The 144,179-nt window shown below is 48.3% G+C and overlaps 1 protein-coding gene across 2 annotated transcripts; it reads right to left on the bottom strand.

Moving 5' to 3' along the window:
• Positions 1-49,231: 49,231 nt before the first annotated feature.
• On the bottom strand, positions 49,232-93,710 carry Kcnk5 (potassium two pore domain channel subfamily K member 5). Of its 2 annotated transcripts, none has more exons than XM_051142579.1 (5): positions 93,204-93,710; positions 55,690-55,801; positions 53,927-54,093; positions 53,592-53,760; positions 49,232-50,532 (listed from the first exon to the last, which is right to left on the bottom strand). In XM_051142579.1, the coding sequence occupies exons 1-5, from the start codon at positions 93,387-93,389 to the stop codon at positions 49,661-49,663; spliced, it is 1,506 nt and encodes a 501-aa protein (XP_050998536.1). In that variant the 5' UTR covers positions 93,390-93,710; the 3' UTR covers positions 49,232-49,660. The 2 variants fall into 2 exon arrangements, with proteins under 2 accessions (XP_050998536.1, XP_050998544.1); XM_051142587.1 differs by lacking the exon at positions 93,204-93,710 and adding an exon at positions 84,778-84,921.
• Between the last annotated feature and the right edge of the window lie 50,469 nt (positions 93,711-144,179).

A 144,179-nucleotide genomic window follows, 5' to 3' on the forward strand; every position in this document is an offset into this window, starting at 1 on the left:
AACCAAACTCAAGTCCTCTGCAAGAGCAACAAGCACTCTGAGCCACCATGCCACCTCTCTGGCCCCAAGATGATGATTTGTCTTAAAAGGAGCATTCAAGAGCTGGAGAGATGGCTCAGAGGTTAAGAGCACTGGCTGCTCTTCCAAAGGACCTGGGTTCAATTCCCAGCAACCACATGGTGGCTCACAGACATCTATAATAAAATCTAGTGCCCTCTTCTGGTGCACAGGTGTACATGCAGGCAGAACATTATATACATCATCTTTTTTTTTTTTTAAAGGAGTTTTCAAAAACTACTAGGAATTCTTGAAAGTGCGAGAAGAAATTAAAAGGTCTGACTAAGAAGGCAGAATGCTGAGAAATCTTGCTCTTTTCACCACCACCTGCTGCCACCCCACACAAAAGCAAACATATCTAGAAAGAAACAGAGAACCGACTTTTTTAAAAGAAAAATTTTGAGACAGGGTTTCTCTGTGTAGCCCTGGCTGTCCTGGACTTGCTCTTTAGACCAGGCTGTATTTGAACTCACAGAGATCCGTCCACCTCTGCCTTCCAAGTGCTGGGATTAAAGGCATCCACCACCACGCCCAGCTCAGAGAACAGACACCTTTAATCCCAGCACTCAGGAGGCAGAGGCAGGTGGATCATTGTGAGTTCGAGGTCATCCTGGGCTACAAAGCCAAAGCTACATGGAGAAACCCTGGAGAGAGAGAGAGAGAGAGAGAGAGAGAGAGAGAGAGAGAGAGACAGAGAGAGACAGAGACAGAGACAGACAGAGACAGAGACAGAGGGAGCAGATTTTAAAGTATGCAGGAGAAACTATGAAGGATAAATACTAAAATGGCAGAAAATCTTAGAAAAGAGAGAGAAAAAAGTTGGGTGTGGTGGCACACACCTTGAAGCACTAGAAGCAGAGACAGTCAAATCTCTGAGAGTTTGAGGCCAGCCTGATCTACAATGAGTTTCAGGATAGCCGGGAATGCATAGTGAGATCTTGTTTTGGAGATAGGGAGAAAGAAAAAAGAAGAGGGGGAGGAAGAGGAGGAAGGGAAGAATTTATCATAGAAATAATGCAAGAGCCAGGCTGTGGTGGTGCACACCTTTAATCCCAGCACTTGGGAGGCAGGGGCAGGCAGATTGCTGTGAGCTCAAGGCCAGCCTCATCTACAGCGAGAACAGGACAGTAGAGGCTACACAGAGAAACTCTGCCTCGAAAAAAACAAATGAACAAACAAAAAGAAACAATGCAAGAAGAGCTGGAAAGATGGCTCAGAGGTTAAGAGCATTGTCTGTTCTTCCAAAGGTCCTGAGTTCAATTCCCAGCAACTACATGGTGGCTCACAACCATCTGTAACAAGACCTGGTGCCTTCTTCTGGCCTGCAGGCAGAACATTGTAAACATAATAAATACATCTTAAGAAAGAAAGAGAGAAAGAAAGAAAGAAAGAAAGAAAGAAAGAAAGAAAGAAAGAAAGAAAGAGAAATTCCTCAAACTAGAACTCACTAAATACTCAGTTTAATAAAGTACAGAAGAAAATTTAGAAGGCACACATACAGTATTGTATAAATTTAGATTGGAGGGGTCAGGTAGAATATCAAATGTCTAGAATCAGAGCAGCCTCAGATCTCTGGAGCAAGAAGAAAATAGAGAAATGTCTTCAAAACCATAACAGAACAATGCACCCACTTTAGCCCTGTACTTAGTCTAGCACTCCCCAAATAAAAACAGCTCTAGATTTCCAGAGTCCTAGCAGGTTAATTTCCTCACGCACCCTTCCTCGGGAAATGACTGAGGATGCCATCCACAACAAACAGATAATAAATCACTGAGTAGACAGGCGTGAGATACAGAATACATGAGCTCAACTAGGAGTGGAGGAAAGAAATGCCCAAGGGGATAATAATGGTGAAATCAGCTGGGCACAGACATAAAGGTCAAGTCAGAAGTACAGAGGAATGCCCCAAGAAGCAGATAACTGAGAGCTGTCATCACCAGGATCCTACTGCTGTTGACCTACTTTTTTCAGATCTGAGGTTAGCCAGGCATGGTGGTGCACACCCTTAATCCCAGCACTTGGGGGACAGAGGCGGGTGGATCTCTGTGAGTTTGAAGACAGCCTGGTCTCCAAAGTGAGTCCAGGACAGCCAAGGCTACACAGAGAGACCCTGTCTCAAAAAACCAAATAATAATAATAATAATAATAATAATAATAATAATAATAATAATAATAATAATAATAATCAGATCTGCGGTTAGGAGTCCTGGGTGAGTCTGGCTGAGAGAGTTTGACTTGTCATCAGCTACCTGATGTGAATGACACTTTTCTCACTTTCCTGCTTGGTTTCTTTCCCACCTGAGGACCCCCTGTTACCCTGCAGACATGCTCTGCTTTGCTGAGGGAAGCACAAAGGCTGCAGCCGGAGAGACAGCTTAGGGGTTGCGAACACTGATGGCTCTTACAGAGGACCTGAGTTCAAGTTACCAGAAGCCATGCTGGGTAGTATAAAACCTCCATGACCCGAGCTCTGGGGAAGCTGAGGCCCTCTTTTGGCCTCTTTAAACACAGCGTACTCATGCAAAAACCCACACTCAGATATACAAGCATGCACATAATTTAAAAACAAATCTTATAGAAAAGTCTGGGTCCCCTGAAGCCTTGTTTTGAGGTGTACGTTTTCCCCTAGACTCTCAGCTCCTGGCCCACACTACAGCCCTACCAGATGCCCAGTACAGTGACCTGCTTATGACCATATTCATGCCCTATCCCAGAAGGTGTCCTGGGAAATTCTTACAGAAGCTGAAGTCAGTTTACCCAGATAGCCCCACTCTCCTCTCTTCTGATCACTTTTATTAAAACATTGCTTCTTCACACTTAGCTATATTTGTGCTTCTCCTCAGTCCACACTGTTTTGGAGACATATACCTAGGTGGTAAGACTCTACAGTTATGGACTAGCACAGACATCAGCATGCTGCTTATGGAGGCTGGAGAGATGGCTCGGCAGGTAAGAGTACTGTCTGCTCTTCCAGAGGTTCTGAGTTCAATTCCTAGCACCCACATGGTGGCTCACAACCATCTATACTAGAATCTGGTGCCCTATTCTGGTGTGCAGGTGTACATGCAGATAGAGCACTCATACATAAAACAAATAAGTAAAATCTTTAAAAAAAAAAAAAAAAAAAAGATGCTGCTGAGCCAGGCGGTGGTGACCTACACCAAAAAAAATTCTTTTTATTTTTAAAGATGCTGCTGAGGCAGGCAGTGGTGGTGGCCCACACCTTTAATCCTAGTACTTGGGAAGAAGAAGCAGGTAGATCTCTGTGAGTTTAAGGCCAGCCTGGTCTACAGAGTGAGTTCAAGAACAGCCATTACACAGAGAAATCCTGTCTGGAAAATGCTGCTTATGTCTGGGGAGGAGTCCTACTGAATTTTCCAGGCTGGCCTTGAACTGACACTGTAACCCAGACAGGCTTTGAATTTGAGATCCCCCTGCCTCAGCCTCCTAAGTACATAAGATTACAGTCTGGACCACTAGGCTGGTTTTCTTACCTGCTCCCTCCCACTTATAACTCCCTCCCACATATAACTCGCTTGTGATTAAATTTTCTTCAGTTAAGGTATTTTGAGTGTGCCTTATGTTTCTCACCAGGACCCTGGCTGCTATTGCACTCATGCGTCCATCTCGGCCTATGGTGGCCTTTTCATAAATTACTATGAGCTCTGAGGACCAATATGTCACTAGAAGGCCCAAATAAGTGGCTCCCTCATGAGATGGTATTTCATACAGAGTTCTGGAAACTTCTCTGTTCTGCTCTCCAATCACAATATACATTCAACTATCTCTACAAACAGTTTTGTCCCAAGGCAGCTACACATCTGGAAACACTTTTAGCTGTAACTCTGGGATTTTGTACAGTGTCTGCCCATTGATGTCCTATCTCGCAAATCATTCTTCTAAGCCCATGGGGGAAGGTCTGGGGGCAGTCACCTCTGCCTTGTGGAACTTCCATTTCTGTCACACTTCTGACCCCAGGAAAGGAAGGATACACCAATCACCAGCATCCTCTCTGGTTTCTTTCACAGGGTGAGTCACAGGCTGACTGGCTCTTAGCATCAGCCTTCCCTTCTGGAGATCAAAGCTTACCTCAGGAGAACCTCTCACGGAAGAAACAGCCAGAGGAACCCTGGGCCAGGCAGGAAAAGCCAGTAAACAAGCGATTGACGCACTTACAGAGGGCTCTGCTGGGGGCTGTGAGAAGAGGGAAGTTGAGGAAGCCAGTCCAGGATGGAGGCAGGGCCCTCGAGGGCTTGGGTCAAGGTAGGCCTCCAATAAAATAAATATGAGAGGACAAGCTATTTGTGTTGATAAACACGAAAATGGGTGGGGTGTTGGGGGGGAGTGACTAGCTGGAGAGAAGGTGGGTTTCAATGGAATGTGCCCTGTGCTAGGAATGAATTTGCTTGCCTCCGGTGGCGGGGGTAGGGTGGGGGGTGGAGAGCTGGACAAAAGGAGGCAAGGTCTGACAGTCATATACAGAGGATCTGGAGGTTAGCAGACCTGTGTTCGCATCACGAGATGCCCCCTGCCCTTTTTTTTTTTTTTAAAGTATTATGTACATGTGTATGGCTTTATGTGCACATAACTGCAGGTGCCCACGGAGGCCAGAAGAGGGCACCAGATGCTCTGAAGCTGGAGTGACAAGTGGTTCTGAGGTGCCTGGAAACTGAACTCAACCCCTCTGTAAGAGCAGTTCATGCTCATAGGTTCTGAGCTGTCTTTCAAGCACACACTCCTCTTTAAAATTTTTATTTTATTGACTTGTTTATCAACTCTATAAACTAGCCCTTAGCCCTACTGTTAAATGTTTCTATTCTTTGGTCTTTTTTAAAAAGACTATTACTTTTTAATTATGTGTATGTTTGTCTATGAGGGCATGTGCTTAGAGGAGGGCAAAAAAAAAAAAAAACAAAAAACAAAAAAAACAAGAAGCAAATCCTTTGTTCACATTAGAAAGGTGCTCTGTCAAGACAGTGAGCTGAGAAGAATGAGAGGGGAATAGCCCTGTGCTCCGGGTGTTCTGCGCTGGATTGCCAGGCACTTGAGCATTAGTCAAGGCTCCAACACAAACTCGCCATGTGAACCCGAGCTGGAGCTGCTCACCTCTGGAGCTGGGTGTCACCTTTCTAGAACACCAGACTCTGGGCTTCTTTCTAATGCCAAGATCTCAGTTCCTAAAGAAACCTGCTTGGGCTGGGAAAACCCAGTCAGTACATGCTTGCCGTACAAGTGTGAGGACCTGAGCTACATCCCCGGAGCCCTCAGTAAAAAGCCAGGCATGGTGGTGGATGCTTGTAATCCTAGCTCTGGGACAGTGAGATAGGCAGGTCCCTGAGGCTGCCTGGGCACCCAGCCTAGCCTACTTAACAAGCTCAGGCCAATGAGAGGCCTTGTCTCAAGATACAAGGTAGATAGCATCTGAGAAATGACAGCTGAGGTTCACCTCTGGCCTACACACACACACACACACACACACAGTGTGGGGCAGGGAGGGGGAGAAACTCCAAGAGAAATTTCTGACTTAAGCATTATGCCAGCAGAGTCATGGGGGCATGCTCACTCATGGTCACCATAGAAATGATGCTGCCAGTTCTCAAAATAGTCAGTCATTGGTTTAGAATTATTTGCAAACCCAGTTCTTGGAGCCAAATTAGAAACAAGCCTTGAGTTTCTTCTCTCTGTATATTTTAATCTTTAACAAAACAAAAACAAAACAAAAAACACCTCTCATCCCTTGAGGTGAACTCCACTTCTGGTCCATCCTTATCTCTGACTTGCAGAGAGCTGTGATGGCAGCTCCCTTGCCGCTTGGTTTCCTCCTCTGGGCCCGGATAATAGCAGCCACACTCTAGCATCCTTACCAGAGCTGTTAGGATCAGAGCCTGGGTCCAGGTGGTCCTAACAAGTTAGCCTGGGCCACTTGTCCTCTGGAGGACTATTAAACAGATGAGCAATTGTGAAAAGCAAAGAAAGATTTATTTCATGTGGCCGCACTGAGAAGAAAAACAAACAAAAGACATTCATGGATTTTCCCCCCTCCCAACCTAGAACATGTTCCAGGTCCTGATATGATATTTAAGTTTAAATGGAGGGCAAGCAAGAGGTACATACAGCTAAGCAGCCCTGGTGTGTTAGTCAGGGTTCCTATTGCTGTGATGAAACACCATGACCAAAAGTATGTTGGGGAGGGAAGGGCTTATTCGGCTTACACGTCCACATTGTGGTTCATCACTGAGAAACTTAAACAGGGCAGGATCCTGAAGGCAGGAGATGATGCAGAGGTCATGGAGGGTGCTGTTCCCTGGCTTGCTCCTCATGGCTTGTTCAGCCTTTCTTTCTTTCTTTCTTTCCTCCTTCCTTCCTTCCTTCCTTCCTTTCCTTTTTAAGGTTTATTTATTATTACTTATACAATATTTTACCTGCATGAATGCCAGCAGGACAGAAGAGTGCACCAGATCTCATTATAGGTAGTTGTGAGCCATGTGTAGTTGCTGGGAAATGAACTCAGGGCCTTTGGAAGAACAACCAGTGCTCTTAACCTCTGAGCCATCTCTCCAGACCCCTCAGCCTCCTTTCTTATAGAGCCCAGGACCACCAGCCCAGGGGTGGTGGCACCACTCACAGATGAGCTGGGCATACCTAACACTAACACTAATTAGAAAACTGCTGGGGTACAGGTTTGCCTGTAGTTCAATCTATGGAGGTGTTTCTTGGTTGAAGTGCCCCCCTCTCTGATGACTCTAGCTTGTGTTGGGTCGGCCAGCATAAAACTGACCAGCACATCTGGTCAAGATGTGGTCCCACGCACCACTGTCTCTCATATGAGGAAGTCAATAAGTTGTCAGAACTGTGAAATCTCTTCCTAGGAGGTAAAGTCCCACTCCGGTGGAGATAGGGGGTAGAGGGTACTTCTCCTTTTTTTGTCCTTTGGTAGCCATTGTTTCAGTAGTCTGAAAATACAAGTGTGTCTCTTTAAAATATCTTCTCTGCTGTCCAAATGGTTATAAGAGCTGGCAAGTAGCACAATGCTGGACTTCAGGGGTTCAAGGGCATGCCCCCAACTTCAAGATCACTTCTTCCTTCTGTCTTTACTTCATGTGTGTGTATATGTGGGAGGTGTACATGTGTATGTATGTATGTGGGTGGGGGTATACACATGTGTGTGTGTGTGTGTGTGTGTGTAATTGTTTTCATTTCCTCAGAAGAGGGGGTGAGATGAGAGCCATACCCAAGCTTTATAAATACATGACGTGGGCTGAACCCTTGCATTTCTTTCTAATTATCCCTAGGCCTAGGCCTGGAAGTTTCTAGCCTCCATACAATCTAATCTTCTTCAAGCCCAGACCTTGAAAGCTTCAGTTTCCAGCCTCTAAACTCTGGTTGGCTGGTTCAATTCAGCAGTTCTGGCTTAAAACTCCTCTCCAAGCTGACTTGACTCAAAACTGGCTTCTCTCCTTTTCTCACTGAATTGCTCTGCTTGAGAAAGCTTCCTCTGAACTCCATGAACTAAGTGCACAAACTCAACTGCATTCAACTTCTACTGTACCCTGGAACTCTACTGTACTGTCTCCACAAACTATCCTGCCCCGCCCCTCACTGCATGAAAACAATGGCCTTTTCTCCTTCTTCTAGGACCATCTCTCAAGGAGTCTCTCCATCCCTCTGTGTGTGTGGCTTCCTTTTCCTCTTCCTCTTCCTCCTCTTCCTAAGGATTTATTGTGCACCAGGTATTATAGATGGGGATTACAAGAAAGAAAAACTCATGGCGTATGTCAAAAAAAGGGGGGGATGTAAATTAATTCAGGGGATAGAATTGCTCATATGTTACTGTTTCCTTACATGAAGGTCCAGTAGAAAGAGCAGGAACATTTGAGGGTACTGGAAAACATGTTCTGGCAAACAGTGGTTAACAATAGAGACCCAAACTAATATTTCAAGTGAAAGGTGTTTAAATAGAAAGTTTGGTAGATACAGAAGCTGATGTCACTATCCTTTCCCAAAAGTCTTGAAATCCAGAATGGCCATGTCAGAAGGTTTATACACAGTTTATAGGAATTGATATTTTATATCAAATAAGACAAAATGTGTGATGGATTAAATGTGGGACCAAAAGGGAAAACAGGGAAGTTGAGACCCTATGTAGCTGAAATGCCCCTAAATTTATGGAAAAGGAATCTTTTACAACAATGGGATACTCAAATTAATATTCCTGCAATCCAAGAGACAGCCAATGATGAAATTAGGGGTGAAATGTTAGATGTTCCTAGGGAAGGTATTGATATGTGTCATCAAAAGCAATCACAAGCTGTGTTCACTGTCTAAACACAAGACATCACAGGGAATGGGTTTCCAAATTTATAAGAGGGGCTACTGCTGAGCAGAAGACAAACCTGTGTGGCTAAATCAATGGCCTATAACAAAGAAAAAATTGCAGGCACTTGAATTGCTGGTACAAGACCAGCCAGAGGCTCACCACATAGAAGAGTCTACCAGCCCATGGAATTCCTCTATGTTTGTTGTAAAGAAGAAACCATGAAAATGGAGGATAATGCCTGGTGTGGTGGCATACACCTTTAGTTCCAGCACTAGGGAGGCAGAGGCAAGTGGATCACTATGAGTTCAAGGCCAGCCTGGTCTACAGGACAGCCAAGGCTACACAGAGAAACCCTGTTTCAAAAACCAAAGAATGAAGAAGAAGAAGAAGAGAAAGAAAGAAAGAAAATGGAAGGTGATAAAAGATTTAAGAGCAGAGAATAGAGTAATTCAACCAATGGGTCCTTTACAGCCTGGAATTCCTTTACCTTCTTTTTTACCTATGTCATAGCCTATAATATTAATTGATTTTTAAAAATTGCTTTTTCTGGGGCTCGGGAGACAGCTCAGCAGTTAAGAGCACTGACTGTTCTTTCAGAGGTCCTGAGTTCAATTCCCAGCAACCACATGGTGGCTCACAACCATCTAGAATGTGATCTGATGCCATCCTCTGGCCTGTAGGTGCACATGCAGGCAGAGCACTGTATACATAATAAATAAATAAATAAATAAATAAATCTTTTTTAAAAAACTAGAAAAAGAAAATGAAAAATAAAAAGCACTGGCTGCTCTTCCAGAGGACCTGGATTCAAGTCCCAGCACCCACATGGCATCTCCCAACTGTCTGCAACTCTTGTTCTAAGGATTTAACACCCTCATATACACATACATGCAACACCAATAAAATAAAATAAATTAAATTACTTTAAAATATTGTTTTTTCACAGTCCTCTTGCATGAGTAGGATAGGGAAAGGTTTGCTTTCTCAGTACCTACTATTAACAACAGCGGCCTATTTAAAGAGATACCATTGGAAAGGGCTTCCACAGGGGTGTTAAATAGTCCAACTTTATGTCAAAATTTTGTGCAACAGCTGCTCAAAATAACTCAAAGACAAGTTCCTCAATCTCTTATTTATCATTACATGGATGATATTTTGTTGGCTGATTCTAACGCAGATACTTTAGAGAAAATGTTTAAGGAAACACAAAGAATCCTGCCATGCTCAGGAGGTGTGGGGCATGTGTTACAGATTGCTCCAAAAAAAAAAATACAGAGAGGATATTCAATTAGATATTTGGGTTATAAAGTAAGTCAACAAAAAATTTGACAACAAAAGGTATAGATCTGTAGAGATCAGTTACAAACTCTTAATGACCTTCAAATTTTAATGGGAGATATTATTAATTGGTTAAGCTCTACAATTGGATGAACTACTTATGAGTTAAGTAATTTGTTCGAACATTACAAGGAGATTCAAATCTAAACAGTCCAGGATATTTAACAGATGGAGCAGAAAAAGAACTTGCTCTGGTAGAACAAAGACTGCAAAATGTAATGTGGATCAAATTAATCCTAAACTTGATTATATTCTGGTTATTTTGGCTTTAATTCATTCTGCTACTGGGGTCATTATGCAAAGGGTCTTCCCTTTTATAGTATTATAGAATGGATCAAAGGCTAAGTCACTCTAGCTGCAAGAGAGTCAAGGAGTTGTTTTGTTTAAACTCTCTCTCATTAATAACATAGACAGAAAGAGGCTGAGGTTCATGGAACAGAGTGGACTAGATTTCAGAGACTATCTACAGAAAACAAGGGCAGCTTCTGCTTACTGTATGCTTACACTTTGCCTCGCACTGTTAGCATGTAGTTTATATGTGTGTCCAGTTGTGTTCCCATCCTTTGACTACACTATAAGCACCGGCATGCCCAACTTAAAGTCAAACATTTAAGAATTTGAAGATTGTTCTCATGAGCCTTTCTTGAAGATCTACTGTGAGACCAACTTCAACCTGAGTAACAGAACCTAAGATAACAGAACCGCCCAAGCAGCACTAGCCTGTGGGGAAGTCGTGAGTCCATTGTCAGGATGGAAATGCCTGAAGAGGACTTAGATGCTCTGAAGAGGCTAGGGATGTAATGGTGCATGAGCTTGGAAATGCCACAGAAGACAGCCAAGAAATAAGTGCAGAGAAGCAGCTGTGCCTGACAGAAGTGAGAGTAAAAATTCCCAAACTGACAAATTGTGATAATACTGGCCACTCCGCTGAGGAGGGTCGGTAGCCTGGAATTTTGTGATTTTTCTTCTTCCATGCCAACCATCCAACACAGAGCTTTGTGCATGCTGCACCGCCTGCCTGGGTTTTCACAAGGAGCTCTGGGTATGTGGAGTGTGTGCTCCCTGCTCAGGTTGAGTGCATTTATGAATTTCTTCCACATAAAGAAACTGGAGGAGAATGGAAAATGTCAATGGACTAACTAACAGGCTGTGCAGAAGTTTAAAACTAATCTTTCAGAACTAAAAAGAAAAAGCCGGGTATGGGGGTGCATGTCTGTAATCCTAGCACTCAGGAGTCAGAGGCAGGCAGATCTCTGAGTTCCAGACCAGCCTGGTCTGCAAAGCGAGTCCAAGACAGCCTTGGCTACACACACACACACACACACACACACACACACACACACACACACACACACACACACACACACAAAAAAAAAAAAAAAAAAAAACCCTGTCTCAGAAAAAAAGAAAGAAAGAACCAAAGGGCTGGAGAGATAGCTCAGCCTGTAAAGTGCTTGCCGTGAATAGGTGAGGTCCCAAGTTTGATCTCCAGAATCCACACTACAAGAGAAAGAGAAGAACCTTGAAGAGAGAGAGAGACAGAGAGAGACAGAGAGAGAGACAGAGAGAGAGAGAGAGAGAGAAAAGAAGAAGAAGGAGGAGGAGGAGAAGGAGAAGGGGAGGGGGGGGAGGGACAGGGACAGGGAGAGGGAAAGGGAGAAGCTGGCTGTGATGATCCTTCACTTGTAACCCCAGAGGTAAAAATACAGAGAATGGAGGACACCAGGGACTTGCTTGCCAGATATCCTAGCCACATCAGTGAATTCCAGACTAGGGAAAGACCCTATCTCAAAAACAAGGTGAGGGCTGGCAAGATTGCTCCATGGATAGAGGCACTTGCTGCCAAACCTGAGCCCTGCAAATTGTCCTTCGACTTCTAAATGCTATGACACATGAATGCCCAGGCATTAAAATAATTAATTAAAAAGACTTCAAAGGTACCCAAGGACAGCACCAAAGATTGAGCTCTGTCATTCACAAGTATGTGTACACATGTGTGTAATACACACACACACACACTCCAAGAAATTGTTATCTAGATATTTTAACAGCATTTGTATTTTAGATCTTGAAGTTATAATCAGTGTTTTTACCTTAGTGACTGGGCATTCAAAGGGAATATAGAAGCAAGTGCTGTCACCTCTGTGACCTCTTCCAAATTATTCAGCCCCAAAGCACATATCACACCTGAAGAGAAAGGACGAACTATTTGATGTAGGGAAATGTAGTGAGGTCTTGTTGGCCTGTCTGTTTATACAAATCTTCCAAGTTCTCATAAGGGGGAAGCTACCAAAACATAAAGCTATCTCATTAAGAACAGAATGTCAAGGCAGCACGGATATCTTTTAGCAGGATCGGGGCTTGAAGTAAACATCTCCCTCAGGAAGTATCTGGCCTTAAAGATACAATCAGATGGCTGGAAATAACTCACATGAACAGGAAGATGAGCTCGCTACTGGGGAAGCCAAGAAAAAAAATATGAAGAGACACCACAAAGCTAGAACTCAGTAGAAAGGTAACACGGTTTTACTGGTAATTTTATAAAAAAGAAAGAAAGAGAAAGAAAGAAAAGAAAACACATCTTCCAGAGGGAAGGAAATTCCCTAAGGAAGACAAGGCAAGCAAAGAGCTGGTGATGCCTGCTCTGGCTTAAGTTCAAGAATTAAGTTGGCATGGAAGGAAGAAGGCTGCAAAAGGTGCCATACCAAGATGAGTGAATGAATCAAATCCTTCCAGAAATTTCAGAGTGACCTAGGAAAGGCTCTGTCACACAAACTAGATGAAATGGTCATCCTGAAGCATGGCCCCGGGCTGACAGAACAAGTGATTGGCAGGGAAGGAAGGAAAAAGGTCATAGAAGATAAACCGCAGCTGCTTGGGGGTTGAAATGAAGGCTGATCTCACAGAGCGGAGTCCACTCCAAGTCTGAAGAGAGGGCCCGGGTGTCAGAGGGGCATGAGCAGGAAGCACAAAGAGCTAGATGCAGGCCACGGCTTCTCATCCAAGCTCACCTGGAGACAGGGAACACAGCCCTGCAGTAGGAGCAGGCAGTCTTTGTGGCTGAGACAGACAGAGAGGCTGGGGTGGGGGTTGGGGGATGACCCCGCTCCACAGAGAAAGAGCTGGGGTCCTCAGCAGCACGGAAAGTAAAAACTTGTTGGTAGGCAACTTGAGGACCAGGGGATGAACTGCAGGGGCTAGGCTAAGATCTAATAAGACCCACATTGCTCTTCGTAATCAAACGGTTCGTGACAGCAGGCAAAGGCTGTTGCTGCAAGGAAAAAAAAAAAAAAACAAAACAAAACTTGTGGAGAGATGCCAGCTGCCAGCCTGGGACAAATACAATAAAGCCAAATGCCTGTGCTTCAAACACTGCTGGCCTGACTCCAAGAAGACACAGAAAGATCTGTGAGTCCAGAATGTTCTCCCCGTGTACCTACTAGAACTGGAGCTGTCATCTATCCAGAGACAGGTACAGATTTTACTGGATCAAGTGCAACAATGAAAAGTTGTGTCCCTTACATGAAGCGGGGAACAGTACTAAAGGCTACAGCTCTTTCCTTTCTTCTAAGGTCAATCTCTCCAAAATGACAACAGGGTGTGATCCTAAGCTGTCTGGATTACGGGGCCACATGCAACTGCCCAAACCGACTACCCATAAAGCCAGCCCTTACCCTACCTGGCTGGTCTAGTTAGCTTTCAGTTGCTGCGACAAAATACCATGACCAAAAACAACTTGAGGAGGAAAGAGTTTGTTTCGTTTCACAGGAACTCCAAGGCGGAAACCCAAAGCAAGAACCTGGAAGCAGGAACTGAGGCAGAGGTCGTGGAAGAACATCATCCTCTCAGCCACTTTTGTTCAGCTACCATTCTTGCACAGCCCAGGCGCACCTGGCCAGGGATGGCACCGCCCACAGTGGGCTGGGTCCCCCTACACCAATTACCAATCAAGAAAATGTCTCACGGGCCAATATGTTAGAGGTGATTCTTCAGTTGAGGGTCCCTCTTCCTAAATGTGTCAAGTTGACAACCAGGATTAGGCGCCCCACCCCTCCTGTGACAGGTCCTGTTTTCTGGAGTCCTTTTCTCCTAAAGAGAAGGTTGGTCAGTTGACCTCTACCTAATTCTGGACTCCTCAACCGCGGTGGATGATGTGGGAGTGCCTGTATAATCTCACCAAGAAAGTGACACCACCCCTCTTCACCTGTAGCCACCTGAAGGAAGTCCTTTCCTCACAGATATCTTCTGGGGCTTCTCTTCCTTACCAAGAACAGCTTTCCTGCTCTATCTCCAGGAATAATGATGCACCAGACATTCCCACAAATACAAATCTTTTGGTTCTTGGTCTAAAATCGTATCTCCCATCAGCTCTAACCCTTTTGCTGCCCACACAGCTGCCTCTTCCTATTAGCAACTACTGTGCCTCACACCATTGGCTCTTGGGACAATACAGAGGATTCTCTTGGTCTTCTAGTGTGAGTCGCTGCCCAGGGGCACCTGCATAGGGATGGCACCACCCACAGTGGACTAGATCCTCCTACATCAATTAATCGAGAAAATGAGTGGATGGCCACGTCTTTAATCCCAGCACTCGGGAGGCAGAGGCAGGTGGAGTTCGAGACCAGCCTGGTCTACAAAGAAAGTCTAGGACAGCCAAGGCTGCACAAAGAAACCCTGTCTCGAAAAACCAAAAGAAAGAAAGAAAGAAAGAAAGAAAGAAAGAAAGAAAGAAAGAAAGAAAGAAAGAGGAGCCGGGCGGTGGTGACACACTCCTTTAATCCCAGCACTTGGGAGGCAGAGACAGGCAGATCTCCATGAGTTCGAGGCCAGCCTGGTCTACAAAGTTAATCCAGTGCAGCCATGGCTATACAGAGAAACCCTGTCTTGAAGAAAAAAAAAAAGAAAGAAAGAAATAGGAATTTACTTTGTGTCTTAGATGTGTGCTTGGGATTTAAAATGTAATTTTCCTTTTCTCTTTGCTAGCCACACAAGTTCATGTTTCCCCATGCATAGAAATCACCTCTGAGGAGATGAGGTGATGGCTCAGTAGCTAGATCATTTGCCCTGTACATGTGAGGACCAGAGTTCAGAAACCCAGAACCCACATAAGTGCCAGGTGGACATGGAACCTGCTTGTAATTCCTGCCTCAGAGACAGGATCCGCCACAGCAAGCTGGATAATGACACTAGCCACATCCTCAGGCTCTGGGTTTGACTGAAGGGCATTTTCTCATGCACACACATGCATTGTTTGGCCTCGAATTTTGAATCCTGCTGGTAAGGAGGTTAAAAGGAGCCTGGGGGAGTACAGATTCCAGCCTCCTGGGACCGTGCTATCGAGCAGGACCCATGGCAACCTTTTTGTTATTGTTTAGTTTTTCTATTTTGTTTTTTCAAGACAGGGTTTCCCTGTGTAGCCTTGGCTGTCCTGGAGCTCACTTTGTAGACCAGGCTGGCCTCGAACTCACAGCGATCCGCCTACCTCTGCCTCCCGAGTGCTGGGATTACAGGTATGTGACCCTGGCAATCTTACATGATGCCCTGCAAGTTCCTTGTGGCCATTGGCATTCAAAACCCACAGACCTGATCCCAGTGCACATTTTCCAAGTGTGGATATGAGTCTCCAAAGTCATGTCAATCAGCTGCAATTGATGTTTACGTGTATGTCAACTTACAGTGCAATACCTGTGGAGGCACTGGATCCCCTGGAGCTACTGATCATGGGTTCTAGCAACCAAACTCAGGTCCTCTGCAAGAAGAGCACATGGTCTTAACTGTTGAGACATCTCTCCAGCCCCCAGATTGTATCATTTTTTAGCCCATCCCAAGTCCCTGCACCAAGGTACCTACATGAACTATAGCTTCAGAATATAAGCTTTGTTGCTTTGTCACCTTATAAACTCGGAGTAACAAGACTCCTATTAGTCAAACTGAGCAGTTAGCACAAGATTGGCTTAAGACAGTAAACTTCAGCTGGGCATGGTAGGCAAGCCTGTAATCCCAGCACTCAGGAGGCAGAGGCAGGCAGATTACTATGGGTTTGAGGCCAGCCTGGTTTACAAAGCAAGTCCAGGACAGCCAGGGCTACATAAAGAAACCCTGTCACAAAAAAAAAAAAAAAAAAAAAAAAAGAAAAGAAAAGAAAAGAAACTTCTTACGGTTTACTGCACAGATGGATGGATAGATGGATAATGAGGGGGCCCACAGGAAGGTTTTACAACTTTGTGGTTCATTTTCAGTTTACTTTTAGATTTCTGTATTGTAAGTCATTGCCAATCTTTTTGTTTGTTTTGTTTTTTGAGACAGGATTTTTGGCTGTCCTGGACTCACTTTGTAGACCAGGCTGGCCTTGAACTCACAGCAATCTGCCTGCCTCTGCCTCCTGAGTGCTGGGATTAATGGTGTGTGCCACCACGCCCAGCATTGCCGACCTTCTTAACAAAGAGCTGGGTTTGGAAGATAATAAAACCCAGGCAATGGCCAAACCATCCAAGAGAGCCAACCCCTGACACTATTAATGACACTGCTATGCTTACAGATGAGAGCCTAGCATAGCTGTCCTCTGAGAGACCCCACGCAGCAATGGACCAAAACAGATGCTGCGACTCACAGTCATACATTGGGCAGAGTGCAGAGAGCCTTGTGGAAGAGTTGAAGGGAGGAAAAAGGACCCAGAGGGAACAGAAGCTCCACAAGAAGACAAACACAGCCAACTAACCTGGGTGCAGGGGAGCTTGCAGAGACTGAAACACCAAGGACCATGCATGGACTGGACCTAGGTCCCCTACACATATGTACCAGATGGGCAGCTTGGTCTTCATGTGGGTTCCCTAGTAAGGGGAGCAGGTGCCATCTCTGACAAGGACTTTTTTTTGCATGCTTTTTGATCACTTCCCCCTGGCAAGGCCACTGTAGTAGAGGATGCTCTCAGTCCTGGTGCGACTTGATATGCTGGGATGGGTAGGTGGTGGTAGGGTGCTCCCCTTTTCTGAGAGGTAGGGGAGGGGGGACATAAGGAAAAAGAAGGAAGAGTGGCACTGGGAGGAGAGGAGGGAGGGGGTTACAATTGGGATGTAAAGTGAGTAAGAAAGTAAATTAATATATATTTTAAAAATAGTCAGGCATGGCTGGGCGTGGTGGCCCATACCTGTAATCCCAGCACTCAGGAGGCAGAAGCAGGGGGATAGCTGTGAGTTCAAGGCCAGCCTGGTCTACAAAGTGAGGCCAGGGCAGCCAAGGCTACACAAGAAACTCTGTCTCAAAAAGAAAGAAAGAAAGAAAGAAAGAAAGAAAGAAAGAAAGAAAGAAAGAGAAAAGAAAAAACAGGCAAATGAGAGATGAGGACTCTAACAGAATGAGTTCTCAGGCTGCCTGAGGGTCCAAATATGGATGGGTCCCCAGCAGGGCCATTTCCTTGTCTAGCTCCATCCTTGTCTCGGAGCCTTGGCTGTGGCTAAGTCAATTTGGATGTGATGTCAATTTGGTCCAATATTTACGATGATCTGCTGCTTCCCTCTTGAGCTGCCACTGTTTTCACTAGCCAAACACCTACCATCTCTGACAAAGTGGGGGCCTGACAGGAAGAGGCTCATTACTCTTTATGGCCTGGGTAATGTTTCATATCAAGGCAGTGGGTGGAATTGCCTACGAGTGCACATCAGCTTCCCCGTCACGCATGGCTGACTATACTGATGGCCTCTGGGATAGCATGACAGCCGCTGCTCTCTGGAGTGGAAAATGTAAAAACCTGACTCTTGGGTGGGAGGGAAGGATCTTCAACAAAGAAACTTGTCTTTAAAGATCATGAGAGTCCTAACCCCACCTCTCACCTTGGACCAATGCCAATCAAATCTGCCAAGTACCAGCATAGCGCATCCAAAATGGAAGGGTTGTATAGATTTTTGCACCCACACTCTCTATGCAGGCTAGCTTCTATGTCAACTTGGCACACGTTGGAGTCATTTGAGAAGACTGAAAAAAATGCCCCCTCAAGACTGGCCTGTGGGGAGGCACAGCTCACTGTGGGTGACGTCACCCCTGGGCTGGTGGTTCTGGGTGCTTCTATGAGAATGAGCAAACCGTAAGGAATAAGCCTGGAGCATCACTCACTTGACTGCCTTCCGAATGGACTGATTGGCACAAGTAACAAGTAAGCTGAAATAAACCCTTCCTTCCCCAAGTTGCTTTTCTCCCCTCACTCCGACACCCACCCACCCCCACCCCCCGAGACAGGGTTTCTCTGCTTTAGCCCTGCCTGTCTCACTTTGTAGAACAGGCCGACCTTGATCTCACATAGACCTGCCTGCCTCTGCCTCCCAAGTGCTGGGATTAAAGGTGTGCGCCACCACTGCCGTTTCTCCCAAGTTGCTTTTTATCACGGTGTTTTATCACAGCAACAGAAACCCTACCGAACTCTCACTATTCAGGTAAGGAAACTGGGGCTCATAGACGGCCACATATAGTCAAGTGCTAACAACAGATACAGAAACAAATACAGGGGGCTGGAAGGTGTTTCAATGGCCCTGGATTCAATTCCCACCACCCATATGACAGCTCATAATGGCCTGTAACTCCAGTTCTGGGGAATCTAATACCCTCTTTTGGCCTCCACAAGTATTACACACATATAGTGTGTACACACACACACACACACACACACACACAGAGGCAAACATATAAATAAAAATGAATCTTTTATAAATATTAATAATAAATGGATGACTAGGATATTAATATTCTTCTGTTTTAAGGAAGACAACTAAATATTTTGGATGGTACTGCCTCTGATCCATCAGGTATCTTTCCACAGACAAAGTTATCCTTCTTGCCAGTGAACACACACATACACACACACCAGGGTGTGGCCAGCACAGTGGCAGCTAGGCACCTTTGTGCAATCAAGAAGATAAAGACCTGCGCTTTTCCCTAATGTAAGACAGAACTAGCTCATTCATCAACAGCTCAAGGCCAGCCCAGCCACCTGATCTGGAGACAAATAGGGAGATTAGTTTTATTAAATAGTGTTATCTCAAATAGCCTGATTCCTTTGCCTCCCTCCAGCTAAATTTGGATAAATCAATCTCTCTGGGTGACTATCAAATTCCTCCTATCTTCCATAAACCTTTGGAAGGACAGATGGTCACTCATATGGCAAGGAAGTCTGAATTTTCTCTGTACTCCTGTGGAAGTCTGTTTGATGGGGGATGGAGGACGGAGCAGGGAAGCAGGCCTAGCTATGCTTTTCCTTTCTTTCTTTCTCTTTCTTTCTTTCTTTCTTTCTTTCTTGTTTGTTTTGTTCTTTTGTTTTTTGAGACAGGGTTTTTCTATGTAATAGCCCTGGCTGTCCTAGACTCACTTTGTAGACTAGGCTGGCCTTGAACTGACAACGATCTACCTGCCTCTGCCTCCCAAATGCTGGGATTAAACATGTGTGCCACTACCGCCCAGTCAGAGGTAGCTTTTTGAATAAATATGTCTGTCACCAATCTTCATTACTTCAGTTCAAACACAGAAGCCCACATGGTGGAAAGACATAACCAAGTCCTGAAAGTTGTCTTCTGCCCTCCACGCTTGTGCCATACACACACATACACACTCACACACAGTCAATCAATAAAATATAATAAATTGCCAGGTGTGGTGGCGCACGCCTTTAGTCCCAGCACCCAGGAGGCAGAGGCAGGTGAATCTCTGTGAGTTCGGGGCCAGCCTGGTCTACAAATTTAATCCAGGACAGCCAGGACTACAAGAGAAATCCTTTATCAAATAATAATAATCATAAATATAATATAATCATAATACATTGTAAGCATATGGAAACAAAGAAAATAGAGAGATCCAGTCTTTACCCTTAAGGAGAGTGGTCTTTTCTTTCTTTTTTTCTTTCTTTCTTTCTTTTTTTGGGGGGCGTTGTTTGTTGGTTTGTTGTCTGTTGTTTGTTTTTTCAAGACAGGGTTTCTCTATGATAGCCTTGGCTGTCCTGGACTCACTTTGTAGACCAGGCTGGCCTCGAACTCACAGAGATCTGCCTGCCTCTGCCTCCCAAGTACTGCAATTAAAGGCGTGCGCCACCACACCCAACTGAGAAAGCAGTCTTACATAATCTTTCCTATGTCTATGTCTCAGTTCTTTAGACAAAAACAAAAAAAAAAAACAAAAAACAAAAAAAAAAACCCTTGCCATCCTTTTGGTGAGCTTTGGTCTGTCATTTCAGAACAGGGGTTTTTGTAGAGTCATAGACATCTTTGGGGATCTAGTCAAAGGACTGGAGGGCTCCTCAGAAATGATACACATTTGTAGATGTTCATATATTTTGGCAAATGACCCCTCAAGCCCATCCTTGGATTCTAAATTGAAAACACTTTAGATCCTAAAGTTAGGATCAGAAGTCGTTGGGTTTTTTGTTGTTGTTGTTTTGTTTGTTTTGTTTCTGTGAGAGCTCTAGAAGCTTAAGTGATAAAGCCTAACGTTGCTTATTCTGGACATTAAAGGGGTGGCAGACCTCTGTGCACTGTGAGGAGATGCTTGCAAGCAACCTATAATAACCACCTAAGACCTCAGAGCAGCTGTTCTCAAGCTCCCTAACGCTGCAACCCTCATGCTGTGGTAACACGCCCCCCACCTGCCCCAACCATAACATTATTTTCATTGCTACTTCATAACTGTAATTTTGCTTCTTCTATGAATCATAATGTAAATTTCTATGTTCTCCGACGCTCTTAGGTGACTCTTGTGGCACAGGCCGGGAACAGTTGCCTTGGAGGAAAGGAGAGGAACCAGCTCTGCAGGAAATACTTCCTGTTGGGTTTAGCCTGTAATTTATTAGTAACACCACCAGGTGGCGATGTTACAGATGACTGCCTCTTTCAAATGAGTCTGTTTACTTTTCATAGTAAAAATCTGCCACTCTGGAGCTAGGTTTTCGTTCCTTTAACTCTCAACTGCCCTGTCCTTCAGAGACTGGTAACGGGCACCTGTAATTTCAATTTCCTAAAACCTGTGTAGGCTGCGCCAGTGTTTTCCCTGGGTCTCTTGAACTCGGGGTAATCTAGTCTCTTTTCTCCTGCTTATCAGAATAAGAATTATTTATCAATAGAGCTATTGTTAGATAGAGAAATTTCACTAGCCACCTGGGAGGTCCAAAGCTTTCTCCACAAGAGTTGGAGTTCCTGAATATTCCACACCTTACCTACTGTGCTTGCATGAACACATAGAATCCTCTCTGTCTCTCCTTGTCTCTGTGTCTCTGTCTCTGTGTCTCTCTCCCTCCCTCCCTCTCTCTCTCTCTCTCTCTCTCTCTCTCTCTCTCTCTCTCTCTCTCTCTCTCTCTCTCTCTCTCTCTCACACACACACACACACACACACACACACCTTTTCAGGCTGTTGGAGAATTGAGACTGCATTCACGAGGAAGGTGTGCTTAGGTCTTGAAAGAAACTGCTGCTCTCTGTAAGCATCTCTCTTCCCTGATTTCCCGGGTCCTAGTGACCTGGTATTTAGCCTTGTCAGTTACCTGGTGCTTCAGCTTCTTGTGAGCATGGACCATGCTCTGGGACATGCATCCTGCAGCAAGGGCATCCATGGCAAAATGCTCAGTGGGCCATGTCGCTCAGTGCAGTGAGTCAGACGTGAACACTCAGAATGGAGCTGGGGTGGGCACACTGAGCAGAAGGAATGAGTGAGTGTGTGGCTGGAGACCCGGGAGGAAGCTCCAAGGCCTTGTGAGAGAGTGTGTACATCCCGTGTGACCCTAAAGGACTTATCACAAAGGTAGAGGAAGCACTAAGGCGGGACAGATACGGAGCAACCAGACTGAAGGGCCCTTTGTGTGCCAAACAAAAGCGGTTGAACTTGGCGGTGTGGGTAAAGGGAAGCCAGCGGCGGTTCCACGGAAGAGCCAACCAAGCGAGATTGGAGAAGGTCAGGATGGGTGAGCAAGGATCTGTTAGGACCAGCCAGGACACCCAGTAAGGGATGCTCTGGTTGTGGGGACACTCAATCAGGGGATGGATGTTAGTGGCTGGCTTGTACCACACCCTGACTGTGCCAGCGTGGGCTGGGCTGGGCTGGGCTGGGGTGACATGGCTAGAGGAAGAATGAGCTAGGGGAACCCCAGGGCTGTTTCTGGGGCTCCCCGCTCCACAGTTTCCTCCCTCCCACGCTCCTTTGGACGCATGCCTCCCTCACACTGCTTAGCTCTGCTTTCCAGGCTTTCAGCGCCGCCGCAGCCTGTTCCCCTGCGTGTGTGTAGTCCCACCGGAGTTTATACGAAGGCGCTCTAGGAGCCATCACAGCCGCACAGCAGGGAAGCCAGTAGGACAAGATGAAGATGGGGGAGGCCCAAGCCAGGCGTGGTGGCGCACGCCTTTAATCCCGGCACTTGGGAGGCAGAGGCAGGCGGATCTCTGTGAGTTCGAGGCCAGCCTGATCTACAAAGTGAGTTCAAGACAGCCAAGATAACTCGTGGGCGGGGGCGGAAAGGGAGGAAGAGGGGGTAGCTGGGGGAGGCTCAGAGAAGTTAAGCAACATAGAATTGGAGGCCACGGTGTTCAAATCCTACTCTCTATGGGTAGCTGGGGGAGGCTCAGAGAAGTTAAGCAGCATAGAATTGGAGGCCACGGTGTTCAAATCCTACTCTCTATTCTGGGAGGACTGGCTTGAGAAGGACCAGAAACATCCCTCGGTCTCCAGTTCCCAGCCCCAGGCAAAAGCACCAAGCCATGAGTCCTGGACAGGAACCGGAACCGGTGTTCTGCTGGGGGTGTAACCACAAGGGGGCAGTGGCGCCTCATGATGATATGCCTGGTTTGAGGTCTATTGAGGTGAGCCTGGAGACTCAAGCAAGCTTCAGGGGGAAATTCCTAGAGGCCCAACCTCCAAGGCCCATCCCCAGACCCAGCTCCTCAGCCTTTGGCACGTGACTGACTCAATGTGGTCTTCCCTTAGTTTCTTGAGCTAGGCTGGAGGAATCGCCCCTTCCCTGGTTCCTCAAAATACCACACTTAGCTCAAAATCCCAGGCGCCCTTCACTCCGTCCAGCCTGGACCACTGAGCTCCTGGGGGAAGGGCAGGAGACATCGGGAACCTGCTAGGGTAAAATCTGGGCACCAATCCTCCTTCCACCTTAGATGCCACCCTTCCTCAAAGGTTCTGTACTGTAAGCAGCCTCCTCCCGCTCCTCTGCTTTTTTTGTTTGTTTGGTTGGTTGGTTGGTTGGTTGGTTTGCTTGGTTTTTGGTACTGGGAACAAAGTTTCTCTGTTTTAGCCCTGGCTGTCCTGGAACTCACTCTCTAGACCAGGCTAGGCTCGAACTCACAGCGATCCACCTGCCTCTGCCTCCAGAGTGCTGGAATTAAAGTCGTGCGCCACCGCCACCACCGCCGCCACCGCCCAGCTCTCCCTTTGCTTCTTTCTCCTCTACTTTCTCTCCCCCTTCCTCCCGTCCCCTTCCTCCTTTGAGAAGGGTCCTTGCTCTGTAGTCTAGAACTCGCTATGTAGATGAGGCTGCCCTTGAACTTTTTACGAACCTTTTGCTTCAGCCTTCCCCACGAGCCGGAGCTGTAAGCCTGCCCCACCCTGCCTGATTACTTTGAGCTATTTCAGGTTTCCTTTGAAGATAGTACTTGGTGGATGACGCAGGGGACTCTTGAGCTCAAGGCCAACCTGGGCTACCCAGAGACATTGTCTTCGGAAAAATAAACCTCTTTGAAGACAGGGCTCCGCGGCTTGGGGGTAGGGGGCAGTCTTTGAACTGCACCTCATATCACGGGTGAAAATCTGAGAACAGCGTCAGAGATTTGCCCTGCACTCTGGAAAGGCCACAGGTTGCCCTGGAGCCCAGGTCTCCTGAGCACCTGGTCTCCCCCATATGACCTTGCTTGGGCATGTGCAGTGAGTGAAAGGCCAGGAGAAAAACAGCAGAACAGAGGCTGGGAAGACAGACGGCTCGGGTGGTGAAGGGCTTCCATTTCACTGCTGACACTGTGCACAGAACAGCTCAGCTCAGTGGTGTGGGTTTGCAATCCCAGCACTGGGAAAGTAGAGGCAGCCTAGCCTACTTGGTGACTTCCGGGCTCAAAAACCAAACAAAGTGGACAGTGCCTAAGACACACACACACACACACACACACACACACACACACACACACACACACACACACATACACTGTCCTGCCACAGAGCAGCAGGGAAGAGTGAGGAACAAAGAAAAAGGCTAGCTGGAAAAGAACGCACTGCTCCCTGCAAAGTGTCAGAATTCAAGTCCATCCAAGGTACATCTGTTAACAAGGCTGCCTGGTCTCAACCTGACACCCCAGGACTGAACAGCAGTGCTACTCCCTAGATGTCTGCACAGGAGCTGCAGGAAACCTGGGCACCTGGGCTCATCAGTCACTCACCGAATGCATGGACTCTGAGTGAAGTGTCTTAAATACACCTCCTTCTCAGCAGGGGCAGGTCTGAAGAGAGCCCCAATCTGAGGGCGACATGACCTGTCCTCAGGGAGCCTGTGTGAAGGGCAGGACAGCCGGTTTAGGGTGAGAAAGATAGATGCCTTGTGACTGCAGAGATGGCTCAGTCGTTAAGAGCACTGGTTGCTCTTCCAGAGGTTCTGAGTTCAATTTCCGTGGCACCTACATGGCAGCTTGCAACTGTCTGAAACTCCAGTCCCAGAGGATCTGACACCCTCTCACAGACATGCATGTAATACAAATAAAATAAATAAATTATTTTAATTTTTAAAAAAAGATAGATGCCTTCTTCTGAGGGTCTCTGTAGGATGCCCTGCTGGGCCCCTGCCTCTGCCCTCTGCCTTGCCACCCCAGTCTGTTTGTCTGTCCTCTCATGCATATGCACAGACAGAAATGGCAACATCCGTACATCCATACACAGAAGTCTCCTTTGTTTTTCCTTTTTTTTTCTTTCCTGTGCTAGGGATTAAACATCAATCCTCACATACCAAGCTGTACCCCCAGCTCCTTTTTCTTTTCTTTTCTTTTTTTTGGTTTGTTGTTGTTGTTGTTTCGAGACAGGGTTTCTTTGTGTCACACTGGCTGTCCTGGACTCTCTTTGTAGACCAGGCTGGCCTCAAACTCACAGAGATCTGCCTGCCTCTGCGTCCCTAGCGTTGGGACCACAGGTGTGTGCCCTCCACACCCAGCCTCCTTTTCTTAATTTTCCATTTTGAAATAGAGTTGTGATCTTGGACCTGCGAATCCTCCTGCCCCAGCCTCCCAAGTGCTGGCATCACAGGTGTGTGTCACCAGGCCTGGCTAGAAGAAAAAGGTCAATGCACTCATATTGTTTTGTTTTATCTTTCGAGACAGAGTTTCTCTGTGTAGCCTTGGCTGTCCTGGACTCACTTTGTAGACCAGGCTGGCCTCGAACTCACAGCAATCTGCCTGCCTCTGCCTCCTGAGTGCCATGCACTCATATCTTAATTAGTGCCAGTTCCAAGAACTCTGGAAAGCCTGACTGGGTAGTGAGTCAGAGCCAGGAAAGCTTTGAACTCACACTGGTGTGGGTGAGCCTGCAGCCCTTATTTGAACCGTGGTGCTCCTTCTGAGCTCTGGGAGCCACAACCCTCTGGAGCTGGTTCCCCGCTCTGCTCCGTGGTAACAGAGATAGTGTGAGAGCTCCGCCCTGGCAGTTGTTTCCTCCCAGACTGGCAGGCTCTGAGTCTTGGCCTGGCTGCTAAGGAAAACAGGGCTTGAAAGGAACATGCATGGTGGCTGCAAACACTGCAGGGACTGGTGACACAGGAGGACCTGAGCAGACCACCCAGGGAGGCCAGGCTGACCACCGTCAGCCCCTGGCAGGGAGAGCATGAGGCTAGGTGTCCTTCAGGAATTTTCTCATTGCCCTTGGCTGGACATCTGTGCAGGAGAAGGTCAAGAGCATGGGGGCTGGAGAGACGGCTCAGTGGTTGAGAGCACTGGCTGCTCTCCCAGAGGACCTGGGTTCAATTCCCAGCACCCACATAGCAGCTCACAACTTTTTGTAAGTCAAGATCCCGGGGATCCGATACCCTCACATGGACATGCAGGACAGCAAAGCCAAAAATGCACATGAAATAAAATTAAATAATTTGTAAAGAGTTATGAGCAGGAGGGGACCCCAAATATGGTTCCAACCCCAAAACATTTAAACTTGCATGAACCTAGTCACTTCCCGTCTCAGGAAAAGGGACACCCAACTATTCATAACCATGGAAATCAGGGGCTGTGGCCTGGAACTCACCCTATCCCGTGGGTGGAGGGACGGGAAAGTGCCAGGGTGCCAACTCTCTTTCTTGAAGTCCAGGGAACCTAGCATGTGTAACTGTTGTAGAAGCCCAGAGCAACAAGAACACGTGTCCCTAGTGAGGGACAGTCATCTTGTGCTGCTGCAGGGAGCTCAAGCCTATGGAGTGGCCTCGGCTTGGACGATTGCCTCAAGCTGTGCAGTGTGGGTTTCTGAGCTGCTGTGGTGATCCTGTCAAAGGAGGGGACAGGGTGCTGACGTTAGGGGAGCCTCGCCACATTCCTGGGAAGACAACTGTGGATTTGACTTTGCTTGGGGGACCTACTTGGCACTGTTCTCACCAACCACAGATACAGGGTCACGTGGTAAAGTCATACTGTAGCTGTGATGCAGGCAGCTTAGCTCTGGCCTGTCCTTCCCACTGGTGGGGAGCAGAAAGTGGGCACCAGGACCTGGCGTGGAGCCTCTTGCCTTGGCCTTTCCCATGCCTGGATTATGATGGTTCGGCCAGACTTCCTGTGCAGCTCTGGCCATCCTAAAGCCTGGGGGAACAGGAGGAAGTGTGTGAGCCCCAGGGCTACTCTGCACAGCTGATGGCCAGCCAGGTGCTCATTCAACGAGGGAAAAGTGGGAGAAAAGGAGGAGGAGGACATTTGTGCTACCTTCTCCTTCTAGAGCTGGAGGACCAGCCCGGAACTCACAGCACTAAGGAATTCTTAGGAGACACAGGGCATACAGGGGCAACACCAAGGACCCATGATCTCACACACACACACACACACACACACACACACACACACACACACACCACACCATACAACCAGGAGGAACCCGCTGTACACAAGCCTAAAACCTCACTTTTCCATTGGCTGGGAATAAACATTTCTGGTATAATCCGTGTGTGTGTGTGTGTGTGTGTGTGTGTGTGTGTGTGTGTGTGTGTGTGTTTACTATATATGATAAATACACATATATGTATATATATAATATATATATACAGATAGATAGATAGATAGATAGATACAGAGAGAGAGAGAGAGAGAGAGAGTCTTTGTATTTTAAAGTCAATAAAGTTAATTAACCTGAAAAGCCACATACTTAAAACATGGCTCTGATCCAAGAGCACTCTAGCTGCCATCAGCTAGCGGGGTGGAGGAAAGAGTGGTGCTGGGGAGATGTGTATCGGATGCAGTTGCCAGTGTCTGATGTGGTGTTGGACAGGTGAGACCCTGATCTCAGGTGGTATCTTTGGAGGCTGATAGAACAAAACACCTGTCTCCCTGAACTACGGAGCAAGGATCTGGGGCCCCAGCTAGGGACCGAGCTCAGAAAGAATGTGGATAAATGTCTTAAATAAAGGTAATCTGGGGCTCTCTGTGGCCTCTCCGCTTGCAAGTTTGGTTCCTGATTGAAGTTGCTTTCCTCATTGCTGTAAATACCTGACAAGAAAGATATTTTAGCTCACAGTTTGAGGTGGTCCAGTCTAGCATGGGGGTGAAGACATGGTGGCAGAAGGCTCTGTGATGGCAGGAGTAGGTTCCTTGTCCCCTCACATTCTGGTGGCATAGGAGCATCCTCAGAGAGGGTTAAAATGAGGAGAGAAGGCCTACCATGAACATGGTCAGGACCGTCCCGAAGTCTGAGACATCAGACTAAATGAGCTGAGCGCCCACATTCACCACTCCCTCACACGGATGCCATGTGACCAGCCACCATATTTACTCCCTCCAAGTGCCTTCCAGCTGTGATAGACTGTCCCCTCAAGTCACACGCCAAAATAAACCCTTCTTTCAGTAAGTGATTTTTGTCAGGCATCTTGTCATAACAACAAGAAAAGCAACAGGAACATAGAGGCCTACAGGGGAAACCACCTCACTCTGCACTCATGTAAAGGCTTGAGTCATTGGTTCATTGGAAGACAGCTCAGTGGAGGAGGCAGAGGCATTCTAATTTGTGCTGGTTCCACAACACAAAACTTCTATTTCCTATGGCCCAAGATGGCTGCTTTTGCTCCTGCCATCACCTTTCTGCCCTTTTCCTTTGAAAGGCACGAGCCATTGTCATCCCCATCACATTGGTCAAAATGGCATCATGTGGTCATACCTAGCTGCAAGAAAGCCTGGGGACCTCTAACTTAAAATTAAATTATTATCTAAGAAAGGGTGCTTGAGGTGTTGGGTATACAGCTCAGTGGTAGAGCGCTTGCCTAGCATGTTCTGCTACGAGGGGAGCAACAAGCCCCTTCTGCCACACGGGGTATCCCAAGTTCTGAAGGTAGAGTCGGAACTGAGTCTCTCCACAGTCCCTCCCTAGGCCTTCAGATAGCTGCTCTGCCTTCCTTCACCCACTTTGTCAGACCCAGGCTCCCTCCTGCTCCTGTCCACCCTGCTCCTGCTGACCTCAGGAAGTGGACTGGGCCTGTAGAGGCTTTGGTAGAATACGACTGCAGGGATGGAAGGCAAGTCTGGCACTGACTTCGTCTCTCGCACTCCATGCTGGCTTCCCGGAAGCTTCTTGGCTAGGAGGTGAGTCAAGTTCCCACTCACTCCATTGGAGTTGGCCCCTTCCACGGGCTCCTGTGTCCCCTCACGGCGGGAGAAGCAAGTGTAGGGTGGGTGGGGGCCCGCTGTGTGCTCACTCCCTGAACCAAGGCCAGTCAGGTAACCAGCTGGCAGGCGGCAGCTTAGGAACTCTTTCCCACCAGATAGTCTGATCTTGCAAAGGCCAAAACCAACAGCAGCCAATTCCGGAGGCTGCGGGGGGGGGGGGGGGGGGGGGGACCCGCTCACCGTCTGGGCTGCTCACCCCGGCCTGCAGTTTGCAGTGGTTCCCTCTCAGGGCCTCTGCTCTCCTCTCCTGTTTTCTCTGAGGATCCAGGATGTGGTTCACCCAGGGGTTACCTGAGAGCAGTGTTTCTCAAACTGCTTACTATTGACACTTGGGGCTGGGAGTCCTGTCTTGTGAGGGACTATTCTGGGCCCTCTTCCTACCAGATGACGGTAAGGCCCACTCTAGCCCCCGAGGTAGCAGAGATCTTGCTGGGGCTCAGGGGAAACCCTACCAGGAAACCATCGGTGTGAACTGAAAGGTCCTATTTATCAAAGGAAAAATTAAGGATCAGATGCGAGGAGGGGGACAGCACAGGTCCATGTACACAGGCCCCGAAGATTACACAACCATTGGGAGATTTGATAAGGTAGTGATGGCTAGTCTGGGGAACAGGGGTCATCTCGGAATTCTAGTGTTGGGGTCAAAATCAGGGCTCTGGCATGCCCACCACCCTTGGCAGCCAAGCAGTTAGCAGCAGCTTTGAATGAATCAATCCTAAAAGGAGAGTCAGCGTGCCAGGCTCCCCCAGCTCCTCCCAGGGCTCCTGGTGCACCAATTTTTGGGGGAGTAGGGAGTGAGCGGGCGGGACCTCCACAATGTCTCTCCAAGCTTTCTGTTGAAGAACTGTTTTCTCCTAAGACACCCCCCCCCCCCCCCGCCTGCCGCTCCAAGACAGCAAACCAGAGCCCAGGAGACAAGAGTGGAATTGTAGGGTGTGTAGGATTTCAGAGCTGCGGCAAGCACCTCAGAGAGACACGTTTTAACTTAAAAATAAATAAACAAAATAAATAAATAATAGGTCCTGGGGATAGAACCCAAAGCTTTGCGCAAGCTAGGGAAGCCTTCTACATTGAACTGGATCGCCAACCCAGAAGTGTACCCTCTTACTTTTTCTCTGGAGTTTTGAAACAATGTTTTATTAGGGGCTGGAGAGATGGCTCGGCAGTGTAGACCATTTGTTGCTCTTGCAGAGGACCTCAGTTCAGTTCCCAACACCCACATGGCACCCACAACCAGCTATAACTCCAGTTCTAGGGGATCCAGTGCCCTCCTCTGGCCTCTGAAGGCACTAGGCACCCACATGGTGCATATACATATATGCAAGCAAAGTCACCCATGCACATAAAATAAAAATAAACTAATCTTTAGGTGGGGGAGTGTTAAATTTTGTTCATGTGTGATAAGTAAATAATAAATAATTAAATAGAAGAAATAATAGGAAGGTTATAGTAGATTTCATAAAAATCAAGGCATCTGCTAGCCAAATGAGACCAGGTAAGATCCTGCAGACCCAACCAAGGGAAGTTGAATATAGAAAGGATGTTAAAAGTATTAGTTATGAATTTTCACAGTGGTGTGGTTACACATGGAATGTCATTAATGTTAGGATCTGAAACTGAAGTTTGGGGAGTTTTCTGGAGGGAGGGTACGCTTCAGATATGGGTCTCTCTACATAGCCCTGGCTGTATTGGAACACACTATGTAGACCAGGCTGGCCTCAAACCCACTGAGATCTGCCCGTCTCTGCCTCCCAAGTGCTGGGATTAAAGGCCTGTGCCACCATGCCTGGCTTATTTTTTAAATTAATAGTTATATTTCTTAGTGTGTGCACATGCATGCCCATGGCAGGACGCGTGTGTAGAGGTCCAAGGACAACTTGGAGGAATTGATTCTCTCTTTCCACTGTTTTTTTTTTTTTAAATGTTGGGGGGAGGGGCCCCTTGGGAGGTAGAGGCAGGTGGATCTCTGTGAGTTCGAGGCCAGCCTTGTCTACAAAGCGATTCCAGGACAGTATGGGCTACAAAGAGAAACTCTGCCTTGAAAAACAAAAACAAAAACAAAAAAAAAAAAACTTTTTTGTTTTGTTTTGTTTTTGAGACAGAGTCTCCTGGATTCACTTTGTAGACCAGGCCGGTCTCAAACTCACAGTGATCCAGCTGCCTCTGCCTCCCAAGTGCTGGGATTAAAGGCATGTGCCACTATGCCCAGCTGCTTATGATGTTTATAGTCAGTGCACATAGAAATTATATTGGGAGCATGTGCACATATGTGAAATAAATGTATAAAATCCTAAAAGGGCCAGGCAGTGGTGACGCACACCTTTAATCCCAGCACTCAGGAGACAGAAGCAGGTGTGATGATGCGTACATGTAATCCCAGCACTAGGGAGGTGAGACAGGGAATGCCTGGGAGTCACCTGACGGTGGAGCGCCAGGCAATGAGAGACCTTGTATCAAGTAAGGTGGGAGGGGCGTTCCCAAGGAACAGCTCCAGAAGCTATCCTCTGGTCTCCACATGCGTGTGCACACACAAGAGTGTGCACCTAGGGGCTGCAGAGATGGCTCAGCAGTTAAGAGCACTGACTGCTCTTCCAGAGGACCCGAGTTCAATTCCCAGCAACCACATGGCAGTTCACAACTGTCTGTAACTCCAAGATATGACACCCTTACACAGACATACATGCAGGCAAAACATCAATGCACTAAAAAGAAAGAAATTAAAAAAAAAAAAAAAGTTTGCACCTGCACACAAACACATAAACACCTACCCATGCAGGCACACACATAAAAGAATTAATTTTAATGTTATTTACTTTAAAATATAGTTTCTTCTAAATGTAAAAATTAATATTATGTGTATGTATATGTACATGGTGGAGGAGTGCATGGCTCTCATGAAGGTCAGAGGACAACTTGTAGGACTGGATATGCCTTTCTACCTTTCTTGGGGATCAAACTCAGGTCATCAGTCTTGCATGGTATGTACTTGTACCCACTAAGCTTTCTTGCCAGCCTGTTGGAATTTTATTTTTTTATTTTTTTGGCTTTTTGATACCGGGTCTCTCTGCATAGCCTTGGCTGTCCTGGAACTCACTCTATAGACCAGGCTGGCTTCAAACTCACAGAGATCCACCTTTCTCTGCCTCCTGAGTGCTGGGATTAAAGGTGTGTACCACCACCACCACCTAGCTCCCTAGGGTATAGCTGATTGGTAGTATTCTTCTTGCCTAGAATATAAGAAGTCCTGAACTCAACTCCTAGCTCCACCAAAACATAATAATAAGCTTGCAAAAATGGTTTCTATATTGTCAGAGAATAGCATTGATCCAGATGAAGGGGAAAGATATAAGTGTGCTACTTATTAAAAAAAAAAAAAAACTTATGGCTGGGCAGTGGTGGCGCACGCCTTTAATCCTTGCACTCAGGGGTTAGAGGCAAGTGGATTTCTGTGAGTTTGAGGCCAGCCTGGTCTACAGAGTTCTCAAAAAACAAATCAAGCAACAACAAAAGCTTTTAATGTATATTTATAATTCCTTTAATTAAATAGGAGTAACAATAAAATGAAAATAAGCTAGAAATTTTTCTTTTCAATCAGAAAAATTGGGAGAGGAAGTTTAAAATTGGAGGAATCATCTAAGTAGCCCACTTAGATGGCGCTTAATAAATGCAGAAAGGAAGCAGGGCATGGGGGGCCCACACCTTTGCCCCAGTACTCGGGAGGCAGAGGCAGGCAGTCTATACAGCAAGCTCCAGAGAGCCTGAGCTACACTGAGGAACCCTGTCTCAAAAAATAGATGATAGATAGATAGATAGATGTAGAAAGAAATGACAGGTGTGAGCTTCTGAATGGAAAAATATGTTAATTACAGCACAAAATAAAGAAATTTGGTGGGCATCCCAAGAGTAACAGTGTCTCTGAACTTCACAACTACATCAGAAGCTGGAAAACAAAGGGAAAAGGCCTCAGAACTCTGCAAAAAAAAAGTTTCCAGCTGAGCATGGTGATACATGCCTTTAATCCCAGCACTCAGGAGGTAGAGGCAGCCAGATTGCTGTGACTTCGAGGCCAGTCTGGTCTACAAAGCGAGTCCAGGACAGCCAAGGCTACACAGAGAGACCCTGTCTCAGAAAACAAACAAACAAACAAACAAACAAAAATCCACTGTAATTAAATACCCAGCTAAACTATCAACAAAGACGTAGGATAGGGAACTGGAGAGTTAGCTCTGAGGCTTAAGGACCTTTGTTGCTCTTTCAGAGGATCCAAGTTCAGGACCCAGCACTTACACTACAAGCAACAGGGAATATGACACCCTCTTATGGATGCCAAGGACAATGGAACACACACACACACACACACACACACACACACACACACACCAAGTAAAATAAATCTTGGGGCTAGAGAGATGGGTCAGTAGTTAAGACCACTTTTTGTTTTTCCAGAAGATCTGAGTTCATCCAGTTCTCAGCACCCATGCCAGATGGTTCACAATCACCTGTAACTCTGGCTCTAGCACACATGCAGACACACACACACACAATTAAGATTTAATTTTACTCTTCTACATCATTGTTCAGAAAACTCCTAGAGAGTGCCCCATCAAACAAGGAAGAAAGACAAGACACTGAGTTATGAAAACAGGCTACAGTGGAAGGAAGAGACAAAGGGAATTCCAAGTTAAAGGCGAAGGGATCTTCTGGAATAGTTAGGTACAAAACAGACCCAGAGAGTAGCCATTCAGCTAAGAGCAGAAAGATGACAGAGGCTAGAAGAGATGTTTCTGTGGAAAGAATGAACTGATAGATAACCATTTACAACTAGCTACAGCAGGACGTAGGGAGGGAATGCTAAGAACATACAGATCCAAGCCAACAGGAAAAACAGGAAGAAGAAAATGTCCTGGGAAAAAAGAAAAGAGAGGGTGTAACCAGCTTTTTTTTTTTGTAATATACATATTAATAACAATGTAAACACTGAATTGTGATCCAACCATAAATTAACATCTTAACTACACTGGCTAAAGGAATTTGGGGTGTGTATATTGGGGATAGAATGGAGCTACTTCTTGGTGGTTTTGTTTTGTTTTGTTTCTGTTTTATTTTGTTTGTATTTTTATTGTATTGTAATTAATTGTGTGTGCTTGAGAGCCAGTGTATGTACACACCAGTTTGTGTGTGTGTGTGTGTGTGTGTGTGTGTGTGTGTGTGTGTGTGTGTGTAGATAAACTGGCAGCTTGTAGGAGTCAGTTTTCTCCTCTCACCATGTGGGTCCTAGGGCCCTGGGGACTGAACTGAACTTAGGTCATCAGGCTTGTCAACAAGCCCCTTTCCTTTTATTTATTTTCTTTCTTTCTTTTTTATTTATTTATTAATTTTAATTATTTTTTGGTTTTTCGAGACAGGGTTTCTCTATGTTATCTTAGCTGTCGTCTGTCCTGGACTCGCTTTGTAGACCAGGCTGGCCTTGAACTCACAGTGATCGCCTGCCTCTGCCTCCCGAGTGCTGGGATTAAAGGCGTGCGTCACCACCGCCCGGCTTACAAGCCCCTTTTCTTAGTCATCTCACCAGTTCTGACTGCGTTTTCTTTTGTTTAAATATTTTAGTTGTTTTCTGAGAACTTCATACAATACGATTTGTTCATATGTAATCTCCCTGGGCCGCCTCTCCCCAGATCCATCCCTTGACTTCTCACCCAAAGTTGTATCTTTTTCCTCCTACGATTGTCAATTTGTGCTACCCAAGAGTCCTCCTGCGTGTGGCCTTCCAACGGAGCACAGTCAACAGGGCCTACGCTCTTAGGGAAAACCGATGCCTGCTTTCCCAGCAAGTAGGAATTGCCAATAGCTCTTCATCTAAGGGTGGGACTTCATGACAAACCCCCTTCTCCATGCTGGTGTTCGGTCCCTCTTGGGCTTGCATGGGCTTTGTGCATGTACACACTGTCACAACTGCATGCTCATGAGTTCCTGGGTGCGTCTGGAACTCTTCACCTCTGACTCTTGCACTTCCGCAATGATCTCTGAGCCTTTAGAGGTGGGAGAGCACATACATGTTGCATTTAGGGCTGGGCTTTCTGCAGTCTCTTAGTCTGTGCACTTCGGTCAGTTGTAGGTCACTGTGTTTGTCACCATCTCTTACAAACAGAAGCTTCTCAGATGAGGCCTGAGAGATGCATTGATCTAGGGCTAGGAGTTGGCTTATATTACATTCATTTACCAAGATAACGGTGGTAGTTCTTCCCTAGGGCCTATGACCTGTCTAACTACAGGTTGTCAGCTTTAGAATGGTGCCAGGTAGGAATTTAATCTTGTGGAGTGGGCCTTTAAATCCAACCCAAAAGTAGCTGTATACTTTTTATGTTGGTGAATGAGCCCAGGGACTCTCACATCCCCAGCCCTCATCACCTAGCCTACCTAAAGTAGAAGAGCAAAAGATCCCACAGGAGGCGCTAGAGAGAAGGCTCAGTGATTAGGAGCACTGCTGCTCCTGCAGAGGTCCTGGGTTCTCCAAACACGCCTGTCACAACTGCCTGTAACTCCATTTCCAGGGGACCTGATGTCCCCTTCTGATCCCTACAGGTCCCCGCACACACATGGTGCACATACCTGCACTCAGGCACACTCGTACACACTAAATAATTATATATATTTTTTTTTAATTATTATGAGAATTTTTTTTTTTCAGGAGCTAGATGTTGCTCAGAAAAGTAAAGAGGAACCAGGAATTAAAAACAAAATAAACCTTGGAAGTATAAAGGACTAGGCCTCTGGGACTGGTGTTCGGGAAAGGTGAGGAAGGCAGCTGCTATTTTCCATTGTGTAGTATAATTTGACTTTCTGAAAATGGCTATGGCTATCACTTTGCTAAAAATAAAGGTTGATTTTTAAAGATAAAAAAAAAAAAAATCCTGACCATCCAGGGCAAGCCTGGGAAGCAGCGGTTCCTCAAGCCTGCGTCAGTCAGCTCCCCCGGCGGCTAGAGGGAGCCTCGCTAGAGAAACTCCACCCGGCCTTACCTCATGAATCACAGGCTTCCATTGTTCCAGAGGCCTGCCACTCTCCCTCTGTGGGATGTGCGTATGCCCAGGTGGTGAGGGGGCAGCAGGAACCTTCTGGTACCCTTTGTTTGCTGTGCTGCTCCACAGCTGTCCCCAGAGGTACAGGCTTCCTTGCCAAGTGTCAGGCTTGGGGCGTCGAGTGCCAAGAAGGAGCAACAACAATCTTAAAATACCCCCTCCCCACCCACTGTTGGAAACTCAGGGTCACATGGTGGAGCGAGGCCTTTGAGATCAGCGTTGTCAGCTTCTGTGATGGGTAAATACCTACTGTTAAGCTGAGCGATTTCAATGACAGAAGACTCAATACTTACTGCTGTGGGTTGGGTGCAAACTGAAAAGTGCACTGGGTTTTCTTTGGTTATTTTTCTTTTTACAGTAATAGGTTTGTGACATTCCCTGTAGGACAAGACCTTTGGGTATGCTAGGCCCTCTTGCATGCGTGGCAAACACTTTACTGAGCCATCTCCCCGACCCCTTCCTAACTGACTTGTATGTGACATGCTTTCTGCTCCCCTTTAACTCAACAGTCATTAAAACCTCCTCAGACATTTCCAACTTCTGGTCAAAGTCCCTCAAACCTACCCCAAGCCCATGCCCAGGCCATTGGTGACTGTCTGCAAGGGAGTGAATACACCAAGAAGGAGCAAAGCACAGGCTTGGGATCCCGTGGGCCCCCTTTCACCTGGAGGACATCTCAGCAGCCATAGGCTATTTGGCCCTCTTTGGCTGCACAGCACTCTGGGATGCTTCCACAGGAACTTGGAACTCCATCTACAATCCAACAAAACAGAGACCTATCCAGTCTCTCTCACAAAGGTCACTTGTGAGTCTTTCTGGTATAGTGCTACCATGGCATCTGCTTCTGGGGTCCAGGACTAAAACGGAACACTTCTGCTGAGTCATTAAAAACCCATGATTCCATGAGCTGTCAGGATGGCTCAGCAGATCAGGCTACCAAGCCTGATGACCTGAGTCATCCCACAGCTGGTCCTCTGACCTCCACTCATCTGTGTGGCACACATGTGTTGCCTCCCAAATAAACAAATAAATAAATAGAATGTAGAGATCTGTAGTTCCAACTTGTCTCTCCACCTCCACCTCTCACTATGGACATAGACAGACAGACAGATGCACGCAAGCATGCATTTCATGCACGCACACATGTACATATGAAGAAAATAAAAGCAAACTTTTCCCTAAGTTCCCTTGTAAAGAGAACGGCCTCTGGCTGAACTATACCATCCTAGGCTTATTTGAGTCTCCTTAATGATCTCCTGCACCAGAAACTTCTCTAAGGACCTAGTTTTGAGCTACTAGGGGCAGAGCCTTGGGGGAGACTCCAGACTCATAGGCATGGCAGGGGGACGTGCAGCAGAATGCCTGCTGCCATGGCTGGGGGGTACAGTCTTGGTTCAGGTGGGACAGTGGCTGCTGAGAGGATTCTGGGGTGGGGCCGAGGATCCTGACCTTCTGCTGTGGCCATGTCTGCTGAGGGCCATCAGCCTGTGTGGTATCTATCACCTGTCATACCACCACAGCCATGGGTACCAAATGATCCAAAGGATCAAATCCTTTTGTGATTAAGCTGTTGGATGCCAGACTCAGCAGGCCTGTGTGGCATGGCCTTTTGCCTATCACAGCACTACTTGAGCCTGGTGGAAGAGAGGAAGGTGGGACAGCTTAATTACATACTTGTATAATTCAATGTAATTTTTTATTTTTGGCTTTTCGAGACAGGGTTTCTCTGTGTTAGCCTTGACTGTTCTGGACTCGCTTTGTAGACCAGGCTGGCCTTGAACTCACAGACATCCTCCTGCCTCTGCCTCCCGAGTATTGGGACTAAAGGCGTGCGCCACCACGCCCAGCCTCAATGTAATTTTTTGAGATAAGATCTTGATACATATAGCCCAGGATGGCCTTGCATTTATAATCCTTCTGCCTCAGCTTCCCAACTCGGAGACGACTCCCCATGTCCAGGGTTGGTAGAATTTTTGTGATAAGTGTGTGCACACATGTGTGTGTAAGTGTGCAAGCAAATTGGTGTGCATGTGCGTAGAGACCAGAGATAACCTTAGCTGTCATCCTGTGTGTGCTATCTACTTGGTTTTTTGAGACATAGTCTCTCACTGGCCTGGGACACATCCATTAGAGCAGGCTAACTGGCCAGGGACCACAGGAACCTCTATTTCCCCAGTCTTGGGATTACAACTATGAGCAATCATACCAGTTTTCTTTTTTTTATGGGGAACTGGGAATCAAACTCTGGTCCTACCATCTGGGCTGCTTCTCGGTCTTGTGGTTTAGTTTTCTTCTATTCTTTTCTCTTTTTCTTTCAGGGGCTAGTTTGATAGGCAGTTTGAAAAAAGTTCTGAACAGCAAACCATTTGGTTCCTGTGAGCTGACGTTAAGTGGACTCCAGGCTCCTGGGTTAGGGTCTTTTTCCGTGAACTGTTGAAGGTAAAAACCTGAGTGTCTAGAGAGATAGAGGCATTCTCCTTCCTCCCCGATCACCATCAGGTGTCCTAGGCAACTTCCATGAGATTTAACCAACACTCGTCATCTGTGCGATGTCAACAGCTCTGCCAGGGCAGCTCAGCTGGCCAGAGGCACAGGTGAGGGAATCAGAGAATGAAGATGTAAACACGGATTTCAATGCAGGGGAAGCACTGGGGGGAATGGCTTGGCAGGGGTGCAGGAAACACAGCAGACCTGACCTGACCTGAGACACCCCTTCCTTCAGCCAGGTGTTCTCAGGACTTGCATAATTCTGAGCTTTCTCTTATTGATCCTGGATCAGGACCTTCCTAAGCTAGAGGCCAGAAAACCCCTAGTGTGATTGCATGTGCCTGTGTAGGCATATGTGTGTGTGTGTGTGTGTGTGTGTGTGTGTGTGTGTGTGTGTGTGTGTGTGTGTGTGTGTGTGTGTGTGTGTGTGGCCACAGAGGCCAGAAGAGAGTGTCAGACCCTCCTAGATCGAGCTGGAGTTACAGGCAATCCTGAACCTACTAAACGTGGGTTTTGGGAATTGAACTTGGAGCCTCTGGAAGATCAGCAAGTGCTCCTAACCTCCGAGCCAATCCTCCAGCCCCAAACCAATTTATTTCTGAGACTAGTGTCTCTCACTGAACCTTGAACTCGTGGATTCATTTAGGCTGAGCGGCCATCAAGCCCGAGAGATCTACCTGTCTATACCTGCCTAGTACTGAGATGACAGGTGCTCATTGCTGAGTCATTGCTGGGGATCTGAACTAAGGTCCTTGCTTGGACACCAACCACTTTCCAAACTGAGCTGCCTCCGGAGTCCCCTGGTGATTCTTGAGTTGTCATCACTGCTGAGCTGGGCTGGGCTGCTGGCTCCACCTCACTGGTTTTGCATGCTCTGTGGAGGTATGGCCAGGGCACTTTTCTCTTGGAGCTGGTGAGTTGTGGCCTCATCTAGAGCAGCAGATAAGTGCAAACTCAGGGTTCCCAGCTGAGAGCCCAGGCTCTGCCTCTCCCTGTGCGACTTTGAGCCTTGGTTCTCTGCTGAGGATGATAGTACGGGCATCATACAGTGTGGTCGGTGAGTGAATGAGACCCTGTTCAGAGCCCACAGTCAGTGCCTGAGTGGAGATGCTACCACAGTTGTTGGTGTTGGAGCCTTGGCAGCCCTAACAACCCAGGCTCTGCCTCTCATCTTTATTAGGCCATCTAAACAGTTTATATGCACTGTGTGTTTGAAGGAGCCCTTGAAGGCCGGAAGAGGAAGTTGGAGCTCCAGGAACTAAAATCACAGGTGACTCTGAGCCACCATGTGGGTACCGGGAACGGAACCTTGGTTTTCTGCAAAAGCAAGTGTTTTAACCACTGAGCCATCTTTACAGTCTCTGCCTCACCATTTAACATTTTACAGCAGCTGTGGTAGGCGCTAGGGTGTCTCTGTAAGTCAGAACTTTCTCCACAGAGCAGCAAACAGCCATTTGCTTAGGATAAGCTCAAAAAGTCAGTTATTCCCGCTGTGTAATGCCCATCTCCAAAGCTACAGACCACTGTTCGGGCTGTCTACCAAAGGCTGCTGAACTGGCGGTGTGGTCCCTAGTGCAGCTATACTAAAGGTGAGAGGACCTTTTTTTCCTTTTCTTTTCTTTCTTTCTTTTTTGTTTTTTGTTTTGTTTTGTTTTGTTTTTGGCTGTCCTGGACTCACTTTGTAGACCAGGCTGGCCTCGAACTCATAGAGATCCTTCTGCCTCTGCCTTCCGAGCGCTGGGATTAAAGGCATGCGCCGCTGCCACCACCACCTGGACCTTTAAGAAGTGGAGTCTAGTGAAAGTGACTAGACCTTCGGGGACACCTTCTTTGGAAGGAATTGGCGCCTGTTTTCTGAGCATGGATTGGTTATCCCAAGGGTAGGCCAGGGGCTGGAGATGTAGCTAGAGAGAACCTTTGCCTAACATGCATAAAGCCCTGGACTCAACACAGGTGCCCTATGGGTAGCACGTGGGAGGGGAGTAGAAGCTAAAGCATCAGTAGGTCAAGGCCACCCTTGGGTACATGGGGAGTTCAAGGCCACCCTTGGCTAGAGACCCTGTTTCAGAAAAATAAAATAAAGCTCAGCTTTCTTGGCTTGTTCTCGTCTTTTGACTGTCTCTTTCTCCCCCGCCTCCTCCCCTTCTTGCCTGTGCTGTTATCTACCTTGAAGCCCTCACCAGAAGCCCATGCCATTGCTATGCTAAGATCCCCAACACTGAGATGAAGAAATCTCTTTCCTTTATAATGTACTCTAGCTCAGGCATTTATGTATTTTTTTTGAAAATGTATTTATTTATTATGTTTACAGTGTTCTGCCTGCATGTATACCTACCTAAAGGCTAGAAGAGAGCACCAGATCTCATTATAGATGGTGGTGAGCCCCCACATGGTTGCTGGGAATTGAACTCAGGACCTTTGGAAGAACGGCCACTGCTCTTAACCTCTGAGCCATCTCTCCAGCCTTTATGTATTTATTTGTTGTTTTATTTTTGAGACAGTTTCTTTGTGTAGCCTTGGCTGGACTGGACTGGCTCTGTAGACCAGGCTTGAATTCAGAGATCAGCCTGCCTCTGCCTCTGCCTGTGCTGAGATTAAAAGCATGCACCACCATACCCAGCTTAGCTCAGGTATTTTATTGTAGCAAAACAAAACAGCCTAAAACACAGACTTATTACAATAGCTGTCATTTCTTTGCTCATAATTCTGCAATGTATAGAATGGCTGGCTGTGTTCCTTGCAACATCACCTAGGGTTGAGATGGCCATGATGTTGTCCAGCTTGGCCATATGCTCACATGGTTGGAGTTGGGCTTCATTGCTCAAGGAACTTGGATTTCTTAGATTGTGATCTTTCTCCCAGAGCACAGAAGTATCAGACCTTCCTAACATACATGCAAAGCCAACTGAAATCACCTTTTTTATTTTATAGACCAAAACAGCCAAGGTAGGCTAGTTCAGTTCTAGAGTTCCTCTCCATAGAACTGCAAAACAAGCAAGCAAATAAAAATTAGGCACATTTAGGGAGGCTCTTTTTGTCGGGGAAGTAGCCAGTTCTCATCGCTAACAAGCTAGCAGGGAGAAAGATGCTTGTCTGAGGCATCTGGCCAGTAGAGCCTGTCCCACACATCACGCGCAGAGGAAAGTAAGGACAATTCCCCTGGGGCCCTTCTCAAGCACTGGAAGTGGGCACTGGTGGGAGAAAGAAGTCCCTGTCCTTAAAGAAACCCACCTATGGGGAATGTCCTCTTGTGTTTTTACAGAGGAGCCCCCCAGCAGGATGGAGCTCTGGCTTCATCCAACATGACTGGTTCAAAAGTGCATCTCCAGACTGCCACTCCAGCTCCACCAGGCTCTGACATCTTCTTCTTCTGGCCTCCTTGGACATACACACACACACACACACACACACACACACACACACACACACACACACACGGCATTTAAATGCATTTTTAAAAGTGTATCTCCGTGGCCTCTTCTCCTTTCTCGGCTATCAGACTCACTTCCATTTCTGCTACTTAGGACCATCCCTCAGATCTTGCCTGAGGCCTTGTTCTCCTGGGCCCCAAACGAAGGCACCAGATTCCCTAGTTTGCAAAAGAGCCTTCAGTTGGGCTGTAAAACACTGCACCTGTCTCTGCTTTAACTTGCTGAGCAATCTCCCACATAGGAATGGGTGTGATAGGGCTTTGTAAACAGTCGTCCAGGGCTAGTGAAAGAAGAGATGTTTCAGAGACCCACTGGAATTTGGGGGCCATGGGGAGTCTGTTTCCCAATCATCTGGAAGGATGAGGAGGTGCACAAAAGAGGTTTGGAGCAACAGTGCTCTCAGGAGGGGAGAAATCAGGCAGGCTGTGTCCCGGTCCTGCCCTCTAGACTCAGGTGACTTGGTATAAGATGAAGTGACTCATCAGGCCACCCTGGTCTGCCACAAGGTCCCTCAAGTTCATCCACCTGTCTTTGTTGGGACTCGCCCTAACAAGCTTTCTCTCTGGTTTGGCCTCTGCCCCAGCAACAGAGGGACACAATTGCCAAGGCGAAGGGTGGGACTTGAGGGACATTCATGGGGCATTTTTCAAATACCAGAAGCAGGGTTCATCCCCATGCAGGCAAGCCCAGGTGGGAACGTGCTTGCTGCCGCCCAGGAGTGGTTCTCTGCTGGGGGTGCGGGCACAAAGGTAGGAGAGAGGGGACTTGAACAGATGGCAGCAGTTTGAACAAAGGTGGTTTCCTGAAGGGACACTGCCAGACAGGGAAAGACACCCAGCCCAGACTCCTCAGGGAGGGCTGATTGGTAGCTATGGAAAGTTTATAGCAGATAGCCCATGCAAAAGGGAAGGCCGGTGAAGAAGTGGAGCGTGATTAACATGAGCATCCTGGAGACTCATAGACTAAGTTCCGGGGCCTGCGCCAATTGTACATGGGCTTCAAAATTGGGAATCTTGGGCCAGCAAGACAGCGCAGCAGGTAAAAGCGTTTGCTGCCAAGCCTGGTGCCCCAAGTTCAAGCCCCAGACCGCACAGAATGAAAGGAGATGTCTGTGTCCTGTAAGCTGTCCTCTGACTTCCCCAAGTACAATGTGGTCACCCTCCTCCCCAAATAAACGAGTTTGTTTGTTTGTTTGTTTGTTTGTTTGTTTGTTTGAAATCAGGAACTTGAGGCTGGGAGTGGTAGCACATGCCTTTAATGCCAGCACTTGAAGGTAGAGGCAGGCAGATGACTTTGAGTTCCAGGCCAGCCTGGTCTACAAAGTGAGTCCAAGAGAGCCAAGGCTATAACACAGAGAAACCCTGTCTCAAATAAATAAATAAATAAATAAATAAAAAAGAAAGAGAAAGGAAATCGGGAATTTGCTATTCAAATCTGCAGAGCAGATGGGCAGAGCTGAGACCACATTTCAGGGTTCCCCCAAAGACAAGTTGCCTTTGCTGGAGACCTCTCCTAGAGCAATCTGCCAACCTGCCCACTATCTTTCCAGACTGTACCTTTGGCTTCAGGAACTTCCCAAGCACTCCTGCCCTTGGCAGGCCCATTCCAGAATGAGGTGACACCCAAGCAGGTTTTTGTGCTCCTGCACTCTGGCAAGGTGACCCTTTTGGGGTCTCACAGGAAGGCGGAAAGGCAGCTGGGACAGAGAGTATGTGTGTTAGTTTCTTCATTTTTGGCCAACTGCTTGAAGGTCAGAGCCTCAGCCCCCTCCAACAGATTTTCAGGGCCTCTTCCTTATCAGATTAGGGGCTTGCCGGAGGGCGGTGTGAGGAACAGGGACACAAGTCTGGGCAGGTGTTTTCTGCCACCTCACAGTTGTTTGAACTCAAGAAAATTACTTTCTTCAGCTTCTTCATTTGTAAAATGAAGTTAATAACACGTTAGGATTAAAAGGTACAGATAAAAGAGCTCCTAAGGCTTTTTAACGCAGTGGATGCTGGCTAATGTAAAAGCTTACAACCAATCAACGTGCAGCAAGAAAGCGTCCGTGGAGAGCTCAGACACAAATGAGCCGTGTACAGCGGAGTCCCGCCCACAAGGCTCACGGCCCATCACGGAAGAGCTCAGAACTGGGGCAAGCAGCGCTTTTTGAACATGACAGGACCACTGCACTCCTGAACACAACAGCTAGGGTTGCCTGCGCCAGATCAACCCAGTCCAGCTCCCAGCATGGATGGGGAATGGGCTCACCAGCCCCATCCCTAACTGAGCAGCTGTTGACAACTGATGACTACAAGGGAAAGCAGAGTCAGTTTTCTTTAAGGGTGTGGCCCTGGGAGATCCAATGCGTCGCCTCCCACCCATGTGCGCTAACTGGACTCAATGGGTTGTTGTTGTTGTTATTATTATTATTATTGTCATCGTCGTCTTCATCGTCATCATTTTTGAGACAGGGTTTCTCTGTGTAACAGCTCTGGCTGTTCAATGGGTTATTTTAAAAAACAAGGACGTGACAGGCGTGGTGGCACACATCTTTAATCCCAGCACTGGGGAGGCAGAGGCAGTTGTACCTCTGTGAGTTTGAGGCCAGCCTGGTCTACAAAGCGAGTCTAGGAAAGTCAAGGCTGCAAGAGAAAGCCTGTATTAAAAAACCAAAAAAAAAAAAAAAAAAAAAAAAAAAAAAAAAAAAAAAAGAGTTAAGTTGGAAGAGGATGCGGGAGTGTGGGAGTGTGGGAGTGAGAAATAGATGTGGGGACAGTCAGAGGGAGGAATAGGGGTAAAGACAATCAAAATATGTTAAATGCATGTATGAAATAATAAAATACTGGGTTTGGGGGCTTTTGCTTTTTGTTGGGGGCTTGGTTGGTTTGGTTTTTGTTTGCTTGCTTGCTTGCTTGCTTAAGTTCCAGAAGCTAGCAAGAAGGCTCAGCAGTTAAGGGCATATACAGCTCTTGTAGAAAACCTGAGTCCAGTTCCCTGCACACATATCAGGAAGCTCTAAGAGATGTGATGCCCTCTTCTGGCCTCCTTAAGCACCTGCACTCATATGCACATACCCACCCAGATACATAGACATACCGGTGATTTAAAATTAGAAAATGAATCTTAGAAAAACTGGGGGAGAGAAGGCTAGGAACTACTTAAAAAAAAAAAAAAAAAGAATACCAGTGCCCATCACACTCTGAAAGGTGGCCTGCAATGGGACACAAAGATGCCACTCACACCCCTTGATGCAATCGCACACCCAGCTGCCCAGAAATGCCTGTGCCTCACCTAGCACAGAGCAGGTGACTGGTTAATTGTGGCTGCAGAGCAGAGAGTGCAGCGATACTGATGGAAGGTAGGGAGCTGTCTCTGGCTAGGGTGGGAAGTCTTCTGGAGGCTGCTGGGAGGGACGGCCTCCTGGAATAGGAGAGACACCATGGACTTCCTGTTGGTGTCATTCATCTGGAACACTGACCCAGGCGGAGGATAATTCAGTGGCTTCACTGTGGGGCTGTCCCTGTCAGTGTCCAGTGACTTCGGAGCCTGCCCGCCTCCCCCAGTACTTCTCTCCCCTCCCCCCACATCTTTCCCCTCCCCCCTGCAGTATTTTTTTCTCTACCCATGACTTCTCAGGAACTTGGGGAGCCTGGCTAGGGCTCTGCTGTAGCTGCTGTACAGCTTCTCCTATTTATTCAGAACATTCCAGATTAAGCTGGACGGTCTTCAGTGTGTTGATAATCGGCAGTGTGCCCCTGAAAGCCCTATCTCCAGTGCACAGTGCCTGGTGCGGTCAGGGAAGGAGGGCTGTGGTTGTTTTAAATGGCAGGGAAGTGTGAAGCAACCTGGTGCTAACCCAAGGGTGTTGGTGTTAAGATGCTGTTATCTTCTACCCTGGGATTAAAGGGGTGCACTGCCACGCCCAGCTTGATGCGCTTATCTTAAGGTCAGGATCAAACCAGAAATCCTTGGACTTACATATCTGAGTGCCTGCTTGGGGGATGGGGGTGGGAGGGAGGAGCCATGAGGGAAGAGGGGAATGAGAGGAAAGGATAGGCAAACAGAAAATTTCCCAATTCAAATGTTTATTTTTGGTTTTTTAGTTTTTCGACACAGGGTTTCTCTGTGTAGCCCTGGCTGTCCTAGACTCACTTTGTAGACCAGGCTGGCTTAGATCTCACAGCAATCCACCTGCCTCTGCCTCTCGAGTGCTGGGATTAAAGGTGTGCACCACCACACCCTGCTCAAATGATTATTTGTGGGAGTTGTTTCCAGGGCCACTCTGGACACCAAAATCTGAAGGTCCTTTCTAGAAATGGCACAGGGGCTGGGATGATAGCTTGGCGGGTTTAAGTGTCGTAGTTGGCTGCCTGTCTGCGGACCACGCCCTCACAAAGTGTTCATTCTCAGATGCTTTGCTCTCCTGAGTACTGGGGTCACCAATGTGGGCAACCATACTAGACACATTTTTTAAAAAGATGTGTGTGTAAGCTTGGACGCAGGCAGAGTTGACGGCCAAACTCTGCCAAGACAGGGTAAGCAAGTCTTCAATAGTTAGTTCCTGACTCACAGATATGTCTGTCAGATATATTGGGCCAGAAGGCTGAAGATGCTTCAACATTATGGAGAGTTCTGGGACTATTCAGGTAGAAAACTGTCTCTGTGATCTTCTGACTTGGAAAGCTACTAATCTGCAGTCCTAGCACACTCAGGTAATCAAGTTTATTCCTTTGCAAGTCTCAGAAGGAGTGGAAGACCAGGCAGCTTAGTTTTACAATGAAACTTAGTTGTTTAGGGGTTAAGATGTTTTTAGGTCTAGATAGATGTTTTAAGTTGATAACGACAAGATGTGATGGAGACTGATTTACATTCAGAATTTTAGGCTCACCAATATAGGAAAGATGTTTTCTTCAAGGCTGTCAAACACAAATAGCCAAAACACTAAGAATGTAACATTTATATAATTCCTGATTGTGCCATGGTTCTTCTTGCCATAGGTAGTTTATTGTGTGTGTGTGTGTATGTATGTGTGTGTGTGTGTATATATATATATATATATATATACACACACACACACATACATATATATATATGTAAAATAATATAAATGTATATGTAAAAAACAAAAACTGTTTAATACAATTAAAAAGATGTGTGTATGTGTGTGTTTTCTCATTAACGTGAGCACATTATGTACAGAGCAATTCTCTCCAACCTTATATTTTTGGTTTTTGGAGACAGGATTTCTCTGTGTAGCCTTGGCTGCCCTAGACTCACTTTGTAGACCAGGCTGGCCTCAAACTCACAGCGATCCGCCTGCCTCTGCCTCCTGAGTGCTGGGATTAAAGGTGTGCGCCACCACCGCCCGGCTTCTCCACCCTTACTTTTGAGGGTCTCATTATTTTTTGCCACTGTGCTAAGCATAAAGCTCCCACCTGATTCTGCTACTTCCAGCTCCCATCTCACTGCAGGAACGCTGGGGCTCTAGACACTTCGTGTGGCTTTTAACGTGTGCTCTGGGGATCAAAATTGCAGTCAGGTCCACTTGGCAAATGTGACCTGTGAGTCATCTCTCTAGCTCACTTTTTTTTTTTTTTTTAATTAAAAACAAACAAGCAAGCAAACCGGGGTGCTCAAGCCTGGTAATATGTTTTCTGCTTCCAAAACTCTCTGACCTGGGAAAGTTCTGGAGACAGGAGGCCCTTCCAGTGACACCAGAACAACAACGACAACAAAACACTAGCCACTTTCTCATCTCATCACCATGGCTGTGGACAGGCCAAGATCTGTGCTGCCTGGGTTCAAAGCCAACCTTCCCAATTTTACTAATATTTACACAACTTTTGTGCTTTAGAACTGTCTGCTTCCTACTCCATCAGCTTCTAGGAGCCGGGCGGTGGTGGCGCATGCCTTTAATCCCAGCACTCGGGAGGCAGAGGCAGGCGGATTGCTGTGAGTTTGAGGCCAGCCTGGTCTACAAAGCGAGTCCTGGATAGTCAAGGCTACACAGAAAAACTCTATCTCGAAGGAAAAAAAAAAAGTACCTGGAAGCTAGTGAGGGGCAGACTTGGCCACCACCATCCTCCCTGTTCTGATTAGAATTGTCAACTTGACACTCCTTTCTGACAGGAGAGCCTCTCCTGAGGAACTGCCAAGATCAGGTTGGCCTGTGAGCACAGCTGAGGGAGACACCTTGATTATAATTAAGGAAGAAGAGTCCTGGGTTGTGTGAAAAACCCAGCTAAGTGAGAGCCTGTAACAAGGCATAAATCATGCCAGCAAACAATGTTCTTCCACGGTTCCGGAAGAACCTTGGCTTCTTTTGACCGGAAGTATGTGAGCCAAATTAACTTTTGCTCAGGTTGCTTTGGGGCAGAATGTTGTTGCGCCATCAGGTAAGTCAGAAGGACACCTCCTTTGCCCTTTCCTAGATAGATGCTCTTGCCTGAGTTCTTTCCTGTCCTCCACTTCTGCTCTACCCTAATCCTTCTGACTCTCCTTGCTCATCCCACCCCACCCCCCACATACCACACAGCAAGAGGGCTTTGTTCATGTGTTTTATTGTAAAAATGTTAAAATAAATTACATCTGCCTTCACCACCAGTACATGCACACAGTGTGGGCAGGGTGGCTGGAGGACCTTCAGCTTAGGACACCTCACAGGCGTCAGGCTGTTCCTCCCACTTTGAGGCTGGCGTGGCCTCTACAACCGCTTCGAGAATGGTGGAGGTACGGATACACACCTCTCACTGTCATAATATGTGGGGGGGCTCTGGCCCTACATGCCCCTCGGCGGAACCTACGTGGGGCAGGGGGAGGAGCTTAGGCAGGTTATCCCCCGAACTGGGAGCTCCTGTCTCCTGCCCTGCACCCAGTGACCTAGAGTGGTGCCCCTCCCTAGCTCAGCATGAGACCCTGGCTGATGTCACCACAGAAGGACAAGCTGAGTAGGGAGGGTGACAGTGAGCCCAACAGACATCCATTCCACTTGCCAGAAGGTTGTTCTTCACAAGCTCTGAAGCCAGTGACAGATTCTGGGTATAAAAACAACAGTTCAGTTAAAAAAAAAAAAATTTAATAACAAAAAACCATTTAGGCCAGAGCAGGCTGGTTGGAGGTTGAGCATCAAGGACTTAACACAGCAGCTAGCTCCCAGACCTCACCAGGAACATCTGGCCCAGTAAGATTCACATTTTCTTTTCTCCCCAGCCCAGATGTACACACACATGCCCATTGGCACCCGCACACGCTAACACCATACAGCGGCTGGAGGGGGAGCTCAATTCACAGTTCTACCGGCCAAGAACAATTTAGCCTCACCCCACAGGCCCCACTAAGCGAGGAGTGAGGGAGAAAAGCAGTGAAGGAATCCGCAGGGAGTGTGGGTGCCCAGGCTGCCAAGGGCCGAGGGGCCTGCACCTCATTATCTGAGCTCCGTGACAATGCCCAGGGCTTTCATGGTAACCCATCTTTCTCTTGCACTTCTGGGGCACAGAAAACCTTGGGCCTGCTGTTACTCTACGGAGGGATTCTGAGGTGGGACATGCCTCTGGGACACACATCCCCCCTCTCCCACAGCCCCTGCCCTGAGTTTGCAGTAAGGGGTGTGCTGGGTAGTGATGAGTGGGTGGGCAGAAGGGTCCTGCAATGCCCCAATCCCATCCTATCTATGCCCTCTACCCCCCTCCCCTTCCCAGAACATTTGGGAACTACATACCAACCCTGGGTCTCCTTCAAATGCCAGACACAAGGGGGGGGGGGCTGCCCATTAATACTGGTGAGCTCAGCTGAAGCTCGTGGCCTCAGAGAACCGTGTGACAGTCAACCACCATGGTGGAGGGCTTTAAGCAGCAGACCCAGGCCCTCCAGGGTGAGTGCTGCGGCCTACATGCCTCCAAGTGAGCAGATAGACTCAGCAGGGCAGGCCTAGGACAGCAGCCTCCCTACTGAGCCACTGAACGGAGGAGGCTTGTCCTGGGCCAGCCAACTGGAGAGGACAGAAGGAAAGGCAGGTCCCTGGCTCCCCATCATCTCCAGGGCCCTCTCTCCGGGATCTGGCCATCACAGGACAACCCGGGTGAGGGGAAGCCACTGGGGAGCGGGTGGGGAGCCAGGCCCACCTCACGTGCCTCTGGGGCTGTCTGCCTTACATTCATTCAGCAGCTGCTCATAGGGCACGGAGAGCTCCGACTCAGTGCTGGTGAAAGTGGACTCATCGGAGGAAGGGAATTCGCCCATGCTGCTCGAGGGTGCCTCGGCCATAGGCCCCGGCTGAGGCTGCTCCTTTGAGGTCAGGTTGTCCTCCACGGATGACTTGGAGGTCTCCTCATCCGAGAGGCCAGTTTCTTCATTTTCGAAGGTAATGCTGGCATTCTGGAAGATGAGCGGGTGGTAGTCCAGGGCTTCCCAGGGCTCACCCTCCTCACTGATCCGGTCCAGCTGGTTAATGAATCCTTCGGAGGTTGGGTAGCCATCCTTGGGGGCCTGTGCCCTGGCCTCCTCACCAAGCGGCCTCGACACGTGCCCTTTGTTTCTTAGAGTCTGAGATACCTCCTCCAAGCTGGGCACTTGACTCTTGGAGTAGACCACCAGGGGTGCCAGGGACGCGGGGATGGTGGGCAGCTCGTCCCCTGGAGGTCCCAGCCCACGTCCAGGTCCTGGGAGCTTCGCCCCACCCCCACTTGTTTTCATTGCCTTCTGCCCAATCTGCTTGATGAGATCATTGTAGGTCTCCTCCTTTTTGGATAGGAAGCTGAAGATGTTGACGTCCTTGGAGGCCGCACTTCCGGCCATCTGCAGAGCCTTCCGGGAGTGTGGGGAACTCTCAAAGGACTCCTTCCGCCGCCGCCGCCTCTTCTTAATGGCTTTGTGCACTTCCACAAACATGCTCACCTTCCAGTTGACGAAGAGGGACAGCCAGGCCAGGCCCAGGTAGATCCAAAGCTCCACAAAGTAGCGGTACAGAGCATGGTAGCTGGCACTGGGGTTCACACCTGTGAAGATAGGAACCCCAGAGGGTCAGCAGGGGCCTACCAAAAGCAGTGGCCAAAGCTGTGCTGTCTGATAAAACCCCCATATGCAGGGCACAGTGTCCAAACAGGGGTTTGGGAGCAAACCTTTAATCCCAGTACTTGGGAGGGAGAGGCAGGTGGATCTCTGTGGGTTCAAGGCCAGCCTGGTCTGCAAGGTGAGTGTAGGACAGCCAGAGAGGTTACACAGAGAAACACTGTCTCAGGGAAGAAGAAGAAGAAGAAGAAGAAGAAGAAGAAGAAGGAGAAGGAGAAGGAGAAGGAGAAGGAGAAGGAGAAGAGAAGAAGGAGAAGGAGAAGAGAAGAGGAGAAGGAGAAGAAGGAGAAGAAGAAGAGAAGAAGAAGAAGAAGAAGAAGAAGAAGAAGAAGAAGAAGAAGAAGAAGAAGAAGAAGAAGAAGAAGAAGAAGAAAAAAAAGAGGAGGGGGGATGGCTGGAAGATTGCTCAGGAGGTAAAAGTGCTTGTAAGACAGGACCCGGAGTCCCAACATCAGAATCCACAGAGGGCTGCAAAGATGGTTCAATGGTTAAGAGCACTGATTGCTTCCCCCAGAAGACCCAGGTTCGATTCCCAGCACCAATATGGTTACTTACAACCATCTGTAACTCTAGTTTCGAGGGGATCAGACATTCTCTTCTGGCCTCTGAAGGCACCAGGCATATACATATGGCACACAGATAGACATACAGGCAAAACTTCCATACACTTAAAAAAGAAAAAAGAACCCACATAAAAGGCCAGGTGTAAAGCCGGGCATGGTACACACACCTTTAATCCTAACCAAGGCTACACAGAGAAACCCTGTCTCGCCAGGTATAATGGAATAGAGTTACAATCCAGTGCTAGACAGAGGGTCCCTGAGCTTAAACACAAACACACACACACACACACACACACACACACACACACACACAGAGGCCTAGACTGCCCTCACCTATCCATCTTTCTTTCTGAAGGACTATATGGCTCCAGCCTAGCGCACCTCTGAGCCTCGGTCTCTCCGACTGCAAAACATCAGAACCGAGGCCACTTTAAGAGCTGAGAGGAGTTAAAGGGGCTCCCCGGAATGACTGTCAAATAACAGGCTCGTAGGTACCGCCTTTATGCCTCCGCTCCTCCCAGCTAGTGAGTGCATCACAGCTCAGTTAAAAACGGGCTGGAAACTGGACATTGGGGGTGCTGGCAGCCTCAGCACTGGGGAGGGACTAACTGATTTACTAGGAAAGATGCCGGTGGTTGGGTCAAGACGACCCAGGAAGCACTGACCTGGCAAGAGCCGCTCTGAACTGTCTTTACCCCCTCCAGTGCGGAGTCTGCCTCCCTGCTTCTGCCCTCTTCTTCAAAGTAGCACTTTGATGATGGATTGACCTGGGTGGCCCCAACGTTCAGCACCCCTCTGTGAGGACAGGCCCCTCACAGAGTCTTGCCTACCCTCACCCCACAGCTCCAGAGGTTCTTTTCCCTTCTAGAATTAGTTAAGATTTCCTTCAGGGTCAAGTGGCACAGCTCAGTGAGCAAAGGTGTTTGCTGTGAAGCCAGAGGGGCCAAGTTTGACCCCTGGGACACACGCGGTAGAAGGAGAGCCAGCTCCTGAAAACTGTCCCTGACCTCTACATGGGCTAACCCACAACATACACATAAGCAAATGTGATTTAAAAAGATATTGTAGCCAGGCAGTGGTGGCGCATGCTTTTAATCCCAGCACTCAGGAGGCAGAGGCAGAGGCAGAGGCAGAGGCAGAGGCAGAGGCAGAGGCAGAGGCAGGTGGATCTCTGTGAGTTCAAGGCCAGCCTGGACTACAGAGTGAGTCCAGGACAGCCAAGGCCACACAGAGAAACCCTGTCTCAAAATAATAATAAATAAATAAATATATACATAATATGTATATAATATATATTAAAAATAAAACAATACAAAAATGTCCTTTGTAACTTTATATTTGCAGCTACCCATCTGCACCTTGCCTTCCAAGATGGGAACTAAGCTTAAGAACCCGGAAAAAGGACCCTCCAGCCCTGATTAGGGTCTTCCCCAGAGCAGGAGCCAGCGCCCCTGACTTAGGAGGTGGCCTGCTCTGAAGGCTCCTGATCACAAACAGAGTCTGAGAATGGCAGCAGTGACGACACAGGCTCACATAGCTGGTTTCTACCCTCGGCATCCAGGAACTGAGACAGATTCAGCGTGCTGTATTCCATGCGGTGGCTATTGTTACAGACACGAAAGATGGGTAGATGGGTCTGGTGTCTCGCTGGAGCTCCAAAGCATGGCTAAAGGTGCCTACCACTGGGCTTCGTAATACCACAGGCTTTCCCCCTCAGCAGCCTCTGGGCCCCTGAGACTAAACAACGATAGGGTTGTGCCTCTAAAGTTATGTCCAGACAGCAGGCAGGCTTCAGGAAGCCGGGGTCAGGAGTGTTCACTGAAGCAAGCGTCCTGTTCCCTCCACCCACTCAGCTGCCCCCTCACAGCATTCCACACAAAAAGGGGCAGAGGCATGGCCTCCACCTGCCCTCTGGGCAAAGCAGCTGGCGCAGTGACCTCTGGGAGCAGAGGTGGAGGTCAACAGGGAGGGCACAGGCTGCCACTGGCTCAAAAGGGTTCAAGAAGATTAGGAAGCAGGCGGCTATGCCGGCTACAGGGGCCAGGGACTGAGCATGTGTGGCTGGGACAGGCGCAGGCCTTCACACAAAGGGGACAAAGAACCTCTTCATTGCCTGTGGGGATTAAGCAGAGGAGGACGAGGAGGAGGAGGAGGGAAGGGCTGAGGGGGCGGGGCAGCGGGGAGAAGGCCTCCCTTGTCTGGGAGCCACCCTCACTCTGTGTGTGTGTGTGTGTATCTACTTCTGGAAAAAGGCTCAACCCCACATGTCTGAGGGTGAATCCAAGTTGAGTTTGGGGGCGGGGTGGCGAGGAAGCAAGAGAGAGACACAACTAAGAGAAGAGAGGACACCTATCAGGTGCCCCAGCAAAGGCCTGTCTTTATGGTGATGTGGCAGAGGTCAGAGGAAGGAGGCAGGGACTCACCAGCCACAAAGTCCCCAAAGCCGATGGTGGAGATGGTGATGAAGGAGTAGTAGAGACCCTCGATGTAGTTCCACTCTTCTGTCACCATGAACACAAAGGGCGGGATCACCAGGTGGACCAGCACGCCCCACACGATGAAGATGGCCGTGCATGTGATCTGAGCCTTCCTCTGGCAGGGTTGGTGGGAAAGCAAGTCAGCTGTGGGGAGAGACTCCAGGGTCCCCGCTGGGACAGAGCCCAGAGTGCTGCAGTGGACCCAGCGGGACAAGCGTCCTCCCCTCCCGTGTCATGGTCCCTCCCACCCCTTAACTCCGTTTCTAGGGTTAGGGACGTACCAGGCTCACTCCTCTCCTGGTAAGAAACTGGCCCAGCCTCTTGGCACGTCCCCCGAAAAACTTCCCCAGGGCACTGATCCATGTAAGGCACAGCGGCACTCCGAACAGACCATAGAAGACACAGAAGAGGCGCCCCGCTGGGGTCTTGGGAGCCACGTTGCCATAACCTGAGGGAGGACAGAATGAAGCCAGGGACAGTCACAGCAAAGACCATGGAACCACTTCCTCCAACCCCCAACAATGAACACACACACCCACACACACACACACACACACACACACACACACACACACACACACACCAGCTTGAGTAAGATTAACAGACCCTGTTCTAGTATAAGCAGCATTTGCTTTGGTCATGCTCTGACCCTGGTCACTGAACCAATTATTCCTAGAATAGGGGCTCTGTCCCCTCCATTATATTGGGATCTCCCTGTGGGGAGGGACTAGGCCCAGCATCATTAGGTGCTCCACTGGTTTATTTGCTACTGCTATGCAAATGAAACAAAGATGCCCCCGCCCTCACTGAGTAGGTGGCCACTCGGAATGCCCTTATGCAAATATTCCTGTTGAAGTGGAGTCTATGAATCTGAGCATCAGTGGCTTGGTTGGGCAGAGAGGCTGAAGCGATGCAGGTGGGCGGGTCTGGAAAAGTCCGCTGAACTGCTCACTTTGGAGACTCTTCCTCCTTAGAGGCCAGCTGCACACGCAGTGGTCCTGTGCATTCAGCCTAGGGCCAACAGTCAGTACCAAGAGTCAAGCAGTAGGTGGGAGTAGCCAGCCTGGACTCCAGGCCAGTGGAGCAGCCACAATTTGATTACCGTATGCCAGAGAGCATGCACTAGAACTGTTGGCTGAACCTAGCCAAGCCCGTTAAGGTGAAACACAGTACTTGCTTTAAGCCATGTACCCACAGAATGCTGGAGCTTTGTGCACTGGGCAGTCTATCTAACCTGTATGGCCCTGGCCATCAGGCTATGCCAGTGCTTCGGCTTCAAGAGTCCATGTAAAGACTGAGTGAGTGTGATGGCCTGCCTATCATGCCAGCACACAGTGGCACAGACACAGGATCCCTGGAACAAACTGACTAGCTAGACTAGGTGGATTTTTGACTTAGCTAGAGACCACACCTCAATATGTAAGGTGGAGAACAAGCAAAGAAGACACCCGATGTCAACCGTGGACCTCCACATACAGGCATCCACACGCACACATGCATGTGCCCACACAAATGGAAGCAGAAGTAGGAAAAATACAGAGTCTAAATCTGGACCTATGAAAGTAGATGCATAGAAGTATGGCCAATCATTCAGGACTTACTAAGTCCTTCCTAATCAAAAGGCCTGTGTGTGTGTGTGTGTGTGTGTGTGAGAGAGAGAGAGAGAGAGAGAGAGAGAGAGAGAGAGAGAGACGAGAGAGAGACCGAGGAGGAGAGCGAGAGAGAGATCAGAGAGCGAGAGAAGAGAGAGACCTGAGAGAGAGAGGAGACGAGAGAGAGATGAGAGAGGAGAGAGAGAGAGAGAGAGAGAGAGAGAGAGAGAGAGAGAGAGACTCTGATGGCCAACATGGCTTCAGTCACCAAAGCTGGATTTCTATAAGGTTCTCAGAGTGTGAGAGAGAGAGAGAGAGAGAGAGAGAGAGAGAGAGAGAGAGAGAGACTCTGATGGCCAACATGGCTTCAGTCACCAAAGCTGGATTTCTATAAGGTTCTCAGAAGTGAGGAATGTGGCCCTGGGTACACTGAAGATCTAAGGGGGACTTACCAATGGTGGTGATGACCGTGGCTGCGAAAATCATCGCATTCGGCCAGTTCCAGTTGTTGAAAGTCTGGTTCCCTGTGATGGCCACACCCTGATCTGCAGCATCAGACACCACCTAAAAAGAGAACCACAGGGAAGTTGAGACGTGGCTCAGTGGTCGAGTCCTCCCTGCTTAGCACTCATACACACTCTAAGCTCCTTTGCTAACGTGGCATTAACCCGGCGGGTGGCAGGCCAGGCCAGACTGGTCTACAGTGCAACTTCTAGGACAGAGAAACCCTGTCTCAAAACAAACAAACAAACAAACAACAACAACAACAACAACAAAAACCCCAACCCTCACACCCCCTCCCCCTCCCCCCAAAAAGGGAGCAGGAGAATCAAGATCATCCTTTGAGGCCAGCCTGGGCTACCTGAGACCCTGCCTTAACCAACACCACCAGCTACAACACATCCTTTAACTACCACAGCGCCAAGGTGGCGAGCTGGGTCTTTATTAGATAGATGGAACATTTTAGAGAGGACCAGGGGAAGTTGAAAGATCTACTCAGGTCCACACAACTGAACCAGCCTCCTGGTTCGAAAAATCTGACAGAAACGGAAAAACAGAAACCTGTTCCCAAAATCACCCACAGAGCTGAGAAAGCTTGTACAACAGGCTGCTGAGAATGGAGCTTTTCCCAAGGAGTCTCCAGGTGGTGCTGGTCCAAGGGACTGAACGCCAAGAGGTACGGACGAGACCGTTCCACCTCTCTAAGAGGGCGGACGCAATGCAGTTACCTCAGAAGTCCCCTACACTTTAGCCCTCCACTGCCTGGGAAGGAACTGCCAACCATTTTCATGTGGGATGGGTATCCTCTTGAGGCCAAGGATACATATCAGGACATGGAAGCCAGCTAACCATCCTTTCCTGATGCTGAGGATGCTCTTGTGCCTTCATCCTGGTAGGCTGCCCTTCCCTGGACTCCTTCTTTTCTCTACCCTGGGCTGAGCAACTGACAGGCAGGGACAGATCCACAGGTGGTGAGTATGCTTCAAGGGGATGGAAATTGTGTTATGAGTCCCCACAGCTTCCAACAGGCTGGCGGCCCCAGGGCAGGCACCGTCTACCCCGGGAAGCACCAAAGCTGGTTCCACTGCCCCTACCCGCCTCACTCATCAGCTCTGCCTACCACTCAACTCAACCTACAAATGGCGCTGTCTCAGCTGCCAGAGCCTGTACCCAGGAGTCGTGCCCCCCACCCCACCCCAGGGGATCTAAATCTGGCGTTCAAGTTCTGTCATTTGAGGTCAGCCCCAGGGTGACCTATCAGACTAGAGACCAAGAACCCAGCCAGATTTCCTATAAAGTCCAAGCCAAGGACGGCGGGGAGCAGAAAGCGAGGGACGGAAACAAAGGCGAGGTGGGGAAGCCATCATTTCTAAGCCACCCGAGGCATGACTGAGGTTTGGAGGGAAGGAGGGAACGCATGGATGGCTCCGAAGGAATGCAGAAGCAGCAGAGGCTGTGTAAATGGATCTGCGTACTCGGTGAAGAATTTTCCATGATGGCATGCCTGCCCGACACTCCATCAGACCACAGGCTGCTTGCTGCCCTACCTCCCACTGCCATTCCCCAAGCTTAGGAGCCATGGGAAGCAGGCTATCTCACTCGGACACTCCCCAGGGCGCTCGGGTCTATTCAACCTATATATAAGAGCATCTTAGATGCTACAGACCGGTAGGACCATCCAACAGGTTCTTTCTTCAATTCTGGGAGATTGAGCCCAGGGCCTCAAACATGCTAGGAAATGGCTCTGGTACCAAGCCATACCTCCGCCCCCCTATTTAGCTTTTAAAGATCCCTGTCTGCAATAGGAGAACGAGGAAATTCCCTACAGCCCCAGGTGTTGACATCAAACAGACAGGAGAAAAACCAGAACCATTTCAGTCCCCACCTGTTATCAGATAGAAATCTTTAGCCAGACAGCCCGAAATGAAACCGAGAGAAAGAGTATGCGAGAGAGAGTGGGGATATGGCTCCACTGGAGAGTGCACACCTAGCACGCGGGAGGACCGGGTGGCACACTTGCACTTGGAAGGCAGAAGCAGAAAGAAGGGTTAGTAGTTTAAGGCCAGCCTGTGGGAGAGGCTCTGTCTCAAAAACAAGTCAGTAAGGAGCTGGACAGACGGCTCAGAGGCTAACAGCCTGTGTTATATTACTCTTTGAGGATCCCAGATTGGTTCCCAGCCCCAGCACCAGGTTGCTCACAACTGCCTGTAATACCAGCCTCAGGGAGAGCCTGAACCTGGCCTCCAGGGGCACCTTTGTGCATGGGCACACACTCAAATGCAGAAACCACCAACGAGTAGAATGCCCCTAATTTGGATCTAAAATGACATTGGGTTACGACCTCCGACCACTCCCATTGAAATCCCGGGAAACAGGAAGGGTGTCAGCGAAGCCGCCTGTGTGCTTTACAAAAAGAAAAAGGGTAAGATATTCTGTGGTGGAAACCAGGCTGGTCTCAAACTCCCCCTTCAGTCTCCTGAGCGCTGGGCTTGCAGGTGTGCACCACCACACCTGACTCTTGAAACCTTCCGCTAGGGGGGGAGACCTGAACATCTGGAATGAGTCGAGTACACTTCCTTCACAGAAGTGCCACAGGGCCTCGATGTCACATTGAAGGTCCTCAATGCCAGAGTAAGCAAGGCAGCTGCAGGACGCCTTCAACATACTCTTATGGACAAGACGGAAAGGCCAACTGGAGATCAGTACAGTGTCTGGGTCTATTCAAAGGCAGCTAAACATCCCCTAAACAGAACTCTCAATACCAACTCAGACAGAGGTCATGGTCATGCCCAAGGCGTGGCCTCTACAATGGCTTCTTTCATTTACTCCGTGGTACAGTCTGGTCGGCAAGAACTTCCCACTCCCATGGGCAGAAGATGCAAAATTAAGAGCCAGTGTGGAAAGGGATGATAGCTACGCCACCACAATGAGGGAGCACGGTGAGAATTAATACAAAATGAGTGTCTTTCCAATTTTCAAGTCTTCACACTTTGAAGCTGTAAAGACCGGTGGAGAGGGCTGGAGAGAGACTCCATGAGCACAATGCTTGCCAGGACCTGAGTTCAGATTTCCAGCACCCACATGGGTGCTGGAGTGGGGCAGTGTGCACCGTTATACAACCCGTGCTGGAGGCAGAGCTAGGAGACAGGCAGACCCATGGGGGTTTGTTCCAATCTAGCTGAAACAGGCTGAGCCCGTTGACTGACCCTGTCTCAAGCAATGAGGGAGAGAGCCGCAGAGGGAGACACTCAATGTGGACCTCTGGTTTCTACAGGTCCAGTCATATACGCCCCCAACACACACGCGCGCGAAAAAGTCAGTATAGGACAAAGAGGAGAGACAGTCCTTGGTCTCAGCTGGCCACAGATGAACAAACACAAGGGTAAAAGGTAAACTCCAGGGTGTGTTAATCTGTCAGAGCTGGGGACACCAATCCATTGTGCTCCAAGGTCAGGCAGGCCACACGTCACAGTCACACACAGTTCCACTCCGTGTCATGTTAATCAATGAGCTGAAGGCCAAGAAAAGCCATCAGTGGATAACAATCAGATTCTTGTACCGATAAGTGATTAGGTCAGGGGTGAGCACCATCCATCAGGAGGATGTACAGTGCACACAGAACAGGAGGTCTTACATGGGACCAGTTGTGGTTCCTGGAAGGTTGGGAGCCGATGGCCACAGGGAGCATTGCATGTCAGACAGATAGGGGATACAGCTGTGAGCAAAAAGCATCTGCCTTCTCACGGGTTTGCTCTAACGGTTGACAAAGAGACGATGTTGGCATGAAGTGGATAATGGGCCAAAGGCGCTAAATGCCATACTTAGCACTTACAGGACCATGATGCCTCACTGCTCCCCTGGAGACATGCTGGCTCAGCAAAAGTGGCCCGTGATTTGGAAATCAGTGAGAAAAAAAAAAAAAAAACTAAACAGCCACCTAAAACAAGAGCTGAAAAATCCAGGATGGCACAGAGAATGGCAACGCTGGTGCTCCTGCCCTCACCCCACTGGAGGTGTGTCCTCGGAAGCTAGCAGCCACCTCAGCCTCTCCCTGGGTTATTAGAGGCCACTGCTCACCTGCTTTCCCCGTGACTCTCATGAGTTCTCCTGAGTCATCCATCAAGGACAGATATTATGAGAGACTCACTCCTAAGGGTCCCTAACCCCATTAAACACCACGAAGCCCCTGCAACGGCGGGGAGGCACCGTATTCTAAAAGCAAGGGCAGTGGACGTGCACATTTGCGCTTGTAGTCTGTGGAGACTTCAAGCTTCTCCCCACTCCACTGCTTTAACAGCCCTGGGGCTCCCCAGTGCCCCTCACTGTTTCTTGTCCTGCCAGCAACCCCCCAAATATATGTGGCTGGTATTAGAATCCGCATGGTTCCTGACAAAGCCAGAAAAATGACAGGGGTGGGACACGAGAGTGCTGCGGTGGCCAGACACCCCCTTGCTTGGACTTTGACACATCCAGCGCCTACCTTGCTCTTCCTGGTCCTGCCAGCTATCACTTGGCACGGAGCTGAGGTCTGAATGTGAACTTGGGGAGGGCGGCCAGCTACTCGCTTCCCCGCTGTGTGGAGAGACGTTCTGGTGGAGATGTGTGGCTGGCCACGGTTAGGATCCCACAGGGTGAGGCAGAGGCCTGAACCAGTCTCCCAGAACGGAAGAGTTGACCCGGGATGGAGGCCATCCCTGGGTCAGGGGAGGGCCGTGGAGGAGTCAGGCAAACCCTGTTAGACAAGGCGTCCTGTTCTTGGGGTTAGGGAAACAGCTTTCACGGGAGGAGGTGGCCCCTGTTCGTTTGCAGTATTCTTTAACTTGGCTCCTAAATGCACCAGAGACAATATTTTCATTCTCCTCCTAAGCCTGGAGGGTGATGGAGAGGGAGCCGAGCCTGCACAATCCAGGCCAGGCTCCTGTTTGGGGACGGAATCGAGTTCCCTGCTTGTCACCTTCATCATAAAGCCCGTGTGATTTATTGAGGTCTTACTACGTGCCAAGGGTTGTGCTCAGCATTTTATGTGCCTTTTAGCTCATTTAATGAGGACAGAATTCTGCTGGGAAGACACTATCATTTTTTCCACGTTGCAAATGAGACTCTGAGGCTGAGACAGCAAGGAAAAAGCCAGAGGTCGCAGTACTAAAAGCTGTAAGGGGAGGACTAGAACCCAGGGCCACCTGGGTCCTAACCACAGTGATCCTGTCCCCTTCCTCTACAGAGGCCACAGGAAGGAGGCCTATGCACCCTTCCACCCTTTCCCACCAGCTGAAAAAACAGTGCCCTAAAGGCTGCCGAGCCAGCCAATCCCACCCAGTCTTCCAGAAAGCCAACATCCATACCCCAACTCTGAACCATCCACACCTGTCACACACAGTCCGGTAGGACTTTTCTTTGCATGGGGCAGGGGAAACTGTGGCCAAGGCATAGGCCTATGTGGGGATCCCAGCTAACCAGCATGCATTCAGTATTTGGCCTTACCCACAACTCAGCTTCCTGAACACAGACCCCTGCAACCTGGTTGTATCTTACACAGGCCTGCTCCCTGCAAAACTGGAGGCCTATGGTGCTCTAAGAGCCAGAATCCTTGCACTCTCACGGGCTGCCTCTGGATCCCTTCTTCAATCCTTTGTATTCACATGGGTCCCTCTGGTCTGGAAAGCCTCCTCACCTGCCCACAGTGCTTGGAGATGGCAGATGTTGGGACCATTATTAGCCTGTTTTAAAGATGAGAAAGGCAGGCTCCGGTCTAAAGTCAGTGGTAGAGCTGGGATGTGAACCCCGGCAGCACCACTATAGTACAGAGGGGAAAGGAAGAGCACAGACTAGGCTGTTCAGTAGCGTGAAGGCCGGTTTCTAACACATTCCCCCAGGCAACCACAAAGGAAATGTTAAATATCACCGGGAAAGGTGAGTCCTCTGTAATAGAAGACTCCGAGAAAGAAGACACCCATATTCCGGGAGCTCCGAAGAATGGGGTACTCCGGCCTCAGCTCATTTGTCTTCTGATGCCCACACACCCAACCGTCTGCAAGCAGTATTATGAAGTTGTGTTTTGTTGTTGTTGTTAACATGGGGACTCACTGTGTGGCCCTGGCTGGCCCGGAACTTGCCATACAGTCCAGGATGGCCTCAAAATTTCTCCAGAGATCCACCTGCCCTTGCCATCTCAGCCCTGAGATTAAGGGCTTGCACCATCGTGCCTGGCTATAGTTGGGTTTTAAACACTTTTATCTGCAGCAAAGTAGAGGCTTTTGTCTAGCAGAAAAGGGCAGTGGGGTGCAGACCCCAGAAATGGTGGATGTGCAGGATAAGGCTGAATACTGGGTTGGGGAAGACTGATGACCTGCAGCCTAAGGGACGGTAAGGAGAGGATGAGGTGGCGGGGGGTGGCACACAGGAGGCCACAAGACAGCCGAACAAGCAGTGGTTGCTGCGCTAGGGGAATACCCATGGGGTGACCTGACTGTCCTTCCTGCAGGAAGGATACCTGTCACCTCCGGAAACCCTCACAAAGGCAGTGGATATGGCGAGAACAGGAAATGGAGTATAGAAGTCCATGCAGACTGATGTATTTACTACCAGCTGGCAATGGGGACTGATGTATTTACCACCAGCTGGCACTTCACCGACTCTTTGGCCACCCCTCCTCTACAAATACACTTACCCCCTAGACACAGACAGTCCACTGCGGCGATGACAGACTGAGTCATCTCAGATACAGGCTGTCCTCACAGAACCAAGTTGGTCCTACCCACCCAGGACTGAGCTTGGACAGGGTCTCCCCAAAGGCTAGCAACAAGCCTTGAGTGAAGTACTTGGCTTGCATCTTCTCAACACACGAGGAGCATCCAGGACCCAGTGAGGGCTGGCTGAGTGTGCCTACTATCGGCATGACAACTCACTTGTCTTTCTCTGTCTAAATTGGGAGCACAGACACTGTAGGCATGTGCGATGCAAGCAAGGATAGGAGGGAGTGGCAAATCGTGCACAGGGCTACATGCCTAGAAGGCAGGGCCAGTGAGAAGAGGTGACAACTGTCTACTTCTTTCTTTTCCTACGTCGTCTCATCATTTGGCATCCTCAGGCCACATGGAGAAAGCACTGTGTCTCCATAGATAAGTGTCATGGGCAGGAGGAAACTCAAGACACATATAAAGCACCCTACCAACCCATGAAAGAGGAGCCTTATCTTGCCCTGCCTCCAGTTCTGAGCCATCCTCACCAGTCTGCCACCCAACTAAGCAAACAGAGCAGGGTGTTTTGGGGAGTAGGTGCCAACACTGCACTCCTCAGGTGAGGCTGAGGCCAGGAGGGGACAGATGGCCCCTCCCCTGCTGTCCCAAGCTTCACAATCAACACACGTTGGCCTGCCACTGGCCTCACAGCTGCCGGTTGCCCATGTCCACGTGGGTTTCTAACACAACCTCCTCCAGGTGAGAAGCCAAGGGTAGGCGGAGGCCCCATGGGGAATGGAGGGTTTCTCTTTACGACAGTACACGGCTAGACACTCCACAGGTAAATAAATATATAGAGTTTGGGCCTACTGAGTACAGCAATCAATCTTTTTTTTTTTTTTTTTTTTAAGTTACAGATAGGTATAGGTCAAAGGAGAGAGACCCCCAAACCACCCTTCATCCTTCAAAGCAGGTTAGGAATCAGAGTGGGAAACGAGGGGACACTGGGAGAGCTAGTACGCCCAGCTGACCAGTTGCACCACCTGGATTTGTTCTCTTTTCATCAGCCATGTGAAAAGTCCTGCATGGTGACACAAGCTTGTGGTCTCAGCACTGGGGAGGTGGAGGCAGGAGGCCAGCCAGCCTAGCTAATCAGTGAGCCTGAGGAACCCAGTGAGACCAATCTCTCAATTATGAGGTGGGCGTCCTCTGAGGAAGAAGATGCCTGAGATTGACCTCTGGCCACCATACACACGCACACACAAGTACATGAGCGTGTACACACACACACACACACACACACACACACACACACACACACACACACACACGTCCCTCATCATCTCCAACCCAGCCCAGCCCAGGCCAACTCTACCTCTTGAACCATTTTCTCAAAGTTAACTGGGGGTTGGGGAAGAGGTGCTAGGCTTGCTTACATCATTTTAAAGTTTAAAATATCATTTCCTATAGATATGTGTTCATAGATTTCTTTTTTAAAAAATTACTCCCAAAGTTGCTGGGCAGTGGTAGTGCACCCCTTTAATCCCAGAGGTCAGGAGGCAGAGGCAGGCGAATCTATGAGTTCTGTGAGTGAATTCCAGGACGGCCAGGGCTACTCAGTAAAACCCTGCCCTGAAAGACAAGATTAATGAATGAATTAACTAATTAATTAATTATCTCCACGGTGATGTACACCTGAGATCCTAACACTCCAGGGGAGGGAAGAGGAGACTCAGAAGTCCCGGGCCAGCCTGGGCTATCCATCAAGACTCTTTCAAAAACACCCACCAAAATAAGAAAGCAATTTCTCTCAAAGCAAAATAAGAAATCAAAACAGAACAGAAAGCTTTAGCAGCTGCCTCTGTGGCAGGGTGGGAGGGAGTAGGAACTCTGGGGCTCAGGCCTTCTGTCATTCTGCCTGAGCAAGGGGTCACAGTGCAGGCAGATGGAATCCTTGGTATTTTTTTCCTGCTGCCTTCTCCCCAGCCCAGGGTGACTGGGGTGTCTCAGAGGGCAGCCATAGTTCAGAGTAAGGTATAAGCAAGAGTCCAGTGGTACCACCCTCCCTCCCTGTGCCAGCTCACAGGAGTCTTGCCTTACCCAGAGAAAGGGCAGATGATGCACAGCATCTCATGTGGGACGGATGATGCATGGCTGAGGGGAGGACCACACCACGTTGCTCCTTCATCGGTTGCTGCTGTTAGAGCAGTGTGCTTACATGTTACAGCATATCAAGACCTGGAGACTCTCCAGGAACCGCTAGCCTCTCTCTCTGCCTACATCTTTTCTACAAAACAAGACCTGACCATGACCTCCTAAAACACCAGTTCTCAACGGCCCAGACCAGCGCCTTTCTTCATCCTACCCTTTCTCTCCTTTACCATCATCGAAAATTGAGCACTAGCCAGCGGTGGTGGCGCACGTCTTTAATCCCAGCACTTAGGAGGCAGAGGAGGAAGACTGCTGTGAGTTCGAGGCCAGCCTGGTCTACAGAATGAGTTCCAGGACAGCCAAGGCAACACAGAGAAACCATGTCTCAGAAAAACAAAAAAAGAAAAGAAAAGAAAATTGAGCACTGGCCCAGTTCCCATGTCAGGCCTAGTTTGCCTTCTGTCTTCCCCAACCTGCTTCATGCTGGAGGGGAGGTGCTTTCCTGCCTATACTCATGTTTTGTCCTTGAAGGAATGTGTCCAGTGCCCACTCAGCCTGCTGTTCTTTCACCCCACTGAAGAAGCAACCAGCCAGAGCACACCCCACTATGTGCACACACACACACACACACACACACACACACACTGGCATGGTGAGACCCACACCTAGATTTAAACTTTGAGCCCTAGAGACCAAGGCAACCCATGAGACAGGGTGGAAAATGACACTCTCTACGTGCTTTCAAGGTCCCTATAGAATAATCCTACTTATCTGTGCATGGGTTTTCCAAGACAACATAGTAGGCACTACAAGACGGGGAGCTGTGTATTACTTGGACCAGTGGCACCACAGTAGTGTGGTACCACACACAGTGGCTGAGTAACAGGTAGGTAGTGGACATCGTGTGGATACGCTGGATGAGAAGGGGTGATTCATGTCTCAGGCAGGAAGTAGCAAAGACCATGAAATCTCACCATGTGACTCAGAGGTTAGTTAATGTTGATGAATTTCTTCTGGAATATTCTGTTGAATACTTTGGACCACAGCTGACCATAGGTAACCAGAAACTGCAGAAAGTGAAACTACAACGGAAGATGACTGTACTGTGGCTTCTTGACCTGGACAATACCTTAACACAGGGAAGAGGAAGCCTTTAACTTTTCTTACCCCCTCCACCCCACCAGAGAAAATAGTCAGGGCTTGGACTAGAAAATTGATGCTTAAAAGCTTTCCCAGGGAGTTCTAACAACTGTACAGCCAATTTTCACGCGCACCTGGGTGTGTTCTGTATATATGAATTTGTGTGAACATACATATGCAAAAGTGTATATGCATGTGAAGGCCGGAGACTGTGTTCCTCAGCATCTTTCTACCTTCATTTTTTAGGCAGGGTCTCTCACTGAGCCGGTGACTCACAGATTCAGTTAAGCTAGCTGGCTAGAGAGCTCCAGGAACCCACCTGTGTGTGCCTTCCCAGGGCTGGGATTACAGGCATGTGCAAGCTGGATTTTTACCTGTGCAACTGAATGTGAACCCGGGTTTCCCATGGTTGCTTGGCAAGCATTTCACTGACTACACCATCCTCTGACATCTTCTCAACCAGTTTTCCAAAGTTTTCCTGAACCCAAAAGGATTAAAGTCTGCTTCGCCCCCTCCCCCAGAGTCAGCACTTGGTGTGTGACTGTCCTCCCATCCAACTCTGGGAATCCCCTGCCGTCCTCACGGGCCATCTCTCAGCAGCCTCTGTGGGGCTCAGAAGCATCAGCTAGATCTCACGCTCTCTCGAACTCCGGGACCAGGCTTGTGCCAAAAGAGAGCAGCAGGCTTTTAGCAGTAACTTCTGGGTTTCCGACTTTCACAAGCCTGGGAACCCTGTCCTCACTTGGAAGGGACAAAGCAAACAAGGCAGGTGGCTCTGTCCCCATTGTTCTCAGCCTGTGAGATGGATGGTCACCTGCCCTGTTGCTGGCAGCCAGCATTCACTGCTCCCATGAATGCCGAGTTTGGCCAGGACTGGCTGAGCCAGGAGTTCAGTGAAAGGCTGGGGGTGGGGTGGGGGGGTCTGAGCTCAGAATGGAATATCAGCAAGGACACTGAGGCACCTGGAAGGCTGGAAATCCCTGTGTGTGGAGGCAGCCACAGAGCACAGCTGCTTACCCAAGAACTGGCCTACAGGAAAGGGCCCTTCCCTCCCAAACACGCATACCAGCTGGCCCCTCTGGAGCCAAGCTCTTAGAATTTACCTGTGGCCGACAAGAGGGGGCATCGCTCATCTCCCCAGTCCCTACTCTATGCTAGTATGTGTGTCCTGTCAGAGATGCTGGGCCTTGGGCTTGTGACTTCATCCCTTTTTCACCACAGGAATCCAGAGCCCCAACTCCTCTCTGACCAAAGCCAAGAGGGTAGGCATCCCAGTGTGTGAGGGAAGGCAAGAAATGCCTTCAGTTAGGCCTCGCAGGCCCACCAGGCTGAGGATTGCTAGGAAGAGAAGCTTCTAGGTTTAGGGCTCTGAGAAGCCCCCATACTGAGCTTATCATTTCCAGACAAGCAGGCAGGCCTCTCAGCCCTGCGCACTCTCCTGTGTCAAATGGTAGGAGCTCGTGTGTTAGTCACCCCCTCCTTCCTCTCCTCCACACAGCAGTCCCCAGCATCTCAGGCTTTCATACCTCTCCGCGACCCCTTTCTATAGCACAAGACTCTTCAAGGGGAGCCCGAATATCCTGGAATACCCCTGTTATCCCAGTAGATTGAGGAATCTGTTGAGAGGGTCTGTGATATGACGTGCTTGAAACCACACAGCAAGCTGGTAGCCGAGCCATAAGAAGCCCCAACTCCCAGTGGAGGGTCCCTTTCCAAAGAAAAACCTGACTTTCCAGTGTCAACCCCGGACTGTGTTGGGCAGGTCAGAGGAATGCCAAAAAGCACGGTCTTCTGGGTGTGTGTTGTGGCTGTTGCACTCTGGAGCTCACAGCAGTGATGGATGGTTACCTGCACAAGACTATCAAGTCAGCCAGCAATCCCAGCATGCATCAGGGAGGCGCTCATGAGGGTCCGCCCACCCCTAGCTGAGGAGCCAGGCAGTTGACGCCTGCTAGGGAAGGAGGGATTATTTTCTTAGGGATTGTGGTTTAGAGTAGGTTGCCCAAACACTAATTAGGGGACATGATGGTGGCAGGAGGGGCACATGTGGGGGGGATCATGGAGAAAGAGGGGGAGTTGTGGCGGATTACGATCAAGAACGTAGTATCCACATATGGAATTGTCAGAGAGAAGTTTGCTGTAAAGTTTAAGAAAGAAGATTCTAGGTAGCTGTGGGTGAGTGAACCACAGGAGCTATGGTCACACGCTCTTATCTAGACCTCGCTCCATCTCTAGGGTGCGCGCACACTTAGGCTCCCTATTTTATTCAGTTCAGTCCGACCTTGAGGAGAGACCAAAGGAAGCCATCCTCGCAAGGTTTCTAAAAACAGCGCCTTCAGCAAGCTATAAAGGAGGTCACTGTGGGAACCGCTGACTAGCCATCACCCCATCCATGGCAGACAAGCTGGGAAAGAGCTGGTTCATCGGCAGCTCAGGCGCGCCTGCTCGCCTCCTGACACACATGTCCAGACGGTCAAAGCCCTAAGTGTCCGGTTTGGGATCCTCCCTTGGGAATAATAACTCAAGGGCAAAGGTCCTGGATTTGAAGCAGACATCCCCAGGTTCTCGCCCCACAAGCAGGTCACCTGGGGCATACCCTGAGACCACACCCATATCTGTAAGACAGAAAGACCGCGGTTCCACTTGGACTAGGGCAGAAATCAGGGTGCTGGACACACAGCACGAAGGGTCTGAGAGGTACTTCTGTTCTGAGGGCCAGGGTCTGCTGTGTGAGGCTCTGTCTCTGGTCTCTCGTCACCACCCTGAAGGTCAGAGAGGGCTCAAGTCTGGTGGATTTCCGCTCGTGTGCTCCTGTAGGCACCTGGCCGCGGTTCATCTCCACCATCTCCTTCTCCAGGAGGGCCACCCTCCAGTCCTTCATCTCACTTCATCACGCTGCCGCGCATCTGTTTATCTGACTCATTATGTGTACTGCCTAAACAGGTCAGAGCTCAGAAGGCAGATGTCACTCACACCATTAAACCCAAAGCAGAAACCCCTGGGGACAGCACTCCACATTAACCAGTCTGCCTGTGGGGGCATGTTGTGAGCGCAACCATGGCTGAGGTGGGTGGGGTGCACTACTAGTGCAAGGGGATAGGAAGGGCTCCCAGGCCCCGGTGGCTTCCCCACTGCCAACTCCTTGTGGACTTTGGAACTAGATTTCTAGAAGAAAGAGATTGGGTGGAGAGGGGAGGGTGGGACTGAGCAAGGGATGTCCAAGGTCGTTGAAGGTCCGTCCACAGGTCTTTTGGTGCATGCCACTACCTTGGGCCCACCTGGGAGGAGAGAAGGAAGCGCTTTCAGATCCCTGCAGCGCCCCATTTCCCGAGGCTACCAGCACTGTCCTGTTCACTTAAGTGCAGCTGTCTGGAAGGGTCTCCCAGCTCCTGCCTCCCACTTCCAGGTTATACCCACACCCTTAGGACTGTGGCCGACTCTGTCCCATTGTGTCCCTCAGGAGATGTCACAGACAAGGTAGCAAGCTTCCCCACCTGCACATACATCCCTTCTTCCTGTGGCTGTCAGCCTGGATAATGAGTAACTAATTCTACCTACCCTTAAAGGCTGGGTTTCTGATGATAAGGGGTCATGAGGCCGCTCATTGATTATAATTTGTTTAAGATGACCAGCGGTTAAACTGTAAACCTCATCGCTAATTAAAAAATAAATGCCTACAGGGGTGCGAGGTGCCCCCTACTAACTCCGGGAAGCAGTCTACTTGATTGCTTAGCCCCTTCACACCCAAATCTGTCCTCTTGAGAGGCTGCCATTCATCCATGCTTCAAGTATGATCTTGCTCCCGTCTTCTTCACAAAGCTCCCTGCCGGCTCCTTCTAAGAGCCAACCACCTGTCACGAAACCCTTTCCTTATTGCCTGACTCCAACGTAACCCCCCCCAACCCCCCTACCCCGCCCCCGGCTGTGGTCCAAGTCCATTTCCTCTACTTTAGTCACTGGCTGGAGACAGACAACAGCTGGCCTCCATCCTCTCTGGAATAAATTGTACAAGAAACTGCCAGGAACTGGGCACAGGCATCTTGGCATGGATGGTACTCTGTGGGTCAGGAGAAGGAGGGGCAGTGAGGAATGCTTTCTCTGCCTCAGTGGCTTCTGAGACCCAGACTCGACCCCCTAGAAGACTGAGTCACAGCTGAGACTATGATACCCCCACAACCCCAAAACCACTGGATAAGAATACAGGGGACTATGACCCTGAGCATACATATGACCCTGAATATGACCTATGAATATACATATGACTCTCAAATCTCATGGGGGGGTTCTGTCTACAAGACCCTCCCAATTCAGTGACCGCAGGGATGACATACAGAGGAACCCCAAACATTGTGGGGAAAAGTGGCCCCTCACCACTCACCGCCCCAACATGTGGGAAAACAGAGGGGCCACCCAAAATAGCTGGCTCTGCTTTTCTCCTCTATGAACAGTCTCCCGCCCACCTATTGTCACAGGCCAAATACAGTGTGGGATGTGACCAGGTTCAGCACAGTGCCATTTTGTACTGAGGTGATGGAAAAACACAACCCAGGCTCTTCCAGGACAGAGGAGCTAGGCTGAGGTGAGGGTTGCGGTAGGAGCTAAAGAAACCACCCACCTTCACTAACCTGGGGCCCAGGACCAGGGACAAGCTAGGCAACAGGAAATGGAAACTTTGTTGCTGGCACAGCACAAGAATCTTAGCAGAGACAGAGGCCCACAGCCAAAACTAGGGGCCAGAAGTAAGCAGGACCCTGCCCAGCTCCCACACCTGTCCTCTCCTTCCCCCAGGGCCATGGACAGTTTTGTTTTGTTTTGTTTTGTTTTTAAAAAACAGGATCTGGCTAGGTAGTAAAGACAAGCCAGCCCACAATTAGCTGTGTAGCCCAGGCTGGCCTCAAATTCTGTGATCTTCCTACCTCAGCCTTCTGAGTGCATGCTGTGTTCTTCTGACTAGGCTACCTAATAAGGCCTTTTTCTTCAAGCAACTACCATGAGGAATGCAAAAACAAAAACAAACAAACAAAACTCCAAAATCTTTAGATTCTTCCCAGACCCCCGGCAAGCCCTCAGGTCCTCCTGCTGAACACCCAGCAGACAGGTCTGTCCAGTGCTGCTGCCCAATCCCCTAACACTGAATGAATCATGGCTTCAGTTTTTTCACTTATAAAAGACACGCACCTTTAATCCCCCCCAGCACTTACTTGGGAGGCAGGGACAGGCAGGATCTCTGAGTTCAAGGCTAGCCTGGTCTACAGAGTGAGTTTCAGGACAGCCAGGGCTACACAGAGAAACCTTGTCTCGAAAAACCAAAAACAAACAAGACTAAAATACAAATACTATCACCTCCCCAGCAATTAACAGGATATAGTCCTCAGCATTAGAGCAAAACGGTCTACAGCAAGCATGAAGCCAGGCAGATGCCCCTCGACCACAAACTTGTAGTTTATAGATATTAGGGATTATGGGAAAAGGTGGGCTGGGTGTTGTCATGGAAGACTGAAGGAAGAAGTCACCTGAGGCTCAGGCGGAGAAGTGTCCTCCTCAGAGCAACAGGAAGGGCTGTCTTGGAATCGCCAGAGGGTCCATCTATCCTCACATCTGCTGAAGCAGAAGTCCCCCAGCTGGGCCAGCAGTCCAGGCTGGAGAGATGGCTCCTCAGTTAAGAGCACTGGCTAACTCTTCCAGAAGACCAGGGTTTGATTCCCAGCACCCACATGGCAGCTCACAACCATTTGTTAACTCCAGTTTCAGGGGATCCCCTCTTCTGCTTTCTGGGGGGACCTGGCACACAGACATACATGCAGGCAAAAACGCCGTGCAAATAATAAAATATCTACGTTAGTAAAAACTAAGCCAGTGTCCGGCTTCAGGACACATCCTGCCCTCGTTGGGGCCTTTGGCCCACCCCATTCTAACATGAGGCTTCTGGAAAACAGGGTGAGACCAGATGGGAGGACAAGGAAGGCTTTTTCACCTCCATTCTCCCCAGGCGTCTCTGAGCCATTCCTTTCTATGGAGGGACAAAGGGGCAGCTGTGTCTGGCTGCTGCAAATGCCTTGCCAGCCAAGGGCCAGCACCCCACCCATATGCAGGGCAGTCACTCAACCCATTTAACCCAAAAAAGGTGGGACCAGAGCTGTGGCTAGATGTTCCTTTTGCCATGCAGCTTGGAACGGAGCCAACTGATTCATTTAAGGCTTTGCTGAGCCACAGCCATGTGCCCAAAAAGGAGCAAAACAAAGGCAGTACAAGCCACTGCCTGCCTGGGAGGCTCTGTAGCCAAAGCAGAGGCCAGGCTGGCCGAGGGAAGAGCTACGCAAAAAAGATACCATGGGAGGACAGAGAACAAGCGAAGCAACCAGGCTAGGTCAGTCCCTGGGGCACACACTCACCCCCCTTCAAGAGTAAACAAAAGGCAGGAGGCAAAGGCACAAAGACAGCAAGGCACCTAGGCATGGTGGCATACGCCTGCTACCCTAACGCTCAAGAGGCCGAAGCAGGGGGCTCGTAAGTCCAAAGCTAGCCTGGGCTGCACGGCAAGAATTTGTTGCTAGCTTTGGACTTATGAGCCCCCTGTTTCGGCCTCTTGAGCGTTAGGGTAGCAGGCCTATACCAAATAAAACTAAGCACTAGCCGGGCATGGTGGCACATGCCTTTAATCCCAGCACCCCGGGAGGCAGAGGCAGGCGGATCGCTGTGAGTTCGAGGCCAGCCTGGTCTACAAAGTGAGTCCAGGATGACCAAGGCTCCACAGAGAAACTCTGTCTCGAAAAACAAAACAAAAAAATAAAAAATAAAACTAAGCAAACCCTATGGGAAAAGGCTAGGAATAGAGGAAATCCCTTAGGCATATACCCCACCCATCCCACTTCCCTTCTCCCTACCTTAGAGTCTTCTAACAGCCCTCCCCAGATCAGGAACACAGATGACTAGGCACACGCAAGTATGTGGTATTATCAGCACCCTCATGTTGTACGCCAGAGGCTTAGATATGATGTGAGCCCCCTCCCACCCCCCCACCCCACCCTGACTCTGCTCTCACCCCCTGCAAGGGTTCTTGAGCTGAAATTTAACCTCCATGGTGAGATGTTGAGAGGGAGGAAATTTAATCCAACTGTGGTGTTCTGAGCTGTGCTTTAGGGAGGGGATCAGAATACGATGTGGTCATCAGGGTGGGGCCCCTATGAGTGAATCTTAGTAGCTTTCTAAGAGAGCAGATACAACACGCACACACACACATCCCACAGTCTCATACACTGATACTTGTTTTTCAGCATGTGCTGTGACGTATCACCTCTGGATGCTGCCAGCAAGAAGCCCATCGTCAGACACAGCCCTTTGACAACGGGGCCAGAACTGAGCCAAAAATCAACCTCTTCTCTTCGCAACTTTCAAAGTCATCTGTAGTTACTGCATTACTGGCAACAGAATACAGACCAGCATGCAGTCCAGCAGAACTCTCTACACTAAGAGATAGGCTCATCTGTGCAGTCTCATGTGGCTACTGAGCGCTTGAAACTCAGCCAATAACTGAGCAATGCAATTTGAACTTTCTTCGTGTATTCGTTTAAACAGCTTCAGTGAGCGGTATCATAGTAAGAATCCCACTTGTAGACACCATATCAAGCATGTCCTCCTAGGTGTGGATCCTTCCTGGACCTCAGGCTGACTAAGCCTCAGGCCACTGTCCACAATAACCAATTTCAGATCTTGCCTGAGCTCCCTGTGTTTCCTGTGAGATTTCTTGGGCCCCCAAGGAACGTGGCAGGGCTGGAGGTATATAGGAGTTAGGGCCTCACTTGTTCACTCCAGAAGTGTCTTCCCTTGTGCAAGACACCCAACCAACCCCAGGGACAGCTATACAATGGAGCTATGTATGTGCCTTTCTTGGCCCGAGTTAGGTCGGATGACCGGTCTTTAAACTTGGTGTGCGTGCGTGCACGCGTGCTTGTGTGTGCATGTTGATTTTGGCTGTCTTCCGCCTCCACTTTCCCCTTATTTTTTCAGATAGGTTCTCTCAATAAGCCCTGCTTGGCTAGCAGGGCTGGCCAACAAGCCCCACCAATTCTCCTGTCTGCTTCCTCCGCCCTGGAATCAGAGGCACACACTGCTGTGGCTGGCTCCATCCACAGGCATGGAAACCTGAACTCGGTTATGACAATGGAGCCATCTCCCCAGCTTCATCTCAAAAGCGCCAAACTTATTTCCACCAGGTCCCAAGTCTCTAAGTGGCATTACTGCTCAGCAGGCTACTCAGCTCTAGAAAGTTCTTGTCATCCCAGGCACTGGCTTCCCAACAGGTTACACTCTAGTAACTAAACTGAAACAGCTTGTCCACTGTTCAGGCTTTCAGAGGGCATTCTGTTAAAACCAGCTTTGTGTTCCCTGCACATTAAAAACACAATACAACTGCATTACAGAAAATGTGCACGGTAGAAAGAGAAAGCCATCAATAATCAAGTTTCCAAAGCGTGGCCCTGCTTGGCTTCTGTTTTTAAACTGAGTTTCTGTGACTCAGGGCTAAACTCACAACCCCCCAGCTTGTTTTTGTAACTCTGAAGTGTGGCTTGAACCTCAAGCCTGCTTTTAAAATCACTCAGTGGAAACCACCATGTCCCAAACAGCTCAGGCATAGGGGCTTCCATTCGGTCTGAACAGGGGCCACCCATGCCATAGGCAGAAGCACACCGATTTGACCAACAAATAAACACTGGCTGAAACAGTGGGAACAGAGCTGTGGAGCAGAGCGTGCAACGGTTATGAGGACAGATGGGAAACTGGCTTCAGGAAGCTCAGTGTGTGGGGAAATCTTAAGCACAGAGAAGGGCTAGGGTCAGTGCTTGCAAAACAAACAAAAGAGAAGATACATAAATGACCCCCCCCCCCCAACAGAACAAGCAGGGCAGCCGATGGCACAGAGCCTCAGTCCTTGGGCACTGTAAAGGAAAGACTGTCAAAACACACCTCTGCTCATCTTCAGTGTGCTAGGTAGCAAGAGAAACCTTCTAGAATAGTACCCCAAAGTCCCCTCCAGACTCCACAGCTGCACCTCCTCTGATGGGGATGGAAGGGCACTGCCATACAAACCCCTAGGGAGGAGCTGACATACCTTCACCAACAACCTGCTGACCTGACCTGTCTCATGGAACAAAATGTCCTAGCCAAGAGGGTGCTGCACAGATGTGGGGCAGCAGTGTTGTCAGCCCCCAGGGTGCTTGCTGGATGGGGAGAGTCTGCCTAGACCACCTTCCGGGTTGAAGGAGGGCATATGGAAATTTGCCCAGGGAGGTCTGGGACAGTGCTGTATCTGGTACTGGAGGCTGCTGGCAGGCCAGGAGGAGGAGGAGAACAAATTAGCTTGGCTCCAGCCATTCATTAATGGTTGCTCATTAATGATTACTCTCCAACAGGGTCTCGGGTTTCAGATGCAACGGGGTACAAGAGCCCTATGGAGAGGGCGGGAAAGAAAGTGGACATAACAAACTCCAGAACAGTGTACTGAAAGATGGGGCTCAAAGGAAGTCAATCAATCCCCAGACCCAGCATCAGGGGATACCACCATAACACCCCAACCCACGTGTTCTTTCTCTTTCTTTCTTTTCTTCTCCTTCTTCTTCTTCTTCTTCTTCTTCTTCTTCTTCTTCTTCTTTTCTCTCTCTCTCTCTCTCTCTCTCTCTCTCTCTCTCTCTCTCTCTCTCTCTCTCTCTTTTTCTTTTGAGACAGGCTTTCTCTGTGTAGCCTTGGCTGTCCTGGACTCAACCAGCTGGCTTTGGAACTCACAGAGATCCCTCTGCCTCTGCTTCCCTGTGTGCTGGGATTGCAGGCATGTGCCACCATGCCTGGTTCCAACCCATATTTTCTTACTGGGAGGGTCTATGGTGGCTACAGTATGCTATGCTCGTACCTGTTTCTGAGCACTGTATGGTAACTACCCCAGCACACACCAAGAACACTGAGCCCCACTGACCTCAAAGGAAAGTAGAGTGCATCTAGTATTTCTCTTTATTCCCACAGCCCTTTAGGCCACCACTGAGCATACATCTGGCACTCCCTGTTTAATTGGTCTTGGTGAACAAGTCTTTGGCTCAGTAGGGTTCAGAGACCTTGTCTGGTCACACAGCAAATCTCCTGAGGCTCCCCAAACATAAGCTATTGAGTCCCATGCGTTGGGCTGGCCATTTCAATGGATATAAGGCTGGCCAGGCGTCTAGGAGAAGGGACTTGGGGTGTGTGGTAAAGCTGTTAAGCAGGGCAACCTCCCTCTTCCTGCTATCTACTTTGGGGGTGCTGACAAGACACTCCTGCACCAGCCTGCCCCACTTAGCCTGCTCAGCACTTATCCCCTTGTTAGCTCTGGAGGGGAGGGGGGGCAGGGATGCTGGGAGGGGAAGGGCAACCTTCCAAAGCCAACATTGGCAGGATGCATTCCACAGCCCAGGGGACATGAGTTTTGTTTGAACAGCAGTGGATGGGGAGCAATGGGTCTGACCGTCCTTCTATTCCAGGGTCTGTGGACAGGTGCCTACCTCCATCCTGCATGGAGGATGGGGCCCAGGAGCAGCAAGAACCCTACAGTAGACACAAAGGCCATCCTGGCCAAAATAAACACCCATAATGTTCTCTTCCCCAACCCAGCCCCCTGTATGCTACAAGCAACCTATCTGTCCCTGGCAGGACTGTGTCTGGGTGGCGTGTGAACACCAGAGAATACATTACAGATTCTCTCTCAGGTGCTAACCAGTGTCCTATGGGGGGACGGGGAAGCCAAGTACAGATCTATCTGTACTATCTATCTGCCTATCACAAGTACAGATCTAATTGACAGAGAGGTGACACTTCACAACTAGGAGATAATTACACCTGGACTTGGACTCTCTTTGTAGACCAGGCTGGCCTCAAAGTCACAGAGATCCGCCTGCCTCTGCCTCCTAGGATTAAAGGCGTGCACTACCATCACCCCACTAGCTCCTTAACTCTTGTTCATGGGGTCCTTTCTGACTGTCCCCTGGCCCACAGTCTTGCCAAAGGATAAGCGGCTAACAAGGTGTATGAAGGCCAACCCGTTACGGGTGTTGAAAATAGGGGTGGGGAAACAAGCTGGAGTACAGGCACTGTTGACAGCTCTTGCATAACCTAGGTTTTTCCGATTTAAAAGTTTTCACTTCTAAAGTGGTAAACAGACCTATATATGTGGTCTATTACAGCAGAATAAGGTACCTGGGTATCTATCAGGGCAAGTCCTGAATCTAGGAGCAACCAGGGAGCGTGAAAAAGACATGGGTCTGAAGAGGGCGTGGGGGGTGGGGGGATGTAGCTCAGTTAGAGCGCTTGCCTAGCGTGCACATGCTTGCAATTCCAGCACTCTAGGTAGGGGTTCAAGGTCATCCTGTGATAAGGCAAGTTCAAAGCCAGCCTGGGCTACCTGAGACTATCTCAAAAAAATAAAATAAAATAAGTGAGCCTAGCAAGTCTCTAAAATAAACAGCAGGGCTGGAGAGATGGCTCAGAGGTTAAGAGCACTGACTTGCTCCTCCAGAGGTCCTGAGTTCAATTCCCAGCAACCACATGGTGGCTCACAACCATCTATAATGTGACCTGATGCCCTCTTCTAGCATGCAGATATACATGCAAGCAGAGCACTGTATACATGATAATAAATACAATTTTTTAAAAAAATAAATAAAATAAACAGCAGCCCGCTGGCTCCAGACTCAAGCCTGGGTGCAAGCAGATAACTAGCTGGGTAATCCTGGCTAAGTTATTCAACTTGTGTGCAAGATTTCTTATCTCAAACCATTTACTGCTGCTGCTGTGTGTGGCTGTGTGCCCCACTTTGCCACCCCTCCCAAGTCATCTCTTAACAGTGGATCTCAAAGTCCCCTGGCATAGTGGCACATGCCTTTAATCCCAGCACTCCAGGAGGCGGAGCCAGAAGGATCTCAGTGAGTTCAGGGCCAGCCAGGGCTACATAGTGAGACCCTGTCTCAAAAAGGAATAACAACAGTATAAATTACAAAAGCTCTTTGCCCAAGTAGGGGTGCATGTCACAGGCATGCAGGGCTGCAGAAATGCCTCTCCTCCCGCGGAAGGTTGACCTAAAGTCTGCTGTCTGCCCAAGGTCCACAAGGATCAGCAGAAAGCATCCTAATATCTCAAGATCAGCAGTCAACCTCCTCGCCCCCCCAAAGCCCCACCCCCAGACCACTGGGAGGAGTTGTTGCCAGGGGCCTTTTCCGTTTGCAGGGCCAAAATTCCTGGCTGCTGGGGCGGTGACCAGGAGAGCCACTGGCAGGTGTGGCGATCACCTCTGACAGACTGACCTGCCCTCGAAGGCCACTTTTCCCCAAAGCCTTTTCTTCGTTAACTGCCTGGCCCCCAGCTGTAATTGCTCCTCATTTCTCCTCCCCACCCCTGGTAAGCATGGTTGTCTTAGACAAAGTTGTGTAACTTTCCCTAAAGGGCTGGGCCTTGGCTCCAGCAGCCTAGTTAAACAACGACTAAGCTCTTCCAGTCTTAGATTTTTAAGCTGTGCAGCCAGAGAGGTGCCCTCAATGTGAATCACCCCCATGCAACCTCCAAGATGGGCTGGAGAAACCGGTTAACAGCTCCTTGGTTGCAGACTCATGGGCAGCTGAGTGGAGTGCTGGAGAAAGCCCCCCCCCCCGGGGGATGGGGGGAGCGGGTCGCAGTGAGATCCCTTCTGTCCCAGGCTTTAGCCTGGTCCCTTGCTGCACCACTGGGAGCTTCTCACACTAGCAACAATTACCTTTTCTTCCATCAATGCTCACAGCAGGGAAGCTAGCCCCCCAGATGTGGGGGGGGGGCTGTGTTGGGCAGGGAGGGGTGTGCTGGGCAGGTTAAGATAAGAAGTGAGGTATAAGCAGGCTCTGTACCCCAAAATACAACCAATCCCTTTGTGAATTAAAGGCAATGTTATAAGGATGTGGAGGGCTACAAAGATGGCTTGTCATGTCGTTCAGATTCTCAGAAACCAAGTGACACCTGACAAGGTAAGGTCATCATCTGAGGCTGTAGTGAGATATAGACAGAGACAGGAGAATTCCCAGAAGCCAGTGGTCCAGCTAGCCTGCTGTACCAGGCAGTGAACAAAGCACGTCTCAAACAAGGTGAAAGCAAAGAACTAGCCTTCCTTCTGCACTATGGCACATGCACACACACACACACACACACACACACACACACACACACCCGTGCACAGACAACCAAGGATACCAAACATACATGCACATGCACACACAAAGGTTTTTGTTTAGAAATGGGCTGTTATCTCTATGAAGAAAGGCCCAGAGCCAGACCCGAAAACACTACTGCTCCCCTCCAAAACATCCAACCTGCATCCCGGGATAGCTATGCATTTTGCCCAATACATTTGCAGATCATGTCAGGTAATGCCAACAGGTTAGACAGTTCTGCCACCGGCTTAGTCACTCCTTACCAGTTGGATTAGAAATGGGATGGAGTGCACTTGGTGGTGTCCCTCCCAGTGTCAAGCCCTTGGAGGAGGCAAATGAATGGTTCTGTAGCCCCTTGGAAAACACGGAGGGTGAGGTGGGCACAAAGCCTCCATGTGCAAGCTTTTTAAAAAACTAGGTCACCTGGGTGCTATAGGGAACACCCTGCAAAGACTTCTGCCTGTGTGGTAGGCCAAGGGGTGGATAGGCCCAACGTGCTGTGGTGCAGATCTGTCGCACCACAGACACACTATCAGCTAGAGGGCCGCCTCCTCTCCTGCAAACAGCCTTGGCCTTCTCAGAGCTCCTCCTTGCAAGGCTCTGAAGATTAAACATGGGCAGGAGCATGCACACATACAGGCGGCTCGCCCCAGCCACCCACATTGGCCTTCCTGATGTCCCCAGAACACAGCCTAAGGGCATTCCCTAAACAGCAGGAAGGACCTGGCCGAGCTGCTACATCCTCTGAGACATCTAGAACCGCATGTGGCGTGTGCTCAGGCTTAGTCAGTCTGCACTCAACACGTGCTTCTTATCTGCTGCAAGAGGGCCTGACATGTGTACTCTAGTTCCTTGAAAGTAGAAACCTGAAGACCAGGACTTGGTGACCACAGTCTGGGCCTCCAGCAATTCAGGAAGAGTTTGGGGAAAGTTTACAAAACAAAAGATGGCAGGCATGGGGCGGGGTGGGGTGGGGTGGGTGGAGTTGGGAATGGGCGGTTCCTCTGGTGATAGACCTGACTGGGAAAGCTGTTTACTGGTAACTCCCATCAAAGGGGGTTAGGGTCAGGGTTAGGGTTAGGTGACAGCAGGGAGCTTGCGGGGGCAGGGGTGCGCTGTTAAGTTTGACAGACCCACTTCTCCAAAACTCCAAAGAGCAGTGTGGCTAGGTGCTTACCCATCTGGCTCATTTATAGAGCCAGGGAAGGTGAGTTAAATTCCAGAAGGGTGCAGAATTAGGACTTCAAGTTTCAAATATGTAGTTACAGTGGGTGCAGTGGCGCATGCCTTTAATTCCAGCACTCCAGAGGCAGAGACAGGAGGACCTCCGTGAATTCCAGGCCAGCCTGGTCTACAAACTGAATCCAGGGCAGCCAGGGCTACACAGAGAAATCCTGTCTCAAAAAACCAAATACATAGCTAATTTAAAGCCTGCCTTTATATGAAAATCCTGCTTCAAAAATATCAAATCCACCCATCCCAGAAAGGACTTAAATGCCAGTTTTGATAAGCACAAACACACACTGAATGTCATTTACATGGAAGCTTTAAAAAAAAGTCTTCTCAAAGAAGAGAGCAACTGTCAGGCAGAGCCTGGTGGTGCGCGCCTTTAATCCCAGCACCCAGGAGGCAGAGGTAGGTGGATCACTGTGAGTTCGAGGCCAGCCTTATCTACAAACCAAGTCCAGGACAGGCAAAGTTAACACAGAAAGACCCTGTCTCAAAAAACAAAAGAAGAAGAAGAAGAAGAAGAAGAAGAAGAAGAAGAAGAAGAAGAAGAAGAAGAAGAAGAAGAAGAAGAAGAAGAAGAAGAAAGCAAGCAACTGTACTTTGGTACTATGTTCTGATAATCCCCACACTTAAGAAACTGAGGCAGGAAAGTCACTCCAAGTTCAAGACCAGGTGGGGCTACACAGTAAAACTTGGGACCAAAGAGATGGCTCAAAGGTTAAGAGTCCACACTGCTCTCGCAGACGACCTGAGTTTGGTACCCAGCACCCTTGTTGGGCAGCTCACAACCACTGTAACTCCAGTTCTAGAAAGATGGCCTCTGCAGGCACCCGCATACTCATGCACAGACCCACACCATACACATAATTTAAAAGACAGAAGAATAGTGGTCTGGGTTGCATGGCACGTGTGACTAGAAGTTACAATTTATTATCGAAGGCTTTTCCACTTCATGGAAAGGAATAGTAAGGGTACAGAAACCCCCTCTTTGGCCATCACACATCACACGCATGTACTGAATTGTCATACTGTACGCACACACGTATACAACTTAAAAACACTTTTTAAAAGTCTGTTCTTACCCAGTAGCCCCTCCTGATGTAGTTTGAGGTGACAGGGTCGGGTGGAGTTGGCAACTGTCTCAGGGTTTATACTGCTGTGATAAAACACCACAGTCAAAAGCAAATTGGGGAGGAAAGGTTATTTGGCTTACACACTTCTACATCGCTGTCCATCCCTGAAGTAAGTCGGGGCGTGAACCTGGAGGCAGGAGCTGATGCAGAGACCATGAAGGAGTGTTGCTTATCAGCTTGCTCTCTTAGGGGGCACAGGACCACCAGCCCAGGAGTGGCACCGTCCAGTGAGCTGGGCCGTCCTGTATCAACCATCAATCAAGATCCTGGCCATCTTGTGGGGAGCATTTTCAGTTGAGGGTCCCTCTTCCCAAATAACCCTAGCTTATATAAAGTTAACATAAAACTACCCAGCACAGGAATAAACTTTTTATTGCATGTAAAATGTTTTATTGGGTATGGCATATTCAAGTCAGAATACAAACATGGAGGTCAGAGGGCAACTTTCAGGAGTCAGCTCTCTCCCAGGTTTTCTCACCTTTGCCTGCTGCGCCATCTCACTATCCATAAACATTGGTCCCTTCTTTCAAAGCCTGTGAGATAGCAAGGCCCGTAACTAACTACAGCTCTACCTGGCCAAAGTCACCTCGCTTCGGAGGCCTGGCCTCTTCCTCGTCAGACACTCGGGAGAAGGTGCGCGCCACTGAGCACCTGGGCAGGACAGGACATGAAGCATATACTTGCCTTCATACTTGGACACTTTGAGAACTGGGCCTGGCCACACGAATCTGGGGACAGGTGGGTGTGCCATGTTGGGACAATCTCATTTAAAGAGACCCAATCCTTGTCCAATAAATGAATGAGTATGAAGTAGTAAAATCCAGCCAGGGTCACACAGCACAAACTATGATATAGAGAAGCCTGGGTGGGGACTCCGGTTATGATCAGGTCTTGTCATCACAACAGCTCAAACGACGGTTTCCTTTCCCCACCTGAGTACAGGTGGACTCAGACAAGTGGGGCAGCCCTGAGGTGTGTGGTGCTCCAGATGAAGCTGGTAAGACTCCTGCTGGCCTACAGGACCAGCCTCCAAGCCACACAATAAGGGTCAAGGCCACCTACTACTCTGCATGGATAGGTCTTCCTAGACTTCAGACAAGCATCCCCTTTGTACGAAGGACCTGGTTAAACAGCTGCAGTCAGTTGACAGTAGGGCACGGGGGAGTGGGTGACAACAGTCAGAGAAGTACACAGTCCTGCCTAAATATTTCAGCAGGAAGCCTAAATATTTAGATGGTGAGAGGGAAAAGAATGCATATTGCAAAGCTAATCAAAGAGCCCTGGCCACCAAGAGAGTAACACGAGTGCTGGTACTGCCTGGCCCCTACGGAAGGCCCAAGGTGGCCTCCAACCTTGCATGGCCACCACCTAAGGGCGATGGTCCTGGGGCCACTTGGACCCAGATTTAACCAAGGCCTCAAACAGGAAGAGAGAAGTCAACATTTCAAGCCATGGTGGTACCCATCAGGGAGTGAACTGTGAGCTAACTGGGGGACTGGGAAATGGTGGGTGGCACAGAGAGTAAGGACTTGGTGGGTGTCCTCATCCTCCTTTGTCACCAGTCTCTAGATTAGGACTTCAATGAAACTGCTGGAGCCTGTCCTGCAGATCCAACACTGCAGGATGTCCATGACCCAGGGCAACAACCGGATATCCGAGAAGAGTCCCGGTGGGGATCCATGATTGGCAGTGTGGCAGAAGCCTGAGGCCTCGACCTAGACCAGTGACTCATTACAAAGAACATTTGCAAGAAGTGTGGGCAAAAACATACACTGTGGGACACACTATGACACACTCCTTTTGAGGAGGAGGCTGCAACAGGGAGGGAGGGTACAAAGGGAAGAGGAGCACCCATGGGGGTTGGGGTGCATGATGTAAAATTCACAAAGTATCAATAAAAAAATTAAATTAAAAAAAAGAAAAACTCAATGCATGCTGAGGCCTGTGGGCAGAGTTCAGGGACAAGATGCCCAGAGACGGGATACAGAGAGCTGCCATACTTAGGTCCCTGCTGTATGCGGTAAGCACGCTAAAAAGCTGCTGTGCATGAAGGCAGTGGAGTAAACCACTGTCCCATCCCATGGAGGGGACAACTTGCTTATGGTCACACCCACCAACACCCTGAATGCTTAGCCCTGCGCATCAAAGGTTTCTGAGACAGCAGGAATACTTGGCATTTTTTTTTTCTTTCTTTCACCATCAACACAACAGGATGCGTAGCATGAGGTCTGGGTGCCAATCTTCATTCTCCAAATTGCGAGGCCTCAGACACACGCGACAACCTCTACGGTTGTTCCGGTTACTTTTCTTGTTGTTGTAACCAGCTACCTGACGGCCGCTGAAGGGAGAAGGGTTTATTCTGACTTGCATAGAGCGCCTTATGGCAGGGAACGCATGCACATTCCGGTGTTCTAAACTCTACCAAGATGGCCCATTAAGCTCTGCTCACAGCAAGCACTCTGGGGCTTCGCTAGACCGCAGCTCCAAACTCTTGTACATTCCTCACGCAAAGCAGTGCCAAAAACCCACAGGTCATGTGACCAGGGTTACCACAGAAATGTCCCCCAATTCCTGGTACCGATTTACCTTTCTCACTGCGGCAGCAAAATATCTAAGAAAGGCAATTTAAGAAAGGAAGGGTCAGGCTGGAGAGATGGCTCAGCAGTAAAGAGCACTTGCTGCTTTTGCAGAGGACCCAGGATCAATTCCAAGCTCTGACACGGCCGCTCACAACCATCCAGAGTTACAGTTCTAGGGGATCTGCAGCCCTCTGCTGACTTCTGTGGACAGGGCACCAGATACGCACATACATACATGCAGGCAAAACATTCATACATATAAAACTTTGTACACATATAAAAAATAGAAATAACTTGCCAGGCATAGTGGTACACACCAGTAATCCCAGCATTCTGGGAGGCAGAAGCAGGTGGATCTGAGTTCGAGGCCAGCCTGTACAAAGTGAGTCCAGGACAACCAAGCCTGTTACACAGAGAAACCCTGCCTTGAAAAACTTTTTGTTTTGTTCTGTTTTGTTTGCTTTTCAAGGCAGGGTTCCTCTGTGTAGCCTTGGCTGTCCTGGACTCGCTTAGTAGACCAGGCTGGCCTTGAACTCAGAGATCCACCTGCTTCTGCCTCCCGTACTGGGATTAAAGGCGTGCGCCACCACACCCAGTACCAAAGAAATTCTTAACAGTCTCCCCCTTGCCCAAGCCCGGGCTCCAGTTAGAGGCTCTACCACTCATGAGCAAGACCAAGGCTTAGTTAACAGCAGAGAGCTTCATCCTTTTTCTTTGACGTATAGATTCAAACGAGAGCAGCAGTTACACCTTCCTAGGTCATAGTCCTAGAGACATAGAAAATGCCCCAGTGCCATGCCTCCCACAGATAGCAGAAGCCCACAGAATGCTCTCAGACCTGCTAGCCACACTCACTCACCACTCTTTCTTCCTTAAATCAGAGACTAAGGACCCACGTGTCCATGACGCACGACTGGATGCTCCAGGTACACTCACCAACACCAACCTCCTGGCAGCTCCTTGCTCTTCCTCCTGAGGACCCGGGTTCCCCTGGGGACACAGGCTCAGTATTTTTCAGAGCCTGATTCCCCCAGAGACGGGGTTCTTCTAGACTCCCGGAAATGGCAACTGAAACCTCCAAGACCCTGCAACCCCCGGTCCTCCCCTCCTACCAGCCTCCGCCATCTGCTACCCATCACTCAGCACCTGAGCCTGCATTTCCGCTCACTTCACCACCCCAGTCCAACTTCCTCTCCTCAGCAAGGCTGAGCTCAAGGGCTCTAAGCTCCTCCAGTTTTTTGTTTTTGTTTGTTTGGTTGGTTGGTTGGTTTTGGTCTTGGTTTTTTTCAAGACAGGATTTCTCTGTGTAGCCTTAGCTGTCCTGGACTCGCTTTGTAGACCAGGCTGGACCCAAACTCACGGCGATTCACCTGCCTCCTCCACGAGTGTTAGGATTAAATGGCAATCCTCCAGTTTTAGGCTTCCCTGCCCAGAAAAGCTGGCCAGAAAGAAAAGGGCCTCTCTGTGTCCCATTAGGGTTTCTGGTTGCCTGGGGGTTGGGGTTAAGCCTATAAGCTTCCAGAAGAACTCGGTATTCCATCAAAGGACAATTGGGAAAGTCAGGCTGCAGTGGAGTGTCAAGGCAGACTATCCCAGACCTGGGCCTCCACAGGGACTGGGCCCATAGCAAAAAAAAAAAAGGTGCCTTAACTGAAGTGTGGGGTAAAGCCGGGGGGCTGAAGACTCTGGAGGTTTCTGGGAAAAGCCACACTCCTTTTCACCAGAAGCTGAAAGGAAGGAAGAGGTGCCCTTATCAGAACACTCAGAAAGTGAATGGCTCAGCCTATGGAAATTTAATTTCAGTCAGAATATTCCACTGTTTGCAAGTTGTAAACGGCTATGAAGGAGAGAGCTTTCTGTAATGCTATCCACTGCCTCCTTGAAAATGGCAAACATTTGATGGAGTTCAAATTCCTTGGCTAAACTCACAGGGCTCTGGCATCTGACCCTCACCTCCCTGGCCTGTGGCTACAGGTCAAGCACCATTGTGCAAAACTATACCTCCCTGGGGGCTTTGGAAGGGATACCACTATACACCCCCCACACACACACACACACAACTTTTATCTGTTTCTTTAAAATATTTCGTTGAGGCACTGCAGAGATGGCTCAACAGTTGAGCGCATTGGCTGCTCTTCTGGAAGGATCAGGGTTCAGTTCCCGGCAGGCACAAAGACCCTCACAATGTAACTCCAGTTCCAAGGGAGCCGAGGCCCTCTTCTGCTCTCCTCATCCACTGCACACACGTGGTGCACAGACACACATGCAGTTAAAACACCCATACACATAAAAATGGCAATAAAATGAAATACCCAGTTGACAGTTGGGATGTGGTTCAGTGACAGTGCATTCGCTTAACATATGCCAGGCTTGGGGTTCCATCCTCCTCATGGCAAAAATAGAATGCAAACAAATTGGCTTGACAGAGACCCAGAAGTGAGATGACTGCATTATATGGCAGGACTATTTTTAACTGTTTAAAGAACCTCCATACTGTTTTCCAATGGCTGTGCCATGTTACACACCAAAAGACAAACACCCCACGATTTATCTACCCAACATAGTTGAGGGCAGCAAAAACCATTGAAACAGGAAGTATAACAGTAGTTGTAGTGGCTGGGTGGGAAGGGTGGGAGAGAGGTGCTGGTTAGTGGGGCATTTCCGTCCTACAAAAAGAAAAGGTTGTCAACACAGATCTGAGTCACACAGTGTAAACCTCGTTATCATCACTGAAGGATACACAAAAACTGCTAAAGATAGTACATTTGACATTTTGTTTTGTTTTTTTTTTGTTTTTGTTTTTTGAAACAGGGTTTCTCTGTGTAGCCTTAGCTGTCCTGGGCTGGCTTTGTGGACCAGGCTGGCCTCGAACTCAGAGTGATCCACCTGCCTCCCTTAGTGCTGGGATTAAAGGCGTGTGCCACCCCACAAGGCTTAAAAGTAAATCTTAAAAAATAAAACGCACACATACACACACACAATAACGTACAGGTCTTTTTGATCCTTTACAATGCCATTTGGAAGTTCCCTGTGTCTGTGCGTGCCAGCACTCCATGGGAGAACATCTGGGAGTTCCAGTCCTGAACAGGCTAGCCATCCTTCCTCTGAAAATCTAAACCATTCCAAAAGTCAAACCTTTCTGAGTACTGACGGGATGTCTCCAGTGGAAAATTCTACGCCTGCCTTCATATGTTGAATCAAAACGCAGGTGCACTACAGTCCATAAGAATCAGTCTCAGCCCGTGTGTGTACAGGCTGCACACGAGACAAGAGCTTCATGTTTTGACTTGGGTCCTGTCCTCAAGCTGGTCACGTAGCTGCAGACACTCCAGATCTGTGACAATCCAAATAACCTCTGGCCCCAAGCAAGGGTGAGCAGGACAAGGGTGGAATGGACACAGACAAGTGGCAGGGACACGGGGACTGGACTCGGCCAGCTGGAGAGACACGGATGTGCTCCCCTGCTTCCCCAGGGTTACCTACCTCATGTCCACAGATGATCTCTGCTTCACCCCTGTCCTGGCGCATCACCTTATATCATCACTCAGGGTCAGCACCCCAACATAAAGACTCTCCTAGGGATTCTTTCTCAGACCTAGCCCCTCTGCTCCCCAAAATTGCATTTCTCTTCCCTCCTATACACCCCAGTCCCTCTCCAAAACATCCAGTCATACAGAGCGCAGAGGCTGAGCCCAATTTAACAGTGAACAGCCAAGTCCAAGGTGGAAAGCCTTTGGCCTCAGGTCAGGGCCCGCCAAGCACACCATCCAAAAACCAAAGGATTGTGTTTCTTTTAAACGCCAGTCTATAAATAGGGCAAAGCCCCAGGAAAATATTTAGAGATGACAATCGCCACCTCCTGCAAGCTACCTCCTGGGAGCCTCCACCACCCCACTTTCAACCTTCCAACGTGTGCGTGTGAATCCCTACCCTGGATGGTTCTCTATGGCTGTGTCATCGAATCCTAATGGCTCCATTAAAACTCCCAAGAGGGCTCCATAAAAATTCACATTAACTAGTAAAACTCTAACCAGTACAGTTAACTACTGCAGATTTTTAGGGGGCAGTTTTTGTGGAAGGGGGTTGTTTTTTTTTCCTTAAATGTAACTTGAAACAAAGTAGGTGTTAGTATTAACCCTCTGTTCCCCTAAACTGAGCTCAGCTAAGTTTCCCCCCAAGTATTCCAATATGCCTCCTTTTAAACATTGTGTCAGAAGTCATTAAGCAGAGTCCACAGTTTTGTTTTTTTTTTTATAATTTGGAGGAGGACTGGTGTTAGAAACAGGTGTCAGAATTTCAAAACCAGGGCGTTGTGTTGAATATGCATGGAGTATGAGAGGTTTAAAAATGAAAGGAGGAGCTGGCTTGGTGGCACATGCCTTTAATCCCAGCACTTGGGAGGCAGACGCAGGCAGATTGCTGTGAGGTCAAGGCCAGCCTGGTCTACAAAGTGAGTCTAAGATAGTCAAGGCTACACAGAGAAACCCTTTCTCAAAAGAAAAAAAAAAAAAGAAAAAAGAAAGGAGGGAGAAGGGGAAAAATTAAAAATAAAAATTAATTAATTAATTAAAATTTAAAAACAAAGAAAGAAAGGAGAAGCTGGGTGTGATAATGGAAGCCTTTAATCCCAGCACTTGGGAGGCAAAGGCAGGCGGATCTCAGTTGAGTTCAAAACCATCCTAGTCTACAGAGCGATTCCAAGACAGCCAAGGGTACACAGAGAAACTCTGTCTTAAAAAAAACAAAGAGCCGGGCGTGGTGGCGCACGCCTTTAATCCCAGCACTCAGGAGGCAGAGGCAGGCGGATCGCTGTGAGTTGGAGGCCAGCCTGGTCTACAAAGCAAGTCCAGGACAGTCAAGGCTACACAGAGAAACCCTGTCTCGAAAAACCAAAACCAAAACCAAAATAAACAAAAACAAAAAAAAAAAAGAAGAAAAGAAAAGAAAAAAATGAAAGAAAGAAAGGAAGGAAGGAGGTACACACGGAATCCCTAAACTATAAGAAGCTTGGAGGGGCTGGGGATGTAGCTCAGTGGGGGAGTACTTGCCTAACATGCAGAGGGCCTTCCATTTCATCTCAAGTGCCATAACAAACAAACAAAAAACCAAAAACAACAACAACAACAAAAACCCACAAATTTTTGAGTTTGGGTGGAAAGTGGTCATCAGGATCCAAGAGTTTTTCAGAATAGGTCAGCTGTATCAGCTCTCCAGATAGGGTTCACTCTGGGTACCAGAGCAGAAAACAAGAACAGCTGCCACCCTCTCCCAGTCCCAGAAGACAGTGGGCCTTGGGATTCCCGCGTGGTGACCCTCCCTAGGTCCACTGCCTACTCTGAGTTGAGCTCACCTCCTGCAAGCCCTTCCTCACCAGACTGGATCCCACATTAAGACGCCTCAGTAAGGATGCACAACGCAGCTTGCTTAACCTTCTCCCTACAGACCCAGATGGGTTGTCAGCCTGTCAACTCAACTCAGTCTGGAGGGAGAAGGAAGAAGAACTTCCAAAAACAGCCATGCTGAGAAGTGAAGGGTGAACGCATAACTTCAGTGACAGACAGTGCCGGGCCAGCCAACCAGGCAGCCACACCACAGAGGCCTGCATGCCAATGCCTGTACCAGAGGGGAAAACAGAATTTCCCAGCAATCCAGTCAGTTAACTCAGCTCACTTATCGAGAGCAATGCTCCTGCAGTGGATTCTGCTTGGGGGACGCTTCCAAGCCTGAAACTGCGGCCACTGTAACTTCTCTGGGTGTCAGCTGCCTTATCTTAATCCATGAGGTCACCATAAAGCACCTGAAACAACTAGGTAGAGTACTTGGCAGAGTGCTGTCCTCGGGAGCGCCGCTCCAGCTCCGTAAAACTCAGTAAAGGCTAGCGGCAAGAGCCAGCCTGCTGCTTCTTCTATTCATTCCTTCTTTCCTGGAGCCTCACCAGCCTGCTCATGTTGCAGATGAGGAAACTGAGGCTATGGTAACTTAACTTGTTCAATGAGGAAATGGCCCAGCCAGGGGGCAATATTCGATATTAGCTTATGCTGTCCCATAGAAAAAGGTTAGGTTTTTTTTTTGTTTGTTTGTTTGTTTTTCGAGACAGGGATTCTCTGTGTAGCCTTGGCTATCCTGGACTCCCTTTGTAGACCAGGCTGGCCTCGAACTCACATCGATCCGCCTGCCTCTGCCTCCCGAGTGCTGAGATTAAAGGCGTGCGCCACCACGCCTGGCTGAAAAAGGTTAGTTTTAACCACAGTACCCAACACAGTAAATGCACTATAAATGCTAATTTCCCTTGCTGGGTTTTAAAAAGATGAAGAAGATGGAGGAGGAGGAAGAGACAGAGAAATACGTAGCAAACAGATAGGAAAGCCAGCCACCAAGGATCTGGTGAAGGCAAATATGGAGGTACAGGCCACAGGGCTGAGGCAGGGTGTTTATGAATTCAAAGGCAACCTGCACTACATACCAGGACCTTGTCCCAAAAACTAAAATAGAGGAGAATACACGGTTTTTTGTTGTTGTTGTTTGTTTTTCGAGATAGGGTTTCTCTGTGTAGCCCTGGCTGTCCTGGAGCTCACTCTGTAGACCAGGCTGGCTTTGAACTCACAGAGATCCACCTGCCACCACCACCACCCAGGCAAGTATGCACATCTTTAATCCCAGAATTTGGGAGGCCAGGCTGGTCTATATTATGAATCCAAGGCCAGACAGAACTACATAGTGAGACCCTGCTTCCACAAATGAATAAACAAATAAACAGATTCATTTAAAAAACAACTAACATAAGAGCTGGAGATGAGCCTTGCTGGGTAGAGTGTTTGTCCAGCATACACAAAAGCCCTGGGTTTTCCGCCCAGCTCGACATTCACACCAAGTGGTAGTACAAAGGTGAAGGCGGAGGAGCAGGAATTCCAAGGCCATCCTCAACTATATGGTGAGTTCCGGGCCAGCTTGAGCCACCTGAGACCCTGTCTTTTAAAAAACAAAAAACAAAAAAAAAACCAAAAAAACTAGTTATTACCTGAGTGGGAGTTCAGATAGTTTTGAAGGCAAGGAAGACAGCTATGGGGTCCCAGGTTGCGGGGTGGGGTGGGGGTGGGGTGCACTTGAAAGGCAGCCTGTGTATGGCTAAACCACAGCAAGAGCAGGGGAAGAAAGCTCTGACAGCATCTTCCTAGACTACGTCCTTTTTTCCGTGTTTTTGGCTGTTCAGCCCACAGCTTGCAGCAGCAAGCCCCTCCCCCCCCCCCCATGCATAGCTACCTCCAGCTCACACCCCAGGAATTTTCAACTAAGGGGCTTTGTGACAACCAGAGCTAAAACCCAGGATCTCAGGTGGAAAATACCCAGGCCGCCACAGGCAGCCAAATGGGAAAGATTTTTTTTTTCCTTAAACCAATTTCCTGAGTGAGGCCTGCGGCAGTGCCCCAAGTCAGAGATCAGAAAGCAGAGAGAGGCAGATTTTTGCAGATTAAGCTGAGGCTGGCAAATGCTTTCATTGGTCCGTTTTCACTTCTTGGGTTTTTCCTTTGAAAGGAGGGAGTTTGCCCAGTTGGAGTTGACAAGGCTGTTGTTCTTTTTTGGAGGGGAGGGAAGGGTGACAGGCTGTCCTTGTTCATCCAAGCATCTAGAATCTTCTCCAAATCACACTGACCTGATGTTGTTCCAATTCTTTTTTCTAAGTTACCTGTCCACTTAGGGGGCAGAGGTAGTGCTGACAGCGAAGAGCTTAAAATAAAGGGCATTTTGTTTGTTTTGTTTTTTTCTAAACACCCTACCTGAAATGGCCTGGCCTGTAGCTACTACCCGACCAGATGTACCAGGCCGCGTAACCCCTGGGCACCCCCTCCCCTTCCCTTCTTGTGTTTTGAAGTTTATTTTCCCACATTTAGCCTTGAATTTTTTTTCCTTCCTTCCGCGGAGGAACAGCAGGGAGGGGACCCTTCCAGGGCAGCCCCAGTCTCATCACCCCCCCATCCCCCATCCCCTCTAAACAAAGCCCAGGGGTAAACTACACCAAAACTCTCCTCCTGGGATAGTTTCCTCTGGGGAAATCATAAACTGACCACCTTCTTCCTCAGCACAGATGCAGCGGGACACTGGGGCGGGAGGGGGGAGATCTACTCAAAGGCAACAGTACACCAGGGAGTGCAAGCCTGTCTCAGGCCTCCTGAGAGCTCATATCCCATCAGGCACCTAAAACATGTCTACCTTTGTGAATGTCCATCTGAGATCTGAAGGCAAAATAGGAGGTAGGACCAGTAAGATGTGTTCAGGTTTTCTCACAACGTAACAATAGTCTAGGGGCAGGACAAAGATGAAGATGGATTTGTTCCCATTTGACAAAAGAGGAAACTGAGGCTGGAAGGCGAGAGACATGAGACAAGTGGAAAGAACTAAGGGAGGCGATGTTGATCAAATGTACCAGGTCAGATTTACAATGGCTTGGACAGTCTAACCTGCTCCTACCGTTATTGAGAGGAGGTCAATCCGCACAGGGAGGGGTCGTTGGGGCTGAGTCCTCAAGAAACAGAGAGGGACCTCTGACCCCAAGTTGACTCAAGGTTCCAATTGAGATGGTCAGCCAAGTTTGGCGTGCTGAGGTCAATGCCGTCCACTGGGTGTGTGCATTCTCAGATAAGAAACACCACAAGCCAACGTCGCGGAAACTTTCCCTCACTCAAGTTCTCCTCCCTCCCTAAAAAGGGACTGCCTGGATTTGGGTGTTCGCCTGTGCAACCTGCTGCTTTGACAAATTTAACGCCGAGTCCTAGAGAGATGTCTCTCAGCTTGGTAAGACTTCCCGGAAGCTTGGGAGCGTCCCCAGCATTCCAGCCACAGGCCTTCCTCCGGGGCACTTAAAATCCGAGCCCCCCGACCCCACTAAAGCAGCGACCGGTGGGTACGTTTTTGCCCACGACGGTCTGGGGACCCTCCGCCGCATTCAAGTTCTTAAGATCGAGCGGGCGCGGCAACGGCCCTGGAGCCGGAGGTGGAGACCCGAGGGGTGGCACCCGGCTCCGCTCCCGGACTCCGGGAGCGTCTCCAAGGAAAGATAAACGCCTTTATCCGCCCCACAGTTTCCCTCCAAAAAGGGAGGCACCCACACACCCACACTGAGACACCGCGGGGCCCAGCTCACCCTGGAGTCAACCCCAAATTCTCTCGGACCGTACTAGGTTCGGATCAAGTCTGCGCGCGTGGGGAAACCTCTTGTCTCTAGACTAAAGACAGATCTTTGCAACCTGATGGGGCATTTTCTCCCCGCCACCCCTAGACCTCTCGCTGGGCTGGGGCGGGGGTGAGTTTCGTCGGGGGGGCTGTTCTCCCCTTCAACACCACTGTAGCCCCAACCGAGGCCTCACCTGCAGGATCTTGTCCAGGCCCTCTTGGCTCAGGCACGGAAACTCCTTGAGTAGATGCAGTTTCTGTGTATAGTAGTTTTTCTTGGCCTCCTTCCAATGCGGCTCTTCCAGCACTTCGAAGATCGCCGCCCCGATGGCCAGGTAGAAAATGATAGCCGAGGTGAGCAGGGGGCCCCGGTCCACCATGGCTTTGGAATGGCCACCTCCTGGAGAAAGAGTCCCCTAGCTCCAACAACTCCGGGTCCACCGGTCCGGCAGCCCTGGACACAGCTGTTTGAATTTGGAGCTCCGCATGCGCAGTGCCCGGTACCCCCCGCGCGCCGCTCCCGGGATAGTTGCTTGGCCAAGTTGGCTCCCTGAGCGCTGGGAACTGCGTGGATCACGCTCACGCAGGTTACAGTGAACTCACACCAGAAGGGGCTTGGGGGCCACCCCTAATCTCTCGATCCTGAGAGGTAGGGTGAAATTCAGGACCTACACCGGGAGACACGTGTGCCGCCTCGGTGCGCGCGACAGTACGCCGAGCGCGCCTCCGCACCGCTCTTTAAGCGGCGTCCAGCCCGCCGACCCTGAAGGGGGTGTGGTCCAGAAAGGACACGCCCCTCTCCCCGATCCTGACCCCCCCCATCGCGTCTGAAGTCTCTGCAGCAGCTACCCGGCTCTCCACGCTCCAGGCTAAAGCTGCGTGGTGCGACAACACCTCCACGAACCACACTGTCACAGGATTTGCGGTCTGCGGGACTCCAGTAGCGAATTAGAAATTGATGTAATTAGCTAAAACGGCCGTGCACCTTACTGATGAGGTCAGAAATGTATTGGTAGTGTTACTATCACGTCCAGATGGTTCTTCCCAGAAAGCTTAGGTTCCCCAGCCATTCCTGAGGTTCACACACTTACCTCTCTGCCTGGAGTAAGGGGATACGATCTGAATTAAGATTACCAGGAATTATCCCAACCACAAACGGGTGAAGCACCAGGTCATCTGTGCTCTCCACACGTCTGACAGAAGCAGCAGGCAGCCACACCCACACTACAAGGACCTCTTCCTTACTCCCAAGCCTACTTCCACTTACAACACAGAGGGCCAGACGGTGGTGGCACACGCCTTTAATCCCAGCACTCCGGAGGCAGAGGCAGGCACCTTTAGAATCTACATACATTGAGGATAATCTTGTCTACATAAAGAGTTCCAGGCCAGCCAGAGATACATAGTAAAACCTTCTCTGAAAATAAACAATAATAGTAAGCAGAAGGTGTGAGTACATATGTCAAAACCCATCTCACTTTGCTTGCTTTTCTGAGCGTTTATAAACTCTGGGCAGACTATGTGTTTTTACATGTGTCACAATCAGGTTAGATTCACTTGCCAGTAAAGAAATGGGAACCCTGGCAGAGTCGTTTGTGCAGCCCCCACTAGCCAGAGGGTAGAAGTTTTGGACCCACAGACTGTGCCTGACCTCAGGCCTCTGTGGAGGCAGGTGCTGCAGAGGCCAGAGGCCCTAACACTGCCCCCTGCCCAGGGCCTTTTCTTTTTGTGGATGATTAAATCTTCACAGGCCAAAAGTTGCAAGAACGTTCGTATCTGTGGGTCCCCAGATTTTGCTGGAGCTGAAGAAGGAGGGATGAATCTACATGACTGATCTATCAATCGTTTAGACGGGGCCTCGCTCTGTGTGTAGCTCTGGCTGTCCTGGAACTCACTCTGTAGAGCAAGCTGGCCTCGAACTCACAGTGATCCACCTGCCTCTACTTACCATATGCTGGGATTAAAGGTGTGGCCACCTGAAGCCAGCCTTCAGTCATTGTTTATAGATCTTGTTTGTAGATTTTGAGCATGCCCTGAGACAGAAGCCTGAGCAGGAAACAAAAGAGGGGGGGGAAGCCCCAGGCTTCCAGGGCAGTTAAGAGACTGACTGCTAGGGCATTATGGCAAAGTCCGTTTCTAGCACGCCCCTGGCAGCTCACAACAGCCTGTAACTCCAGCTCCAGGGAACCCTATGCTCTCTCCTGACCTCTGTGAGCATACACACACACACACACACACACACACACACACACACACACACACACATCAAATTAAAGAAAAGAAATATTTTTAAGAGAAAAGGCCAGCCGGGCATTGTATCACACACCTTTAATCATAGTACTCAGAGACGCAGAGGCAGGCGAATTGCTGTGAGTTCTAGGCCAACCTGGTCTACAAAGCAAGTCTAGGACAGCCAGGGCTACACAGAGAAACCCTGTCTCAAAAAACCAAAAAAAAAAAAAAGAAGAAGAAGAAGAAGAAAAACAGCCAGAGCCAAGTGTGGTGGCGCATGCCTTTAATCCCAGCACTCAGGAGGCAGAGGCAGGTGTATCACTGTGAGTTTAAGACCAGCCTGGTCTACAAAGTGAGTCCAGGACAGCCAAGGATACATACAGAAACCCTGTCTAGAAAAAAAGAAGAGGAAGAGGAAGAGGAGGAAGAAGAGGAGAGGAAGGAAGGAAGGAAAGAAAGAACCCAGGCTTCATAATTTTGGATCCCAGAGACCTACAGTGCCTGATCCCTCAGGGTGCTTTTAGCCAAGGTTTAGCCTGGACCAGCTCTTAGGATGACTCTTCACCAGAAGATCCCCCTATCTACCCTAAACAGGTTTCTCTTCTCCACCTGATGTGGTCTGAACCCCAGTTTCACAGCCTTCAACTGGCTATGGAGACCAGACTTCTGTCCCAAGTGTGTCCAGACTTCTCCAGGGCTGGTGCTCCCCTTCTTTGTGATAGAGTCAGGGACTGCATGGAGTGTGAACTCTTCCACCAACATGTGGTAAGTGCAGGTTGAGAGGTCACCTGACGCTCCAGAAAACTCTCTACTGTTTCTGTCTGCCCTGGCAGCTGAACTCTCTTCCTGGGAAGGAAAGGGGCCTCTCTCTTCTTGGTTCCACTCCACTGCCTCACAAAAACACTGAGGCATACACTGGAATGAGTTGATCTCTATTCAAAGTGCTCCCCCCCCCCCCCCCACCCCACCCCACCCCCCCCCCACCACCCCCAGAGGGCACATATATACATGGAGGTCAAAGTCAGCCTCAAGCATCATTCCTTATGTACTCTCCGGATTTTTTATGTATTTCTATTTGTTTGTCAATGTGGGCCTTTGTAAATTTATGTGCACCTATGCAGTGTGCGCACACACACACACACACAGGATGCAGGAGCCCACGGAGGATGGAAAGGGTACAGGATCCCCCGGAAGGACCATTTGTAAGCCTCTGTGTATGTCCTGGGAACTCAGGTCCTCTGCAAGCGCTGCCAGCACTCTCAGCCTCTGAACCATCATCTTTCCAGCCCCCAGTTTCACTTTTTGAGACAGCCTCTCACTGACCTGAAGCAGCTGACGGTTGGGTTAGACTGGCTAGCTCAGACTCCAGACACCATCATCTCCTGACTTCTCAGCGCCAGGATTCAAGCACCCTGTCTACCCCCCCTCCAGCCTCCTCCACCCCCTCCACCTCCAACCCCCTCACCCCCTTCTACCCCCCTTCATCCTCCCACCTGCTCCATCCTCCTCTATCCTCCTCCACCTCCTACCCCCTGCACCCCCTCCATCCCTTTCCACTCCCCCCCCCCACCCCCCCCCCACCGCCGCTTTTCCTTTAGACATGGGGCCTGGGTGTTGCACTCAGAGCCTCAGGCTTATACAGCAAGCACCTCTCCAACTGAGAGCTATTTCTCCAGCTCCGTTATTCAACATGCCTCCATTTTTAGTTTCTCTCTCCTTCCTTTCTGTGCCACCGTCTCCTGTTACATTTTTTTCTTTCTTTCTTTCTTTCTTTCTTTCTTTCTTTCTTTCTTTCTTTCTTCCTGGCTTTCCCTATGTCCATCTTCCTCTTCGGTAGCTCCAGCCCTCACCTTTCTGCGTGTCCCCATGCTCTTTTTCTTAGCTCTCTCCTCTCCTGCCTCTTGCTCTCCTGTTTGTCTCCTTCCCACTGGCACGCATTCCTTCTCTATTTTCCTTCTCCTTAGTCTCATATTTTGCATCATGTTTTCCCAAGGAGACAAGGAACAGACCCAGTTGCATGGACAGTGTTTACATGAGCTCTGGCTATTTTGTTGTTGATGATGTTGTTTTTTTGTTTGTTTGTTTGTTTGTTTGAGACAGGGGTTCTCTGTGTAGCCTTGGCTGTCCTGGACTCACTTTGTAGACCAGGCTGACCTCGAACTCACAACGATCCACCTGCCTCTGCCTCGGGAGTGCTGGGATTAAAGGCATGCGCCACCACACCTGGCTGTATTTAATTTTTTAAATTTGTTTTATTACCTTTTATTTATTTACATATATATGGATGTGCATGCAGACATGCTTGCTACAGAGTTCAAGATGACCAGGAAAAGACCTCCAGAGTCAATTTAGATTATAATTAACCAAATTTATTAAAACTGGTAGCAGGGCCACAGTCTCTAACCCAAATCGAGATTTGCCATGAGAAAATGGTGAGGGACGGGTTTTTTGTTTTGTTTTGTTTTGTTTTTGGTGTTTCTTTTTAAGATTTGTTTATTATTATGTATACAGTGTTCTGCCTGCATATACACCTGCACACCAGAAGAGGGCATCAGATCACATTATAGATGGTTGTGAGCCACCATGTGGTTGCTGGGAATTGAACTCAGGACCTTTGGAAGAGCAGGCAGCACTCTTAACCACTGAGCCGTCTCTCCAGCCCAAGGGACAGGTTTTATTAAGGCAAAAGCCACAAGAAAACCAAGGCAGGTTACAAAAGCCAAAATCAGTAGTTAGTCATATGATTTCAAGCAGATGGTCATAGCTGTACATTTTTGAGTGGTTGTCAAGGGATCAGAGTTGCAGGGAACTTATCTTTGAGAAACTTGAGTCAGAGGTGAATGGATATTAGGTACCAAGATGGATGATCAGCACAGAATGGAGTTTCTTTAGGCATCACATGCTCACAAGCACTTTCCTCCACTGAGCCTTCTTGCTGGCCCTGACTGTACTGACGGTCATTTTGGAGTACTGTCTCCTAAAAGGCAGATGGGTTTTGAGAATGCCATTGAGTCGACAAGGATTCTACCCCATAATGTCCCTGAGTCCCTCTTGGAGGACTTGGCAGACTGAACACCTGCACAGCCCAAGGTCATGGCAGGCTCTAGCCACCAAAGAATCCACGCCCAGTTTTGTTTCTTCCTCATTACTAATAGGCAACTGGATTATCCTCTTGGTAAAACAAACACTTGATAATCCTCTCATTACTGTGCTTTAGACGCCTCTTCACGTATCACAGCCCATTGGGGTGAACTCATTATAGCCTGGAGACATCTGAAAGCGCATTTACAGCCCCCAGCCTGCAGAGCTCCGGAATGGAGCACTGCAGTCCTGGACAGCGGGTGGATCTGTGTCTTCCCAGGGGGACTCAGGGTCTACAGGGAGCTGTGGCTAGCTGCAAGTCAGTTCTGGGCAAAGGACTGTGGATCTAAATTGGAAATATGGATTTTACTAAAGTGTGACCATGTTTGTTTGTTTGTTTGTTTGTTTGTGACAGGGTTTCTCTGTGTAGCCCTGGCTGTCCTGGAACTCATTCTGTAGACCAGGGTGGCCTCAAAGGTAACATCTAAGTATTTTTTTTTCTGAGACAAGGTTTCTCTGTGTAGCCTTGGCTGTCCTGGACTCACTTTGTAGACCAGGCTAACCTTAAACTCACAGTGATCCACTTGCCTCTGCCTCCCAAATGCTGGGATTAAAGGTGTGCACAACCACACCTGCCTAGAGCTACCTATTTTTATTTAAGAATACTGCTGTGTCTATTAATTTCCCTCTGAAGATCAAGTCTGATCAGAAGATATACAGAAAAAAAGCCATGAGAAACATAAGCTAGTTCAGTCACACACACACACACACACAATCACCAAGAACTTATTTCCTTAAAGACAAGCAAACAAGGCAAGCCTGGTTTACAAAGTGAGTCCAAGACAGCTACGGCTACACAGAGAAACCCTGTCTTGAAAAACAAAAACAAGCCGGGTGTGGTGGCACATGCCTGTAATCCCAACACTCGGGAGGCAGAGGCAGGCAGACAGCTGTGAGTTTGAGGCCAGCCTGGTCTACAAAGCAACCCCAGGACAGCCAAGGCTAACACAGAGAGACCCTGTCTTGAAAAAACAAAAAAAACAAAAGACAAAAAACAAACAAACAAGGACTGGAGAGATGACTCAGAGATTAAGAGCACTGACTACTCTTCCAAAAGTCATGAGTTCAATTCCTAGCAACCACATAGTAGCTCACAAACATCTATAATGAGATCTGATGTCCTCTTCTGGCTTGCAGGCAGAATACTGTATACATAATAAATAAATAAATTTTAAAACAAACAAACAGTTGGCACCTTTAATCCCAGCACTTGGGAGGCAGAGACAGGTGGATCACTGTGAGTTCGAGGCCAGCCTGCTCTACAAAGCGAGTCCACGATAGCTAAGGCTACACAGAGAAACCCTGTCTCGAGAAACAAACAAAACAAAACACAAAAAACTCAAAACAACAAAAACAAAAACAAACAAACAAAAACCCAGAAAGATGGCACAGTGGGTGAATGTAGTTGTTGCCAAACTTGACAACCTAAATTCAATCCCAAGGTCCCACATGGTGAGAGGAGAGGACCACAGCATGAAAACCCACACCCCACACACAAATAAAATGTAATAAGCAACAATTGCTCAAAAAACAAAACAAAACAACAACAACAAAACAAAAACCCACACAGTGGAAGTACAGTGCTTTTGCTTTGTGATTGTTTGTTTGCTTTTTGTCAATTTGATGCAAACTAGATTAATCTGGGAAAAGGAAGGTTAACTGAGAAAATGCCTCCATCAGATTGGCCTCTAGGCAAGTCTGTGGGGTGTTTTCCTGATTATTGATTGATGTGAGAGGACCCAGACTACTATGGGATGCCATCCTTGGCCAGGTGGTCCAGGACAGTATAAGGAAGCAGGCTGAGTAAGCCATGAGGAGCAAGCCAGTAAGCAATGGTCCTCCATGGCTCTGCTTCAGCTCATTCAGTTCATTCTGACTTCCTGTCATGGTGGATCATAAGCTCTAAGGTGAAATAAACCCTATCCTCCCCAAGTTGGTTTTGGTCAGGTTTTTTGTTGTTGTTGTTTTTTGTTTTGTTTTTTTGTTTTTCGAGACAGGGTTTCTCTGTGTGGCCTTGACTATCCTGGACTCGCTTTGTAGACCAGGCTTGCCTCGAACTCACAATGATCTGCCTGCCTCTGCCTCCCAAGTGCTGGGATTAAAGGTGTGCGCCACCACCTCCCGGCTTTGGTCAGGGTTTTATCACAGAAAGAGAAAACAAATTAGGACAGGTTCTTAACTGAGCTGGGAGGATTGTACAGTTCAAGCTAGCCTGGGCTATATAGTGAGTTCCAGGCCAGCTGGGCTAGAATTCATGTCTTAAGCAGACAAACCCTATTTGCTTTCAACTGAGCAGGCCAATAAGGAATAAGTTTATCCTATTTTCATTCTTGTTATATTGGGACAATAGTCAATGCCTTATGAAATCAATTATGTTGTAAAGCTACCAGTTACCTCATCAACTTGCTCTATTTCTCATGGATCACTTTAACACTTGGGGACAGGGGCCTCGTATTAAACATCCATGTCTCCAAATCCCTCCTTTCTAAATTAGAACAATTTTTGTTGTTGTTGTTGTTTTGTTTTGAAACAACGAGTTCCGTATCTATGACTAAGTGGCATACTTCTTGTTTTATATTTACCAGGAAGAAACTCACAAATAGCAATAAAGTTTTATTGAGAGAAGAAGAGGAGGAGGAGGCCAGGCATGGTGGTGAACACCTTTAATACCAGCACTTGGGAGGCAGAGGCAGGAGGATTGATGTGAGTTCAAGGCCAGCCTGATGTACAAAGCAAGTGCAGGACAGCCAAGGCTACACAGAAAAACCCTGTCTCTAAAAACCAAACAAACAAACAAACAAAACAAAAAGCACCAACCGAGCCAGGCATGGTGGTGCACACCTTTAATCCCAGCACGCGGGAGGCAGAGGCAGGAGGATCTCTGTGAGTTCGAGGCCAGCCTGGTCTACAGAGGGAATTCTAGGACATCCAGGGCTACAAGGAAAAATCCTGTCTGGAGAAATGAGTAATAATAATAACAAAACCAGCAACAATAATGAAGAAGAAGAAGAAGAAGAAGAAGAAGAAGAAGAAGAAGAAGAAGAAGAAGAAGAAGAAGAAGAAGAAGAAGAAGAAGAAAAAGTTAGACATGGGTGGTGGCACATCCTTGTAGCCTGGCACTTGGGAAGCAGAGGCAGGAGAATGACCACAAGCTTGAGGTCACTCTGTCTGTAGAAAGAGTTCCCAGCTAACCAGAGTTAAAGAGATCCTGCCTCAAAGACAAACAACCTCACACAGGCTTCATTCCTATAACCTCACCACTGGGAAGGTTGAGGCAGGGAGATAGTCTGACGCCAGCTTGGCTCTGTAGGAAAATCTTGTCTCCAACAGCAACAACAAACAACATAAGAAGCAAAAATACTCTGCACATAATGTAATATTACTCAGCTTTCAAAACAAGGAGATCCTGGCATGTACTACGATGTATTTAAACCTTGATAACTCTGTATCAAGTGAAATAAGCAAATCCAAATACAAACACTGAAGGATTCCCATTTCCTATGGAGTTTTTGGTTTAGGTTTTGTTTTTTTTTTTTTTTTTTCCTGTTTGTTTTTAAAGTAGCTAAGCTTTTTGAAAGTAAAATTAACCGGGTGTGGTGGTGCATGCCTTTAATCCCAGTACTTGGGAGGCAGAGGCAGGTGAATCACTGTGAGTTCGAGGCCAGCCTGGTCCACAAAGTGAGTCTAGGACAGCCAAGGCTACAAAAGGAAACCTTGTCATAAAGAAAAGAAAACAAAAGAAAGTAAGATGAATAGTAGTCACCTGGAGCTAGAAAGAGAAAAGGTAGAGCTTGCCTCATGTTCAACATGAGTGAGATTAAGGTTTCCTTTACAAGATGACAAAATTCTAAAGATTTAATGCTTTTGTGCATCACAAAACACAGACAAATTGGTAGTGGTGTGTGTGTGTGTATGGTGTGTGTATGTGGTGTACATAATTATGTGTGTGTGTGTGTGTGTATGGTATGTGTGTAGTGTGTATGTGTGTGGGGGGGGTATGTATATACACCTGGGCATCAAACACAGGGCCTCTCATATACTAAGCAAATGTTCTATCACTAAGCCACACCCCTAAACCAATATGTAAATGTAAAATATGATAAATTTACTATATCCTTGTGTGTATGTGTTGTGTGCTTATGTACATGTTCACCAACACACATGTGTGTTCTTATAAAGGCCAGAGATCGACATGCGCTGCTTTCCCCTCTTATTCTCGGCCTTAGTTTTTGAGACAGGGGTCTCTCATTGTAACTATTCCAACTAGACCAGGTGATCAGCAGGCTCCTGAGGATCTTCCTGCACCTGCTTCCCAGCCTGTGCTGCAGCCACCTGTGTCTCCCACCCCCCCCCCACCCCACCCCCGCCAAGCATCTTGTGTAGGTGCTGGACTTCATGTTCCATCAGCAAGCACTTCAGCCACTGAGCCACCTGCCCAGCCCATGGGAAGAATCTGTTATATGTGTTTTAGGATCTGAAGACTGTCAAGGAAGAGCTTGGGGCTGGAGAGATGGTTCAGTGGTTAAGAGCACTGATCCCTCTTCCAAAGGACCGGGTTCGAATCCTGGCACCCGTATAGTGGCTCACAACCATCTGAAACTCCAGTGCCAAGGGATGCAACGACCTCTTCTGACTTCTGAGGACACTGCATGCACATGCTGTGCGGATACATACATATCCATACACATAGAAAACATCCATACATGTATAAATTTTTTTTGAGACAGGTTTTTCTGTTTACCCTTGGCAGTCCTGGACTCGCTTTGTAGACCAGGCTGGCCTCGAAACTCACAGAGATCTGCCTGCCTCTGCCTCCCGAGTGCTGGGATTAAAGGCGTGCACCACCACACCCTGCTACATGTATAAATTTTTTAAAAATATGTTTGAAAAACTAGTGCCAATCTTCTTCAAACTATTTCATAAAATAGGGAAGAAAGGAACACTTCAAAACTCGTTTCTGATGCTAATATTACCCTGATACCAAAAAACCATACAAAGATCAAAACAAAAAACAAAAACAAAAAACAAAAAACAGAAAGAAAATTGTTGGCCAATCTCTCCAGTGAACATAGAGGAAAAAGTTCTCAATAAAGTACCTGCAAATCGAATTAAAGAACACATCAAAATGATTATCTCCTATGATCAATCTGGCTTCCTCTAAATCAGTAAATGTGACCCACCACATAAACAGACTCCAAGACAGGAACCACATAAGCCTCTCATTATGTGCAGAAAAGGCCTTTGAGAAAAGCTAACATCCCTTCATGATAAAGTCCTGAAGAATCTAGGAAGAAAGAGGAACATATATCAGCATAAAAAAGCAATATGTAACAAGTCCACAGCCAGCAACCTGCTACAAGGAAAAAAAAAAAAAACTCAAAACACTTCCAATAAAATCAGGACAATACAAGGGTGTCTACTTTCTCCATTCCTGTTCAATAACCTCAAGTTTTGAAGTGCAAAGAAGAAGAGACAAGCCATCTGTGGTGGCGCACGCCTTTAATCCCAGCACTCAGAGAGGCAGAGGCACACAGATCACTGTGAGTTCGAGGCCAACCTGGTCTACAAAGAGAGTCCAGGACAGCCAAGGCTACACAGAGAAACCCTGTCTAGAAAACAAAAAACAAACAACCCCCCCAGAATTAGACATTACATATTCAGCGTAAGACACTGGAAACTGCAAGAATCTGCCAGGCAGGCACTGAGGAAAACAACGTGGCTAAGGAGCAGTGATTAAATGAAGTAAGCGCTGCCTTGGCAGGGTTTCAGCTGCTCTTAGCAAGCACAGCTATGTGCCCTTTGCTCTGAGAGCAGGTCAAGCCTACAGGCTAAAAGAGAGCCAAGAACCAATCCAGAAGGATTTGTGTTTGAAGATTTCACATAGGTCTCCACTGCCATTTCAAAGCTCATTCTGTGTGTGTGTGTGTGTGTGTGTGTGTGTGTGTGTGTGTGTGTGTGTGTGTCTAGATAGAAGCGAATTCACATTTGTGTGAGTACACGAGGGTGTATGTGGGTGTGGAGGTCAGATATGGACACTGGTTGTCTTCCTCGATCCTTCTTCATTTTGGTTATTGAAGCACAAGATCTCTTGTGGAACCAGGAGCTTGACAGATTGGCTGGTCCAGCTAGCCAGCTTGCCCCAAGGATCGCATCTCTGCCTCCCAAGAGCTGTGATTATCAGTAGGCTACCATTCCCACTGGCTTTTATGGGAGGTCTAGAGATTTTTAACCCTGATCCTCAACCTTACAACAGCAGTAACTTTAACCACTAAGCCATCTACCCGACCCTCAAAGTCTTTTCCTTTAACAGAAAATAGCAGAATTTCATCTACAATTTCTACTGACAAGAAAAATCAGCTCTGTTACAAGACCACCCCTCCCTTCATCTGACTAATTCAGAGGCCACCTGAAGCCAGTTCTGTAGCATGGCAGAGCATAGTTGTAGCCTACATCCCAGAGCTTTTTTTTTTTTTTTTTTTTTTTCATTAAACATTCCTTTCCCCTGGAGAGATCTTCAAATCCAGAAGAGGATATAACAATAAGACATGACAAGTTTTATGTCCAAGCTTTGTCTGTTTTGGTGAGTACCTTATGAATCTATGGCCACTTCTCTTAGGGTGGAGGTGGGGGCTGGGGGGATGCACCTGTGACCATACACATTACAATTAAAATTTTACACCATTTCCAAAGTTCACAGGATTCCTGTCCTCTTATTCCCTTTGGACCCTTGAACAATTACTTCTAACTGGAAGATTCTGTGGAGACTTTTGGCAGGGAGGAGGGTGAAATATTGCTGCCTCCAGGATGGAAGAAAAGGGTGAATACTTGGGCAAATTCGAATGAACAGAAATCTGTCTGTTCCCATCATAAGAGATTTTACTTATTTAGATTTGTTTTATTTTTTATTTGTATGTTTATGCATGCCACATGAGTGTGGGTGCCTCAGATCCCTCGGAGCTAGAGTTAAGGGCAGTTGTGAGCTGCCTGACATGACAGCTAGGAACCAAACTACAGTCCTCCTCAGGAAGATTCTTAACCACTGAACCACCTCTTCTGCCTCAATAAGTTGTGTGTGTGTGTGTGTGTGTGTTTCACTATAGTTAGATAACTAATAAATATAATGCAAGATGAGACAGGTAAAACCTTAATTCATGACTAATATTATCTCATTTAACGATGATGATGACACCATGAGGGATTGTTAGCTTCTTTTACAGATAAAGACACTGAACTTGAGAGGAAGTACTTTGCTCAAGGTTTCTGTGGTGACCCCAAAGCCATTGGCTCCTCTCACACCAGGTGAGTGTCCACAGCTCCTTCCGCCTTTCCCAGTTTTCTCTTTCCTCCCACAAAGCCTCAACTCACTGGCCCAGCCCCTCCCCAGCTCAGTGTCAGCTGAGATGGCAGTTCTTGGGAACATCTCTCTTGGTTCCCAGCCCTGTTGTGAGGAGCCTCCTGGAAAGATGGCCTGTCCCTGCAGGCCCCTGTCAACTCATCTCTTTGTTGGAGTCCATCAGTGAGACTAGGTGTTCTGAAGACAAGAATATGATCTGTAGGGGCAACTACCTTTTGGGAGCAACTGTTTACAGTGCCTCATATATTTCAATGTTTTTTAAATTTTTATTTATGTGCATTGGTGTTTAGTCTGCGTGTATGTCTGTGTTAGGGTGTCAGCTCTTGCAGCTACAGACAATTGTGAGCTGCCATGTGGGTGCTGGGAATTGAACCTGGATCCTCTGGAAGAGCAGTCAGTGCTCTTAACCTCTGCGCCATCTCTCCAGCACCTTGTCTTGCTGCTCCAGCGCACACACATAAAATAGCTCACAACAGCCTGTAACTCCAGCTCCAGGGCATCAGATTCCCTCTTTTGGCCTCTGTGGGCACTGAACACATGTGGTACACATAAATACACACAGGCAAACATTCATACACATAAAATTAAAAACAAATACAAATTTTAAAAAAAGATTAAGATATATAAGGTAATGTTTTCTTTTGTCAGTACCAATAATTTAACCCTGAGCTTTAGCTGTGTGTGGTGGCACACACCTTTAGTCCCAGCACTAGGGAGGCAGAGGCAAGCAGATCTCTGTGAGTTCGAGGCCTGGTCTACAAGGCAAGGCCAGGACAGCCAAGGCTACACAGAGGAACCCTATGTCCAAAAACAAAAAAAGCCCTGAGCCTTGCATGTGCTAGACATGTGCTCTACCAACTGAACCACATACTTAAACGCTGAAAAAAGCAATATGCTTTGAGACTGGGTTTCATGTATACCAGGCTGGCCTCAGCTCACTATGTTGCTGAGGATAACCTTGAACTTCCAAATCTGCAGCCTCCACTGGAGTTCTGGGATTACATGTATGCACCAACAGGTATGCTGGGGTTATGCAGGGTTGGGCATCAATCCCAGGGCTTTCTGTATACTAGGCTGAGTCACATCCCTAGGTCCAGCCTCGAAATTTGTGATAGCTGTGTCTTAACATAATTGGTTGTCCTTATAACTCTGGTATGTTTTATTTTAAATCTTTAAAACCATGAGATCAAAGCAGAGTGTGGTGGCAACAATTTTAATTCTAGCACTCTGAGAGTCAGAGGCAGGTGGATCTTTGTTGAGTTTGAGGCCAGGCTGGTCTACAAAGTGAGTCCAAGACAGCCACAGCTACACAGAGAAGCCCTGTCTTGAGAAACTCTGGCCTGAAAAACCAAAATGGAACAGCAACAACAAACAACAAACAAACCAAAAGCCATGATACCAGGCAGAAATCTGTAGGGTTAACCAGGACTGCCGGATGGGGAGCACACAAGAAAACCAAGTTTAAATATTCCTCCTGGAAGCATTTACGCAGGCAAGCGTCCTGGTCACTGTAGGTTTCCAGGTATTCACCCAGGGAGAGAAGGTCTTTTAGAATGGGTGACAACTGTTCAGGAGTGAAATGTGGAAAACCAAAAGGAACGCATGAGATCAGGGCCACTTAGAGGATGGGAGGAAGATGGCAGTTGTGTTTTCTATGCCCTGTTGCTTCCTGCTGCGGTGCAAAACCTGTTGCCTTCTGGAGTTTAATGACAATGGCCATGTCCCCTCTGTTCATACCCTCATCACCCCCTCAGCCTGGCTCCCCTGCCCAGCTGCTCCCTGGCTTGACCCAGCACCCAGCAAGCCTCACTGAGTCCCCCATTCAAAGCCTGTGGCCTCTGCCTCTGGCCCTAGTAGCAGCCTTTCCCTAAAGACATGAAGATCCTAGAGACAATTGGCCATTTGTCTCCCAAATGAGCAAAGGCCTGGGGACTGGTTGGGGCGGGGGTCGAGTAGGGGTGCCAAGAGGAAGGAGGAATTGAGATTCCTGGAATTTCTGCCTCCTCTGCCAACATTGATGAAGAAACTGGGCAATAAACAGAACTTGGCATGTGCAGGACTTTGGCCCTGGAGTCCTTGGACACGTGAAAGCCGCTGACTGAGAAGATGTGGCTTTCATTGCCAGAACTTACGGAGGGCCCCCCCTATTATAGGAGAAACTGATCAGCACTTGAAGAGAACAGCAAAGGACCTGGGGCCACCAAGGCCACTTGCGTGGATGAACAGAGACCTGCGTCTTTCAAGCCTTTGAGGTGTGTGTGTGTGTGTGTGTGTGTGATACACACACACACACACACATTTTGATAGGTCCCATACACCTTTGCCTGAACAAGTCCTTTCTACATTAAGGACACTTTTTAACATATGTTAGCATATCAAATTAACTTTACTCTCTTCAGACACATTAGCTACTCTGCCTCCTTAGATAAAATGCAAATGTCTAGACCGTGGTACTGGCTCAGCCAGTAAAGTACCATGCAAGCATTAGAATGGGAGTTTAATCCCCAGACCCTCATTTAAAAAGCCAGGCAGACATGGTGAAATGGGTTTATAATCCCAGGACTATGGAGGCAGGAACTGAAGCAGAGACCACAGAGGAATGCTGCTCACTACCTTGCTCTCAGGGCTCACTCAAGTTTGCTTTCCTATACACCTGCCCAGGCTGTAAGGACCTGAGGACACCTGCCTAGGGCTGGCACTGCACACAGTGGGCTGGACTCTTCCGCACCAATCAAGAAAATGCCTCCCAGCTTGCCTACAGGCCAATCTTTCACAACTGAGGCTCCTTCTTCCCAGATGATTCTTGTTTTAAGTTGGGAAAAAAAAAAAAAAAAAAAAAAAAAAAACACTAATCAGCACAGACCTTCACTGTCAGCAGAAGGTAAAAGTTTGGGTTCTTTTGGAGTTAGGATAGTCTGGAAGCCAAGAAAGAGATAGGATCCATCTTGGCTGAATACGTGTGGCAGGTTGCAAATTGGGAAATAACATGTAACTGATGTACAGTCCTTAAGGACTAGGGATCTTTCAATGAGGAGCCATGGCTTGCACATCAAAAAAAGTTGGATCAGGCAGTAAAGGCGCTCGATCACACAGCTCGATGCCAAGCTGGAAGACCTGAGTGCGATCTCTGGAACCAAGATGGTAGACGGAGTGAGCTGACCCTGAAGGCTGTCCCTAGCCTCCCAACACAACCCTTGTGCCATGCCATGCCATGTATGTGTAGACGTGTTTATACATGTAATAATTGTTTGAGCCTGAAGATATACCTCAATCGGTATAAAGAGCTTGCTTAGGATGCATGAAACCCTGGGCCCTATCCTTAGCACCCTATAAACTTCATGTGATGCCAACACTTAGTGTGTAAGAAAGCACACCATCCGTGGCCAATGATAAGGGATTTACCTAGGACATTAGTGTATGGGGGAAGTGGAAGGGTGGGGGCGGGCGTGTTGTGGCAAGCACTCTACCTCTGAACTACATCCTCAGCCTTTGTGTTTAGGAGACAGATCCATGCTGGCCTCTAACTCCTAATCCTCAAGCCTTAGCCTCCTTGAGTGCTGGGGTGACAGGCCTGGGACCCTTAATCCTCCTTTGTCTCCCTTGAAAGACAGGGTCTCATTGAGACCAGGCTGACCTCAAACTTGCTATGTAGCTGCGGATGGTCTTGAACTCCTGGTTCTCCTGCCCTCACCTTCTGGAACCACCAATGTGTGCCATGCCTGAACTCAATGCTGCATTTTGTTTTTGCAGACTGGACGTGAGAGCTATCACATGTTTGGTGGGGTGTGGGTCTCAGCATAGTGGACACTCTTGTCTAGGGGACTGAATGGGGCTGTGTTTGGCTTGGTAGCCAATCAGGGTGGACGAGCCACTTCTCAATCACCTCCTCTTCAGACGCATCTGCATTAAAGTTGAGGAAGCCCCGCCTCGTTGAGATTCAGACCTTCTGGGAGCCAGGGAACTTGAACACGGCTCTATTCGGGCCAGGGTCTCAGTCACACATTTCTTATTCTGCAACTTAGCGCAGATGGGCATGCTGGCCTCACCGCTGTGAATCCTGGCCACTGTGCCCTGGGGTACCGCACCTGCCTGTCTGGAGTCTAGGCACTGGGAACAGAGACATGAAAATCCCTTAGGAAACTGTATCCAGGCTTCCTTAGGGAACCCCATATGGAGCCAGGCTTGGTGGCGCAGACCTTTAATCCCAGCACTTGGGAGGCAGAAACTGGTGGATCGCAGTGAGTTCGAGGCCAGCCTGGTCTACAAAGTGACTCCAGGACAGTCAAGGCTACACAGAGAAACCCTGTCTCGAGAAAAAAACAAAAACAAAAACAAAAAAACAAGGAAACCCATATAGGCAACAGGGCCATGTTCACCACCACCGGGCTGCTCTTCACCGTCATTACCAGGGCCCGTGAGGAAGGGATCTGACAGATATAACTGGCTGACGATGACTGAGGGCTTAAAAAACAAAAACAAAAAACAACTTTTTTTTGGTATCGCTTATTTTAGGTGTATGTTTTGCCTGCACGTATGTGCACCATGTACTCACATGCACCCGAGGAGGTCAGAAGAGGCAGTCAGAGGCCCTGGAACTGGACTTAAAGATGGTCATGTGCCGCCACCACCACGTGGATGCTGGGAGCTGAGCTCTTGGCAGTAGGCAGTCTTAGCTCACCTGGGAGCACAGAGAGCCCGGATTCAGGAATCTAAAAAGAGGATTCTGGGTCGGGGTGGGGGTGGGGAAGTATCAGGCACTGCGTGGAAATGGTCTTCTCCCAAGAGAATCACCTTGCCAGGTTCTCAGTCTAGAAACACCAAGACGTTAGGTAGGGTCTTTTTCTTCACAGCTCCGGGGTGAAACGATTTCCCCCAGAGAAGGATGCCAACTGACCCAGGGGTGAGACAGGAACTGGACTGGCAACAGCCTTCAATTACATGCACTGAGTCACAGCCCAAGCTGAAGGTTAAGAAAACAAACAGGAACACGTAGAGAGGCTTAGCGGGCTGCAGTAGGGCATTTTGGTGAGACAAGAGTCACCGGCTTGAGCTAATTGAGTTGTCTTTCAACTCCAGCGGAGGTTAGACCCACTTCTCATTCTGGGCGCGCGTGACTTACTGGAAAAGAGGATTTGATTTACAGGGACTGGGTTGGACTGCAGCTGTGACCACAGAGCAGGGTGTGCCCAAAGACAAGCCTTCCAGGCAGAGCAACTGGGGATCACCTCAGCTTCAGGACCCTGCACCCCACTTCTTGGATTTCAGGGGTGTGCCTCTGGATGATCACACAGCTATGTCTAGGGGTTCTATTTCAAAGGGTCCCTTCCACTGTAGGCTGTTCACTGGCTAAAAACTTTCAGCAAGCTTTTCGGTTCCTTTTCAGGGTAGGTAGGGACTCCTGAGACAGAGTGGAGCCGCTGGGAGAAGAACACATGTGTCTGTAATTAATTTGAGACCTGATGATTGGGGGATGGGGGCTTGTATCAACGTTTTCTTCCCTTTTCTCTCCCCTCATCCCCCCCCTCTATTTCTTTTCTTTCTGCAGGGTTTCATATAGTCCAGGCTGGCCTCAAGCTCACTATGTAGCTGAGAATCATCTTGAACTTCTGATCCTCCTCGTCACCACTTCCCAAATGTTTGGATCCCAGTATGTGACACCTTGCCCAGTTTATGTAGTGCTGGGGATCAAACCCAAGGCCTCGCGCATACTGTCAAAACTACCAAGGTTGCTACATTCTACCAAAGCCCTCACTTTTTCTTCCCTAGCCTACAAAAGGCTGGAGAGATGCCTTAGCGATTAAGAGCACTGCTTGCCCTCAGCACTCACATTGTCACTCCCAACCATCTGTAACCCCGGTTCCAGGGGACCTGACACCTTCTTCTGACCTCTACAGGCACTGCATGAGCATAGTGTAGAGATATACATGCAGGCAAAATGCCCATACACATAAACTTTTTGTAAAAAAAAATTAGCATACAAAATAAGTGGATTTCCATTAATGACACTTTCATATATTATGTATCATTGTAATTTGTTCTAAGTTGACCTTCTCTGTTGCTTCCATTTGGGGTTTATCTTGAAAGCCACCAGCATGGAGCAGGGACAAGGTACAGCACACAGAGGGAGTCGTTCTAATCCAAATGTGTGTAGTGTCAGTGAGAGGACCCTGTTCTGCAGATTCTTTGAGAAACTCACATCCTCCCTCTTTGTCATGAGTGCCCTGAGTCTGTTCTTAGGGTGACCGAGGCATGCTTACCGATTTCCCAGCTCCCTACCCCAAAGTCTACTTTTAGCCAGAGCCCTTCCTGTTTTGTTTTGTTTTGTTTGAGACAAGGTTTCTCTGTGTAGCCCTGGCTGTCCTGGAACTTGCTCTGTAGACCAGGCTGGCCCTGAACTCACAGAGTTCAGCCTGCCTCTGCCTCCTAGGTGCTGGGATTAAAAGTATGGGTTATCACGCCCAGCTCAGAGCCTTTCTTTATACTGTGTGTCTTTCAGATCTTTTAGTACAACTCAGACACATCCTTCACTGTGATAAGACACTCCTATTGTTAGTTCAAGGAGAAAAAGCCCAGCTAAAAGCCAAAGGGTGATTTCTTAGGGTAGCAAACACCATAAGTGAAGCAGGGTTGTTTGTAAACAGTTTTGCTTAGCTCACTCTTTTGGAGGCCCAAAGTCCAAAACCACAAAGCAACTTTGGCGGAGGAGGGAGTGAGAGAGAGTTATATCATGTGTTGAGGCCAGAAGCTAGAGGGTTGGGGGAGGGGCAGGATAGCTCTTGTATAGAAACCCTTTCACATGAGCACTCATTCATTCTGTAAGACAGTATTAAACTCTTTCAGACTGTGGCAGTTCTAACAGTCAACGTGACACAACCTAGAATCAATCACCTGGGAAGAGTCTTCCTGAGAAATCATCTAGATGAGGTTGGCCTGTGCTCATATCTGGGGGGTGAGGATGGAATTGTCTTGATGGTTAATTGACATGAGAAGACCCAGCCCATGGTGGGTAGCACCATTCCCTAGGCAGGGGCTCCTGAACAGTATAAAAGGAAAGAAATAAGTTCCTGCCATGACATCCCCACAGTAATGGCTTGTCACCTATATCTGTGAAGCAAACAAACATTTTATTTCTTTCCTAAGCTGCTTTACGTTAGGACTTTTTTTTTTTTGGTTTTTTTTTTTTTTTGGTTTTTTTTTTTTTTTTTTTGGTTTTTCGAGACAGGGTTTCACTGTGTAGCCTTGGCTGTCTTGGACTCACTTTGTAGACCAGGCTGGCCTTGAGCTCACAGAGATCCGTCTGCCTCTGCCTCCCAAGTGCTGGGATGAAAGGTGTGCGCCACCACACCCAGCTTATGTCAGGACATTTTGTCACAGCAACATAAGTGAAGCTGCAACAACACAAGGGCAGCCTTACAAAGGCCTAACCACCTCCTACCTCCCACCTCTTAAAGGTCCTGTCACCTGTCATATCACCTTGCTGACAACTGAGCTTTTAATACATGAACTTTTGGGGAACAAACCACACTGGAACCCGGTGCCCATCATTTAACAGGCGCAGCAACCAACTTCAACAGCTTTTACAAGCTATAATAGCATCCACAAACCTCAAAGAGCTCTGTAGACAGCTGTGGTCTTGCAAGTACCTACAGGCTCTGCAAACGGCTGCATATTTTAAACAATCCTCACTTTAAGATGTAAGCTCAAAATTTTGACGAAATTATAAGCGTGAAGCTCTGCAAACAGGGTAGTGGGGTTTGAACTGCTATAGGCTTTATAAACACACACACACACACAAAGTGACAGGTTCCAAAACACCTCTGGTCTGCCAACAGCTGCGGGTGCTGCCATAGTGGAAGCGTAACAGCACAGTGCGGTAGGGGACTGGACAAGAGGCCCAGCTGGTAAGGTGCTCTTTGCACTTGAGAACCTGAGTTCAGATTCTGAAATATTAACATAAAAGGTGGAGGTAGCTGCAAGAATCTATAACTCCAGGGCTGGGGCACACAAACAGCCTGGTCCCTCAGGCTCATTGGCCAGGCATCCTAGACACATTGATGCGCTCCAGGTTCAATGAGATGCTTTTCTCAGAAATATAAGGTGGAGATTTATTAAATAGGACACCTGACATTGACCACTGACCTTCACATGCACATATACACATGTGTGTATATACCCGAATGCACATGTGCACACACCCACACAAACATGTACACAGAACATACATGTACACACACACACACACACACACACACACACACACACACACACACACACACACACCCCTATGATCCGAATAAGAATACAATTGAAGGTTTCAATTCCAAAAGACTGCTAGGGTTTTTGACATTGTTCGTCGTCAACTCTTTTCACAAGTAAAATCTTTTAGGGTAAAGATAGGAAGGTGTGGAAGATAGGCAAGCACATCTGGACAAGCGTCAGTCAGGGATGTGGCTCGGTGGCAGCTCACTTCCCTAACATGCACGAGGCCTTGGGTCTGGACCCTGAAAAACAAGTTAGGGGTTCTGCTTATGTTGGAAAGCAGATGAGCAAACACAAAGGGGCATGTTGTTACATTGGCATGGTGCCAGGCACGGCGGGAAAGGTGAAGCACCATGTCCTCTTGCTGTTTGTGCAAACTCAAACAGCCCCGAGCTCTTCCTGCCAGATGTTCCGAGTACCTGCACACAACTCAGATCTAGTCCTCTGAGTCACCATTACTGTGTACCTGACTAATGTCCCTGGTTAGCTGTAGCCATAAAATCCATTATAAACTACCTAAGTACCACATCTAAAGGTGATTGACACTTCTGCTGAAAGCTGCTGGCATCAGGCCTGGGAACACCTTTGTGTGGACAGAAACATTTTAAGTGTGGATTCAGACTCTGGGTGGGACTGCATGCATAACACTGCCCCAGCCCGTGATTCCCCACAAACTCCTGTCTTTGAGAATGGGAGTGAGACTGAGGCCATTGCTCCATCACAGCAGAAAAAACAAGAACAACAACAAAACATTAGATAGATAGATAGATAGATAGATAGATAGATAGATAGACAGACAGAAAGACAGTGATAGAGTTGGGTGGTTGTGGTGCACGCCTTTAAGCCCGGCCCTTGGGAGGCAGAGGCAGGTGGATCTCTGTGAGTTCAAGGCAAGCCTGGACTACAGAGCAAGTTCCAGGACAGCCAGAGCTATTACACAGAGAAACCCTGTCTCGAAAAAAACAAAAACAAAAACAAAGATGATAGATAGATAGATGGTAGATAGACAGACAGACAGACAGACAATAACAGTGGCACTGGTAAGAATGATCGTGATGGTGAAGAAAATGGTTATGGCTAGCCTGGTGTGGTGGCACACGCACACCTTTCATCCCAGCACTCCTGAGGCAGAGGCAGAGGCAGGCAGATCTCTGTGAGTTCAAGGCCAGCCTGGCTTACAAAGCAAGTCCAGGACAACCAAGGCAACACAGAGAAACCCTGTCTCAAAAAACTAAAAAATAAAAAAATAGGTTATGGCAAGTGTTGAGTAGTGATACATGACTTTAATACCAGAACTTGGGAGGCAGAAGCAGGCAGATCTCTGTGTGTTCAAGGCTAGCCTGGTCTACAAAGTGAGTTCAGGACAGCCAGGGCTCTTGTTACACGAAGAAACTCTGCCTCAAAAAAAAAAAAAAAAAAAAAGCTATGAAGGTTGAATTTATTCTCCAAAGATGTCATGACACAGCATAGAAAACTGGATAGAAAGTCATTATCTCTCGGTACTGCATGCCTAGGTCAGCGTGTTGGCAAGCTTGGTTCCTTCTGAGAGCTGTAAGAGAAACTCTGCTGTATGCTTCTCTCTCTTGCTCCTGGCAGCCTTTGGCATTCTGTGGCTTGTAGACTCATCAATGGTCTCTGCTTTCGTGTTTATGTATCTTTCCCAATATGTAAGTTTCCCCCTTTAAAGAAAGATACCAGCCTTGTTGGACTGAGGTTCATACGTGTTAGCTCATCTCAACTTAATTATATATAAGGACTTTGTTTCCAAGGTCATATTCTGAAGTACTGGGAGTCAGGATTTTAACATCTTCTGAGGAGACATGAGTCAGCCCATAACAGTGATGGTGATAATAACAGTGGTAGTGATGGTAACAGTGGTGACGGTACCAGTGTGGCAGTGGTACTGGTGATGGTCATGGAGCTAATGGTGATGATGATAGTTGTGATGGTCCTGGTGCTGGTGATAATGGTTGTGACTTGGTAGTGATGGTGGCGGTGGTGATGGGAGTGGTATGGCGATGGGAGTGATGGTGATGGTAGCTGTGGGGTGATGGTGGTGATGGTAGCTGTGGGGTGATGGTGGTGGTGGTAGCTGTGGGGTGATGGTGGTGATGGTAGCTGTGGGGTGATGGTGGTGGTGGTAGCTGTGGGGTGATGGTGGTGATGGTAGCTGTGGCGTGGTGATGGTGGTGGTGGCATAGTGATGGTGACGGTGTGCTAGGAGGTGGTGACAGTGTGATGGAGTATTGTTGTTGATGGTGGTGGTGTGATTCTGTCAGTGAAGCTGTCCGGGACATGGTTGTGAACTTGAGGAGAAGGATATTCTTCAAGTTGGAAGTCCAGGTCTCGGTTTAAGTCAGTCTTCCCACTTCCAAGGCAGCAGGGACCAGACCTAGGAACCCTCTTGCCTGGAATGCTCAGGCCACACTCCCATTCCCCCCACTTTCTTACTCCCCTTCCTCATCCAGACTGAGCCTCAGTGTTCCATCCATAAGAGAGGCCACCCTGAGCCCTGTCTGTAGCAGCTTCCGCTCCTCTGTGTACGTGAGCTTGCTGGCTACAGACTCCGTGACTGTGTTCTCCAGGAGATGCCACCATGGGGACAGAGATCATGTCTCATTTCTCTTTGGTTACTTATTAAAGTGTATTTATTGTTTAATTTATTATTTATTATTGGTGTGCATATGCGCTCATGTGTGCAGGCGTTTGTGTGGTATGTGTGTGTCTGCTTATTTTGAGACAAGGTCTCCCATTGGCCTGCAGCTCACCAGCCACAGACTAGGCTGGCTGGGGGATCTGTTTGTGTTAGTGCGGGATTTCTTTCTTTCTTTCTTTCTTTCTTTCTTTCTTTTTTTTGTTTTTTTGTTTTTTTGTTTTTTTGTTTTGTTTTGTTTTGTTTTTTGGTTTTTCAAGACAGAGTTTCTCTGTGTAGCCTTGGTTGTCCTGGACTCACTTTGTAGACCAGGCTGACCTCGAAATCACAGCGATCCGCCTGCCTCTGCCTCCTGAGTGCTGAGATTAAAGGTATGTGCCACCATGCCCGGCTAGTACTGGGATTTCAAGCAATCTCACCTTGCTCAGTGTTTTTTTTTTTTTTTTTTTTTTTAATGGGGTCTGAGGATCAACACAGTCCTTATGCTAGAATGGCCGTATTTCCAGCTCCTGGTTGTCCTTATTATCTGATAAGATCTCCCTATGTAATCCAGGGTGGCCTCAACCTAATGACTCTCCTTTCCCAGCCTTCACAATACTAGGGCCACAGACGGTCACCACCTTGCCTAGTTTTAGCATCTTGTCTGCTTTGCTCTCTAAAGTATACCCAGCCAAGCCAAATGTGGTGGTGCATGCCTTTAATGCCAGCAATGGGCAGCAGAGGCAGGGGGAACAATGTGAGTTCGAGGCCAGCCTGGTCTACAATGTGAGCCCAGGACAGTCAAGGCTACACAGAGAAACCCTGTCTTGAAAAACCAAAATAAATAAATAAATAAATAAATAAATAAATAAATAAAAGTATATCCAGCCATTAACTCTGTAGCTGGTGTACAGTTGAAGCTTAATAAATATTGATTACATCAAAAAATATATATAAGCCTGGAGGTGGCACATGCCTTAGTCCCAGGCAGAGGCAGGCAGATCTCTGTGAATTCAAGGCCAGCCTGGTCTACAAAGAGAGTCTAGGACAGCCAGAGCTATTATACAGAGAAACCCTGTCTTGGGGGTTTGGGGGGTGGAAAGCTCACCTCGAGAAAAGCTTGGAGCTACACTGTGATCCCAAACACCCAGTATAATCGCTGGCCAGTTAATAAAGACTTTCTATTGGCTTAAAACATATCCAAGCAATCTTCTGTGGTGAACACCCCACAACAGAGCTAGGGTGTCACATAGCCCAGGCTATCCTTGAACTTGATATGTAGGTAAGGCTGACCTGGAACTCTTTTTGTTGGTTTGGTTTGGTTTTTGGTTTTTCAAGACAAGATTTTTCTGTGTAGCCTTGGCTGTCCTAGACTCACTTTGTAGACCAGGCTGGCCTCGAACTCACAGCAATCCACCTGCCTCTGCCTCCTGAGTGCTAGGAAACTTGGAACTCTTGATCCTCCTACCTCTATCTCTCAAGTGCTGGGATTACATGCATATGCCACCATATCCAGCCCTTTTTTTTTATTATTTTTTTTTTGGTTTTTTGAGGAAGGGTTTCTCTGTGTAACAGCCCTGCCTGTCCTAGACTCACCTTGTAGACCAGGCTGGCCTAGAACTCACAGAGGTCTGATTGCCTCTGCCTCCCGAGTGCTGAGATTAAAGGTATGCCCCATCATGCCTGGCATCATTTTTATTTATTTTTTGTTTGTTTTTGTTTTTGGTTTTTGGTTTTTCGAGACAGGGTCTCTCTGTATAGCCTTGGCTGTCCTGGATTTGCTTTGTAGACCAGGCTGGCCTCGAACTCACAGAGATCCGTCGGCCTCTGCCTAAGATTAAAGGCAGGCACCACCATGCTCAGCATCAGGGTAAGCTTTTAATTGCCACCCTCCTCTGCCTCCCAAAACAAAACAAAAACGTGTCCTGGGTTAACACACTTCAGTTAACAAGAACAGTTAGCCAAAAGCAGAGCTAAGGAAGCCAAGAGGCAAAGTTACTAAGCACATTTAGAGACATTCCCAGAACTGTGAACTTTGACGTATTAGGTCTTTGTTTTCATTTTTGGCAGGTGGTGCTGTCTACATGCTGAATTTTATAGCTGGAGTGGCACTTCCATCATGGAGTCAGTTGTGCTAAGGTCTAGGGGCCTATGCAAGTCTGGAGTCTGTTACAGTCTCAACAAACCAAAACCAAAACAAATGAAGGATGCCAAGTTTCTTGTGAGTGGACAGTGCCACACCCCTCCCATTCCCTGAGTCTTTATCTGATTGAAGACTCCAGACACAGTTGCAGCTAAAAGACTGCCCGTTCATTTCTCATGGTCAGAACTTGCCCATCTAAGGCCCATAACAAATACCTCGGTCATCGAATTGCAATGAACCCCACACTTGCCGCGACTCGGTAACTTGATTTCCAATCCTGTGTTCTGGGTCCCAGTTTCCAAACTGAAAACAGTGGACCACCAGGCAACCGGACCGTTCATGCAGGAAAGCAGGAAGCAAGTTACCGCTGTCAGAAGCCTTGTATGGACAGTTCCCAGGGTCTGAGCAAGCAGGGCACGAGGCCCTGTTGTTTGACAGTCTCTGTATAAACAGACAGCAGGGCTGTGCTTTGGTAACTGTCACAGAAGATAAGGCACAAGTCATAAAGCCTGGCCTGCTTCATCCCAGCTGAGCCTGTGCCTGCTGTTTGCTCAGGTGTGGCCCCTCCCTGGCTCTAGCATAGGTTGTAGCAGTTGTTGCCCTGGGGAAGAAGGGGTTAATGTGGGGGTTGGGCAGTAAGCTCACATGCCAGGGCAGTAGGGACACTTCTGGAGCAGTCACACTGCTTCACTGCTGCCCCCCAACTTCAAGACACTCTGCAAAGTACTTGGGGTACATTTCCTTCCTTCCTTCCTTCCTTCCCTCCTTCATTCATTCATTCACTTTTTACTTTTTTTCCCCCAAGACAGGATTTTTCTTGTAGTCCTGGCTGTCGTTGACTCACTTTGTAGACCAGGCTGGCCTCGAACTCACATCGAACCACCACCTGCCTCTGCCTCCCGAGTGCTGGGATTAAAGGTGTGCACCACCGACTCACATTTGACTTTTTTTGTTTTGTTTTGTTTTTTGTTTTTCAAGAAAGAGTCTCTCTATGTAGCCTTGGCTGTCCTGGACTTGCATTGTAGACCAGGCTGGCCTCGAACTCACATAGATCTGCCTGCCCCTGCCTCCCAAGTGCGGGGATTAGAGGCACGCACCACCACGTCTGCCATTTATTTATTTATTTATTTATTTATTTATTTTTGGTTTTTCAAGACAGGGTTTCTTTGTGTAACCTTGGTTGATCTGGAGACCAGGCTGGCTTCGAACTCACATAGATCTGCCTGCCCCTGCCTCCCAAGTGCTGGAATTAGAGGCGTGCGCCACCATGCCTGGCCACGTTTTACTTTTTGAGATAGGATCTCACTGTGGAGTCCAGTCTGGCCTTGAACTCACGCCCATCCTGGGTCCTTCTCTAGTATTCTGAGGAGATTTTACATCTTTATTTTATATTTTATATTTATATTTATATTTATATTTATATTTATATTTATATTTCTCTCTCTCTCTCTTTCTCTCTCTCTCTCTCTCTCTCTCTCTCTCTCTCTCTCTCTCTCTTCTCTCTCTCTCTCTCTCTCTCTCTCTCTCTCTGTGTGTGTGTGTGTGTCCCCGTATGTCTGTCTTTCTCTCTCTCAGTGTGTGTGCATGTGTCACCTATACCTGGTAAAACCTTTTTTTTTTTTCTAACTTATTTGTTTTATGACTATTCTGCCTGCATGTATGTATGTGCACTTCATGCATGCTGATGCCAGCGGAAGCCACCATATTCATGCTGGGATTCGAACCTGGATCCTCTGCAAAACTAGCCAGTGCTCTTAACTGACAAGCTGTCTTGAATGAGCAAACACCAAACCATGATCCTGGGAGATACACAGGGCCAGGTTATTGTGAGTCAGTGGTAACAATATTTTCTTCAGCTGATAGACACATAACCTCATCATGTATTTCTACTTCAGGATACCTTTTTAAAAACACATCTTCTTGATATGTCACCTTGAATTTGTGGTTGGATAACTCAGGGCCTTTCTTATGGGGTGCATCCTAGTCTACCTGGGCTTCAAAATGACCAACCGAAAACACACACACACACACACACACACACACACACACACACACATTGTGTATTTGAAAAAAGTCTCTTGTTTGCAGCATGCGGGCCGGCTGTTGTTTTTTGTTTTGTGTCAGGGTTTTTTGTTTTGTTTTGGTTTTTTGTTTTCAAGACAGGTTTCTCTATGATAGCCTTGGCTGTCCTGGACTAGCTTTGTAGACCAGGCTGGTCTCGAACTCACAATGATCCGCCTGCCTCTGTTTCCCAAGTGCTGGGATTAAAGGTGTGCGCCACCACTGCCCGGAGTGAGGGCAGACTGTTGCCTGCCTCAGCTCAGCTGGGAGAAGAACCTGTGCTCTGGGCAACTCTGGTTTTTCACAACTTGTACATTTCCAGGCATGGCCGCTCAAGAGATGGGAGAATTGAGTTTGGGGTGATGAAGAAATTCTAGCCAGTATAGACAGATTCCAAGTACAGAATTTGCCAGTAAGGAGAGAGAGAGAGAGAGAGAGAGAGAGAGAGAGAGAGAGAGAGAGAGAGAGAGAGAGAGAAGTGCACGAATGTGTCTTCGCCTACGCAAAGCACTCCATCCACGCCCTCTAGCTATTTTAATGTGGATCTCTATAAGCATATCAGAAACTGGCCTCATACCCAATACCTCCAACACCAACCTCATACACCTTTCCAGACTGTGAACAAAGCTGGTCCCCGCTGCTGAGGCCCTTGGCGTTCTGTGTCCTTCTGTGTTTATTTCCTCCCTTTGCTCTTGCCCCTCTTCTGCCTGCTGCTTCCAAGCTGTGTCCTCCAAAGTCGGCACCACTGCTTGTGCAGGCTACTGGAGCATCCTTAAGGCCTCACTCATTGGCTGTTCCCAGGGAGGAAGGAAAGCCCAGGTGCACCCCTGCTGGTCTCACACTGCCCTCAGGTAGTCAGGGCATCTCTCTCTCTCTCTCTCTCTCTCCCTCTCTCTCTCTCTCTCTCTCTCTCTCTCTCTCTCTCTCTCTCTCTTAACTTATTGTATATACAGTGTTGTGTCTGCATGCTAGAAGAGGGCACCAGATCTCATTGTAGATGGTTGTGAGCCACCATGTGGTTTCTGGGAATCGAACTCAGGACCTGTGGAAGAGCAGCCAGCCAGTGCTCTTACCCTCTGAGCTATCTCTCCAGCCCTGGGCATCTCTTTTAAACTAATTGTACACCTGAGTCTCAAAAGCAGGGACATCTTCCACTGCACAATCCAGGCCCACCTCAGTGCCCACAGAGCTCCAAGCCCCACCCAGGCTATGAGATAGAGACCTCCAAGGAGGGCTGCTGAGGAGTGTTCATTAGAAGCCCTCTGGACCATAATCGTGCAGCCAGGGCTGAGAACCACTGCTATGGGGGAGGGAAAACCAAATTTCTTCATGGGGCCACCCCTAGGAATTGCTTTTACTGGAACTGGGGTTTTCTTGTTAGTGGTGGTGGTGGTTTTTGCTGTGTAGCCCAAGTTGGCCTAGAATTCTAAATTCTCCTTCCTCCACCTCCAGAGTGCTGGGACGGTAACCATGTATTCGTCACCCATCTCTCGTTCATGTGATTTTTGGCCAGAGTTTCTTCAACTGCTGTTGTGTCTGAAAAAGCTAGAAGAGAGGGTACAGGAAGTTTTTACCACGGACATGTGACACACGATTACGGTTCCCTGGTGGAGCTTAGCACGTTTGCACTACCACGTACCACGACCAAAAAGCAAAAAAAATCCCATTCAGTTCAATTGGTGCTGCTCATACACTCTTGGGCACGTGGTGTTTGCTGGTCAGCTCACCAGGAGCCACACCTCTAAAGAAAACGGGCCGCTTCTCCTAGCCTGTCAATTGCCAGTAGCTCCTTGGCTAGGGGCCTTGGTGCTCATCTCCTCTCTCCACGCTGGTGTTTTGTCTGGCTTGAGCGTGGACTTGTGCCTGCTGTCACAACTGCTGTGAATTCATATGTGCAACTGCCCGGCTGTGTCCAAAAAGCACTGTTTTCTTGTGGTCATCCACCACCTCTGGCTCTTACATTCTTTCTACCCGCTCTTATGCAATGTTCTCGTGGTGCAGATGGCTCATTTAGAGCCGAGCACTCTGTGGTCTTTGTTGTTGTTTGGTTGGTTGGTTTTTCTAGACAGGGTCTTTCTATGTAGCCTTGGCTGTCCTGGACTCGCTTCGTAGACCAGGCTGGCCTTGAACTCACAATGATCCACCTGCCTCTGCCTCCCAAGTGCTGGATTAAAGACATGATGCACCACCATGTCCAGCTTTTATCAGGAATTTGGTCACAGAAGTGAGAAAAATAACTAGTAGACTGTCTAAGCCAGTTTGTCTAAGACTTTCTGCTGTTACTTGCTTGCTTGCATTTTGCTCCTTCAGCCTGATTTGAGATCCAGTCTCAACGTGATCACCCCATAATATACACATGTATGAAAACCTCAGTGCCAACCCATAAGCACATGCAAATGTTTATCAATTGAAAAAAAATAAGAGGCAGGGGAACTAGCTCAGTGGCCAAGAGCTCTTGCTGCCCTCCCAGAAGACTAGAGTTTGGTTCCCAGCACCCACATAAGGAGTATCCTAGCTGCTCTAACTCCAGCTCCAGGGAACTCTGCCCTCTTTGGCTTCTTCTGAGAGTGCACTCATGGGCAAAACCTCACACAGACGCCGACACATAGTAGAATAGAATAGTGGTATCCACAGCACACTATCTGTGAGTTATACCTGCTTGAGTAAAGCCCTACCACTTACGGAGACTCAGTTTACCCACCTGCAAAATACAGTGGACAGTATCCACCCGAACTGTCTAGTCTTGTGCTTGAAACTTTTTTTTTAACTTTTTGTTGCTCTGAGGCAGAGTTTCATGGCCCCAAAGTTACGTCATCAAGGATGGCGTTGAACCCCAGATCCCCCTGCCTCAGCTTCTTCGGTGGCCCACCATACTGACACCCGCTGTGCTTTTATGTCATGATCACCACTGACCTAAGGTCCTTTCTCACCTCCCTGTCCCCTTATGTCATGATGACTCTCCTCACCATCTACTGATCCAAGAAAAACCACTGGACTCATCCCTCAGGGTCCTTCTGGCCATTTCACCGTCCCCACTGTCATTTTGCTTCTCAGAGTCAACATTTCTCCATACTTTCCAAATGTCTTTTCCTCCAAGAGGCCTTTCTAAATCAGATGAATGTTTATTTCTTGCTTCAGGACCATAGTGTATATGCACGAAGGCATGTGTGTGTGTGTGTGTGTGTGTGTGCTTGTGCTTCCACTTCTGAGCTACATTCTTTACCTAAGCCATAATAGTGCATGTTTCTGTGTATGCATAAGGTATGTATGTGTGTGTGTATTCATGTATGTGCATGTAAATGTGTAAGTCAGAGATCAATACCCAGCTCTTCCTTTATCATTAACTTCCCCAGGATCCAATGCCTTTCCTTATTATTGTTATTATTAACATTACTATATTTCATTGTATATTGTATTATATATTATTATTGATTTAAAATGGCTGCCATATATTTATGGATGTGAGACCTTCCATTGGAGCATGGTTGACCTACCAGTGACCAAAACTCTTAACAAAACTGACTCTCCTCCTCCAGTAGCCATCAGCTCTAAGCAGCTCCTCAGCTAGAGGTGGGGGTATCATGACCCCTCCCCGACCCCATCTGAGCTGCAGTGTTGACTGGCTTGATCTAAACAGGCCACACAGCAGCTGTGAGTTCATGCGTGCTGAGGGCCTGTCGTGTCCTGAAGACATCCTTTCTTCTTGGTCCTTCCCAGTCTCTGTTCTTACAATAGTTCTGCTCCCTCTCCCACAGCATTCTCTACCCTTTGTGGGGGAGGGGTAAGATAGAACTGCCCTATCTGTGGCCCACTTGCTTGACATTTGTGGTCGAGGCAAAGGTCATTTCAATTTTAGCACCACCCACCCATCTCCAGGATGTGTTTCCAAAGCTTTTCATCACCCTAAACAGAAACTCTAGCCATGATGCAATGGTCCACACCCTTCCCTGTAACCTCTCATCCACTTTCTGTTTCTATGCTCCTGGTAATGGCCGGCATTTCTTCCAAGCGGAATCATTTTGCCAGCTCCTGTTTGGTTCCCTTCAGCGATCACGGTGTTTGTGAGGTTCAGCCATGTGTGGCAAGAGTCAGAACGCTGTTCTTTTTCATGGCTGAGTATTATTCCATCATACCGATCATACCATGTTTTGTGTATCTACTCATCCGTCAGTGGATACTCCAGTGACTTCTACTTTTTCAGCCCTGTAAACTTGAATGTTGGTGTGAATGAGTGTGTTTGAATCTCTGCTTTAGGATTTTTGTTTTGATGTTTTGAGCTAAGTTTCTCTGTGTGGCCCTAGCCATCTTGGAATTCTCTTTCTGTAGACCAGGCTGGTCTCAAACTTAGAGATCCACTTGCAGAGTGCTAGGATTATAGGCATGTACCACCACTGCCGAGCCATGTTTTAAAAAGTGTGTGTGTGTGTGTGTGTGTGTGTGTGTGTGTGTGTGTGTAAGTATGTGTGCATTAATGTGAAAGTCCTGCCTTCAATAATTAAAAGACCCTTGATAAATACCCATGGGAAAAAGACTGGAAGTAGAAAAGATCTCTCATTGGAGGCTTAACTATCTTAGTATATTTTGGTTTGGGTTTTGTTTTTCTGGGTTTTTGATTTGGTTTGGTTTGGTTTGGTTTTTCGAGACAGGGTTTCTCTTGTAATCCTGGCTATCCTGAACTCACTGGCCTCGAACTCATAGAAATCCACCTGTTTCTGCCTCCCAAGTGCTGGGATTAAAGGTGTGCGCCACCACCACCCGGCTGTCAGTCATCCCTCACCCAGGACGCTTACTGGCTCTCGGGAGTGAACTCTGGTAGAACTGTGCTATGATTTGTCACTGGGACCTTGCATATTTACCTGTCACTAGGAGAGGCACTCTCCCCAGCAGACAAACCTAGAGCCATATGCATCTTGAAGGTGGTCCTGTCAGTACCTAAAGATTTCTCCCTGTCCTTGTTTGCTTCTCCACTACTGTGATACACACCATGACTGAAAGCAACTCAGGGAGGACAGGTTTATTTCACCTCACAGCTTACTGCTCCTCTTGATGGGAAGTCAGGACAGGAACTCAGCGAGGAACCTATGGGCAGGAACTGATGCAGAGGCCATGGAGGAGTGCTGCCTACTGGCTTGCGCCCCATGGCTTGCCCAGCCTGCTTTCTTGTTATCGTCAAGAGCTGCTTGTCTAGGACAGCAACACTTACAGTTGGTGGGGACTTTCCATACCAATATTAATCGAGAAAAATCCCCCACAGGCTGGGCCACAGAGCAGCCTTCAGAGGCATTTTCTCAGATAAGACTCCCTCTTCCCAGATATGTCTAGGTTTGTGTCAAGTTGACAAAAACAACCAGCACAACACCGCAGTGTCATCTGTCTAGGTATGGCGCCGCCCACAATGGGCTGGGTCCTCCCACAATCATTAATCAAGAAAATGCCCCCACACATGTGTCTATAGGCCAATCTGATGGAGGCAATCCCTCAACTGACAGTGACTCTAGCTTGTATCAAGTCAGCAAAAAAAAAAAAAAAAAAAGCAAAACCCCCAAACTGACAAGCACAGCCCCCATTCTTTCACACAGCTGTGTGATGTGCTCTTGTGTCATATGTCACCGTTTTGAACCAGTGCCCTTTTGAGGGGCGTTTGAATTGTCTTCAGCTATTGTCTGCTTTTTACAAGGCTACCATTTACAGGTGCCATTTTGCACATCTACGTTCTATAGGATAAATTTGTCCCAAGACACAGAGGGGAGAGTGGGTCCTGGACATCGGTCCTGTTTGCGTGTTTGCTTCCTGTGGAGCTGACTCATTGTTTAATGTGTCTGGGATGTTCTTGGCCTTTCTGGTTCAGTGCTTCTTAAGAAGGGACCATGAGGCAGCGTGGGACAGCAGGGGCTTTTGAGGAAATGACAAAGCGCTAGGTTGTGAGTGGGTGGGTGGTGGAAAGGGATGGGGTGAGACAACTGCATGCTCAGAAGTCTGATGCGCAGAAAGGGGTTAAGCCAAAGCCTTTGACTCAACCAACCTGGCTCAGGCTGAGGGCGGGGGAGGAAGGTGGTCTCCTCTCTTAGGGCATCTCACTTTTAGATTGTCTAGATGGATTCAGAGCAGGACCCTGCAGTGGACTTTGCCAGCCTGGCCTTGGGCAGCTTCTCCCTGGCATCTCCAGAGTGGGACAGAACTGTGGGCTGACTACCCGCTCTTCAGTTTAAAGCCAAGTCTACCTTCCTTTTAATGTGTTATGTGTTGTGTTATGTGTATGTGTGATGTGTGTGTGTGTGCACACGCATGTGTAGGCATGCACATGCCAAGGAACACACATAGAGGGCAGAGGACAGTCTTGATTGCTAGTCCATGTCTTCCAACTTGCTGGGTTTTGTTTGTTTGTTTTTGTTTAAATTTATTAAAATTAGCTGGGCGTGGTGGTGCACGCCTTTAATTCCAGCACTCGGAAGGCAGAGGCAGGCAAATCACTGTGAGTTCGAGGCCAGCCTAGTCTACAAAGCGAGTCCAGGACAGCCAAGACTACACAAAGAAACCCTGTCTCAAAGAATCAAAAAACTGAAAGAAAAAAAAAAGACTCTATTGCTGAAGACAACCTACACAACTCATTGACTATAGAGAAATCAAGCTGGTGCCCATTTAGAGCCTTCATTCCTGTGGGCTAGTGTTATCAGAGCCAGGAGATACTCTGAGTGCTACCCAAGGAGAAAGGTAAACACCAGCCCAGCTACAAACCCTCTGGTCTACAGTGATATCCTGCCTGCAAAATACTCTGGGGCAATGGTGGCACAAAGCTTGTGCCACTAACCAACCAATATCTGACTTGACTTAAGGCCCATGATATGAAATGGAACCCGTCCCTGAGGCTGCTTGGATGACCAGGAACCTGAGAGTGGAGAACCCAGGAACCTAGGGGAAAACCAAATACTACTGTTTTACACACACACACACACACACACACACACACACACACACACGTATATATGACATTCTGCTATACTCCAGTTGGTTTTTATTTTTAAAGTTTTATTTTACATGTTGGTGTTCTGCCCATATGCGTGTGTACCTCCCACCCTCCTGTAGGAGAGCAGGGATTACAGATGTTCAGCTGCAGCCAACTTTTACATAGGTGCTGGGGATTTGAACACTTGCAAATACTTTACCCACTGAGCCATCTCCCTGCCCCTGTGTCTGTCTGTCTGTCTGTCCTCTTGCCCATGTATACCACACTCCCTGCCCCTGGGCTTCCCAAATAGCCATTCTCTCTTGCCATCCTTAATTCTTAATCATTTACTAGAGCTGGTCAGGTCGGGGTCCAGGCACTGGTGACTGTAGGAATCACATGGTCCATGGAAGAGATGCCAAGGGAGACTCTTCTGGCCTCTGCCCCCCTCTGCAGCCTTCCAGCCTGGGCTCTGTCCCAGGCTCCACTCACCCTTGCTACTGAGCTGCCTTCTTCTTCTCCTCCTTCTCCTCCTCCTCCTCCTCCTCCTCCTTCTTCCAAATTTGAGAATCTTACATCTTCTGAGGCTAATCTGGACTTGCTATATAACTCAGGCTATTCCTCCTTCCCAAATGCTTAGATTACAGACCTACATCACCTTACTAGATGTGCTATCTGAGCCTCTTGGGCTACAAAATTCCCAGATTCGTTTTTAAAACACAAAGGAAATGATCTATAATCTCAGTACTCAGGAGGCAGAGGCAGACAAGTTCAAGGCCAGCCTGGTCTACATAGGAAATGGATGGGGAAGTGGAGGAGAGGCCAAGAGTTGCTGACCACATGCTAAACTGACAGGTCATAGGGAGCCACAGCCTGAGTGTGGTCTTGAGGGCATGGCATAAAGCACTTTGGAGCTTGGTGTTCTTTTTTTTGTTTTGTGTTGTTGTTGTTGTTTTGAGACAGGGTTTCTCTTTGTAACCACCCTGGCTGTCCTGGACTCAATTTATAGACCAGGCTGGCCTTGAATTAACAGAGATCCGCCTGCCTCTGCCTCCTGAGTGCTGGGATTAAAGGCATGTGCCACCATTCTGGGCCAAGCTTGGTGTTCGTATTTGTAAAGTGGGAATAACTAGATGATAGACAGACAGACAGACAGACACTGAAAGTTTTAAAGACTCAAATGAGCTTTCAAGTATTTATAAATTTATTAGTGAAAGGAAACAGAGACTATATCTGTGAGAGTTATATCCCTCCTCACAGGGTCCTTCAGGAGCTCCTATTAGTCAGTGTTTAGGCAGCTCCAGCAGCTAAGGGTCAGCATTCCTGACTGTTCGTTCAGGGTGGCAAGAACAGGAGAGTTTACAGTTGGTAGAGCGCTTGCATAGCATGCACAAAGCCTGGGTTCAGTCCTTACCACCACATCAAATGGGCATGGTGGTTCATGCCTATAAACCCAGCAGTCGCCAGGCATGGTGGCGCACATATGTGATCCCAGCACACGGGAGGCAGAGACAGGTAGATCTCTGTGAGTTAGAGGCCAGCCTGGTCTACAAAGTGAGTCCAGGACACCCAGGACTCTTGTTAGACAGAGAAACCCTGTCTTAGGGGGAAAAAGACCAAAAAAAAAAAAAAAAAAAAAAAAAAAAAAGAAAGAAAGAAAGAAAGAAAGAAAGAAAAAAAAGAAAGAAAAAAGAAAAAGAAAAGAAAACCCAGCACTCAGGAGGTCAGGTAAGAGGAACAGAATTCAAAGTCATCTTCAGCTACATTGTGAATTTGAAGCCAGCCTGAACTACATGAGGACCTGTTGCCAAATGAACAAACAAGGGAGGGAGTGATGTGCCTCTTGGGATGGCCCTGAGTAGCACTTCTCACCAGGAGACACCAATGGTCCTGTGCTTGCTACCGTCACATCCAAAAGACTTGTGGTTGAGGCTGAGCATCCAGTGGTGCTGGTCCCTCCAGGCCAATGTCTCAGCCATGTCCAGTTGGTTTCAGTTGGAGAAACAGGTACCCACAGGGCCCTAGGGTGGGGCCAGGGCTGGGAACCAAGTGGATAGATGAGAGAGCTGTTCATGAATGAGAATTAACCAGTACTCTTACAGCCAAGTGTGGGTAGTGGGGGTGGGGCAGGAAGGAGGATGCTGGAATGTTCTGGAAAGGAAGGAGAAAGGGAGCAGCACCCACAGTCCGCAGATCCTCATCACTGCCTCCTCTCCCTCCTTATCCTCTTGCCTTCCAAGGCTTCCCAACCAGCAAGTCTTTCCAGATTGTCAGCAGAGCACGGGCCACACCTTAGCTCCACAGTCCCTTGGAATTTATGGATGCAGTTAGCTACTGTGTTTACTCTCCCAGCCTCACTGTTTTGTTAACTCCCCTTCGAAAGGAGCTCCGTTCCCAGATAGCTGTTGCTTTGTCAGATAGCCCTAGGGGTCAGAAGGTTTGAGCTTTAGGCTCCAGGGCAGTCAGGTGACTATCTTAGTGGGTTTAATGGAATTGGAAAGGGCAGAAGCACCTGCAAAGATGCCTACCCACTCCTCCTGTAACTGAAAAGTCAATACTATTAAATACTTCAAAATGCTTCCATTCAGGAGCTGGAGCAACGACTCAGAGGTTAAGAGTGCTTGCTACTCTTACAGAGGACCTGAGTTTGGATCCCAGCACCCAAGTTAATCAGCTTTCAAATACCTGTAATTCCAGCTCCAGGGGATCTGACGCCCTCTTCTGGCTTCACCAGGTACCTGCACTCACATGCACATAATTAGTAATAACATCATGGAGCTGGAGAGATGGCTCAGTGGTTAAGAGCACCATCTACTCTCCCAGAGGTCCTGAGTTCACTTCCCAGCAACCACATGGTGGCTCACAACCATCTGTAATGTGATCTGATGCCTTCTTCGGCAGATAAAGCACTCATATACAATAAATAAAATAACTAAATCTTTAAATAATAATTATTATTATTCATTAAAATGTTTCCATTCCAAAGATACAGATTGTTGAACTTTCTGTTCTTGCCCCAACACCCAGCCCTAGTTTGCCCTTTAACTTTGCAACTCCTGACTCAACACTATTACCAGTCTTCTTTCCATGTGTGCATGGGAGAATATACATGTTAGTGTGCACAAAGGCCTGTGGTGTGGGCTGATAAGATGGCTCAGCAGGTAAAAGTGCTTGCTGCTGAGTTGGGCTCGGTGGTGCACACCTTTAGTCCCAGCACTCAGGAGGCAGAGGCAGGCGGATCACTGTGAGTTCAAGGCCAGCCTGGTCTACAAAGTGAGTCTAGGACAGCCAAGGCTACACAGAGAAACCCTGTCTCTCAAAAACAAACAAAACAAAACAAAAACAAAAAGCGCTTGCTACTAAACCTGAAACTCTGTCTTTGATTCCCAGGACCCCTTTGGTAGAAGGAGAAAGTCAACTCTAGAAAGTTGCCCTCTGACCTCCATGTGTGGTATAAGATACATATGCACAAAACAAACAAATAAATAAAATGGCAATTTAAACAAACAAACAAAAAGGGTGCGTAGCCACTGGGGAAAGTGTCTGAAGGTGAATACTTGTTTCCTCAAGACATGGTGATTCCTAAGCCGCTTTCTTTCACAACTGCTGACCACAAGACCGTTTACAAGCTCCTGAGAGCGTAGGTTTGGGAGGAAGACACTAGAAACCTCCCTATGAGAATGGGGAAATAATGTTGTTATGCAGCGATGAGAAGAAAGGTGCAGCCGAGCCATGATGGTGCCTGCCCATGTGAGAGGTAATCGTGATGCTCCAATTTTAGTATGAATGCTCTTCCAGCGTGTCAAAGGTCACAGGTAAGCAGAAGACACTGAGTCCCTCTCTCCTAGCTGGTGGCTGAACATCCCTGTCTCAAAACCCTGAGATCTGGCCAGTTAAAGGCAATCTGCTACACAGCTGAGCCCAGGACCAGAAAGGGAGGCAACCTCCAGAGCCAAGATCTTCATTAGACAAGGCTATGTATCTTGAACCCATAGAATAGAGAACTTGGGAAGGAGACTTTCCAGAAAAAAATCCAAGACTGTGACTCCTTAAAGATAACTTAGCCAGGCAGTGGTGATACATGCCTTTAACCCCCAGATTTGGGAGGCAGAGGCAGGCAGATCACTGTTAGTTTGAGGCCAGCTTGGTCTACAAAGCCAATCCAGGATAGCCAAAACCACACAGAGAGACCCTGTCTCAAAATAAATAAATAAACAAACAAATAAATAAATCATGATAAGAAGTTTAAAACCCCACAGACTTGGGGTAGAGAGATGGCTTAGAGGTCCTGAATTCAATTCCCAGCAAACATATGGTAGCTCACAACCATCTGTAATGAAATCTGGTGCCCTCTTCTGGCCTGCAGTTGTACATGCAGACACAACATTGTACACATAATAAATAAATATATCTTTAAAAACAAAAACAGCTCAGGCTGACCTGGATTGTTTTTTATTTATTACAGCATGAAGGTCTTGTATCACACATGTATAATCACAGGTCTTGGAAGGCTGAGGTTAGGATGATCATGAGTTCCAGGCTAGCCTGGGCTACACAATGAAGCCCTGTCTCTAAAACAAATTACTCCACCACCACAGACAAACCAAAAACAAAAGGAAAGAAAGAAAAGAGCAATTATTGTGTGTAATATTTAGGAAGTCACTCAAAAGCATGCTGTATTTAAAAACCTCATTCCACTGAAGACTTGCCGTGACTAGGCTTATCTCAAACTCACACACAACAGGGATTAACAGACAGCATTTGGTATCAGGAGCAGGGGTAATGGTGGGAGAGGGCAGCAGAGGGGAGCTGTGTGCTGCATGCTTTAGGCCCCTGCTCAGGCTCAGGACTCTGAAGGGCAGGACACTGTAGTCTGTCCAGGATGTATAGTGTGCCAGCATTAAAGACCAGGAAAACAGGGGTGGGTCAGTTAGGGAGCTTCGATTCTGAGAAACAGAAAGAACTCAGTAGGCCCTGGAGGACTTGACAGTCAGTCTTCTCTTGGCCTACGCTGGGCCAGACTGACTGAAAGGCTGGTAAGGAGTCAAAGGTCTTTGTTTGGCAACCCAGCCATCAAAGCACCTGCTGTGGCCAGGCTCAGGCAGAGCTTCCTCGAGATTCGAGGAGCTTTTCCACCCGTGGGAGAAAGACGTGGCAAGGAGATAAACAGGAATACAATACCGACCTGAGTCACTCACAGAAGCCCAGAGAAGGAAGCAGGCATTGGTTGTGAGCTGGGCAGATAGCACCACACTGGAAAGGCAGGAACTAGGACACTGGCCCAGGTGTTGCCAGTGGGTGGCAAGACATCTCCTAAGCTTGGGGGCAGGGAAGAGCTGGGCCCTGTGAAGAATTGCTGTGGTTTTTACCTGAAATTCTGGTTTGTGCAGTGAGTGGGGGAAGAAATCAGTGGCAGAGCACCTGCCCATGGCAATGTCCCATTCCCAGCTTGGAAAATGAAGCAGACAAAAGGTCACCTTTATGGAGGGATAAGTAGGGGTGTCCAGCATGGCAAAGGATTGAACTGGAGAGCCCTGGGGACAAGAGCTATCTAAATGCTATCAACGCCCCCCACACACCTTTTTGTTTGTTTGTTTTTAGTTTTTTTTTTGTTTTTGTTTTTGTTTTTGTTTTCCAGACAGGGTTTCTCTGTGTAGCCTTGGCTGCCCTGGACTCCCTTTGTAGACAAGGCTGGCCTCGAACTCAGAGATCTGCCTGCCTCTGCCTCCCAGAATGCTGGGATTACAGCTGTGGGCCACAGCGCCCAGCATATCACCCTCCTCTTATCCAAATGGGTTTTGCCTGTACCTCACAGCAAGTCAGCCTTGTGACCCCTACCCTCAGCTCTAAATCCCTACTTTCCATTCCCCAGGCTGTTCCTATGTAAAACGCTCCTCCCAAGCCTGGTTCTTGGCCTTTGGGTTTTCTTTACCATCTGCTGTCTCTGTCTCTCTGGCTGTCTCTTTGTCTCTGTCTCTCTCCGTCTGTCTGTGTCTCTGTGTTCTGTGTCTCTGTCTCTCTGTGTCTGTCTCTATCTCTCTCTGTGTCTGTCTCTCTGTGTCTCCCTCTGTCTCTGTTTCTGTCTCTCTCTGTGTCTCTGTCTCTGTCTCTGTCTCTCTCTGTCTCTCTCTCTCTCTCTCTCTCTCTCTCTGTCTCTCTCTCTCTCTCTCTCTCTCTCTCTCTCTCTCTCTCTCCACCCTCTTGTTCTCAAAGAAGCAGATTTTTTTTCCTGGCCAGAAGCCCAGCTGCCCAGCCCAAGATTATATGAGCCAGTCTCACTCTCCCCCATCTCAGGTATGTGGAAAAGGTCCCAGCAGATACCACCGGGCCACCAGACTTACTTCTTTCTGGCTTACCTTCTAAGGCATCAAAAACCCCCCACTCGACCCCTGGAGCCTTTTTTCTCATGCTAGGGATGGAACCCAAGCAGAGTGCAACCTAGACAGCACGCTACCACAGCACCCCACCTGCAGCTCCCTTAAAACTCCTGCAGCCCCTTCAGGAGCCCCTCAATTTCTCACAAGGGTGTGCCTACCACTCCTCTATGAGGATAGGGCAGTAGGGCCTGATCTACACAGTCCAGTCACGAGCCTCGCCCAGTCACTGCAGTTCATCACAGGGGCTGAACAGAGAGGATCCTTTCTGGTCCCTTTCTGAAAGCTGGCACACAGGAGGTTCTCAGAATTTGGCAAACACAGGGACAAGCCAAGTTTCTTGGTCACCCACAGAAAAACAGGTTTAAGGAAACTTCTAGCTCATTTGCATGTATTAATTCTTCAGAGAAGGGACAAGCTGGCAAGCAGAGGGGTGGTGGTGGTGGTGGTGGTGTGTGTGTGTATGTGTGTGTGTGTGTGTATGTGTGTGTATGTGTGTGTGTGTGTGTGTGTGTGTGTGTGTGTGTTGTGGGGGGAGTGTGGGCATCTTGAGGCCCTCAGACTGGGCCATGGTGAGGAGACTGAAAGTCCCAGGTCAGAGACTATAACTAAGGTAGTGGCCAGTCTAAGGAACATGTAAGAGCCTCCTTCCATTTCATGCCTTGGCCCCCTCACAGCTTCTGTCTATAGCGCCATACTGATTTCCATAGTGACCTCATTTGCACCAGCAGTTTTGAAAAAGGATTGCTTTCAGTAGAGGCCTTAGAGGCCTTGAAGGTCTTCTGGAAGGCAGCATTCAATGGGAGAAATGACCCTGAGGTGATTCAGGGCCACCACCAGGCTAGATCTTTTGCAGTAAGTATCACTGGCTACTGTGAACGAAGCAAAGCTCCCAGCAGGTATCGACACTTGGGCCTGTCTTCCCTCGGACAATGCAGAATCGGGGGAGCGAGAAGGCTGATGGTCTTTTAACTGTCTTGCCTGATAGCCTTAGGAAAGTCAGCTTATAGCCTTGTGCCTCAGTCTCCCTGTCTGTCAAGTGAGATCTAAGAACATCCTGGGATGAGCCCATGAAAATTAAATAAGATAGGCAGGAGAAGAACGAAGAAAGTGCCAGCCCCGAGTGACAGCTACTGTTTAGCTATCTTTAGAAGAGGGTAACTCTATGTTTCCTACGCTGACTTTAACCCTGTGAAGTTCCCAGCCTCCCAGGTAGCCAAGGACTCTTAATAACATTCTACGTCTTTAATCCGTGCAAGGAAACCTATGCGGCATGGTGGCGATGGGGCATGAGGTGGCTTTTGTGGTAATGGCTGAACAGCCTCCAGTGGATTGGCTGCAGGTAGAAGTTGTGCATCCAGGGCCCCTTTGAGACTCTTGTTCAAGTTGAGGACTGTGCTTTTGAGCCCAGAACAGAGGCAGCTGAGTGGAGAGAGGCCAAGGGGATGCAGTGGAGCACACAGGGAATCCATAGTTCCCAGTGCCAACCCAGGCCTGGGCAGAGCTCCGTGCTGTACCTGGAAGCTGGAGGGCTGCCAGTCCTCTAGGATTATCAGTGTTTGGACCAGGTTCCAAGGTAGCGCATGCAAATAGGCCTGAAGGATTAATATATGCAAATGAGCTTGTAGCTAGACCTACCTAGGTCCACAGACCTGTTTTCTCTGGGTGCCCAGGGTGCTTCGCAGCAAGGGGACTGGTGTGGTGGCTCATGTCTATGAGTTTGATACTTAGAGGATCAAGGTGGGAAAACTGTGACTTTCTCAGGAAAAAAAAAAAAAACCAAAAAACAAAAACAGAGAAAGAGAAAGCAAGGGAGGGAGGAAGAAAGGAAGGGAGGGAGGGAGGGAGGGAGGGAGGGAGGGAGGGAGGGAGGGAGCGAGGGAGCAAGCATTCAGAAGGACATTCATCTAAGTGTTCGCTGTAGTTTCACTCAGGGAATAAAATAATGCCCATTTAAATGTCTCTTCTTTATAGTTCGTTGGTCTGTTTTCTCTGGCTTCGTGCCCTTGGCTCCATGTTACAGGTGGATGGCGAGGCAAGTGGGTGACGTCAACAAAAATTAATGAAAACAAAAAGACACAAGTTTAGTTACCTTGGGGATGAGGCCTGAATACTTTCACAGAGAGCAGGAATCCTATTACTGGCTGTGGTATCTAAAAAACTCAAGCCAGATGTTCAGGGAAGCTCCTCACCTGTTTTGTTTTTTGTTTTAATTTTTTTTGTTTTTGTTTTTGTTTTTGTTTTGAGACAGTTTCTCTGTGTAACAGCTCTGGCTTTCCTGGAACTTGCTGTATAGACCAGGCTGGCTTCAAACTCACAGAGATCCACCTGCCTCTGCTTCTGTCTCCCAAATGCTGGGATCGTGTGCCACCACTGCCCAGTTAAAAGATTTTCTTTTTCTTTCTCTCTCTTTTTTTTTTTTTTTTTTTTTAATAATTTATTTAATTTTAACCTATGTGCATTGGAGTAAGGGTGTCAGATCATGAAGTTGAAGACAGTTGTTGTGAGCTGCCATGTGGCTGGGAATTGAACCCAGGCCTTTATTTTCTTTATTCTCATGTCTATGTGAGTATGTGTACATACATGCACCGCATGTGGAAATCCCAGGCCCAATTGCTCACCCCGAGAAGGAGAAGTTGTCTGATAAAGTTTTTTTGGTGGTATTTACTTATTTTTTAATCTATCTATCTATTTATTTATTGGTTTTTCTTTTTTTAAGATTTATTTATTATGTATAGAGAATGCATCAGATCACATTATAGATAGTTGTGAGCCGGGAATTGAACTCATGACCTCTGGAAGAGTAGTCAGTGCTCTTAACAGCTGAGCCATCTCTCTAGTCCTATTTTTTTGTTTTTTCAAGACAGAGTTTCTCTGTGTAGCCTGGGCTGTCCTGGAACTCTCTTTGTAGACTAGGCTGGCCTTGAACTCACAGAGATTCAACGGCCTCTACCTCCCAAGTGCTGGGATTAAAGGCGTGCGCCACCACAGCTCAGCTCCCAGATTCCCTTCTACTTTTACATTTCCCTCACTGCCCTGTTCTCTGTGTTGAGCTTTTGCTAAGCATGCTGACCACTAGTCCATACTGCAGAGCAAAGGATATCCAACATGCATCAACACTCAAAAACAAAATACTTAGAAAAGCAGGTGAGCAATGGTTTTCAGCAGCTCATCCTCTTGGATCTGAAGCATTCTCCAAATACCCAGAGTGCTACTGAGAGGTAGCAGGACGTTGAAGCTTCCCCAGCAGGTGTTCTCGGGTACAGCACTGTGCTGACACAGTCCCCAAAGTAGCCAGCAAGTCCTGATGGGCTGAAGCCTCTGAGCCTGTGAACCAGACTAACCCTTTTTTCTCTGTAAGCTGATCTACATCAAGTGTTCCGTTCCAGTCACACATGCTGGACTAATGTGCTGGGACCATAAGATCAAACTCCATTGAACTTTAAATCTGTGCCTACCCTTGAATGAGTCACACTTTCTCTCTTTTGTTTTGTGGGCTTTTCTGGGAATATGGAACCAACTCAGCCTCCCTGTTTTGTGCCAACTGTCTTCCATCAAGCTAGCTAGGCTACCCTGACTGGCAACATTAAGCAAGCCAGTAGAGAGTGTTAGTATCTTCGAGAGGGTTCCTAAGGACACACTGTGTAGGTTTCATCCCAGGGAGTCCTGGAAACCCCCCAGGAAAGGCTGTTCCTGCCATCTTCCGGGTACCAGGGTCCTCTTTTTGCAAGTAGCTCGCCCAAGGCTGGCACCCAGGAGATGACTCTCTTATCCAATGTTAGCTCCTGTCCCTACCCTACAGGGCAATATTCCAAGCAAACATCTCTGCTGTTGCCAAGTGAAGGATCCTGTCCCCCACCACCACCTCTGACATTTGCATCCACTGGAATTTATCTGGGGGGTCTGTTTTCTGCACCCAGGGTGTTAAGTATCCTTTTCCCTGGAGGCTGCAGGGAGTGGGTGGGGGGTGGCAGCAGCTGGGAGCTCTATCAGTTGCTGGTTGTGACATCTAGGTAGGTCATTGTCCTTCTCAGGCCCCAATGTCTCAATCCTGTAAAACAACAGCAGTGATAGTGGCCACCTCACTGGATTACAGGGAACTTAGTGACTGGCTAGATAACTTGTAATGATAATATTTTTTCAGATCATCTACAGATACCATCCCAAGTGGGGACATCTGGGTGGAACCCCGACCAGGATTTCTCCTCATGCCTGGATGACCCCAGGGCTGCCTCAGTGGGATAGAGGTAGCCTGGGCCCTTTTCATCCTGCTGGCCAGGACAGAGTGTCCTAGAAGACTTATCTAAGAGCCAGGATGGGGATCTTGTTCAAGGTTTGCAAAGTACATCTTCCCCTGGCCTGCAGCAGCTGCCAGCCCTGGCCAGGCCTTCTAGTGATGAAATGTGCCCACCCTGGGCGGAGCATGTCAGCAACTGCCATGGCCACCCCGCCCCACCCCCCCCCGCCCCACCCCACTAAAGAAGCTCAGAACGGCATGTCTCCTTATGGGTTTTAGCCTGGCCCAGAGCCCAGGGTCCAAGTACAAGGATGGAGGGTCAAACGAAGGGATGGAGCCACAGGAAACCCGTGACAACCCCAACTCTGCTCCTGACAGGCTTTGTAACCTTAGACAACCCCTTCCCTGCCTAGAGCTTTGTTTCCAGGTGGGTTCAAAGGTCTCTGTTCATCTTAGAGAAGTGCCCTCCTCTCACACTCATGGGGAAAGCCACAGGTCTGGAGTCCCCTGTATGCTGTGCTCCTGCCCCCCCCCCCCCCGCACACTTTCTGTTAAGAAAGGTGGAAGTTTGGACTCTGTTTTTCTCTCTTCCTTCCTTTCCTCTTGTTCCCTCTGCCTACTTCACGGTCTCATGTGTCCTACAAAGGCTATGCTCAAGGAAAACCTTAAACTTCTGATCTTCCTGCCTTCATCTGCCCAGTTCTGGGGTCACAGGTATTTACCACAGTGCCCACTTTATGAGTCATGTTGGGGATGATCCCGCGGTCGCACGCATGCGTGGCAAACATTCTACCAATAGGGCACACTCCCAATACCCTTCTTCTTTCTTTCTTTCTTTCTTTCTTTCTTTCTTTCTTTCTTTCTTTCTTCCTTTCTTTCTCCTCCAGAGCCAGGTTAATTTCTGCTCCAGGCAACATCTGTACTTGAGACTTTAGGGTTCAGATGAAAACATAAAACACTCACAAATAACTCAGACTACAGTGCGATGGCAGCTCTAAAGGGTCGGGTGTGGCTGAGCAAGGTAGAATCTGGAACTGAGAGGGAACTTGAATGAGTGTGTGAGTGTGTGTGTGTGTGTTCTTCCACGGTGGCTTAACCAGCAGCCCACCCACTGGGCCACAATGCTGGACCTTTTTGATTGCACACAGCTCCTGCCTGAGTAGGGCTTCTTATGGACGGGGTGTCCTCTGATCTCCTTGCTTCTGGCAATGGCTCCAGTGCCCGCAGTGACCAGCCGAACAAGGCCCAGCAGCGGCCCAGCCTGTGTCAGTAGATCCTCACTCATTACTGTCCCTTTCGGTTTGTCTCAGGCTCACTCCAGAGCTGTGATTTTCCTATGGATGAGTCACCTACAGAAAGACAATAAAATAGGCGATTAAAAAGTACTTCGGCTCCTGGGGTTCCCCGCCTCTGTTTACAGGAATCCTGAGCAAAGACAGAAGTTCCTGGAGTGAATGAGACAGGAGACTTTGCAGAGCTAAGGAGGCTACTTCCTCAGAGCAGAAGTTCCAGAGGGCCAAAGCCATCCCGTCAGAGTAGTGCTCCCTGAGGACAGGCCATGTCTCCCTTAGTAGGCTGAGGCCCCTCCCTGGGGCAGGCCACATCTCCCTCAGACTGGGGCTCCCTGAAAATAAGCTGTGTATCCCTTACACTGAACTTCCTGGGCAATGAGTTCAGGTCTAATTTTCTGTCCACAGCCAGCTATGTCAGAGGGACAGTGGAGTCTGCAGAGTTTATTAGACCTACTGGCTGGAACACGGCCTTTTCTTCAAATCAGGGAAGACAACAGCCCATGAGCTTTCTCATTTATGCCATGTGCACCCTATTCTTTCTCGTCTCCTTTACTTAGTCAAACCACATTGGGCTGTACCCCTTGAATCCAGCCCCTCACCCCCATCCCACATGTGTGTTCCTCAGACAGCCCTTTGTTCCACTCTTCTCACCTGGAACCACCAGTCCTCATTGGCAAGGGGCAAAGGGCAAAGGTGGTAGACTTGGGCACTGGCAGGGAAAGCCAGAGCCAAAACAGACTGGTCAGGACAAGCTCTGGCTGCCCTCTTCCATGTCCTCTCCTGCTGACTGCTGGCCAAAGTCCAGAGAGGCTGGCTCTCCAGTGGGAACGGAGGGTGGCAGGGAACCAGAGGGAGCGACAACAGGAAGGATCCTGCCAGCATCCACCAGCATCCGCAGTTGCTTTACCTGGAGCACATGAAGATGCAAGCTGACTGTGGCCTGCAGCTCCATTGACACGTAGCAGCAGCCACGTGCAAGGCCACCCTAGGGAACTGCGGGTGTTAAAGAATTCTGTGGTGTCTCTCCACTTTTTCCACCAACGTCAAAGAGGCCAGACCACATTCCAGAAAGGGCTTGGCTCCACACAAGCCAAGCCTAGGTCCCTGTGAGAGTGGTCTCAAGTCCCTGTTCACTGAGAGTGCACAGATCTATTTTGCATTCTAGGACAACACATGATTGGAACATAGTAATACATAGCATGATTATTTTATAAGTTTTTCATTTCTTTTTAATTATGTGTGTGCCTGTGTGTCTGTGTGGTTGTGTGCACAGGAGCATGGGTGCTTGGGGAGGCCAGAAGTGTCAGATTCACCCTCACCCACACCCCAGAACTGGAGTTACAGGCAATTGTGAGACGTTCATTGTGAATGTAGGAGCAAAGCCTGAGTCCTTCACAAGAACAGCAAATGCTCCTAATCACCAAGTTTCTCTCTAGCTCCTTTCATCATCCTTATTACTGTTATTTTATTTATTTATTTATTTATTTATTGTGGGGGGGCAGCTGTTTTTGTTTGTTGTTTGTTTTTGGTGTTTTGAGACAAATTTTCTCTGTGTAGTCCTGGCTATCCTGGAACTCACTTTGTAGTCCAGGCTGGCCTCGAACTCACAGAGAATCGCCTGCCTCTGTCTCCTGAATACTGGGATTACAGCCCTGCATCACCTCACCCAGTTAGTTGTTATTTTTATTAATATCATTGCTATTACTACTTGAGACAGAGTCTCGTGTGTTTCAGGCTGGACTTAAACTTCTGATCCTCCTGCCTCTACCTCCCTAGCACTGGGATCACAGGCGTTTGCCACCACACCCAGCTTATGCAGCGCTGAGGACAGAACTCAGGACTTCATGCATTCTAGACATGCCATGCCATGAGCGCCATCCTTAGTCCTACTAAGTAATATTAGTATAAAGTAATATATTCTTCACGTTCTTTGAGTCAAATAGCTACTCAAAGTGGCTCATCTTTTCTCTGTTTCTCACCCCCTCCCTTCTGAGACAAAATCTCATATAGTCCAGGCTAGCCTCCAGCTCATGAGGTAGCCCAGCATGACCTTAAACTGCTGATCTATTTGCCTTTAGCTCCTGAGTGCCAGTACTCCACCACTTAGGCCACTCGGGCAGGGGGCGGGGGGCGGTGCTTCTCCTGTGTCCTTGCTGCCTGTGTACAATGGTGTCAGCTGCGACACACAGATCAAGGGGCCCAGGGGAGCCTCAGCTTTGGTCCTAGAGTGAAACACTTCCCTACTTCTTCCCACTTCCCCAAATTTTCCTGCTGAAGTTGCTAAAGGCTGGATGGAGGGCGGGTGTGGGTAGGCTAGGGCGAAGGACTGGGTATGTCTCCTCGTGGCTTCTTCATTCTTTCCCTAGCCTACTTGGTCTCTGGCCCCATATTTGCTGTCTGAGAAGCACCTCTAGTGAAGGCCACTCGGCTTTGTCATCAAGAGGTTTGCTCACAGCTTAGACGCATAATAAGGCCACAGACAGTTTAGGAGACCTTTTGCTTTTTTAGTTTTTGTTTGGGGTTTTTTTTTGGGAGGTGGGGGGGTTGTTGTGATGTGTTGTGATTTGGTTTTGGTTTTTCCAGACAGAGTTGCTCTGTGTAGCTCTGGCTGTCCTAGAACTCACACTACAGACCTACCTCTGCCTCCTGAATGCTAGGATTAAAGTCCAGTTGGGTTTTTTTGTTTTGTTTTGTTTGTTTGCTTTTCATTTTTCTTATTGTTGTTATTGTTGTTTTGAGACTGTCTCACTATGTAACTCTGGCTGTCCTGGAACTCACTCTGTAGACCAGGCTGGCCCTCTGCCTGCCTCTAGTGTTAGGATTAAAGACATGTACAATACAAGTTGAGGAGATCTTGTCAAGGCCATGTACATGCCTGTGGGGGTGTGAAGGCTCCTAGCACTGTCTTGCAAAAAATTGCCTTGTCAAAATGTGTATAATCCCTGGGGAGTAGAAGCCCTGAGAACCAAGGCGAGGGCCCCAACTTTCCCACTATCCCATCATCCGTGACACCATGGTTTTCGCCTCCCAGATGCTTCTCAAATCTGTCTCATTTAACACAAAGTCATCTTTGTTTTTGTTTTTTGTTGTTGTTGTTGTTTTTCGAGACAGTGACTCTCTATGTAGTCTTGGCTGTCCTGGGCTCACTTTGTAGACCAGGCTGGCCTCGAACTCGCAGAGATCTGCCTGCCTCTGCCTCCCGAGTGCTAGGATTAAAGACGTGCGCCACCACCGCCCGGCTACAAAGCCATCTTTGTACAGAGCAAATCTTACCTTCTTCTCTTGCTTTGACCCTATCAGAGATTTGCCACAGACTCCATGTGAAGTCCAGCTGGCTCCTGTCCCTCCCTCCTCCTCTCTGTCAGTGTCTTCTGTGGCCTGCATAGGCTGTCCCTTCTCACTACTGAGCTCTCCCATTTTGATTCTTGCTCATTCTGGTTTTTCCTTCCTCCTCGGCGGGCCAGTGTGATTTTCAGAGGGGTTTAGCTTCAGTCTGAGTAAACTGTGAGGTGCTAATCCTCCTCAGATATGATCATCAAACAGGAAGCAGAGAGGATGGGGCCACCCACTCATGAGAGACATATTAAAAATAAAGTGGAAGACAGGATGTTTTCTTTTAAGTGGCCTTTTTTTCACCATACCCTTTTCTAGAACCTTCCATCTAGAGTTGGCTGTTTCTCACCTCATTGGAGCTAGCTGGGCCAGATGGGAAGGAAGAAAAGGTGTCACTGAATGGGCCTCGGTCTTGGTTGTAAGCAGCAGTACTGTGTCTTTCTCTAGGTTCTCACCCTTGAGGAACAGCTACCAGGCTGTGAGAAAGCCTCAGGCACAGGAGGAAACCACACAGACATGTGCTAAGGTCTCTGTCAACAGCTACCTTCCAAAAACAGACAGATGAGTGAGTGTTTAGATGACCCTAACCTGAGTTTTCTAGCAACCCTGCTGACGTCAGGAGACTCAAACATGATCCCGCCGAGGCCTGACTAAAGTTCAAATTCCTGGGCAAAATAAAACGGGTACTTCATGTCACTAAATTTTGTAGTATTTTGTTATATGATTATATTAGCCACTTGTCTCACTGTGGTAACAAATACCTGACAGAAGCCACTCAAGAAATGAAGGTTTTATTTGGCTCACAGTTCTAAAGAACACAGTCCATGGTGCGGGGAAGACATAATAGGTAGCAGGAAATGTATGGTCACATTGTGGACACAGGCAAGCAGAGAGAGGTAAACGCTGGTGCTCAGCTAACTGTCCCCTTTTCTTTGATTATATACATACATACATACATACATACATACATACATACATACATACATATTTTATGTACATTGGTGTTTTGGCTTCATGTATGTCTGTATACAGGAGTTGGATGCCCTGGAACAGGAGTTACAGACAGTTATGAGCTGCCATGTGGGTGCTGGGACTTGAACCTGGGTCCTCTGGAAGAGCAGACAGTGCTCTTAACTGCTGAGCAATCACTCCAGCCCCTCACTTTCTCC

This window comes from Acomys russatus, chromosome 3 (genome assembly GCF_903995435.1).
Source record: "Acomys russatus chromosome 3, mAcoRus1.1, whole genome shotgun sequence".
Classification (NCBI taxonomy): Eukaryota; Metazoa; Chordata; class Mammalia; order Rodentia; family Muridae; genus Acomys; species Acomys russatus.

Coding starts and splice junctions, on each gene's coding strand:
- Kcnk5 (XM_051142579.1), bottom strand. CDS start 93,389: ATGGTGGACCGGGGCCCCCTGCTCACCTCGGCTATCATTTTCTACCTG. Junction 55,802..93,203: donor GCCTGGACAAGATCCTGCAG/GTGAGGCCTCGG, acceptor TTCTCTTTTTAG/GTGGTGTCTGATGCTGCAGA. Junction 54,094..55,689: donor CACGGTCATCACCACCATTG/GTAAGTCCCCCT, acceptor GTCCTCCCTCAG/GTTATGGCAACGTGGCTCCC.